Source organism: Bos mutus, chromosome 25 (genome assembly GCF_027580195.1).
Source record: "Bos mutus isolate GX-2022 chromosome 25, NWIPB_WYAK_1.1, whole genome shotgun sequence".
NCBI lineage: Eukaryota > Metazoa > Chordata > Mammalia > Artiodactyla > Bovidae > Bos > Bos mutus.
In genome coordinates this window covers 38,481,789-38,594,377 of record NC_091641.1, presented here as the reverse complement: position 1 = coordinate 38,594,377, position 112,589 = coordinate 38,481,789, and the positions used below count along the sequence as shown (strand labels likewise).

The following is a 112,589-nucleotide window of genomic DNA, read 5'->3' as shown; positions in this document are numbered from 1 at the left end:
AAAATTTTAAAATGGTAAATTTTATGTTATATGCATTTTACCACAGTTTTTTAAAAAGTTAACCAAAAAAAATTAAAAAGGTCAGTGGTCTGGATTTGACTAGTGGGCTATAGTTTGCTTGACTCCATAGGTGAGGGGAGGGGGCTACCGCAAGCCCCTTGTTTTCTCCCTTTGCTCCTTCTCCAGTTTAGGTTTCACAGCCCAGCAATCTAATCATCTTGCATGCATGCTCGCTTCTGAGTCCAGCCCTCCACCTGTCCTGCCCCTGCCCCCACCCCTGGATCTGAACAGCGCTGGGAAAAGGAAATCTCACCATCTTACTTTTAAATGCTGGACCAAGATGCTCAAGTGGCTCCTTTGCATAGCTGGCCATCCCCTCGTATGGCCCTGGTCCCTCCTCCCTCCCTTCCCAAGGCTTCTCTGCCTCCCCCCTGGTACCTGAAATCTGCTAACCAGCCAGCACCTAGATGTGGGTCCATGTTCTGTTGGTGCCTGGAGAACCCCTCCAACGTGTATTCTCTCCAGCAACTGTCCCCCACTCCTGCATCCTTCCCTCCTGCCTGCTACTGGCTCATTCCCATGTGGAGAACAAACCATTTTTATTCCCATTTAAAAACGGCGGAGTCCATGGTGGTCCAGTGGTTAAGACTCCATGCTTTCACTGCCATGGGGCTGGGTTCAATCCCTGATCAGGGAACTAAGATCCCATCAGCCCCATAACTTGGCCAAAAAGGAAAAAAAAAAAATGAGACAATCATACATCCCCTTCCAGCTACACTCTTGACTGCAAAGCTCCCTAAAGTGGCTGTCTATGCCCACTTTCTCATCCTGCTCACTCCATCCGAAGCCAGGACTCCATGAAAACTGCTCTCACTGGTGACTCCAAGGAGCTCTGTTTCCTGTCTTCACTGTATCTGACTTTTTTTTTTTCAGTTCCTGTTCAGGGATCGAACCCGGGCCCCCTGCAATGGAAGCAAGGAATCCTAACTATTGAACCACCAGGGAAGTCCCTAAATGACCTTCTTGAAGCTCTTTTCTGCTTAGCATCTGAGATATCCCGGGGCCATAGTCTTCAGACCTCATCTCTGTCTACACACACTCCTCACTCTTTGGACCACAGGGTTTCCAGAAAGCACTTGAGGCCATGCAGTGTGACTCAGAATCTAGGAGGTTCTGCCCCAACCCCAGCTCCTGGTGTTATCAGGGTGACCGCAGTCAAGTTCCTTAACCTGAATCAGCTTCCTGGTCTGTAAAACAGAAGCCCTATAGTACCTAGCTTGCAGGCTGACTGTCACAAGAAGTCACTGGCACACCTGGCTTGTCATAGCATTAATAAGCGGTATTTCCTGGTATCACTGGGTTGCCATGGGTGACAGTGGCCAGAGGTAGCTGGCCAGGGAGAACAGGGGAGGGACAGAGGAGGGGCCCAGCTTTCCCTTCCCCTGCTCAAACTTGTCATGGTAATGAGACTTCCCTGGCAGTTCAGTGGTTAAAACTCTGCACTTTCAATGCAGGGGGTACGGACTCAATCCCTGATTGGGGAACTAAGACCCCATATGCTTTGTGGCACAGCCAAAAAAAAAAAAAACTTGTCACAGTGAAAGGAAGCAAGCATGTTGCAAGTTTCTTTTCTGTTGATCATGGTGCTCACCCGCTTTATAGTAAAGACACTCACAGGTAGGATCTGATGTGAAAACTGGCCTGCAGACAGTTTGCCCTTTAAAAGGGAAGTCCCTGTGAAGACTGTCATCAAATAACTGCCAGTGGACAATTGGTGTTAGAAATGCAGAAGATCAGAAATGCAGATTACAGAGCTGACAGACAGCCGGCCCACCTGCAGCAGGGCTCTGGGGCTGGAGACCCTGGGGCAGACAATGCTTTGGAGAACAGGAGAGGGGACCGGACTGACTCAGCCTAGGGGAAAGAACCAGGGGCCACAGTGTGGCCTAGGACACCGCAGAACCCCTGCCCTCCTTCCTCTATGTTGTCAAACCCAAGCCCAATCAGCCCACTTCCCCCCATTCCCCTTTGCTGCCTATCCCCCAGCCCCACTCCCAGATTCCAGGTAGGAAGAGTGATGAGCAACAGGCTCTTTTGATGACTGGATACAGAAGCCATGGTCTATTCACCCAGTGAAGAATTGCTCAGCATGTAAAGGGATGAAGTACTGATACATGGCACAAGGTGGATGAACTTTGACAACGTGACGACCAGTGAGAGAAGCCAGACATAAAAGGCTGCATATCGTAGGATTTCATTTCTATGAAGTGCCCGGAATAGGCAAATCCACAGAGGTAGAAAGTGGATTAGTGGTTGCCAGGGAATGAGGCAGAGACATTACTTTGTCAACAAAGGTCTATATAGTCAAGGCTATGGTTTTTCCAGTGGTCATGTATGGATGTGAGAGTTGGACTATAAAGAAAGCTGAGTGCCAAAGAATTGATGCTTTTGAACTGTGGTGTTGGGGAAGACTCTTGAGAGTCCCTTGGACTGCAAGGAGATCCAACCAGTCCATCCTAAAGGAAATCAGTCCTGAATATCCATAGGAAAGACTGATGTTGAAGCTGAAACTCCAAAACTTTGGCCACCTGATGTGAAGAACTGACTCATTTGAAAAGACCCTGATGCTGGGAAAGATTGAAGGCAGGAGGAGAAGGGTATGACAGAGGATGAGATGGTTGGATGTCATCGCCGACTCAAACATGAATTTGAGTTAACTCTGGGAGTTGGTGATGGACAGGGAGGCCTGGCATGCTGCAGTCCATGGGGTCGAAAAGAGTCAGACACGACTGAGCGACTGAACTGAACTGAACTGAACTGAAGGGAATGAGGGGGAGTCAGGGGGAAATGGAGGGTGGGTGCTAGGGTACAGAGTTTCTTTGGGGGGAGTGATAAAATCTTCTCAATCGATTGTGGTGATGGTTACAAAACTGGTTGTATTAAAAAAAAACCCACTTAATTTTACACTTTAGATGGGTGAATTATATATAATAAAGCTATTAAATTAAACAGCTGTATTTCTTTAAAAAAATAGCTTTGTTGACCCTTAAGGTTTCCAGAAGTCCCAGGAGCCCCAGAAACCTCAGGGATCTCCTAAAGCAAAGGGTTCCAGAGCATCTTTCTTCAGCCACAGTGGGATGTGACTGCCCTCAAGGTGCCATCAGTGCTACCCTTTCCAGAACACACTTGCCCTCCTCTGAGGCTGGTTGTAAGCTCAGGCAAGAGACGTGAGCCCTAAGACCATGGATTTAAACTGCAGCCAGGAGGGCAGGAGGGAGGACCATCAGCACAGAGGCTGTGGCAGGTTTCCACTTTACAGAGCGCCCGAGGAGCAGGGGATGGGTTTTTCTCAGTTTTAAACTTTTATCCTACATTTGCATCTAGAATACTGTTCTCCTCTTTGGAATGATGATGGACTTATTCCCTGTTGCCACATAAGATTTCCATCAATGTATTGGCTTGAAATGGAGAAGGCGATGGTACCCCACTCCAGTACTCTTGCCTGGAAAATCCCATGGATGGAGGAGCCTGGTAGGCTGCAGTCCATGGGGCCACGAAGAGTCTGACATGACTGAGCAACTTCACTTTCACTTTTCGCTTTCATGCATTGGAGAAGGAAATGGCAACCCACTCCAGTGTTCTCGCCTGGAGAATCCCAGGGACGGAGGAGCCTGGTGGGCTGCCGTCTACGGGGTGGCAGAGTTGGACACGAACAGTACCATTTATCATTGCCAGACGTGGCATGGCTGGGCTCTCAGCTCAAAGTTCTGCCGAGTGAAACTGAGGCATTGGCAGGGCTACAATCTCATCAGGGCCTTGGATGGTTTTCCAAACTCACTGGTTGTCAGCAGGATTCAGTTCCTGCGGCTGTAGGACTGAGGTCCCGTCGTCGTGGGCTGTCGGCTCCTGTAGACCATCCTCAAGCCCTTATCCTGTGGTCCCTCCATCTGAGGAACAGAGAGGGTCCCACACATCAATTCCCTCTCTGGCTTTGAATCTCTCTAATCTCCTCCTCCACAAGCAGCTGGAGAAAATCTTTTTTTTTTTTAAATGGCTTTGAGTGATTAGGTCAGGCCCACTTGGATAACCTATCTCTTAGGCAGCTTATAACCTAATCACGGGAGTGATGCCAGGGTCACAGGTTCCACCCACACCCAATGTAGGGAGTTCACGAGAACAAAAGTCATTGGGGGGGTCATAGAAGAATTCTGCTGCCACAGAGGGGAGACCATGAAGGAGGTACAGAGAAAGTTAAGGAACTTCCCTCAGGAAGTACAGAGAATTGGAGATGGAGCCTGAAGCAGAAACGGGGGCCCCAACCCTAATCTGAAGCTTTATCCTCTACACAAACGTGAGAGAAGCAGCAGGTGGATGGACAAGATGGCCTTTCGGGCTCCGGCTGATGTTTCAGGCCCCAGCATGCTCACGTGCACACGGGGAATCCCGGCCTTCTTGGGGTTGAGGGGTGTAGATACCAGCTATGGGAGCAGGGATGAGACCCCATAGAAGCATAAAGCCCTTGCCTGGGAGATGATCCTAAATGCTCCCAGGAAGGCAGAATGGGGGTCAGACGCCTCTGTTGGGGTTTGGAGCAAACCGCAATACCCGCCAATGCCCTTTCCTACCCTAACCACAGGGAGAGTCCTGGGCCAATAAGACGGGGGTCCCCCAACCACTAGGGGGCGACCAGCACACACAATGTTTTTTGTCCAGGCTCACCCTGAGTACATCTGGGAAATCCAACTACACATACCAGGGTGGAAGCTCTGACCACCCAGCTTCCCACACCCCCAGGGCCTCAAACCCCCAGCCACCAGACCCCGATCTCCAGATGCCAGCTTCCTTCTAACAGGCTGATCTGATTCACTTTGCTCACAAGTGAGCCCTTGACAAGGGGGCTGGAGCCCACCTGTGACATGTCCCCTGTCCCCTCTCTCTGGTCCCACCCTCGCACTCCGTGTTTCCAGGCCCGACACTGCAGCCCATGGTGGGGAGCCTCCTGGCTTCTCTTCTCTTCCTCCAGCAGCTCGCCCTGTCCAGGCTCCCCCACTCCCCAACCCTGGGAAATGTTCCTCTGCTGCTTTGCAACATGTCGACTAGGAGGAGCCAGGTTGTCTGCTTCGATTGGGTGCATCCCCATTATAAAAACTCAGTGAATGGCCATCCTGGCTGGACTTTCCATTTTAGACAGCAATGGTTGGCTGACCACTTCCTCAGTTGGTTGTAAGCCGCCAGGGCAGTTACAACAATCCCACCAGGAGCCTGGGTCTCAGCCCAGCAGTAAAGGGGACCAGGGGTGCAGGCGGAGGGGAGGACGGGGCCTCTGGGCCTCCAGTCAATATAAAGGAGGCTAAGTCGGTCAAGGCACCAAGGGAACTGTGGCCGGAGGGGACAAAGGGTCAGCAGAGGCGCCACAGGAAACCGGGAAGGAGCATTTGGGGTTCAAAAGGAAAGCAGGAAGCAGGAGAATCAGGGAGGAGGGCTAGAGGGGTGCTGCTGAGCTCAAGAGGCTGTCCAGTCTCCCTCTGGGCTGCAGGCTTTCCTCTGAAGGAGACAGGGATGGGGAGAGAAGGCAGGACGTCCAGCCCCATCTGAGGATGGGACAGGACGGGCCAGGGGAGGGACGGATGCCTGCTCTGATGAGAAAGCAGACCTGGGTGGGCTTCGAGGGGAAGCTGATGGGAAACGGGAGGAGCTCTCCCTGGGGAGGGGGGCTCAGCCTGCCAGGAGGCCCCTGTGTATATGGGCACGAGAAGTCTGGGCCGCACGTGTGCCTGACACCTGCTGCTCTGGCGGCTTTACCTGCATCCCCCATTTCATCCTCACTATGGACCCCCAATCCTGTTATTCCCCGGGGACTTGCCAGGGTCACCTGGCCAGTCTGTACCAGTGCCTGGCTCCCTTCAGGCTCCTCTCAGCGACCTGGCTGTGATCGTCCCCAGAATAGCCATCAGGCTGAGAACTCACTCACCTGGTCCCAGGGGTCCAGCCCTGCCCAGGTAAGGCCAGGTGCAAGAGGGCAGCTGAAGGATGTGTAGGGCGAGAACCCCATCTGCTGAAACAAGGCCAGGTTCACGGTGATATAGAACCCACGTGCTGTGGATGAGAGTCAGGGCCAGACAGCCAAGGGAAGGAGCAACTCAAAGGGTCAGGGAGGGCTTTGGCTTCAAGTCTGGGCGGACAGGGAGAAAGAGGGCGAGCAAGCTCCCTGGAGGGGAAGCTGGCTGGAGTGAAGGAAGGTTTCCCGGTGGCGGTCTCCTCCCTCGGCCTCTCCAGACCATGCGCCCACGTGCAGCCGCACTGCTCCCACCAGCACACTGGGGGTTAACGTCTGTCTGGTGCAGTGACCACAGCGGCAGGCTGTGATGCCAGTAATGCAGAAGCTGAAATTTGAGAAGCAGAGGGGAGAGGGGCAGGGCTGGGAAAGGCTTGGCAGCAGAGAGGAGAGAGGGTTTCCCTGGCAGGATCTGCAGCTCCGCTCCAGCGGCCAGAAAAGACCCTCCCTCCGCCCCCATCCCCTCTCTTCATCACCGCCCCTCTGCCTTAGGCTGTGGGCTGTGGCACCCACTCAAGGTGGTCCACGGTGGGCCAGCGTCCGAGCCCTTGGGCCACGGGGCTGCAGATCCGGGCTGCGGATCTGGGGAAGGCTGGAGGGCGTGCCCAGGCGGCCAGTGGAGAATGCGTGAGGCCCTGCCCGGCACTGCCGGAAGCGCTGGGTGGGGAGCAGGCCGAGGGCAGAGTAGGGAGGAGGAGGACAGGAGGTCCCCAGGCGCCCGACCTCAGAGGCCTGGCCTTGACTCCCCACTCCTCGAACAGGACTGAGTCATGGGAGACACATGAAGCTCCCTGCCCCCTCCCCGGCCCACTGCCAGCCTGCCTCTGCCCTGAGGACCGACCTCGAGTTCTTCCCAGGCCTGTGCGAGGTGCTGGGGACAGCGCGAGCTGCTCATCTCCCTGCCCTTAGTCAGTCCCACAGAGTTTCGGCGGGTCTATTATTGTGACCCCCATCACAGATGAGCAGATGGAAGCTCAGAGAAGCTCAGGAACGTGCCCGAAGCCACACAGCCAGAGTGGCAAAGCTGACTCAAACCTGGGATATCTGACAGCAGTTACCCACCATGCCACGCTCCTGGGAAGGAGAAAGGAACAAAGCCCACCAGAAGGTGACCCAGGGCTGCATGCCAAATCCAAGAAAGCAAGAGATGTAAGGCAGCCCGGGAACCCCAGGAAAGAGGCTGCAGGTGAATGAAAAGGGCAGCAATGTTTGGGGCTTGTACTCCCCGAGGTGGTGCAAATGGCATCTGGAGGGAGCAGGGCCGGGTCTGGTCCAGCCTGGATCCATGGATGATGATGCTATGGCCACAGGGACCTCTTGTAACCCCCTAACGCACATCCCTTGGAGCCGCTGGATCACCACTGAGCAGGTGACCCACTCACCTTGACAGATCACAGAGGACTTCTGGGACTTCAGGTGTGCATGGTCCTTGTTTGAAGAGTCAGCAACATCTACTGTGCAGTAACAGTGGGCAAAGCTCTGCTAAATACAGGCAGAAACACCGGGGTCTGTTGACCAGGAGGCAGGAGGGTCCTGGCTCCATGGCTTCCAGCCGTGACGTGACCTTGGCTCACCTCTCTGAGCCTCAGCTTCCTCACCTGCCAGAGGGGGATCGTGTCAGCACTGAAACAGAGGGCTGCTTTGAGGATTAAATGAGGTGTTTGTCAAAAAAACACTTAGACTGGAAAAACCTCATCTTTACAAAAATGTGTACATGCATGTTCCTAGCAGCATTATTCACGAAAAGTGGAAACAACCTGAATGTCCTCTGATGGACAGATGGATAAACCGATGCTGATCCATTCAGACAGTGGAATATTATTCACCCATAAAAAGGGAATGAGGTGGATGAACCTTGAAAACACGGTGCTCAGTGAAAGAAGCTAGATACAAAGGACCACATATTATAGGACTCTGCTTATATGAAATGTCCAAAACAGGCAAATCTGTAGAGTCAGAAAGCAGACTAATGATTGCCAGTGGTTGGGGGTGGGGAAGGAGAGGAATGGGGAGTGACTGCTAATGCATTCAGGGTTCTGTTTTGTTTTAAATCAATGTAGGGGCGGGTTGTGCCATGCAGCTAGCAGGATTTTAGTTCCCAAACCAGAGACCGACCCCAGGCTCTGTGCAGTGAAAGCACAGAGCCCCAATCACCGGACCACCAGAAAATTCCCAAAATCAATAAAAAAAAAACAAACCAAAAAACTAGTTTTAAGTTCACAGCAGTATTGAGCAAAGATTCAGAGACTTTCCACTTACTCCCTGCCCCAACATGTGCAAAGCCTCCCCCATGATCAATCCCCACACGAATGGTACACATCTTACAGTTGATGAATCTGCTGGGCTTCCTTTGGGGGGATGATAAAAATGTTCTGGAATTAGATGCTGGAGACGGATGCACAACTCTGTGAATACATTAAAATCCACTGGATTGTAAATTTTATTTTTTATGTGTACAAACTGCTTTATTTATTTATTTCAGCTGTGCTGGGTTTTGTTGCTGTGCAGGCTTTTCTGTAGTTGCAGGGGGTGGGCTACTCTCTAATTGCAGCGTGCGGGCTTCTCATCACAGTGGCTTCTCTTATTGCGGAGCACAGGCTCTAGGTACACACAGGTTCAGTAGCTGCAACTTGCTGGCTCTTAGGGAACGAGGGCTTCAGTAGTTGCGGCCCAGTTGCTCCATGGCATGTGGAATCTTCCTGGACCAGGGATCGAATCTGTGTCCCCTGCATTAGCAGGTGGATTCTTTATCCACTGTGCCACCAGGGAAGTCCTGGATTGTCCATCTTAAAGGGGTGACTTTTAAGGTATGTGAATTATACCTCAGTTTTTAAAAAGCACTTAGTAAGAGCTCAGAAAACGTAGCTTTCGTTACTATGTCCTTCAACTTCAGAGAGTCTGTCGTCTAATGAAAGAGACAGATGAACATGTTGAAAAATCTTAGAGAAGAGAGCCAGGCAGCGTGGTCCCAGCAGTCTGGGATGCCCGTCCTAGAGTCAGGCTCAGGGCACGTAGGATGTGGACAAGGGATGGATGCAGGAGCCCCTCATCGCCGAGGGGGCTGATGTGGTGATAAGCTCCACACAGGAGTACCAAGCCCACCATGTCCAGAGGAGAATAACCGTGAGTGCAGGAGGCTGGCAGGGATCTGAAGAGGTAGCATTTGGACTCAAGTCCTTAAGTCGGAGGATGTGGGTGGTTTGGTGGGGATGAGCAGACGCCCAGATGTGTTGCGTCCCAGAGGGATGCTGGGAGGCAGGGCTGGCAGAAGTGGAGGGTGCTGAACCCAGGGTGGGGTGGGGTGGGGGCACACTCCGTGGAGCACGTCCTGTGCCCCAGCAGATTCTGGGAGGGGCTGCACTTCACAAATAGCTGCAAAAAGCTTACAGGAGGCCGGCCCTCCACCCTCCCAGAACCTCCAGGTTTCTCTTGAAGCCTCCAAGAGGTTCCGACCACTCTGGGCACCGGGTTTCCTCTTCTGAGGAGCCCCGGGCCTGGGTTCCCCTTCTGAGCCACCCCCTCCCCCAGGTCCCCGGGTTCCAGGAGAGACAGGATAGGAGACGGGTGAGCCTGGGTCCCTCCCTTCACACACACACACACACACACACACACACACACCCCACCCCACCCCGGTCAAATGACCAGGCAGGCTTATGCTGCACAGGGAGGGACAGACCGTCATTCCCAGGAGTGATCCTGGGCCCCTCCTCCAGCCCTGGTGGAGCTGAGGGCACACGGAAGAGACTCCCAGGGGCAGGCCTGAGCCTGCAGGCCTGCAGGTGATGCCCACCCACTTTCCCCCCAGCCCTTTCCTGTCCCTCCTGCCTCCACCCTCTGCCCGCTGTAGTCCCTAACCCAGGGAGAAGCCAGACAGTACAAAATTCCTTGGAGAACAGAAAGGAGCCTGCATGCTCACTCCCACATACACACACACATGCACACACCATTCTTTCAGCCCACAGGGCAGATCACAGAGCACCTAGATTCAGGACAGAGAAACGCACCAAGGTCACTTAGCTCTGTGTCTTCTCCGGGCCAGACAGGTGCCAGAGGATCTGCAGGCATGGTCTCAGTCAATCCCAAAAAGAATCCCATGAGATTTCATAGATGAAGAAAATGAGCTTTTGAGAGCTTAGGGAATCTAGCCAGTGGGACACCCCAGTAGGTGAGGGTCATAAGGCCGAGTGCATTGCCTGGCAGAAGTGCCAGATGCCAGTCCTGTGGAGGCAGCTCACAGAGTGGCTGCTGCCCATCCTCTGGCACTGGCTGCTTTGGGGGACCACCCCCAAATCCCACCTTCTTTGTGTGGCTCTCGGGGTGTCAGCCATGCACTGGAGTGAGCTCCTGACCCGGACCTGTCCCATCCAAATGTCCAACATGAGCTGGGCCCAGCTGAGCCAACGAGGGGCAAGCCGAGGGTCTCGCTGGAGCCCCAGGGAGAGGCAAGCTGGGAGTTCGCAGGCCTTGGGGAGTGACGGCCTGAGTGAAGCCACACCAGACACTGGGCCAGGAGATGCAAGCCCGTGTCCCAAGGCCACTGACAGCAGGGACGAGCTAGGCCCTCAGCCTTTGCAGTTACATCAGCTCTTAAGCAACTGGTCTTTGAAGGAGGGCCCCAGGCTGTCCTGCCCCCTTAGGGGCTCTGGTGGCTGAAGGGCTGGGACAAGGCTGGGGACGGGGCCTCACCTCTCTCCCAGAATCCTGGGTGGGGAAGCGTGGGACCCTGGCAGCCTCTTCCTCCTTGGCTCCCTTGCTCACTTTGACCTTCAAAGCTGACATCTGCCTGCAAGACTCCATCTCTCCTCCTGGAATCCAGCCTCCAGATGTCGGATCCGAGTCGGTGGCGGCGGCCGGCGGCAGCAGTGGCTGCCTGCCTCCCCCCAGAGTGAATCAGCCACATTCCAAAGGTGCGAACACAGACGCCACGCCCTCGGCAGCCTAGGGCTGCAGACTTCCTCCCCAGGCCTGCCCGGCCCCTGCTCCCCTCCCTGCCTGCCTCTTCCCAGCCAAACCGGGCTTTGGGCTTCCTTTCCAGAGACATTCTCCTGGAACTGGAACAGAGAAAAAGCAAGCCACTGGGGCTGGGAGGCACCCCGACCCGCCCTGCTGGCTCTCTCCCCTGCAGGGAGTGTGGACCCCAGCCCGGCGCCCCGGCTGTTATCAGTACTTGCTGTTCATGCACGCTGCAGGAATTTACTGAGCACCTACTATGGGGCAAGCAAGAAGCAAGCCCCTGACTGGCCGGAACCAGACCCAGCAAGAGTCAGAATCAGCTCCACAGACAGACAACAATTCCAAGTGCAGGAAGAACTCTTAAAGAAAGAAAGAAGAGGCTGAGACAGAGGACAAGTAACAAAGGGAGGGTCTCTCTCGGGAGTCACGTGTAAGCTGAGGTCTGAAGGATGAACGGAAACCTTATCTACAGTCACTTCTCTGTGTCCCGAGAACTACAGCAAAGCAACCCCAAAGAATGTCTCTCGATTCCTCAGAAAGTTTTTGAGTTCTTGTGTTCGTGCCTTCTGTCAGCATTGATGCAGGGAAGTCTGGCTAATTTTTCTGATTTCTTTTTGACCATGTTGTGTGGCATGTGGGATCTTAGTTTCCCAACCAGGGAGCAAACTTGAGTCCCCGGCACTGGAAACGCAGTGTTAACCACTGTCCCCCCAGCGAAGGCTCCTGGCTAGTATTTTTTTTTTTTAATAAAAGCTTTATTGCAATATAAGTCACATAGTATATAACTTACCATTTTAATGTATACAATTCAGTGATTCTTCAGTATTTCAATGTGGTACAACCCTCACCACAATCCATTTTAGAATATTTTCATCACCCTCAAAGAAACCCTGCCCTGCTTACCACTTACCCATGCCACCCTAGCCCCTGCCCCAAGCCTCTGGCAACCACTCACCTATTAACTATCTATGGATTGGCCTATTCTGAACATTTCAGAGCAAAGGAATCATACAGTATGTGGTCTTTTGTGTCTGGCTTCTTTTGCTGAAAGAAGTGATATCATTCATCCACATGGTAGCCTGTGTCAGTACTTCAGTCTTTTTCCTGGCTGAGTAATATTCCAGTTGGTTTATCCATTCATCCACTGATGGACCTTCGGTCTGTTTCTACCTTTTGACTGTTGTGAATAACGCTGCTGTGAACATCTGTGTACAGGTTTTTCGTGGACATGTGTTTTCTCTTGGGGGCACACCTGGGAGTGAAGTCGCCAGGTCAAATGTGACTCTATCCTGAGGAACTGCCAGTGGCCGAACCACCTGATACGCCCAACGTGCCCACTAGCAGTGGGAGAACATTCCAATTCCTCCCTCTCTTCCTCACCACTTGCTGTTGCCCCTCCTTTTTTGTGACCGCCATCTGCTGGGTGAAGTGGTACCCCAATGGGGTACCGAGCTGCATCCCCATTCGTGACTGCACTGTCCCACTCCCTGAGGATTCCAGTGTTTCCAAGCCCTACAACAGGTCCTGCTGTGATCCTCCTCCTCCTTCACAAGGGTCAAACCCTAATCCAGTCCAGCGCCTGCAGACCTTCAGGTATGAGGAGCAGTGGAGAGGAGAGACAGGCATCCTGGTCTGTGCCTCCAAGGAAGCGAGTGTGCAAGAGGAGCCTGGGCAATTGCCTCCAGGAGTTCCTGCAGGAACTGAGGCCTTCCTCTCTGCACAGAGTGGGGTTTCACCTGTTCCTTCACGCCACGGCCCTGGATAGTAGGCACACCATAAATAACTGCCGAATGGGTGAATGAATGAACAGAAGATGAAGAAAGAGAACCCAGAGTCAGGATTGGCGGTTAGAAGCTAAGGCTCTGGGGTGAACTGGTTTCCACTGAAGCCCACCTCTGCTGCTTTACAGCTGCGTGCCCAACTTCCTGGCTTCTTTGAGCCTCCCTCGCCATCTACAAATTGGGCCTGACAGTGACTTTCTACCTGACAGCATTTTTTTTTAAGATTTATTTTTTTATTTTTGGTTGCATGGGGCTTTGCTGCAGCACAGGCTTGGCTACTCTCCAGCTGCCGCGTGTGGGTGTCTCACTGCGGCGGCTTCTCTCATTGCGGAGCACAGGTTCCAGGTGCACTCGGGCTCAGCAGTTGTGGTGCATGGGCTTAGTTGCCCTGCAGCACGTGGGATCTTCCCAGACCAAGGATTAAACCTGAGTCTCCTGCATTGGCAGGCAGACTGTTAACCACTGGACTAGCAACGAAGTCTCTGACAGCATGGTTTTGAGGATTAAATGCACCAAGCAGTGTTTAAATTAAATTAAATGTGCCAAGGAATTCTAGACACCAGGTCACATATCATCAACCCTCACAAGTGCTTTGTGAGATAAGACTGTTGTTATTAATACCTGCTTTGCCATTATAGACAAGGAAATGGGGATTTGGGGGGCTCAAGAAATCTGTCCAGGCTAAAGGCCAGGAAGGGCAAAGCCAGGATCTGAACGAAGACCCCGACTCCAGGCAGGGGCACTGACTCAGTGCCACGTGGCCCCTGACACAGATGGGGAAAAGCCAGGCAGCCTCCAAGTAGTCCAGTTCAGCTGACACCCCTGGGCTGAGTCAAGCTCTCAGAAAGTGAGGGGGCCACTGGGGAGTTCAAAGGCCCCTAACTGCAGTGGCCAGATGAAGGGACTTAAGAGATGTGTGATGGGGGGTAGGGGGCGGGAATAAAAGAAAAAGTATTAATACAAAGAGACCCCTAGCCTGGGACACCAGGACAGACACCCGTGTGGTGGGTGGAGGTGTGTGTGCACTCAGGGGTCTGGAAGGTGAGAGGGCCCTATGACTTTTAACAGGGAAAGCAGAAATAAGTCAGAAGTTTCCAGCAGGAAGCCTGGCTACTGGGATGGGCACTCTTTCCTGTCAGGGGTACAGCTTGGAAGGAGGATCGAGGAATCCACGGTGGGTGGACCCCCCTCAGAGTGACAGGTGTGGCCAGACTCCCCTCAAGTCAGAGCCTGTATCGAAGAGCTCCATGGGGTTAGCCGAGGGGAGATATCAAGCTCGCCCCTGAAAACGTCGGGCTGATATACCTCAGAAGCTGGGTAGTATTGGGGGGACTCTCCTGAATAGAGATGGGGTTCCTCTCTCACTTTAAGAAAAATCCATTTATTTATTTGGCTGCGCTGGGTCTTAGTTGCAGCAAGAGAAATCTTCCTTAGGGCATATAGGCTCCTTTAGTCACAGCACATGGGACCTAGTTCCCCAACCAGGGACTGAACCCAGACCCCTTTAACTGGGAGCACAGAGTTTTAGCCACTGAACAGCCAGGGAAATCCCTCCCCCTCACTTTTGCCTCTTTACCTGAGGAAAGGCATCAGACAGAAAAGGACCAAGGAGGGGATCCTAGGGAATACCCAGTTTTAGGGGCCCACAGGCAGGCAGGCAGTGCAGACCCCGGAGGGCTTAGGGAAGGACAGCTGGGAGGAGGTCTGCCCAGGGGGAAGGCTCAGGACAGCCCGGCGGTAAGCGGCTCAGCGGTCATCGGGTGATGGGGCAGCCTGCTCTTTGGGGGAAACGGCCGGGGATGGATCAAAGCAGAGCTATCACTTGAGACGCCATCATTTATTTTAAACAGGGAAGAAGCTCAGCTGATGACAGCACCCCCAACGGAGAGTGGAATGCACTTAAATCCAGTCGTGGAAAACATTAACACACACAGCAGGCTCTGGATCTGCTAGAAGGCTCCAGAAGGGGTTTCTCACGGCTGCCTGGCTGGGAGGTCCAGGACAGTGGTTTTCCAGGTTTCAGAGGACCACATGCATCTTAACTGCTTGGGAGCTTGTTAGAAATGTGTATCCCTGGGCCCCGCCCTCAGTAAGTCTCTCAGTTTGAGAACCACTGGGGCTGTAAGGCTCAGAAGCTCTCCAGCTCAGTAGGCGACAGACAACACAGAGACTGATCTGAGGGGACCAGCTCTCAGCTCGTTCGGGCATTCTCTCCAGGTTCATCCCTGTGACTTGCAGGACTCAAATGTGACACCTCAGACCTCTCCCCCTCCACCCGGACACTCCCACACTCTCAGCCTACCTGGTCAGCGGCCAGAGCTCCAGCCGCCCCCTCAGTTCAAGGCCAGGGTGTACGGAAGGTTCCAGGAGCCCAGGTAGGATGAGTCATTCTCCTGGGGAAGCCCTCTGCCTGGCGGGTGCCCCCAGGGTGCCTCTGGCCCCACCTGCAGCACTCCCACCCTGAGAAGGGACTGACCTATCTGACTGTGTGGCTGAGAAGAAAGAAGAGCAGCAAGTGTCTCCATCCCCTTTGGTCATTTTCCCCTCTGCCATCCCTACAACTCCACAGAGTATATGTGTGTGTGGGTGGGGCAGGCGGCGGGGGTGGGAGGGTGTCTCCAGGACAAACACGAAATATATCTCCTCTACAGGGTGAATCAGCTCCCTGAGGGGCAGGGCTCTGGAGTCAAATGATTTGGACTAGGATCCCACCTCTGGTCCTTTAAAAAAACAAAATTATTTGGCTACATTGGGTCTTAGTTGGGGTACACGGGACCTTCAATCTTTGTTGCAGCATGCGAGATCTTTGGTTGTGGTATTTCAACTCTTAGTTGCAGCATGTGGCATCTAGTTCCCTGACCAGGATCAAACCTGGGGCCCTGGACTGGGAGCCAGGAGTCTTGGCCACTAGACCACTAAGGAAGTCCCCTCTGCTCCTTGACAGCTGTGCACGCTCAGGCCAACCACTTAACCTCTCTGAGCATCTACCAAATGGGCCTGATGGTAAGTTCCACTGTGGTCCTGCACCACCAGGACTGTGCTCCAACACAGAGGAATGGGGCACATGCCGAATCCTCCCAGTGCCACATTTCACACCATGGCCCAGAGGCCGAGGCTGGAGTCTGTGCCAGGCTAGAGGAGGGGCAAAGCTGAAGACTCACCCCCTTTGCCCTGTTAGAAACTCAGGATCAGAGGCATAAGCAAATCTTCACAGGAGATTGCCCCTTCCCACAGCAGAGAGCAGTCAGCGTGGCCAGCCAAGCCCAGAGAGGAAGCACTGAGGCCCTTTCCCTCTGGTCTGCTGCTGCTGCTGCTGCTAAGTCGCTTAAGTCGTGTCTGACTTTGTGCGACCCCACAGACGGCAGCCCACCAGGCTCCGCCATCCCTGGGATTCTCCAGGCAAGAACACTGGAGTGGGTTGCCATTTCCTTCTCCAATGCATGAAAGTGAAAAGTGAAAGCTAAGTCGCTCAGACGTGTCCGACCTTCAGCAACCCCATGGACTGCGGCCTTCTAGGCTCCTCCGTCCATGGGATTTTCCAAGCAAGAGTACTGGAGTGGGATGCCATTGCCTTCTCCGCCCTATGGTCTGAGCAGTGGCCAAAGAATGTGCTGCAGGTGCAGACACGGGTGGGTTTCGTTGTGTGTGTGTGTGTGTGTGTGTGTTAACCTCTCCAGGCTCGCAGGGATGTTTGGGGGATTCTGCTTGTTCTGCACTTGCTGGTTGCACGCACACAGAGCCTGCCTGTCTGGTTGACTCCGCCTTTGTTACTGCTCTGGAGCACTGAGGCTCACAGGGCTCTCCCCTGCCTCCCCCTGCCTCCAAGCAGCCTCTTCCAGCCTCTGGGCCTTCTGTCCTCCCTTCCCAAGCCCACTGTACCTGCTCCAGAGCCTGGAGGGATGACAAATGCCTCCCAGGCAATAAAAGCCTCTCCTGGGTAGGCGGACATCCTCGAAGACTCCTGCTACATCCTCCTCCTGTGTAGATTTCAGGCTGGATTTCAGGGCTGGGTATGAATTACAGCAGACTGGCTTTGGGGAAGATTGTTAGCTAAAGGGCCCTGCCTGCCCGTCCTTCCCTTTGGGGAGTCAGTCACACCCTCTCCCTCCAGCACTTTGGGAGGAAACTGAGGTACAGCACAAGAATCTGACTGGGTCAAGGTCACCCTATTCTGGGTCTCCTGGGTGTATCGGGCAATGACGCCAGTCTCCTTGGGCTCCAATGCTGTGTGACCTTGGGCAAGTTATTTAGCCTGCCTGAGACTGATTTCCTCTCAGATAATGCTAGCGCCCAGGGCCGGGCTGTCCTGAGGCTTAAAAAAAATAATATACATAGAGCACCTAACACTTTGCAGGACACCTGCTCAACACTGAGCCATTATTATCATGATTTCATCCTTTCCTTCTGCCTGTCTCCATTCCAGCCACACCAGCCTCAATGGCCGGCTGCCCCCGACACCCCCAGGCACCGGCCTGTTTCCTCGCTTCCTCCGGGTCTTCGCTCAAAAGTCACCTTCTCCAGGGCCCCCCCAGCGGCCTGGGTGGTGCCCATCCCGTGCTTTGTTCTCACCCTGACACTCATCCGACATACTGGACGTTCTACTGATGCACCCGCCGGCCTCTCTCGCTCTGGAGCACAAGCCCCGTGAGGTGCAGGGCTTTTGCAGCCTTCTGTACCCGGGGAGCCCGCGCTGGAGTGAATGGGTTCCTGTCGCGCCTCCCGGGTTGCGGGCGCGACTGCGAGCCTGACTCAGGGACCAGATCGCGCCCTGGGGGCCGCCAGGCCGGGTCTGAGCTAGAGGAGCAGCGAGCACTGGGGCCTCGGGCCGGGCGGGTGGTGGAAACCCAGGCCCCGGGGGCCGGCGCCGGAGACAAAAGGCGACCCTACCTGCGCTAGGGGCGCGGGTACCTCCCCCAGGGCGGCTCCAGCGCGCGCCCCCGCGAGGTCACGTCCGGGGCGCGCCGGCCGGAAGCAGGCCCCGCGCGCAGGGCGGGAGGGGCGGGGCGTCTGCGGCAAGGCCACGCCCCTCCGGCCGCGGGCCCGCGGCGAAGGCGGGGCCAGCAGGGGCAGGGCTGCCTCGCACTTCCGCTCTCCTCCACCGGCTCGTTTATATTCATGAGGCGAGGGGGCGGGTCCCGGGTCCCCTATCCCCACCCCGCGGCGCCCCGCCCCGCCCCCAGGCCGCGGATCCCGCCTCGGCGGAGGCTCCGGCCCCATTGGGGCGCCCCCGGCTTCCGCCTCTGGGAGGGAGTTTCCACTTGGTCACGACTCAAAAATGTGTCGCTCCCGCTCCTCCGCCCCCTCGTCCCTACCATGGTGGGGTCTCCTCCCTCGGAAGACAGCGGGGCGGGGTCGGGGGAGGGGCGGCTCCTCCTTCCCGGGGCAGGTCCGTAGGGATGGGGCTGACCCTACCCTCCCTCCCTCCCTCTCTCCAAGTTAGCGCCTGTAAGAATCCTCCTTTTTAAAAACGGTATTGATAATAGTTCTAATGGGTTGAACGCTTACTCCACCAAGCACTGTGTGTTATATGAACTACCTCTTTAATCCTCCCAGTAGTCCAACTCAGCTAAATAAAACACTGTCTCAATAATCAGAAGATCAGAAAGTTGAGTGATTTATCCACCACCACACAGCCGCACTCCTTAGGCTTTTTTTCCGGAAAGGTTGGTACCGTTAGGCTGAAGTGGCAGGTGCTCACCCCCGCCCCTTTCAAGAAATGGGCTTATTACTTAAGGCACTCCAGGCTGGCTGGGCGTGGCTGAGGAGTGGATCTGAAAACCTCCTTCACTTGGGGAAGACTGGGGGAAAAAACAAAGCAGGGGGGCAGGACAGGCTGCACAATGGACCCGATCCAGTGCAAAAATGAAAATGCACTGGGTCTGTTCAAAATTATTAATAATCCCAAGATGGTGAAGGCAGAACATTCAGTGCAGTATGGTGGTGGTTTAGTCGCCAAGTCGTGTCTGACTCTTGCGACCCCATGGACTGTAACCTGCAAGATTCTTCTGTCCCTAGGATTTTCCAGGCAAGCATACTGGAGCGGGTTGCCATTTCCTTCTCCAGGGGATCTTCCTGACCCAGGTATTGAACCTGGAGTCTCCTGCAGCGCAGGCAGATTCTTTACCAACTAAGCTACCAGGGAAGCCCCAAATCACCCTTGGTGGTGGATGAGCCCTGATGTGTCAGGTTTGTGTGACTGAACAGGTGAATGTCCATAGAGCCCTGATGAAGGAGCTGGGGGCACTTATAGGGGCGGAAAAGCCAGCATGGACACCCCCACCTCCAGTGTCTGTCTCTCCCTGCCCAGGAACCTCACTCCAGGCTGACGTCTAGAGCTCAGCCTCCAAAACTCCAGAAGCTGAGTGCTTCAGGCCCTCTAGGGGTCAGGTGTGTCTCCAGTGGGAGAGTGTGTGTCAAACCCAAAAGACCCTGCTGGTCCTGGGGGCTGTGCCTCCCGGGTGTTCTCAGTCAGGGGCCCTGCTGGCAGGTGGGCTGGGTCATACATGCTGGGCCCAGCAGGGCCCTCAGTTCTGACTCAAAGCCCTTCTTTCTCTCTGGAGCTGAAAGTGAGGAACAGTCAGGGCTGATTCCCAGAATAAACACCCCACCCATAGTTAGTCCCAGCCTTGCAGCCATGGCAAGCCAGCACCAACGGGGAGAGAGCTCTCCAGGCTGACTGCTGAAGGTTAATAAGTCACCCTGATCTCACTTCTTGCCACAGCTCCATCCTTGTGCCTGGGCCCCACTCACAGTGGGCTGCAGGCTTCATTAATAATAATAGCGCAGCTACTATTTGCTGCGCTGTTTCTCCCTTCCAGCCCTTTGTGTTCCCTCTTAGTAGAGCCTCATATAGCCCCATAGCAGGCATGAGGATCATGGTTTCCCAGAGAGGGAAATTAGGAGAGAGTTGATGACTTGGCTGAGGTTTAGGGCTAGAGTTTGGGGTTTGATAGGTACCATTCATCTATCCTGGTTCCTATTACCTCTCCTACATCTGAAACATTCAGGCTCACATGTTGTCTTGTATTATTCAATTCCAGTCCCTTGAATAGATTAAAGGCTCTGGAAAGAGAAGAACCATATTTATACAGCTGAGTTTCTGCTGGACTGAAACTCATCATGTGTTAACCAAAGAGCCATGTACTAAGTGGGCAGGTACATGTGTGTGAATGAGTGAGCCATGTCCCCTCTGGGTACTGGGTAAGGAGCCCACCCTAGACTGAGCGATCCCCTTGGAAACCTGGATGAGTTTGCTAGCCCAGCACACAGCATACCCTCAATAAATGTTGTTGAATGAACATGTGATAACAGTTTAATAGGCATCTGTTGAATGAACGGGAACCTAGGAGATGTTCAATAAATGTTTATTGGGAATTCCCTGGTGGTCCAGTGGTTAGGGCCTGGTGATTTCACTGCCGGGGCAGGAGTCGGGGTGGGGCGGCTTCGGTTTGATTCCTGGTTGGGGAACTAAGATCTTGCAAGCCACGCAGCATGGGGGAAAAAAATGTTCATTGATGAAGGATAAGGGACAATATTCAGCCCCCAAATATATTCAGCGATTATCTTAGTTCCAGTGGTTATAACAAAATACACAGGCTGGGTGGCTTAACCAACCATTATTTCTCACACTTCTGAAGGCTGGAAGTCCATGATCAAAGTGCTCACAGACTCAGTTCCTGGTGAGGGCTCGTATCCTTGCTTGTAGACAGCCACCTTCTTGCTGTGTCCTCACATGAGAGGAAGAAAGGGAGGGAAAGAAAGAGCTCCAACTTTCTTCCTCTTCTTATAAGGGCACCGATCACATCATGGGGACTGCATGAACTTATTTAAACCTAATTACCTTCTAAGGGCCCCATGTGCAAATATTATCACCTCAGGGTTGGGGGTAGGGCTTCAGTATATGAATACAGAGGAGGACACAAACCTTCAGTCTCTAACAGCAATATTTATGATGATGCCAGGCCCTGGGCAGGACCCTGTAGTGGGGGGTGACAAAGCAGATACTGTCCCCTCTTCTACTTCCTGGGGAATTTATGCTCTAACAGAAGAGACAGTACATAACACATGGGAGGGGAGCAGGTGGCAAAGGGTGGGTACTCAGAGTAAGGGCTCCTGGAAGGAGGAAATCTAGTGTCTTACTAGGGAAAGAAGACATCCCTGTTCACCCATCTTGCACTTAGAAGGAAGAAGCCACACTTGGCCTGACTACCATAACAAATGCTGCCTCCTAGAAAAGCATACCATGAAAAACCCTCTCTGAGACTGGCCCTCTGAAATGTCCCACACTCCATCCCACCACTTAGCTGATGCCCCAGGGAGGCAGCAATTATAACAAATGCTTTGGACTCAGATTGATTGAGACCACAACTTGGTCTATGCCTCTTTCTATCTTCTAAGACCTTGGCCATGTCACTTAATCTCTGCCTCAGTTTCTTTCTCTGCAAAATGGGAATAATCATAGGACCCACCCTCAGGGTTATTGTGAATATAATGAAAGTAAAGCATCTCATTCAGAGAAAGAACTGGTCTGGCTGAGAATTGAGGGTTTCTGGTTGGGTCGACTCCACCAAAATTATATATAGAGTTCCTCATTCTTGTTGGGTTTGCAGGTGCCAAATTTAAGGGTTTGTTTGCAGCTAAGGGGACACCAACTGGGTCCTGGAATTGAAAAGCAGTGGGTCAGGCTTAATGCTACCTGCTGTGGGTGTACATATGTGCCAAGTTGCTTCGGTCGTGTCTGACTTCTGTGACCCTATAGATTGTAGCCTGCCAGGGCTCTGTCCATGGGATTCTCCAGGCATGAATACTGGAGTGGGTTGCTGTTCCCTCACCCTCTCCTCCCACGGATCTTCCTGACCCAGGGATCAAACCTGTGTCTCTTATGTCTCCTGCATTGGTAGGCAAGTCCTTTACCACTAATGCCATCTGGGAAGCCTCTTGATTCCTAGTAGTGATTGCTAATGTGTATTGAGAATATACCTCATTTAATTTCCATAACAACCTCAGAAAGGAGATACTATTATTTACCATCCAAATGTGGGAATCCTAAGTCAGAGTTCTCACTGGGAGCAACGTGCTTATCCATGAAAACACAGGGGAGCAGAAAAACAAATGAGAAAGTCCTCACGGGTTAAGGTTTCTTGTGGTCAGGTCCCCTCATAGTGTGGAGACCTGTGGATTTCACTTGAATCAGTTGCAGCTGAACTGTGAGACCTCGAAGGGCAAGGATGGCTGGGATTGTTCACTATCTGTCCCCACTGTCGCTGGCATCCTGTAAGCATTCCATAAGCAGTTTTAAGATTTAAAACTAGCCCCTTGTGTACCTTTTATTACCATCCACCTGCATTGCCTCGCAGCTGGAGCCTGCAGGGCCAATTGGAACGAAGTGAGGCCCCAGGCTGCAGGGCCCCCGAGGGCCAAATCCGGGAGGCCGGAAGGGGGCGCTCTGCGGCCCTCGGCCCCTGCCCCTCCCCACGCCCTGGCTGGTCAGCGGACCCAGAACCCAGAGCGTCGGCCCTTAACAGCCCCCTCCTAGGAGGTGCTAGGTCCCGAAGCTGGCCTTCCCTCGGGACCATCTGCCGGCTAATATTTAACCCGGCCTCACTCCACATTATTCACACAGGGAAACTGGGGTGGGGTGGGGACAGGGGAGGTCACCTCCAAATGGTGCGGGCCTACTGGCCTTTCATGTATCACCCAACAGCCTCTTGTCTGTTCATGAACAGTCATGAGTACCTATTACTTGTCCATTTATGCAACCTATTATGTATCCGTTTGCTGGAAATGTAATGAGCATTTACTACCTGCCCACATAACAGCTCACAGCACCAATTATGTGCCCATTCACCCAACAGTCGTGAGCACTACTATACCTACCTGACCACTTAAGATGGAATGAGCAACTGCTCTGTGTCCATCCGAGAAACATATCTATGTGCGGGAGCATGGGGCCAGGCACTGAGGTCGCTGAGTGATGAAGACCTGCTCCTCTCAGGTTCTGGCCGGGCACCAAGCGCAAGAATGAAGGCAAAATTACACCCAGAATCAAGACGCCTCGCTTAGAGTGCATGGTTTTCCTCTCCCGGACTCCTCAAGGCCAACTGGCAGCGCAGGCCAACACCAGGAGGGTTTGTTTTTGAACCAAGATTTGCCACCAGACAGCAAGAAGATAATTGGGCGGGGTCTCCGGGTTGACCCAAACAAAACACACTTAAAGAATTCGAGTCTGGGATTCAATCTCAGGAGGTGGAAATCAGCTTAGCCTGCTGCAGCTGATTTCTCACTCCTTGCACTTCCTAATCGCCCGCATCGCGCTGGGCGCTGAGGGTCCAGGCGCGATCAACGACCCTCGCAGGCGCTCGCGCTGACGATGTAGGTTGTCCCCAACTGCTGGCACCAAGACCGCGGTGGGGACTCCTCCCTATTCCACCGAGAGGGAAACTGAGGCCGAGGACAAGGCGAGGACCAGCAGCCCGACGTCGGACGGGAAGGAGGGGCTGAGACCAGCCTCGAACCCTCGCTTGCGCCGCCCCAAATCCGGAGCTCGAGCCGCTGCCCGGCGGGCGCTGCCCGCGCGTTCCTGGAACTGGGCTGGGCGGAGAAATCAGGGCCCGCGGAGAGGCACTGCCGCCGCCCTCCCCGCAGCCCCGGGCCGCTGGGGGCCTGGCCAAGGTGACCCCGCGGGAGGCAGACGAGGGGCCCCCGCCCCCTCGGCCGCCGCGACCTCCTCCATCTTCCCGGTCTTCGGGTCTTTTCCTCTGGGCCCACACGCCCTCCCGCCGGTCCTCCTCCGCGCGCCGCCCCCTCTCCGGGCTTCCCCGAGGGCGGGACGTCCCTCCCCGCCAACCACCCCGCCCGCCCCAGGCCACCTCCCAGGCCGTGTCCTAGCGCTGCCCTCGGGCCGGGGGCGGGGCCGCGGGGGGGGACCCGAGGATGGGGCAGAAGAGGACGCGCGCGCGGCCCTGCCGCGGCCCGGCGCCCCCTCCCTCCCGGTTCCCGCTCCCCGGGGCCGCGCCACCCTCCCTTCTTCCCCTCCGCCCCTCCCCCGGCTCAGCGCCGGCTCCCGGCCGCCCCCTCCCCCCGACGCGCACGCCCCGCCTGGCAGCTGGCGCCCCGGGCCTGGGGCCGCGGCGGCGAGAGGGGTTTGCTGGGAGGGAAGCAGCGGGGGAGGGAGGCGGGGGGGAGGCCGCCCCCCGCGCCCCTCCTCCTCCCCCTCCTCCGCGGCCCGCCGGTCCCTCCTCCCGGCTCCCTCCTCCCTCCCTCTCTAAGACATCCCCGCACGGCCCGGCCGCCGCGGCCACCTTCCCTGCCGGAGCTGCAGATGTGGCGGAGCGGCCGGGCGCCGGGCGGCCGTGCCAGGGGAGCCCGCGCCCCGTGAGCCTCGCGCCCCGGCCCCCGCCCGCCCGGCTCCCTCCCCCGCTCGCTCCCCCGCCGCCCCCGACCGCCGGAGCCCGCAGCCGGGAGCCCGACCGCCCCCCGCCGCCGAGGTAAGAAGCGCCCCCCCGCCCCCCCCGGGCATCGCGCCGTGGGGAAGGGGACCGGCGGGAGGGGCCGGCCTGTCGGCGGGGGCTGCGGGACCCGGGGGTCGCCTCCCCTGCGAGTCCGCGCCTCGCCCCGGGCCATTGTGAGCCCTAGCCGGGGCCCCAGCGCTCGCTCCCTCGCTCGCTGGCTCGCGCGCTCCCTCCCTCGCCGGCTCCCCCGGCCGCGTCCCTCTGTTGCTCTCTCCTCCCTCCTTACCTCCGTCCGTCCGGAGGCTGGGCAGAGCCGCGGCCGGGCCCCAGGAGGGAGCAAACTTCGGCAGGGAAGTTGGGCCGCCGCGACGGGGGGCGCGCTGCGGGGTGAGAGGGCCCCCCCCACCCCAAGGCCGGGCACGAAGTTGTCTGGGGCAGCCGGGCAGCCGCCCCTTCCCACGGCGGGGCTGTTCCTAGGACGGGAGTTGAGAGGTGTCTCCTCCCGGGTCCAGGGAAGCCTCCCCCTGCTGCCCCTGACTCGCCCCGGCCTCCCTCGGGCGGGGGTCAGGACTGGGAGCTGGCGTCCTGTCCAGCACTTGTTCCCCCCTGCTGTCCGCGTGCTCGCAGGAGGGCCGGGCTGAGTAGGGAGGGCAGGGGTTTCCAGCCCACCTGAGGGAGGGTCCGGAGGGGGCGGGAGGAGGGGGCGAGGCAGGTGCATCCCGAAGGAGGGAGATGCCTTCGCCCTGCTTCCCCGCAGGCCCCCTGGGATGGGGCTGGAATCCAGGCTGGCACCTGGAGGCCTTGGCACACTGCCCTGCCCAGCCGGGTACTCAGGCCACAGCAGGGCAGCTTGCCGCCCGTAGGCCTGTCCAGGAGGGCCTGCCTGGCTGGCCACCCTGGGCAGGGATGGTTGCAGGGAGCTGCCCAGCCCTACCCTGGGGCCTGGGAAGCGGGAAGGGATCCTGGGAGGAGCCCTGGGCCCCCAGCCATCACAGCCCAGGATCTTGGCTCTGGAGGGAGCGCTTGACACTGAGGGGGCAGCCAGGCCAGCTGGGGACCTGGCCAAGGCCTGGGCTCCCATGGTTCTTGGTCTAGGCCAGGGAGAGGGCCTGAGCTGTGGTCCTTGGAGGCGGCCATGTGAAGATCCAGCATGCCTGGTTCTGGCATCCAGGAGGGAGAGTGGGGCTTCACGGGCAGCTTTGGAAGAAGCTCGGGGAAGGGGATTCAGTGTGCCCACCCGCCACATCTGTTCCAGCCCCACTCACACATCCTCTCCACGACCTCTGAGCCTCCCCTTTGCTCCTTCTCCCCTCTGGGCCCAGGCTGGGCCTCCCAGCTGGCTCTGGCCTGCACTGGGGAAGGGCTGCACCTGGGGACCCCCTCCTGGGGACATCCCTTTCTGAGCTCCAGCCCAGCTTGGCTTGGCCCCTTCTGCAGTCATCTGAGCTGGAGACAGTGCCAGGGGCTTGGGCACCGTTTATGGGAGTTGAGGACCCCTTGGGAGCAGCCCTGTTTTCCTTAGCTACTTCCCCTCCCCCTTCTTTCCGGAGCTGCCATTAGCGCTGACCCTCTGACCCCTATGCCTGCCCGCCCTTCCCTGTCTGTGACCTTTGACCTTTGATGTTAAATCCCTCCAGCTGGGGCTCTTTGGCCCCTAAGTGACCCTGGTGTAGGACCTCTGGGGGGGGGGGGCGTCCTCTTCCTGCTCCTGGCTCTCTACACAGGGACACCTGCCAGTCTCTCCCTCACTGGTGGGGAGGTGGTGCCCCAGGAAGCCAGACAGTGAGTCACCCCAGTTCCAGGCACCACTGCTTTTGGGGTCAGTGGCTTTGGGGGATTTGCTGGAACTGGGCCACAGCCTGGAGGGTGATTGGGAAAAGCCCCTGGCCTGGGCGTCTGACATCCTGGATTTGACTTCTGGCTGCGCCACCAACTCCCAAGGGTCCTTGGCCAAGCCAGGCTCTTCCCCTTTCTGGGTCTCAGTTTCCTCATCTGTAAAACCAAAGGGTTGTACAAGGTGATCTTCCAGAACTGCAGAGTCCATGAGAAGACCTGGGGGTAGGGGGGTGCTGAGAGGGGGACTAAGGCCAACAAAAGCCAACTCTCAATTATCTGTGGGTGGAGCCAGGATGAATAACTGAATGCCACAGACATCCAGAAACCTCATTTTAAACAATCGTGTGAACTGAGTCCCGCCCCCCCCCCCCGCCCCCCCAAGGCTTTTGTTGTTTCTGAAAAGCCCAACTGCAAATGGGTAGCCACAGAGATGTCTTCTCTTGCCTGGGCTCCCCGCCTTGCTGGGAGCACCCGCCCACGGAGGGTGACAGGACTACACGGTGCACCCTGGCCTGGGGAAGACAGAGCTCTGCCAGGGCCCCTCCCTGGGGCATGTCAGAGGGCCTGGACCCCTCTCAGCCCCACCCTGTGGATCCCTCTTCCCTCCTTTCCTGGCCTGGCCTTGGCCCAGGCGGTGGGAGTGTCATCGACCACCTAATCCTCCCAGGGTCTGAGCTGTGGTACAGAAGGAAGAATGTGTTTTTCCTGACAACATTTTCCCATGTGCGTTTCCATCTACCCCGGCTCGGCTCGCCAGGCATCCGAGTTTCCCACTTGGGCGAGAGGGCGGGGACGGGTGCCAGGCAGAGTTTGGGGCAATCCCAAGATGGGCGAGGGTGGCGACAGCTGTGGCCGGGGGACCAGATGTGGGACTGGGGCGTGCAGCTGAGCTCTCTGGGAGGCGTTTGGGTGGGCCCCCGCACCCCGGCGCTGAGAGGCACGCTGGTGGTGGGGGCTGTCTCCAGTGCCCTACGCCTCCCCAGGTTCCATGTCCCAGGCGGTGCTGAGGAGGCCCCTTACCCAAGTGGGAAATTCGGATTGCAGTGGAGAGGCCCTGAGCTGGGCGCAATGGGCCTGGGTCTTCCTCTGTTGGGGTTATTGTTATTTTACATTTCACAGTGAGGCCAGAGGGGTGACCCCTGGAAGATGCTGGCTGGTCCTCCCTTCATCTCGATAAGCACCCTTTTCAGAGGTGGGAGGTTTCCATGGCTGGTGAGGGGGATCTCTGGGGCCAGCCAAAAGATGCTGATCTCCCCCAGCCCAAATTGCCTCCCCTCTCTGGGCTTGTGAAAGGGTCCTAGAGATGGGCCACAGCCCAGACATGAGTCTGGGGGCTGAGCTCTCTGAGAATGCCAGGGCCAGCCCTGGGTGGGAGAGATCACAGCTTTTGCAAGGACCTTCAGACACAGCTGCCCCCGAGGTTTCCCAGGTGGCTGCCTCAGCCCCTCTCTGGGGGCAGGGACCTGCACTTTCAACCAGGACACTCGTGCTTTGCTCATCAGCCACGGTTGGGGTGACTCTGACACCTGGACAGGAAAGGACTTACTTGGGGGGTGTCTTATGTAATGGCACAGTCTGATATAGACCCAGATTTGTCTCCAGGCTCCAACTTGGCCCTACAAACCCCTGCTGTCTCTCCAACTAGTAAAAATGCCAGGGTAAGGTCCCGGGGGGGTGGGGTGAGGTGAGGGTGGGGAGGTGAAGTGGGTCAGAGGATGGAGCAGCAGTTGGGGGACGCCTCTGACAGCTCCTGAGAAAATCCGCAGGATGCCTGCCGGTGGCCATCGCAGGCGTTGACACCCATCACCTGAAGTTGCTACGTGAGCTTCTTGAGAGAGACCCACTGAGCCCTATTTGGTGGAAACAGAGGCACAGGATGGAGGAGGGCTGATGGGCATCTGGGCCTGAGTTCCTGGGTCTGCCATGGCTCTGGAGGGTGGCGGTGGGGTCTGGTGGCCACTTTCCCAGCCTGGCACAAGAGAGGAGCCCGAGCTGGCCCTAGCAGCTGTGTGCACCGGGCCCCACGCCTCCATCCTTTCCCTGGCACTGATCCTCCTGGCCTCAGCTCCAGACTTCTCCATGGGGGAGCCGAGGCCCAGCCCAGGGCCGCAGGGGACCCTGGTCCTCTTTCCCATTCCAGCTCTGGGGCTGTGGGACCCCTCCCAGGGAGCTCTGGGCAGCCCCCCTCCCTGGGGTCTGACCTACCTTCTGCCTGGGACATGTCTCTTCAAGTTTCCTCAGGCTGGGCCGAGTAGAGGCCCTGGCTCTGGGCACCTTGAGGGGCAGGGAGCTCTGGCTCTCTGCCCCCCACCCCCCCCCACCCCCGATGCATGGAGGGTCTGGTTAACTGGTAGCCAGGCGGGGAGGGGCCTCCCGGGTACAGAGATGGGAGGTGATTCCAATGGGGGAGGGCTTCCATCTGCTCCACGTGCCCCTAGTGGGGGATGGGCGGCGGGAGCTGAGACTCTTCCAGGGACATTAACTGTTGGTGGTTGGCTGGAGCTTCCCAAGGTCCTTTGTCTTCCTGCTAGACAGCCAGGTAGTCCCCTGCACAGGGCGGGCCTGGCGTGTGACCTGCCTGTGTCCACGGAACTCCAGTCCCAGCAGATGGCTGTCTGCAGAAGGGCTCAGGCCCGGCCCCCGGCCCCCGGCCCCCGGCCCCCCTCCTCCAGTCTCGGCCAAGGGCGGGTGGGAACCTGCGGAGGCCCCAGGAGACTGCTGAGCTGCCTGACTCAGCCCTGGGAGCCTCCAGGAAGACGTTCCTGCCTGGCTGACTGAGGGTCACAGGCTAGCATTCCACTGGGACTCTGGCAGCAAGGAGGTGGGAGGCAGACACTGAGGCTTCGAGATTTGAGGGCCTGGCCCAAGGTCACTTGGGGTCGGGGAGGGCCAGAGGGGAGCCAGAGCCTTGGACTGCGTGGCTCTGGCCCCTGAAATGGCAGTTCAGTCCAGAGCCCCTCCTGCTTCTCTGCTGCCCCCCCCCCCGTCCCCTGCACAGTGTGGGGGCAGCTGTGTCCAGAGGAAGCCTCTCTCCCTTCCCCCCACAGTCCACCTGGGTCTGCCTGGCAAGTCCCAGCCTGCCTGAGCCATTTCTCCCCAGGGCCACTCCTTCCTGTGTCCAGGACCCCCCACCCCTGACCCAACCCCTATCACCACACTCCTAAGCTAACTGACCCAGAGCTGTGATGTCCCTCTTGTCACAAGGCTGTGGGGCCCCTCATTGTCCGGCCTGCTCCAAAGTGCTCCCCACTCCAGTGCTGCTGGCTATCTCCTCCTCCAGGCCGAGCCCCTAAATCCCCAGTTCAGGACACCTAGTGGATACCCTGAGTGATTCTGTGGGCCCTGGGCCCCAAGAGCCTGAAACAGGCCAGGCCTGGTACGGCCCCACCCAGTGGGTGTTTCCTTTGGGTTTAGAGACAGCCCCTGGCTTCTGGACTTGCTTTCCTGCCCAGAGTGGGAGCAGGGGCGGGGCAGGGTGGCTGGGAAGAGGGCGCAGGGGGTGGAGTCCAGAGTTCATGCTGGAGCCCCTGCTGGGCCTGGTCTAAGCCAGCTGTTCTGGGGAGGCTCTGTGCCAAGGCTAGGGGGATAGGGGGGCGGTGGCAGGAGATGAAGCTGGGGAACTGGACCCTTCTGGTCATCTTAACCCACCAGGGTTACGCCTTACCCTCATCACCCAGATCTGCTCCTGGGTCCCTCGCCCCAAACCTCTGTGGGTGAGCCACTTCCCTCTTTGGGCCTTAAGCCCTTCCACACCTCACCCGGCTGGTAGGTGCCACCAATGGATTCATCCCCTCAGCAAACTCTCAGTACCAGGTGTTCGAGAAAAGTGAAGGGCAGATATGATGGTGCCCTTAGAGGGATGGTTTGGAAGTTCAAGCTCTGGTCCTACTCTCGGCCAGCTCCCGCCTTTCACTGATGGGGGAACAGGAGCCCAGAGCCCTGTCCACGTCAAATTAGGAGCAGGCCTGGTTCTCTGGGTCTGAGTCCCCAGCAGCACTTCAACTGCTGCCCAGTTCCCTCTGGTTGAAGGAGTGGCGTTAGTGAGGACTTGGACCAGGGCACCTGTGCCAGGCATCACAAGGCACTGCAGGCCAGGGAGGCTACCCTCAGCATTGTGGGGACAGAGGCAGGCCCCTTGCTTAACTCTGAGGCACCTGGAAGAACAGCCCACGTGTGGCTGCAGAAGGCAAAGATCAGAGAGGGTGAATCTGGGGAGACTTGCTGGAGGTCAGAGGAGGGTAACAGCTGGAGGAGGAATATGGAAGTGTGGAAGGTTGTGGGGTAGGAGCTAGCACCCGAGGGGGGAGCATCAGGCTGGCAAGAGGCAGGGAATCCTGAGAAAGGAGGTGCTGAAGGGGAGAGTCTGGGGACAGAAGATGGGCTGGAAAGGAAGACAGCAGTCTTCTGTATAGAGTACTCTGTGGCTCCCCTGTGCCCTCCAGGTCACTGCCCACTGGCCTGGCCTTTCTCTTGGGCTTCCTCCTTTGCTGAATGACAGGGAGACTTGCTGTGGGTCAGTTGGGGCCACACCTCCAGGCCTCTGCTGTGTTGGGTGCAGACTGTGGGCTTTGGAGCCTGGAGGTAAATCCCAATTGTGCTATTGATAAGCTCTGTGATTTTGGCAGATAGTGGAACCACTCTGAGCCTTGGTCTCCCCATCTGGAAAGTGGAGAGGACAGCACCTAACTCCCAGGGTCCTGAGGATGGACAAAGATGGCGCACAGGAGGCACGCTGGCCATTCCTGGCCTGCCGCATGCCTGAGGCCCCCAGCCTGTCCCCCCCTGTCCATGTGGCCGACGTGGATCTTAGCAGCCCACTCCTGACACTGTTCGCATCTGTGCAGGCTGGGTGACCTTCATTCTCATTCATTTGTGGGCCCCCAGGACCGAGTGGAGGGCCTGGTGTTGGAATGCATAACTGAGTAGTTGGTAAATGAGGCGCAGGGAAGGGCCAAAGTCCAGAACCTGCTGACTGCCTCCTGCCCTGTGAGTTGGCGGGTGCTGTTCCCAGTGGGCCTGATCCCTATCCTGGGGCTGTTGGGGGGGGAGGGTGGGCCTTCCCAGGACGCGGGAGGCACTCCTGGGCTCGTCCTGCAGCCAGGGTCGGTGTGGGAAGCACAGTGTTTCCTCCTCAGTGGGGACTGGACCTCACCCCTGCTCCCACCCACAAGCCCCAGAGTCCTGGGTCCAGGACCCTGACGCTGGTTACCTGCCGTGTCCCGCGTGCACAGGTGTGACACATATGCGTGTGCCTCTATGTCTGGGGGTGCCCATCCATGTCCTGTGGGATGCTGGCCAATGCCTCTACAGGCCCTCGAGAGCACTGGCCGAGCGCCCAGCGCGGCCTGCCTACTGTGAGCGGTGCTGCCTGGCAGGGTCCAGGGCCGTGCCTGAGCCTTGCCTCCGGGTGTGTGTCTCCGTCTGGCTCCCCTGCTGCCGGCCCCTCCCTGGGATCTGGGCGGCCCAGGGCCCAGCCCTTCCCTCTCCACCCGCCCCCGCCCCTCCTCCCCGGCCCCAGCCCTGGGCGTAGGGGCTGCTTGGCGGGCTCCCCTCTGGCCCAGGCCCAGGTGCGGGCAGTGCTCACAGCCCCACGCACCACCTCCCCCCAAGCTGGGCAGACAGGAAAATACCAGACATAGTTGTGCAAAGGTGGCTGCAGGCGGGCAGGCAGCAGGGGGCGGGGGCCCGCCTTGATGGGTCTGGAGCCACCGGGCAGGGGAGGCCTCTGTGCCAGGCTGGGCCCTGCAGCTGGACGGATGTGTGTGTCTGAGCTGCACCCCCCACCCCATCCTGGAGTCACCCTGCTGGCGCTGGGGAGGGAAGTGTGGATCCTAGGGAGCTGGAGCTGGGGGGGCGTGGGTGAGCCAGCTGCTGGCCTTCCAGCAGCTGTGCTGCCTGACCCATCGGGGTGACCCTGGAGTGACTGTGTGGGCCCCCCCCCCCAGCCCGGGGTTGGGAACAAGAATCCTCAGGGCTACCAGTTGCTGGCACCGCCTGTGTGCCAGGTGCCAGGCAAGCTTGCCCCGTGAGCTGGCACCTTATCCATGGCGCCTGTGTTCCTGATGAGGAAACCAAGTTGCAGAGGGGTGGCTGGGAGACTGGGACCTGATATCCAGACTCTGGGTCCCTAGGGTCCATAAGCCACTAGCAAGAACCACAGGGGCATGCAAGGGTGTGTGTGTGTCTGACTCTGGGACCCCATGGACAGTAACCTGCCAGGCTCCTCTGTCCATGGAATCCTCCAGGTAGGAATACTGGAGTGGGTTGCTATGCCCTGCTCCAGCTGACTCTGGGTACGCTCCCAAGTTGGGGCTGCCAGCCTGCACCCTTGCTCAGGTGCTGCCCAGCTGGGAGCTTTCCCGTTTATGGCTGAGCAGAGAGCTTGGCCCTGGCTGTGTCACCTGGGGGCCGTTGGTTCCCACCTGGGCAGGGTCTAGCCTCCAGGGGACCTGGAGAAGCTGTCCCCCCTCCAATCTGTGTGCTGGCTGAGCGCCCATCTTGGGGTGAGGGCAGGGTCTGCTTTCCCATCTGGAGGTTCCCGGGAAAGGCGAAACCCCACACTTCCAGGAAGTAATGTCCGCCCCACACTGGGCCCTCTCCTGGGACCTGCACGGGCAAGCCCTCAGGATAAGCCCCTCCCTGGGTCCTGGGAGGAGGCCTGTTTCTTCCAGGCTGCTCAGAGACTGTCCGGGACCTCCCAGCGCTCTCTCTTTGATGCAGTCAGGTTCTGGAAGCAGTCTGGGGCCAGCTGGGGCCACCCTGTGGGACAGCAGGGCCTGCAGCCCTCCCTCTCCAGGGCGCAAGCTTGTTTGGTTGTGTCCTCAGCTGAAGCAGGGGTGGTCCCAGGTGAGGTCGAGGCTCTAGGTCTGTGGGTACAGCAGGAGGGCCGGCCCCCTCTGTCCTCACAGCCCCCCAACTGGCCAAAGACTTGGGGGACTCAAGTGCTGGTGACACTTTATTTACAAGTTTAATTACACACCTACTATGCACCCGGCACTGTTCTAGGTGCTGAACACTATATAACAGGGGGAAACACTAGAGTAATCATTGGATGGGCATCATCATATTGATTTCTCCCCAAAATCCAAAGGAGGGGGGCATCTTACACTACTGTGTGTGTGTTTAGTCGCTCAGTCATGTTCGACTCTTTGCAACCCCCATGGACTGTATGTAGCACACAAGGCTCCTCTGTCCATGGGATTTCCCAGGCAGGAACACTGGAGTGGGGTGCCATTCCCTGCAGTATTATCATCATCTTAATTTAGAGATAAGGACAATGAGACCCAGACTGGGAGGTGACTTGCCCTGACTCATGTGGGCAGGACGTGGCAGAGCCAAATTGGAGACTGGGTGGTCTGACCCATACTGGAGCCCTGCTCTGCAGCCTGCTCAGGAAGCGGGTCGGAGGAGATGAGGCCTGCGCCTGTCTCTGGCTCCCGCCGCTGGGCGCCTGAGGAGGGCGGAGCCCTTGGCTGGAGCAGGGTGCAGCAGCGGTTCCCAGGAATGCGGGGCTGTGCGGCCCTTTGCTTTGGCAGCACATCTGCCCTCAGCTCTCCAAGCCTCCTTGTGGGCCCCCCAACAGTCAGCCCCTCCAGCGCCCACTCACTGCCTGCTGCCCCTCCGGGGTTTGGCACACAGCTCCCACAAACCCCTGGGCAGGGCAGGGGTGGGAAGCCAGAGCCCCTTTGCCTGCCCCTTCCCACATCCAGGGGCCCCAGGGGTACCGATGGGTGAACATGGCTTCTGGGTTCACCTGGGCTTGAAACTCAGCTCTGCCAGAGACGAGCTGTGTGACCTGGGACAGTTCACTTCATTTCCCTGAGCTTCAGTTTTTGCATCTGTAAAATGGGGATGAAACAGCACCTGACTTAAACAGGTGCTGGTACATTGCCTGACTATCAACAGCTGGTGGATGGTGGTGATATTCGTCCTCGGCTTCCAGTCCCAGGCTTGCCACCCACTGTGCAATGTGGGCGAGCGGTGTCCCTTCCCGGCCCTCAGCTTCCCCCCACAGGACCCGTGTACTGATGGTTTTGGTCCCTGTGCCAGACGCAAGGGGCATCCTCTGAGCAGGTGGGAGCTGATGGGCACAGGGGAAGCCAGGGACTTGCTTCTGCTTTCATGCCATAGCAAGAAAGCCACGTGGGCTTTTGAGAAGTGCCTCCTGGGCCCTTGTCCCCAAGTCCTAGGCTGGACAGGTCATGGCTGACCAAAGGGCAGAGTCAGGACTACGCCCCCACACCTTACACCCCCATCACCTGGGAATAAGGGGTGTGCCTTTTGTTGCCTGACAACACTGCTATCTTGGCTTCCACTCACCTGGTTCCTCGCAGCTGTGGGGTGGGTGGGACGGTGGGGGGGCCATCTTACAGTGGGCCCTGTCCTCTATTTTTGCCAAGGAGACCCCGAGTGCCTCTCAGTGAGGTGTACCGAGCTCGACGCCTCCATCCACACCCGCACTTCTCCCGGCTCAGGGCCAGCCAGCGGGCCTCTCCCCAACAGTGACGAGGGGCTTTCTCCAGGACAGATTCCTGCCAGCGCCTCCTATTAGCCTGGTGACCTTGAGCCTCAGTTTCCTCATCTGCTCAGCAGAAGCGGCTTTAGAGGGTTCGGGGCGCACAGATGGCTCCCGGCACATGGTGGGAACGTGGTACATAAAGACACCGCCCACCGACCCCCTTTAGGGTCCGCGCTCCGCCCCTCGCCGCGAGACCTGGCGGAGGCGGGGCCTCCTCCGGGTCTCAGTTTCCCCGGGGGCCGGCCCCGCCGCGCGCTCGCCCCGCCCCTCCGCCGGGGGTCGGCAGAGCCGCCAGGTAGGGCCGGCCGGCCGCTGCGGGAGCTGCAGCTGGGGGCCGTCTGCGCGCGGCGGGCGGGCGCACAATAGCGGCCATTGTCTGCGCCAGGCGGGCGGGCGCGGTGGGGCGGGGGCCGGCCCCCTGAGGGCCAGCGCGGCCCACCCTCGGGGTGACCCCGCCCCGCCCCCGCCTCCCCGGTGGTCCCCGCGCGCTCCCGATCCCTCCGCCCTAATTAGTTCCTTTCGCAGCTGGAGCAGCGGCGCCCGGCCGCGCGGCCACCTCGGCGCCGCCTCCCTAACCGCCCCCTCCTGCGATCGGGGAATCGCACAACCCCGCGGTAGCAGGGCGCTCGTGGGGTCACCTCGCGACTAGCGGGAAACTGGGTCGGGGCTTCTGCAGCCAGGCTCCGCCCGGCATCCGCTGGGCACCGGCCCTCTCTGGGCTCCGCGCTGCCTAAGAAACTTGCCTCTGCTCTCGGCGAGGCGGGTCCCTGTCCTTATCCCGAAAACAAACACCGAATGTCCACCCGCCCACCCCCGAAAATCAATCCAGTGATGGCTGGCTAGCCGGCCTCCAGGGGGGTGATTGCCGCGCCAGTCCCGGGGTTCTGGCGCGGGTGCGTCCGGCTCAGGGCCTCTGAGGCCCCAGAGAAGTGACACTGGCTCTCGCCTGCCCCTCTTCATCCAACCCGGGAACAAAGAGCAGAGCCCGAGCCCAGAACTGGCCACCTCCCTGCCTGTGGGGAGTGAAAGGGGACACTTCCAGGTTGACCACAGTCAAAGCAGGAAGGAGGGTCACAGGCGTCTTACCCTTGGATGGATGGGGACAGCCTGGGGTGGGGGAGTGCTGGGAGCTGTGGGTTTTGGTGGCTGATCCTTCCTTCTTTTCTAGGAGTGACCAGTTTTGGTCTCCTGGCTTTACTCTGGCTCCATCAGAATGAACACCTGTTCCCAGGGCAGGACCAGTGGCAGGAAGTAGGGGGCTTAGGGTGGGGTCTCTGGGGACTGGGTCTGCTGATTGAGGAGGTGCTGGAGTCCCAGCTTCACCCTGGGAGACTAGCTCCTTTTGGGGTCCTCCCTCTTTCTGAGCTGAGGCAGTGTCTCCTGCAAGTCTCCAAACCAGGTGACCCATGGTTCCTCCCTGATTCCCCTCTGGCGGGGACCTGGGGTGGGGTGGGGTGCAGTAGGCAGGTGCCAAAGGACGTTACTTGAGCAGTGTTGCTGTTAAGTCAATGTCAGTCTGAATTCCCAGTTCCCAAACCATCCTGCCCTAGTGGTCTCCTCCAGGAGATCGGGTAGGGGGCGGGGGACAGGCTGTGGGGAGGCCTGTGGCCCTAGGCCAGCTGAAGGACCAGGCCACCAGCCCTTCCTGGCTCCTGAATTCTTAATCAGCATAAATATTTACTTCCTTCCTCCCCTTCCAGGCTCCCAGCACAGAGGAGCTTCAGGGAGGTTGGACTGGGCCTGTGTCTAAAAATAAACAGGTGGAGGGACAGGCAGACACACAGACAGACAGACATCACTGGGGGGTGGGTCAGGCAGAGGGCAGCTCCCTGCCCAGACAGAGGGAGAGTGGAGGGGGCCCAGGTCCATTTATCACTCTCACCCACCCAACCTGCCTGTCTAGGGCTGGAGCTCCTAAGGGGACAAGGTGGCAGTGTGGTCCCAGCCCCTGGCGTCACTGAGAACTCCCGACCTATGCATGCCCTGCGTGCGGGTTCATCCAGACGGATCTGCCAGCTCCCACCTGATGTAGGAACAAGTCAAGTCACAGATTTCGGTCCCATGGCCAAGTGCAACCACCAGTACCATGATAATGCAGCCCCCTCCCCAGGCTCAGAGACTCCAGCGTCGTTTCGCCATGTACTGGGGTCTTGGGATGTGTCCTCAGAAGCAGAGGGCCCTAAGTGAGGACTTTGTGACCTGTGTGCACTCAGGGTCTTATCTGGGAGATGGATGAGAGGAGGCTTGGAGCTGGGGCAAGGCGGCTTGTCCTGGAGAAGATGACTGGGAACATGGGTCCCCACCCTCCATGGAAAGCTCCAGGCAGCTCAGCAAGCACACACACTAGTGAAATATACAAAGTCTTTTTACCACGTGGTGGTCTTGGGGATGTTCTGTATAAAATTGTGAAGAGCTGGAGTCGGTGAACGGCAGGGATTATCTTCTTTGGCAGATAGATTGTCAGAATGCAATCATCTCAATGAACAAACACAAGGAAACAGCGTTTCCCAGCATGTGAAGTTTGCTGCCGTGAAAAATGATGTTTGAATTTGGAATGAATAGTTGATCTTGCTCTTGGGTTTTTTTACATGTGAAGAATGTTATGCCGTTGAGAAATTCTAAGGAAGTGGTGAAAATGTACCACTCAAAATAAGAGTATCATCACTATTTAAAAAATTATGTATGTATGTGTTTTACTAACCACTAGACAGCTGATCACTTTCCCCTACGCTGGTCTTGGCTGGGCCGTAGTCCCCAGCTGCCCCCTGGTGGTGGCCCAGAGCCTCTGGCTCCCCAGCCGGTGGGGCCCTCCGTCCTGGAACGCAAGGCCACCCGTCTGTCCGCCCAACCCTTGGAAGCAGGCCGTGCTTTGCAAGGCTTGCCTGGGACAGGCTCTGGGCCTCATTCCCTTGGAGTTTTGGGGGCTGCCTAGAGGGGTTGGCTCATTGGTCAGTAGCTAGGCCCTTTGAGGGCTATCTGGGAAGACACTCATTGCCCTTCTGGCCTGGTTCTGGGTCTTCTGGCTCAAATCAGGCATGTGTCCCAGGCATGACCTCCCACCCAGTCACAAATGACCTTTGGGACTTGCCTGGCCAGTTCCAGGGAGAAGATCTGGCCTTGGATCTGAAGGCTGTGCTACTGCCTAGCTCTGCAGCTTGAGGCCGTCGCTAAGGCTCGGTTTGTGGCAGGCTTGGACCCTGTGAGCTTTGCTTCCCAGAAAGCCTTGTGGGAGATGAATGCGTTAGATCCGGGTCAGTGGTTGGCTCTCTCTGATATACCTGCTGTCTGGGGCCACCGAGAGGGTCTCTGTGCCCAGGAGACAGCCTTCACACTGCCCTGCACACACTGCCTCTCTGCTCCTTTGGGCTTTAGTGGGGGCAGCCTGAGGATGAGTCTGGGGTCCCAGTGTCACAGCACAGCTCCTGCTTGCTCTCAGGTTCCTGCCTGAATACCAGCTCCGGAGCCCTTCGCTGCCTGCCGCTGCCGCCGCCCCCACCCCCCAACCCCCACCACCATGCACTCCTTGGACGAGCCGCTCGACCTGAAGCTGAGCATCACCAAGCTCCGGGCGGCGAGAGAGAAGCGGGAGAGGACGCTGAGCGCAGCCCGGCACCGAGCCCTGCACAGGGAGCTTGGTCTTGCGGACGACAGCCCCACGCCCGGCTCCCCGGGCTCCCCACCGTCAGGTACTGCATGCCTGGGGCAGAGCAGCGATCTCGGAGCCCTGGCGATAGGAAAAACGTCCCCCGATGGGCTCACCTGGACGCAGTCGCAGCCCCTCACAGCCTCACTTAGGGTGCCCCGCCCCTGACACTGTCTACCCACCCTCCCAGCAGTTCATCTCTGCATGTTCATCACTGTCCCTGGGAGGAGACGACTGACCAGCCCAGCTCCTGAAGCTGGCTCGGCAGAGCTAGTATTCAGACTGAGGCCTCTGGCTGGATTTGGGGGAGCTTTAAGGGGCAGCAGGGAATGCACAGGTAGTAACAGAAGGCCTTGTGGCCCTGTGTCTGCGCTCTGAGGCAGTGTGATTGGCCAGCCAGGCAGACGGGGGATCAAGCCCAGCAGGTGCTTCTCTGGGTGGCGGGGGTTACTTGAGGCCCAGGTCTTCTGCTCCATTTCTGAATGTGGACCCTGAAAACTGGATCTACCATATCTGAGCTGGGCCACCCAGCCCAAACCTTTCATGTTACAGAAGTGGGCACTGAAGCAGAAAGGGACTTGGGGGGAAAGTGAGTAAAGTCCTTAACCTGACATTGTGACGGGAGCCACGGGCCCTGGATTCAAGTTCCTGTTCAGTTACTTACCCTGTGTGCCAGCCCACCCCCATCTGAAGAATGAGTACTTCCTGTCTTAACCAATGGCCAGGCTCCCACCTTGGCAGACACCACACCTGTTGGCTGTGGAGGCTTCAATTCCTGGGTTCCGGGGTGGCCGGGGATGGGGGCGCCATGGCTAGCATCTGCTCCGAGTCACAGCGGAGGAGTCATGGGCGGGAGGGCCTGGCCCGCTGGGACTCCTGGCTCCACTACCCCCAAATTCTGCCTTTGCCCTAGGCTTCCTGCTGAACCCCAAGTTCCCCGAGAAGGTGGAGGGACGCTTTTCGGCAGCCCCCCTGGTGGACCTCAGCTTGTCGCCACCGTCTGGGCTGGATTCCCCCAACGGCAGCAGCTCGCTGTCCCCAGAGCGCCAGGGCAACGGGGACCTGCCCACAGTGCCCGCCGGCCCGGTAAGGGGGAGACACGTGTTCTCGAGATGGTGCACTTACCTCCTGGGGCCACTGTTACAAAGGACGACAAACTGTGTGGTTTAAAGTGGCAGAAGTGTATTCTGGAACCTGAAGTCCAGAATCACCGTGCTGATGGGGCTGTGTGCCCTCTCGAGGCTCTGGAGGGCTCTTTCCTGGCCGCTTCTGGCCCCTTGCCTTGTGGCCACGTCACTCCAGTCTCTCTGCCTGTCATCACATGGCCTCCTCCCCTCTGTGTGTGTCTCCAAATCTCCCTCTTTCTCTTGTGGAGACACTGTTCACTGGGTTTAGGGTCCCCAGGCAGCCTGACCTTCTCTAAACTTACATCTGCATGGACTCTCCACAGAGGTCCTGTGCACAGGTACCAGAGGTTGGGGTTGAGACATGTCCTGTGTGGGGCACCGCTCAGCTCCTGGACAGAGGGAGATGGGCCAGGTGGGCAGCTGCTGACCCACTCTGCCCCCTGCTTCCCCCAGGACCTCCAGCCTCTGCGCTACCTGGACGGTGTCCCCAGCTCCTTCCAGTTCTTCCTGCCGCTGGGCTCTGGGGGGGCCCTGCATCTGCCTGCTTCCTCCTTCCTCACCCCTCCCAAGGACAAGTGCCTCTCGCCAGAGCTGCCCCTGCCCAAGCAGCTGGTGTGTCGCTGGGCCAAGGTGAGCGGGGAGCCGGGCGGGGCAGGGTCTGGGGCGGGCGGCCCCCTCGCGGGCTCAGCACGCTCCTGGCCTCGCAGTGTAACCAGCCCTTCGAGCTCCTCCAAGACCTGGTAGACCACGTCAACGACTACCACGTGAAGCCTGAGAAGGACGCGGGCTACTGCTGCCACTGGGAGGGCTGCGCCCGCCACGGCCGCGGCTTCAACGCCAGGTGAGGGGGGGCGAGGGGGCGGGAAGGGGGGCCTGAGTGTCCAGCGGCTGAGCCGTGCTCCCCACCCCCCTTCCCCCCCGCCTCCCCCCTCGGAGCAGGTACAAGATGCTTATCCACATTCGCACTCACACCAACGAGAAGCCACACCGCTGCCCCACCTGCAGCAAGAGCTTCTCCCGCCTGGAGAACCTGAAGATCCACAACCGGTCACACACAGGTGAGGACCCCTGGCAGCCAGGGGATGGGCGCGCACCCCACTGTGTGGCCATCCCTTCCTGAGCACCACATGCTGTGGGGGGTGGGCCTGTCCTGTGGGGCGGAGACCCGCCCCACCTGCTCTCGGGGGCACAGACGTGTCTTCCTGTGTCGTGCTCAGCACTGTGTTCGTGTGATTGTCGACTCGTTCCCCCTCTGACTGTGGCTGGTCCGCTCACCCCTCATGGACCCTGGCACGCACAGTAGGGCCAGCACTGGCCAGCAGAGCCATATGCCTAATTTTAAATTTCCTAATCACCCTCACTGCAAAAAAAAAAAAAAGTACAAAGAAATACATGGTGAGATGAGTTATTAATACAATGATACATTTTCTTGAGCCCAGTATATTCAAAATGCAATCATTTTAATATTAAAACATCAACGGGACACTGAAATTCTTCTTTTCCCAAAGTCTGCGGACTCCAGGATGTGTTTTATTTATTTATTTGACTACCTCGGGTCTTAGTTACATCGTGAGAGATCGTTCGTTGCCGGCGCACAGACTTTGTAGCCATGGCACGCAGGCTTAGTTGCTCTGAGACATGTGGGAATCTTAGTTCCCCAACCAGGGATCGAAACCATGTCCCCTGCATTGCAAGGTTGGTTCTTAACCACTGGACCACCAGGGAAGTCCCTCTGGTGTATATTTCATACTCAAGGCACTTTTAAAAGCTCACAGCCTTGTGGGGTTCTGGCCAGCCCTGGTCGGCGGGGACAGCCCTTTAGTAAATCTGGAGCCACTGGTTAAAATGAAGTGAAAGTGTTAGTCACTCAGTCGTGGCCAACTCTGGGACCCCCATGGGGACTGTGGGACTGTAGCCCACCAGGCTCCTCTGTCCATGGGATTTTCCAGACAAGAATACTGGAGTGGGTTGCCATGCCCTTCAGTGAGGGATCTTCCTCACCCAGGGATTGAACCCCCAGTCTCCTGCATTGCAGGCGGATTCTTTTCTGTCTGAGCCACCAGGGAAGCCCTGGTGTAAGCCTGGAGCCACTGCTAAGTCAGGGTCAAGGGCACCCCTGTGCGCTCACTGTGAGCTAGGCACCAGCAGGGTCTGTGTGTCATTACTTGTGAAAGGGGTCGCTGTCATCACAGCCTGAAGCATAGGCCCAAGGCCGAGGGTACATACAGCCAGGCCACTGGAGTCAGAGCTCGTGTACGTGCTGGGGACACGGCCACCCCAAATCAAACAGGTCTCTGTCGGAGTTGAGTGGGTGGGCGGGGCTGGCCTGGGCCGGCGGAAGCCCCTCACGCAGGCCCCGCCCCGCCCCGCCCCGCAGGCGAGAAGCCGTACGTGTGCCCCTACGAGGGCTGCAACAAGCGCTACTCCAACTCCAGCGACCGCTTCAAGCACACGCGCACCCACTACGTGGACAAACCCTACTACTGCAAGATGCCCGGCTGCCACAAGCGCTACACGGACCCCAGCTCGCTGCGCAAGCACATCAAGGCCCACGGCCACTTTGTGTCCCACGAGCAGCACGAGCTCCTGCAGCTCCGCCCGCCCCCCAAGCCCCCGCTGCCCGCCCCCGACGGCAGCCCCTACGTCAGCGGGGCGCAGATCATCATCCCCAACCCCGCCGCCCTCTTTGGCGGCCCTGGCTTGCCCGGCCTGCCCCTGCCCCTGGCCCCCGGCCCCCTGGACCTCAGCGCCCTGGCCTGTGGCAACAGCGGGGGCGCCGGGGGTGCGGGGGGCATGGGCCCTGGGCTGCCCGGCCCCGTCTTGCCCCTCAACCTGGCCAAGAACCCGCTGCTGCCCTCGCCCTTTGGGGCCGGCGGACTGGGCCTGCCCGTGGTCTCCCTCCTCGCTGGCTCCGCTGGCGGCAAGGCTGAGGGGGAGAAGGGGCGTGGGGCCATGCCGGCCAGGGCCCTGAGCTCGGAAGGCCGCAAGACCCCCCTCGAGAGGACTGAGGGCAGCCGCTCCCGGCCGAGCCCCGACGGCCTGCCCTTGCTGCCGGGCACCGTGCTGGACCTGTCCACGGGTGTCAACTCTGCCGCCAGCAGCCCAGAGGCGCTCGCCCCTGGCTGGGTGGTCATCCCGCCAGGCTCCGTACTGCTCAAACCAGCCGTGGTGAACTGAACCCGCTCGGTGGACGCTGACCACCTGCAGCCCAGCCGGCAGCTCCCAGCTCTGCCTGCCTGCCTGCCTGCCTGCCCCTGACGACGAACGGAAACTCTTCTGCGAAATAGCAATAATGTCCTCCTGCCCCGGGGGCGCCCCTGGGCATCAAGGATGGTGCTAGAAGGGCATGGCGGGCACCCGGGCTCCTGAGGGGGGGAACCGGGTCTGCCGGCCGGGGGAGAGCATGCCCCTGGGAGCTGAGGCCTGGCTGACCTCCAGCCCACGCCTGCCCGGCCCCCACCCACTCTGGTTGTCTCCCTCATCCCGTGGCCAGCTGGGCAGGTCACCCTTTCTCCCTTGCCCACTTGCCAGCCCTCACCCAGCAGTGGGGGTGGGGCTGGGGGTGACTTCGGCCCTCCCATCCCCTTCAGTGGTGAGCTGGGAGGAGCCCCCTGGGATCGAGGTCCCACCCCATCCTGCTTACTCATCGGGCCCCTGCTCTGGAGGCTCCTGACCCCTCTCCCTCTGGTCCACCCTCCAGAGGGAGAGCAAGACAGACGCAGGCCGCGGCTAAGCCACAGCAAGAAGCCACCTCCCCCCATGACAAGGTGCCTCCCGGCTGAGGGAGGGAGGCCCGCTCGACCAGCTGCCCCCCACTGCCTGCCGTCTGCGGTGGCCAGCACGCTGCCCGAGGTGGAGGTCCCTGCTCTGGGCTGGCTGGCCACTCGTCTGCCCCCGCGTCCCTCTGCTTTCAGGGAGCCCTGAGTCGGGAGAGGTGCCCAGCTCAGGGAACAGACGGGGCTGGGCCTGGCCTGGGACCCTGCACCCGGGGACGGGGGAGGCCTGCAGGGCAGTTAGAGCGTGGAGGCTGGCTAGGGACAACCCCAGGCCGAGACACAGCTTCTGTTCTTTGGGCGCCAAGGCAGAGCTGGTGCAGGGGAGGGGGCTCTAGGCCGGTGCTGGGCATGGGAGCGTCCCAGTGGCCACGGACGGATGGATGAAGGACCTGGGCTTGACAAGGGATGAGGGGCAGCGAGGCAGCCATGGAGGCCGTGGGGGCAGGGGAAGCCAGAGGGGAGAGCTGGCTCTGTGGCCTGCTTCCTTTGGCTTCTCTGAACTGAGCTCCTGCCCTCCAGGGACCAGGGGAGCTTAGGGTGCAGGGTCTCCACATGCCCCTGCAGCCCATGCTGCTGACCAGCCCAGGGGCCGGGCTCTCCCTACCAGGCCCTGAAGGGGCAGCAGCTCATCTCGTGCCCCACCCTGGGCCCTCGTGCTCCCTCCTGTCAGGGGCCCAGCTTCAGTCTGGGGGGTCCTGGCCTTGGCCTTGCCCTGGGCTGCACCCTCCACGTCCCAGCTGCAGGACAGGGGAGCTGTGGGACTGCAGGGAGACCCTTGGCCCCCGTGCAGTTCCGGGGTCTCCCTGCTGCTTCTCTGCTCACCCGCCCTTTCCTGGACCGCCCTTCTATCCCAGAGGGGTTACCCTGACCCGGCCCGCTGACGGGCCCGCAGCGCTGGCTCTACCCCTTGAAGGGGCCACAAGCAGAGCAGGAGGGAGCTGGTCTCCTTCCCTCGCGCCCCACCCCGGACCCAGGCCCCTCACCCCTACAAGGGCCCCAGGCCTTAAGTCCCCTTTGGGGCGAGGGGTTGGACTCAAGCCCCAGGAGCAGAGGAACAGGGCATAGGAAGGCGACATTAGCTCAGCATGTGACTCGGTGATAGACCAGGCCCGAGGGGGCCGGTGTACGTGTCGTTGTTGTCGGTCTGTTGTTGCACATTCCAGGATATCAGTATTCTAACAGGTTCTAAGTGCCTTTCTATCGTAGCTTGTTTTTCCTCCTCTTGGCTCCATTGCTGTTAGCATAGAGTTTAAAAAAAGAAAAGAGAGATAAGCTAATGACTATAACAATATATTCCTCCATGTGAGAGGAAGTTTATAAAGAAATGAAATAAAAGTGCGTTACAAACATGCTTTGTCTTAGATGTGCCAGGAGCTGGCCACGCACAGGAGACCACCTCCGGCCGCCCATGCCTGGCTCTGGGGTCCCCCACCCAGGCCAAGGCCCTGTTCCGGGGCTTCCTCCCAACCCTGTGGGCGCCACAAGCTCTCCGTCTGCTGCTGGGAGCTGGATGGGACACGCGGTGCTGAGATGGAAGGTTCTGGACCACACGTCGTGGGTTCAGCTGCACCCGCCACGAGCACCTTGGCTCTGGGAGGGGCCGGGCTCCCTGGCCTCCTCGGGGCCGTCAGGCTGGAAAGGTTCCTCTTCCTCCGCTGTATCCTGGAGCTGACTCCCCACATTACTGAGGGGCTACTGCCCAACCCAGCTCAGCAAAGGGAGGCCTGTGGCAGAGCCGGGGCCCCGTCCACAGAGGGGCGGGCAGGGCTGACCTGAGGGCGGCGCGGGAGTGGCTCCTCTGTCTGGTGCGTGACGGCACGACCAGCAACCCTTGCCTGCCTTGGCCCGCTGGGTGTCAGAGGCCAGACCATGGGCGGGTGAACACCACCGCCTCCCCTCCGTGCACAGCCCCACAGCTGGCAGGAAGAGCGGCCTGCCTCTGGAATCTGGACATGCATACTCAAGAAATGCGGAAAAGACATTTATTACTGAGCTATAAATTAGAGGCGGGCGGGTGGGCGGGAGGAACCAAGCGGTCACGTTTTGGGCGGCTGCTGTCTCTCCCTGTCCTCCTGGGCCTGGATTCTGAGTTCCTCCTCAAGACGCTCCTTCGCTCGGACCACCTGGGGAGGGGGTCACAAACAGTTAGGCTGGGCGCCCCCTCCCTCCCCAGGTCCTGCTTTGGCTTCCTGGAGGGCTGTGGGCAGGTCAGGGAGCTGGTTCCAGCTCCCCGCCAGCTAGCAGTCCAGGCTCTTCGAGGCCATGGCTGCTGGGGGCCACCATCCAGGGTGACACAGGGCCCAGGCAGTTCAGGGGGCCCCCTGAGCCCTGGGCACCCTTCTCCTGCCAAGCTCTGAACCGCCCAGGAGTGAGGGATGCCCCGGCCCACCCTGCCCGCGCTCACCTTTGACTGCAGGTAGAAGGAGCCACCCACGGATTTATCGTTCACCTTGAATAGGTGTTCGTAGTTCTGCAGAGGAGGGGAGACGGTGAGTCCTGGTTACAGAAGCGGGGAAGCTAGGAGATGACAAAGAAGGAAAGCGAAAGGGCTCGCCCCTCAGAGCGCTCCAACGCTGGGAGCCACTAAGGGGCGGAGAAGCGGACAGGCGCCCATGAGACAAGGCCTGTGCCTCCGCCTCTGCGGCCTGCACACCGACAAACGACGGCGGCCTCCTCGAGTCCCAGCCGGCCATGCTCAGGGCCCCCACTCCTGCCCCCTCCCCTCCCCCGACCAGCTGGCAGCCTGCCACCCTCTCCCCATTTGTGGGCGGCTTATCTCCGAGCCGGCCGGGGGGGCCTTACCTTCTGGATCTCCTCGGGGCTCAGCTTGGAGACGTTGAGAATCTGCTGTGCCTCCTGGAGGCTGAGGCCTGAGAGGTTGGAGGCGGCCGCAGACTGGTGTCCTGCGCGTCCCCGGGCGTCCGCCGCTGCTCGGCTGGCTGTGTGAATACGTGGGTGAGCGCCCAGCTCCCAGCGGCCCAGGGCTACCCTGGGGAGCAGCTCATCCCCGCCAGGGGGTGCGGGAGATGAGCAGGGCCGGGGGGCATGTCCTCCAGGAGGGGATTTTGGGGGGCCAGGGGTGGGTAGGCAAGTGAGGACAGGTTTTCCCCACCAGAGAACGGGGCAGGGGCTGGTCAAACCCGGCATCAGGTCTCCAGCCTAGACCAGGAGATGACCCTGTCCCTCGTCTTCCCCACCCTCTCACCCCGGGCACGCAGCAAGTCGGGGAGCTTAGGCTGCTAGGGGAGCAGAGTGAGGCTGCGGGCAGGGGTGGCAGCCCAGATGAGACCCGGCTGCCCTGTGGTCACCGAGGCCACTGAAGCAGGCCGCCTTGGGTGACCTCTCGATTCAGGAGCCAGTACACTTTTCCTTAAAGCGTCAGTGAATATGTTTTAGATTCTGCAGGTCAATTAGTCTGTGTTGCAATTACTGGACGCTGGCTGACTGTTCCAATAAAACTTTATTTGCAAAAACAGGCAGGCAGGCCGGCCAGTGTGCCCACTTCTGGCCGGATGATCGTGTCAATCAGGTCTCCCTTCTCTGGGAATGTCCCAAGATCAAGCACTGCCCCCGAGAAGAAGTGTCCCAGGCTACCCAAGCTGCCAGAACCCAGCCCACAAGGGGTCCCTGCATTCACAGGTGGCCCAGAGTGAGGAAGGGGCCCACAGCTACAGGGAAAATCTGACCCAAGCAGGATCTCCCAGCACAGGGAAAAGGAACCCAAGCTTACCTGCAAACTCCTGCCGCAGGGCCCGGGCAAAGGCCCTGCCCACCACCTGCGCGCCCATCACAATGATCTGGGCCAGGTACTTGGCCTGTGGGCAAAGAAGGCACCTGGTAAGTGGACTGCATTCTCAGGGCCCTGGAGATGAGTCCTGGAGGTGCTGGCCAAGTGGCAAGGCTGTTGGAAGGCTGAGGCGAGGGACCCCAGCGCGGCGGCCACAGGCCACTTCCTCCCAGCGCCTGATAGAAGATTCTGCTCTGGCAGGCATCGGAGGCTCACAGGAGAGCAGTCTTGAGTTTTGGGGGGCAGGTACCCGAAAGAGTCCCCCAGAGGGAGATGGGGCTCTCTCTCAGCCTTCGGACAAGGCGGACAGGAGTGAAGGCAACGTGGCCTGGGAGCCAGAACTTGGGGTTGGTCCCGGACTCACCGCCAGCTCTGCATCTGAGCTTGGCGGGTCCAGCCTTCATCTGCTGGTGGTGAGATGCAGGGCCATTCTGATTCTCCCCACGTTATTCAAGTCCATTCCATTCAACACAACAAGAGAGCAAGATGCCCTCCACCCTAGGCCCCCGTTCCTCCACTGGCTCACCGCTTCACTCAAACCCCGCCTGAGTCAGCGCCAGGGCATCAGACACACAGGACCCAGCCCTGCGGGAATCCCCCCACTGCCTCCGTGGGGCACTGGACCACGTGGTCTCAGAGAGGCTTCCACTCTGAGACCACGTAGTCCAGTGCCCCACGGAGGCGAGTGGGGCATCAAGCAGGACCAGAGGTGTACACGGTCAACGGAGGGAGGGGAGCCCTCAGGAAGGACGTGGGGACTCTGGGGGGTGAGGGCACTTCTCCCGGGCAAGTAGGATCATGATGGTTACACGGGGGCTTTTTCAGGCAGAGGGACTGGGGGAAGCCCAGACTAAGAGAGTATAAGGGATGACTGGGAGCAGCCAAGAACCTGGGGGACTTGGGAGGCAAGACGAGTAGGGTGGCTGAGACGGGAAACCTACAGACCTTACTATGACTAGGGATAACAGACAGCACGTGTGTGAAATGGTACACACATGTGCATGAAGGATTCTGGCGAATGCTTGCTGCAGGTCACCACGGATCACGTGGCGCCTCCAAGTGTTGGTGTCCAACAAGAACTTAGCCAGGGTGTCGAGCGCTGTGACGGACACATTTTATTGTGCCATCTGATCCCGACAGCTTGAGACACGCAAACACAGAGTTTAGTGACGAACCTGAGGACACATAGCTGGCACCCAGGAGGAAGATGGGCAGAAAACCCACAGCCTGTGCTCTCAGCTGTGGTGTCCCCAGGCTGCCCACTTCACGTAGGGTCGGCAGGGAGCGCAACCGAACAAAAGGGCAGGACCCAACTCAGAGGCTCAAGACGGGCTTGTCAGATTCCAACGGAACCCGGATTCCAGAATTGGCCTTGCTGGGCCTCCTTGATGGGCGAGGTGGGTGTGGTTCCGGGCCAAAGGAGAGGTGAGTTTGGATTTCACAAGCCCCATATTTCACACCAGAAGGCAAAGCTCTGTGAAGACTCACCAGTGGTCAGAGGGGGGGGCGAGGCTGCAAGTGCCGAGGTGAAAAGGCCCAGGAGGATGCGCTTCCGGTGGGAGAGTCTCACCTGGCTTCCCCCAACTCCGGCTTGCCTGAAGCCTCTCCCACGTGGGGCAGGAGGCTCTGAGATGGACAGCTGGTCCTGCCTGAGGGACAGAGAGGCTAACAGGCCTGCCAGTGGTTCCGAGGGTTCCCTTGGCCAGGAACTCCCATCAGGCCTCGGACCTCCCCTCCTGCTGCCACACTTGAGAGCCTGCATCACCACACGCCTGCACTGCCCTGTCTGGGGAACAACACAGCCCAACGTGGGACCAGAGCCCTGCAGCTGGCAAAGGACCGCAGGTGGCGTTGGGGGCGGGGGAGCACTTGGGAACATGCTTTGTCCCACGTCAAGTGCATCAAGAAGGGAACCTGGACCCGGACAGACTGATGTGCAAAGCTCCCTTCACGGCACAGTTCCTTGGGCTGGTGAGCCGAGCCAGCATGGACCCACCCTCTTGTCAAGGACACACCGGGATAGAAAGGAGGCTGTCTTTGCCCAGGGCGCCTGCAAACAGCTGCGGGCATCACAACCAGGCAGGAGGAGGTCAGGACCAAGACCATCACATCTTCCAGGGCACATCCAGGGTCTGGGCTATGGTGGGCACCAGTGGGTGCCCAATACATATTTGAATGAATGCGACCCTTGACAGGGCTTCCCAATGCCTCCCTCTGCTGAAGGAGGGCTCTGGCCTTCCCACAACAGACACACACACACACACAATTCCCCACTTCTGTTGCTGCTGCAGCCAATACAGTCCACTCCCCAGCTCCATCTGGTTACAAAGGACTTTTCTGGTTTTATCTTCCCTGACCACTCTCCACCCCACACACTACAGCCACGCCCTTTACTCCCTGACTCCAAGATCAGTTCCCCTACTTCCTTACTCCACAGTCTCAGTAACTCTGAATTCATACACCTCGGGTCACTGTTCTCAAGTGCACAGTTCAGCACTTTTTAGGATATTCACTGAGCTGCACATAGCATTTTCATTATCCTACCCCCAACAAACTCCATACCTACTAACCCACTGAATACCCTCCTTCCTATGCCAATATTGTCAAACCCCAACATCCTTCAAGATTTGGCTTGGACACAGCTGGTTGTCCAGTGGTTAAGACACCATGCTTCCAATGCAGGGGGTTACAGGTTCAATCCCTGGTCAGGGAACTGAGATCCCACGTGCCACCACCAAAAATAAAGACAAAACTCACATCACCCCCATTTCCTGGAGTGAAACCTTCCCAGGCTCCCCCCATTTCTACCAGCCCATCCTGCACTTTCTTTTCCCATTAATATATTGTCCTATTTTATGGATTCGCTGGCTTTCTCTTTTAAGGTACAAACTCCTTGGGGGCCACGTTTTACTCGGTCCCTCAAGGCTGACTGAGTCACGTGCAGGAACATCTGTGAGGGACCCAGTTGGGGGGGGTAGTGGGGAGTGGTCCTCAGAAAATGGCAGTGACTATTACAAGACAAGAACAACCACTAAGTGTGTAGTATCAGTTAAAACCAGGACGAGAGACCCTGGAGAAGTCAGACTCTCTGAGCTCCAGGTTGTTTACCTGGAAGACGGGGACAATGAGGGCATATGCTTAAGAATTAAATGAGAATCTACATAAGCCCCAGGGCTCCGGGCCTGGCACTAGAAAGCTCTCACGATCAATTAATAAGTGCTTCCTCAAACCCACTGCCTCAATAACTTGGGGAACAATCCTCTATCAGGGGACAGATCTCAGGACTCTGCACTGTTAAAGGTCCCCAGGTGACCTGACTCTGCTAGGGTGGCCCAGATCTGTGGGCTGGCTCGGGATGATACCGCAGATACGCTCAATTATCGGTGTCGCAGGGTCAAGTCCCACTTCTGCCACTTGCTCGTGAAAAGTCCCGGAGCCCGATTAACCAGCTTTCAAATGGGAATAATGGGGCAACACCATCAACTAGCTCGGGAATCGAGCAAGGACCCCTACACAAGGCTGGTGCACGCGGCGACCGCATCTGCTTGGTATTCCCTGGCCCGCCGCGCTCTCCAGACAGATGGCTCTTCCTCGGGCCCCGAGGTCGCCAGCGCCCGCAGCAGGGAGCCCGGTGGCGACCCCCGCCTAGTCCCGGCTTCCCCCCGGGCATACAGCGGGGCGAGCGGCGCCCGCAGCCCGGCCGGAGCTCCTAGACCCGGCCCCCGCCCCCGGACTCGAAACGGCCTCTTGCCCCCTCCCCCGGGCTCACCATGGCGACCACTCAGGTTCGGGGGTCCGACTTCCTGGCCCCGCGGCCCCGGCTCAAGGGCGGCCGGCAGGTCAAAGGTCAAGGGAGCCTGAGAAGAGCGCATGCGCCGGGCATGCGCGTTGCTCCATAGGCGCGCGGGGCGTAGGCGGAGACCTAAGGTCTGTGGGCGGAGACCTAAGGCCTGTAGGTGGGGCCGTGGGCGGGGCCTGCCTCAGCTTCAGACGCTGGGGAAACCTCCTGAGGCTTAGGACACAGGACACCGGACACCGTAGGCCCCGTGACTACCCTGGGGTTCTAGGAACAAAGAATAACGCCTGTTCTATCCGGGGCGGAGGGGCAGATACTTCTTCCCTACATTTTGCCAAAGTATTTGGGACTTAAAGACATAGAATAAACATACATTTCACAAACGTGATAAGGAGTAAGATGCTAAATTCTCACCAATATTTAAGACAGGAAAACTTCAAAAAAGGCTTCAGGGACATCCCTGGTGGTCCAATGGTTAGGAATCCACCTTGCAGCACAGTGGACACGGGTTTGATCCCCCAGTCCAGGACCTAAGATCCCACATGCCACAGGGGCAACTAGGCCCAGGCAACAACTGCTGAACCCTCATGACAACAAAGATCCCACGTGCTGCAACTGAGACCCAACACAGCCAAATAAATAAATTAATAAATTATAAAAAAAAAATAGTAGTTAAAAAAAAAGAAAAATTGGTTTCATTCCAGGTTCCTTCTGTCTAGGAAGGGCTCTTCTCACTCCTCCAAGTCTGTTCCAATGTCACCTTCTCAGCGAGGCCACCTTGACCCCCTACCAGGGCTGCAACTTGTACTCCATTCCTTTGCTTTTTCAAAAATTTTCGGTTGCATCACACAGCCTAGGGGACCTTAGTTCCCCACCAGGGATTGAACCCATGGCCTTGGCAGTGTAAACGGTGGAGTGAAAGTTCCTCTTTGTTTTTCTACTACCAGCTTTATTGGGAGATAATTCACACCCCACACAATTCGCCCCTTCGAAATTCACAATTCAATGCTTTTTAGTATACTCACAGTTTGCAACCATCTCCACTAGTTCCAGAACATTTTCATTCCCTGCTTAAAACTCCACACTCATGAGCAGTCACTACCTATTTCCCCCTCCCCTAGTCCCTGGTAACCACTCACTGCCTCCTCTGTCTATGAAGGTCTCTTCTGGGTGTTTTACAGAAATGGAATCATACTATATGGGTTTCCCAGGTGGTGCTAGTGGTAAAGGACCCACCTGCCAATGCAGGAGATGTAAGCAAGGTGGCTTTGATCCCTGGGTGGGAATATCCTCTGGAGAAGGAAATAGTAACCTGCTCTAGTATTCTTACCTGGAGAATCCCATGGACAGAGGAGTCTGGTGTGCTACAGTCTATAGGGTTGCAAAGAGTTGGACACGACTGAAGCGACTCAACATGCACGCATGTGTCTGGTTTAAACCTCCGTTCTTGATCCCTATTTTTTTTTTCCCTGAAACTCCTATCACATTCTATCAAATTATACCATTTATCTGTTCCCTCCCACTAGAATGTGGATTCCTGGTGGGCAAGACCTCTTTTCTCCTTTTCTCTACTCTTGGACATCAACACCTGGAAGAGTGGCTTTTTAAAAAAAAATTTATTTTCGACTGTACTGGGTCTTTCGTGCCGCATGCAGGTTTCCTCTAGTTTGGGTGAGCAGAGCTACTCTCCTGCTGCAGAGCATGGGCTCTGGAGCGTGGGCTCAGCAGTTGTGATGCATGGGCTTAGTTGCTCCACGGCACGTGGAATCTTCTCAACCAGGGATGGAACCCATGTCCCCTGCATTGGCAGATGGATTTCTAACCACTGGGCCAGCAGGGAAGTCCTTCATTCCCTGTTGAATGAACAAGAGTCCGGCTGCCTCCTACCGTGTTCTGGACCACCACCCTTCTTTCTTTTTCTCTGTGTCTCCAAATGCAGTCTTTTCTCAGCGCCCTTCATCTGAAACGTTCTTCTCAGGGCTCTCTCCAGGGCTCTGTGACCCTTAGGTCTTATCTCTTAGCTTCATCACTTCTCAGACCCTGACCACGGTCTCCCCCTGCATCCCAGGGGCTCCCTTTCATGAAGTTTATCTACTTCACAGTTCTCTGCACACTGTCTATCTGCAAACTTGAGCATAGTCCGGCTCCCCTCTGCCTACTAAAACTGTGCCAAGTGCCTTGAAAAGCCTTGTCTCTCCGGTTCATGACCGGAGCTGCCATCCAGAGAGAACCTGGCCAGGTACCCGTGTATCGGATGAATGAATGAACTCCCAGCAGGAGCAGAATGAGGCCTGGGACCAGGTGGAGCCCAGGGCCAGACTACCGTCACCCTTACCGCTGTCCCCTTCCCCTTCCAGCCGGCTCAGAGACCACAGTGGCACCAGGGTGGCCAGCTTAGAAAAGTTTAATTGTTGAAAACATCCAGGACACGTGCAGGCCAGTCCCTGCGGGGCTCACACCCCCTTTAATTGGGCTATTAGCTCTGTGACACCCATTTCTCCTGGCTTGAAGTTTGGGGAGCAGGGTGACTGATCCCAGGCCCCTGAGGCTGTAGCTACTCCAAATGGCCAGGTGGGGGCCAGCCCCCTAGACCCTTGACCGGAACTGGGGCAGCAGGCAAGATGGGACGGCATGTGATAACTGAAGGTGCTGAGCGAAGCCAGCCCAAGCTGGGACCAGCCCAGGTCAGAGGAAGGGGGGACAGGGAGCCTAGCGCCTGCCCAGGGACATGCCCCTGAGCCCTCACTCCACCCCACCCCTATGCCCCTGGCTCCGCATGCTAGCAGGCAGTGAGGAGAAGCACCCAGTCCCAGAAAGAGCAGAGATGCGGACAATCCATGGAGACTGCAGCAGGGCCCAGAGGCTGTGGAAATGCCCAACACTCAAAGGAAGTTTGAGTCAACTGACAGATGGGGCTTCTGGAATGAGGTGTGCCAGGGCCAGGAGGTGGCTTCCAGTTTGAGGGAGAGACGTGAGGTGCGCGGGGGCACCAGGCTTTCCTGGAGGCGGCAGTGGAGGGCGAGGCTAGAGGCAGCTGGTGCGCAGGCTAGTCCTGGGGAAATGAACCAAGAAGCAGGGTGGAGTTGGGAGGGCCCGGGAGGCGGGGGTGGGCGAGCAGGCTGCAGGCGTGAGTCGGGGAGGGATGGGAGAGGATGCTGGCCCCCAACCAGCATCCACTCACCCACTCGTCCTCGTCCACGCCTTCGAAGGAGTCCTGTGGGAGCGGGTCCTCCCGGTTCCCCAGCTTCGCCACCATGGCACTCAGCAGCTGGGGATGGGGTGGAGGTGGGAAGTGAATGATGGTCTCTGCATACGGAGGTCCCAAGTGCACTTGGGTCTGGTTGGGTTGGGCCGGGCCGGGCCAGGCCAGGGTAGGGCCTCTCCCTGCCCTTCCCTGGCTTCCTGAGCCCCACCCCGCTACGACGGTCAGTTTCAGAATTTTGGAAGACCTCCCCATCAAGCTGTCCAACTAACAGATGGGCGACACCAGCTCCTGGCCCACTCGGGGTTGGACTAGAGAGCTGAAAGGCTGCGCCATGTGCAGCCAGGACCCCTTCCCCCCCTGCAGCCAGCCCTCTCCCTGCCTACCTCTTCTTTCTTCTGCTGGTCTGACTTCTCCTCCAGGTAGACTGAGGAGGGGGCCCGCCGGGCAGGGGCTTCACGGGGGGCCTGGCTCACTGGGGCGGGACCAGGGACAAGCATCAGGCAGGAGAGAGGCCCCTTGGGACCAGGCTTCCTGGTTCAACCCCTGGGTTCCAGCCCGTAGGATTCCGTGGCACAGAATCCAGAGGTGGCACTTACAGCTACTCAACCCTCGGTTCACGTGGCCTGCCCTCGGCACCAGGCTGTGTGCATGTGCTCATGCATATGTGGGGGGGCTTCTGACAGAAACACAGACCCTGGGCCCTACCCTCTAGGGGCTCAGAGACCAAGTCCAAAGTATAACCACCTGTCCCCAGGAACGCTAGAGCTTCCTGAGTGCCAGCAGGGGTGGAGGGTCAGACTTGGACCTTCTGCCCCTTTCTCCAACCCCCACCTGCTTCCCTTCGTCCTCCCCTCCCCCATCGCCCAGGCCCTCTTCCTACCTGGGGTCATGCCGGGGGGCTGCAGGCTGAGAAGCCGAGGCGTCCCATTAGCACCTCCCAGCCAGGCCTCAGCACTGAGTGCCGGCTCCCAGCTCACGGCGGTGTCGGGGAACACGTCGTCCTGGAAGAATTCTTTCTGCAGCGACGGAGGAAGGGGATGCTCTGAGGCACTGAGCAGAGGCCCAGAGCACACAGGCCTCCACTGGGCAGGCGGGCATGGCGAGACCCAGGACCCCAATCTGAGGTTTCTACGGGGCTCAGAATGTCAGCAGAGTAAGGCGCGCAGATGCCCCACAGAGCAGTGGGTGGGGCAGTCTGGTGACAAGACCAGCCAGGCCCCAAAGCCCCTAACAGGGGCCGGGGAGGGCTGGGCGTTACCATGCTGCATCCCCAACTCACCCTGACTCGGGGCAGCCGGAAGGCGACAGGCTCCAGGGAGGTCTGGCGAAGTCGCAGGCATCGGGCGAACTCCACCTCCCGCACGTCACACTCTGTCTTAGGCAGGAGGATGAATCCCTGGGGTGGCAGGGGAGTGTGAGAAAGTCACTCAGTCGTGTCCGACTCTTTGCGACCCCATGGACTGTAGAGTTCATGGAATTCTCCAGTCCAGAATACTGGAGTGGGTAGCCTTTCCGTCTCCAGGGGATCTTTCCAACCCAGGGATTGAACCCAGGCCTCCCACACTGCAGGCAGATTGATTACCAGCTGAGCCACAGCTGACGCTAGAGTCCAGAGCTCGCTGACACCCGGACCCCCAGCACCCTCACTCAGGACCTCCAGGAGCAAGGCCTAGCCCTGCATGGTGGTGTAATGTTTAAAAACTAGCTCTTGGGAGGAACAATGTCCTGGTTTGTAGCATTTGCCTAGTTCTATGGTGTAAAAACTGCCCGCCTGGCCAACTTCACGCCGACAATGTGACTGGGGGAATGCAGATACAGGAAGAGAAGTGCTGTAACAGCTCGTGGTAGATCCCTGGCAGACAAGGGCCCACAGATTAAGTAACCTCGACAGCACAAATAACAGTGAAGTCAAATAAAATAACTGCAAAGTGATAAATTAAGTATCTATTGCCTTGGTCTTTAATGCAACTTATTTGTGGGTTCATAAAACTTAACCTTACGTAGTTTAATTTTCAGTAATGGGTGAGTTTAACAACCAGGTCCTGAGGCTGCCGGGCACACCCTGCCAGCCGGTGCCCGGCGACCCGCGGGTCCCATGGGCCTGTGCAGTTTGCCCACAAGGCCACTAGGGGGCGGAGAGCCCGCGGTCCTACCTGGGGACGACCCGGAGTCTGCGCGCCGGCTCACCTTGTGGGGATCGGGCGATGTGAAGCTGTTGCACTCCAGGAAGAAGGGGGCCTCGGGGAGCAGCTCGTACAGGAACACACGGGTATCGCCCTAGGGGTATGGCAGCAGTGAAGCGGCTAGCTTCAGGTGCCTTTCCCCCCATACCTGCCCAAAGCCCCCGCCTGTGCGCCCCGGCCCACCTTGCCGGTGAGCAGCACCAGGCCGGTGTCTGGGTCATAGCTGGGCAGCAGGGTTGAGGGAGCCACGTCCAGCCCGAGCACTGCGGAGGGGCCACCAGCCAGGGCCTTGGCTGAGTACAGGAGGAGCTGGCGCTCGCTTCGGCTGCAAGGGAACAGAAGCAGGTCCTCAGAGCAGGAGGGGCCTGGGGCAGGCATGATAAGGACTCCACAGCATGTCTGGGCTTTTTTTCCCCAACATCCTGCTCTAGGGCCCTTGCTCCAGCCAGGCTGACACCCTCTGGGCCGTTCCAGCCAGAGTCCACTGCCCTCTCCTCCGGATCTGTGGTTACCAGTTCCTTTGTGACCCAGGTCAGAGATACCTCTCTTAGGAGGGCCCCCACCCCCCGATCCTCCCCCCAGAGCACAAAATGCCCCTCCCCTGGACCTCTCCAGGAGGCTTGTTTCTGTTTTGTGTGCTTCATCTGGTCCCCACCAGGAATGGGCTCCTCGCACCTGGGACAGATCTCATCCTTCTGGGCCCCCAGTTGATTCCTCCCCATCTCTCTCCCTCTCATCCACACGTCCATTCACCCATCCATCCACCCCACCATCCATCCAACCATCCATCTATCCATCTACCCATCCATCCACTCAACCATCCATCCATCCACCTACCCATCCATCCATCCATCCATCCACCCACCCACCCACCCACCCATCCATTCATCCTCCCAACCATCCATCCATCCATCCACCTACCTATCCATCCATCCATCCATCCACCCAACCATCTATCTACCCCACCATCCATCCACTGACCTACCTATCCATCCAACCATCCATCTATCTATCCACCCAACCACCCATCTATCCATCCATCCACCCAACCATCTATTCATCCTCCCAACCATCCATTCACCCATCCATCTATCCATCTATCCATCCATCCATCCATCCATCCATCCATCCATCCATCCACCCAACTATCCATCCAGTAAGTGAGGGTGGGGACAGCTTCTGCACACCTAACAGGTGTATGTGTATCTTGGGGACGGGGCACGGTGGATGCTGAGGTCTGGGGATGGGAATGGTGATCCCAGAGTCCTCACCTGTCAAAGCCTGACACCAAGAGATAGTGACCGTCACACACCCACACAACGCGGGCTCCACGGGCCCCCTCAGGCCCTGGGCCTTCCTGTTAGGATACAGCATATGAGGCCCAGCCGGGACCCCCACAGGGTCTGAGGGCTGCCCCCAGCCCATCCTGCTCACCTGCAGGGGCTCAGGGCTACCCCGGGGCTCGTAGATCCGCAAGCGCCCGTCTTTGCAGACAGTGGCCAGCTGCTGCCCATCGGGGCTCCAGGCCAGGCCAAAGATCTGGGGGCAGGTGGAAAGGTTGAGAAGCAGCCTCTTGCCCCATGGCTGGGCACCTGCCCTCCAGAACTATCCTACCTGATCCCGGTGGCCCTGTAGCCTCAGCCGCTCGGCTCCAACCTTGAGGTCCCAAATCCGAACAGTGAGGTCGTAGGAGGAGGAGGCCAGTACGTCGGCCGCCAGAGGGTGGAAGCGCAGAGAATAGATCTTCTCCGTGTGGCCTGCGGTTGAGGTGTGGGGTGACACTGAGCCCCCCGGGAGCCTCTACCCACCCCCCAGCCCCCACCCAGGCCCCCCTCACCTGTGAGTACAGCCTCAGGCATAGTGAGCACCTCCTGCAGGCCATCAGGGGGCACCCGCCACAGCCGGATCCTGGCGTCCTCCCCGGCTGCGGGGTGAGCAGGCTCGTCACTGCTGGCCCAAGGCCCCCAGGCTTCCCTTGAGCCCATCTGGGGCCCCGGGACCCTCCCTCAAGCCCAGCACCCAGCCCAGCCTCTTTACCCACGGCGAGGCGGTGGGGGTCAAAGGGGTCCCAGGCCAGATCGGTCACAGCCACCCCATTCTGCAGCGTGGGCAGTGCAGTGTCGGGCAGACGGCCAGGCTTCCGCAGCTGTGGGAGGTGCCCCCACCCCGAGGCCCATCAGTAACAGGCAGGAGAGCCCAGTCCCAGTGGCTGCAGGGCAAGTGGCACGTCTGGGCCTTACTGTCTGCAGCCGACGACCCCCCGGGGTGATGCCCAAGCTCTCTGCTCAGCCACCTTGTGCTCTGAGCCCCAAGTGCAGACCGTGAGGCCCCCAGGAAGTGAGGGGGCGGCTGGAGTGGTGGGAGGAGCTCAGGCTCGGGGCTCAGGGGGCCTGGGTTTGATTCCCAGCTCCACACTTACACGGCATGTGACCCCATGGGTCACTTATCTTCTCTGTGCCTCACCACTCTCATCTGTAAGACGAGGATAAGAATGGCACCCCCAGCATGGGATACTGGGCGGGGTGCCTGGCACACGGTTTGAGCCTAGAGAAGGTGAGCTGGCGTGGGCACTCAACGCCTTCAGCATCCTGCAGGGGGACATGGGGACTGAGTGGTGGGGCTGGCCCTCACCTCTAGCACGGCCACCTGCCCCCCGCTGCTGAGCAGGGGCACAGCCACACGCAGCTGGTTGGCGCAGAAGCCGTCGCTCTCGCCGGGCGTTGTGAGGTTGAGCCCCTTGAGGTTGGTGATGTGGCTGTCTCGGTGCAGGACGCTGCCCTGAGCGTGCCGGAACTTGGAACTGGGGCCTGGGTGCAGGGGGCAGCAGGGACATGGAGCCACGTGAGGTGAGGGTCCCCGGCCTGCCCACCCTGGGAAGTCCTGCAGGGGCGCCTGGGCGAGCCCTGAATCTGGGCCTCCTGCTCCCCTCGGCAAAGGACCCCAGCCTCTGCTGGTCTGGCCAACACAACTGCCCAGATCTCAGAAAGTACAGGCCATCGAGACTCACTTCACCCCACAAGGAAGTAACTGGTACTGGAAGGGAGTCAGGACTGGGGTGCAGAGGAGGGTGGCTGGGGTGGGGGATAGCCCAGGGCGCCCGTGCTAGGGGCTCACGCTCACCCAGCAGGCTCTGCAGGGACCGCTGGCTGGGGCTGGTGCCGATGCCGCTGGTGCTGGTGAGCGAGGGCCCCAGGCTGGAGGGCGTGGAGGGCGAGGTCAGAGAGCTGGGTGTGGAGGAGAAGCCCTCCTAGGGGAGAAGCATCCGGTCAGCCAGCGGGCCCCCTGTGGGTGGGTGGTCGGCCAGGGTCTGGGGTCATCACCCTGGGACACTGGGGTGGGCGGGAATCCCCACTGCAGGATGTGGGGTTGGGGACGCAATCACTGGTGGGGCAGGGGGTAACACGGGGGTGAGCCGAGCTTTAGCGCATGGGGCAGCGGGTGGCAGCTGCCGGCTCCTGACTTTGTGGAAAAGCGGGCCCGGAGTGGTCAGGATTGTTCAAGAGAGGCTAGAAATTTAGATTTTTTTTGTGTGTGTGAAAGTCTCACTTCCTAGGCGTTTTGCACGATTTTGAAAACGCTGGGGTTCTTCACTTCTGCTTCTCGAGTTTCTCACACCTGTGGGGCAGGCCACACGCTGCGGCCCGCCTGGACCCCTGCCCCCTGCCCCCTGCTGATACTCACGCTGGGGTCTGCGTCACCCACAGGCGTCCCCGCGGGCTGGGCCGTGGCAGGGGTGAGCTCTGCAGGGGGTGCCAGGCAGGAAGTGAAGCTGGGGTGGGCCCGGCGGGCGGGGTGCAGGCTGACCCTCTGCACCTGTGGGGAGAGGTCCACAGTGGAGGCAGAAGAGGCGGGGCCCCAGGGAGTGGGGGGACACTGGGCTGCTGAATGCCAGTCACGGCTGGAGGGGCTGTCAGCCAGGCCCCGGCCTTACCTGCTGGTCGCTCCCCGCCCACCAGGCATGGGGGTCAGAGGCGGGCACACAGCCTGCGGTGTCCGGGAACAGGTCTTCGTGGAACTCCACGGTCTGGCGGCAGACAGGGGCAGGCTGGTGAGCTCGAGGTCCCCCACCCCAGGCCCTCCCGGCCCCTCCCGCAGGACCCCTCACCTTGCGGGGTACGTGGTAGCTGATGGGCACGATGGCCGTGTCGCTCAGCTGCAGGACTCGCAGCACCTCGCAGCCCATGACGGCCAGCGCCCGCCGGGGCACGAGGGCCGCCCCCCGCAGCGCACTCTCCAGGAGGCACTGGGTCACTGGTGGGGACATGGCGGGCGGAGGACTGTCAGGGCAGGCCGGGGAAGGGGGTGATGGTGCAGGGTGGGGGAGGCAAGCAGAGCTTACCCGGGCTCAGTGCTGGCTGCTGGGGGGCCGCCTCATAGCAGTAGAGCTGGTTCTCTCCCTGTAACGAAGCCCACCCACGTGCCATGCTGACCGTGCTGGCGGTCTGGGCTGCCTGGCTCCACTCTGGCCGCCCCATCCCTCCCCGAGGACTGAGTCACAGCACCACCATGGCAGACGCCTACTAAGCGCCAAGCCAAGCCGGGGTGCCACCCCCCGGCGATCAGTATCACAAGTGCCTGCTGGGTATTCATCTGCTCCATTCCCAGCCTCGTCCTCGGGCAGCTCACACTCTAGGCTGTGACTCTGACTGTGTGCCCGCAGCCCCTGGCAGGGGCTGGAGCCCAGGCAGCACTGTCCCAGCTCCCCCTGTGTGTGGGGGTGGTGAGCATCCTACATCTCTACTTTGCCAGTCAGGACCAGCTCTGGCCTGACGTGGGTGGGTTCTCCTCACCTTTCCTGCCAGGACCAGCAGCCCCGAGTCTGGGTCCAGCAGGGGCACCAGAGACCTGGGGGAGGGAGACAGCAGGTTGTGGGGATGCAGCCAAGTCCCCATGACCAAGGGGCAGCAGCAGGGCTGAGTGTCACAACCCTAGATAGGGGCTCAGGCCAAACTCAACCGTGGCCCAGAGGGGTGCAGTGGCGTCCACGCTGGTGTCCGGGGACCCTCCACCCACCCACTCTCCCCCTGCTCCCGACATGCCCCCGCTCCCCAGCCTTTCTTTTCTGGGGTCCATCTGCCCAGGGCTTCCCTAGTGGCTCAGTAAAGAACCCATCTGTAAGGCAGGAGACCAGAGTTCGACCCCTGGGTGGGAAGGAAATGGCAACCCACTTCGGTATTCTTGGCTGGAGAAGCCCATGGGCAGATGAGCCTGGTGTGTTGCAGTCCACGGGGTCACGGAGTCGGACCCTACTGAGTGACTAACACCATTTCCATCTGCCCAGCTGCTTCCTCCCAGGACTGTGCCAGGCCCTGGCACAAGGGAGCTGCTCCCCCCCGTTTCTGTACCTCAGCCCTGATCTCCTCCCAAGCTCAGTAGTGCCAGGAAACCACCCCACCCCCCACCAACCCCCAATGTAGGTTTTGTCTGTAGTCTCACTCCAACAGCCTAGACACCAGTCCAGGGAAGGTGGGGGGTGGTTGGAACCGAGGACTGCCTCCATCCCTCCATCCCTACCCAGCACAGCCCGGACTGCACTAGGGCTTGGGGCTGTAGCCTTGGTCACCCAGCTCCTGGGCCTCGATGGCCTCGTAGAGGCCCAGCACCCGCCTCAGCAGCACTTCTGAGCCCCTGTGCCCGAGCCTGAGCCAGGGGCCGAGGGCAAGGGCTCCTTCCTGCCCTGCTTCCCGGCCTCTGTGCTCTCCATCCCCCCATTCCCCAGGTGGGCCCTGGGACAGGGCAGAGGCTGGGGTCAGAGGGGCCAGGCTGGAAGCCCCTGGCGTCCCTGCCGCTCTCGGCCAATGGCCTGTCACTGCCCAGGGGTTTACTCCCCTTTCTCCCCTGGGCCCTGCAGGGCCCCCGGCAGCCCACCAGCCCTGTGAGTGCTGCCTTCCAGGCCCTGAGTTGTGGGGAGGAAGGCGGGGAGACACCCAGGAGCACTCGGACAGGCGGCTTCATCTGTTTCCTGCTCCTGGTCTGGTGTCACGTCCCTGGGGACCCCCGGGCCTGGGCCCCCACCTCGACACGGACACACTCATCCTCAGATGCAACCCCGCCGCCCTCGTGGTGGTCCCAGCGGTCAGAGGTCGCCCAGCTGTGGCAGCTGCCTTCGGCCCTCACCCAGGCAACAAAGGGCCCAGCCTACCCGGTCCCCTGCCAGCCAGCTGCCCACCCGCCCCCGCCCTCACTGGAAGGGAGCCAGGGAGGACTGGGAAGCTGGGTGGGGCCCTGGGTGTCTCCAACAGCTTCCTTGAGCGCCTGGGGCCGGTCACCTGTGAGCGACACAGCGTCTAATTACCTCGGGCTCTGCAGGGTGAACTGGGCTCAGAACTGCCATTCCTGGCCTGATCTGACCACTGCCCGCTGTTAGCGGGGAGGGGGAGCAGGGGAACAAAGTGGTTGTGTGATCTCCGACGTCTCCTGCCCTAACACCAGCTCCAGTGGGGGCAGAGGCAGGTCCCTTTGGCGGCTCTAACTGGACTTTCACTCACGTCATTCATTCCTGGTTGAGCTGGTTGGTGCCCAGACCTTAGCTGGGCTGTCAGCTGTGACCAAAGGTGAGTGTAACAGGCCCCCACCTCTGTCCTCAAAAGCTCACAGCCTGGGTGATAGGCAGATACAATTCCACAGGCAAACACATGAAGGAAGGGTTTTCTGAGGACACATGACAAGAGGGCACAAGGGCCTGACTCTGGCTGGCTACAGAGGAGGGGGTGTTTCGTATGACCCAAAGGTTAAGGAGGGAGTTCCAGGCAGGAAGGGAACTTCGCACGTGCGAAGGCCCTGTGGCAGGCAGGTGCACGGCCTTGTTTGAGGAACAGGAAGTAGGACAACCTGGCTGGTGGCCTGGGCAGTGAAGGAGGGTCTGAGGCCAAGGGTAGGGTGGCAGAGGCCACCCAGAGCAAGGCCTGGGGCATCAGGAAGGGAGTTCAGCCTCCTCCCGTCAGGTGAGCAACAAAGAACAAATGACACATCTCGAGAAAGGTAGGATTAGATTTGTGCAGAGCAGAGATCACAGTGTAGAGACGGGCAGGAGGAATGAAAACAAGAGTCTGAGAGCAAGTGGGCTGGGCAGGGAGTCTTGCCATCCTGCTGCTGCCATGGTGAGAAATGGGGGAGCGGCTTGCCGGTTCCACCCTGGCATCGGTGGCTCACTGGTGCTCTAAACGAACCTCCTGTAGAGGCGTGACCTGGCACCCCACCCCCCCCACCCTGGCCCCGTCGGCCCTGGCTGGCTGGCCCACTGACTCAGGTGCTGGGGGCGTGGGGGCAGGAAGTCATGGAGGGCAGGGCTGGCTTCTCTGACAGGTCAGGCCAGTCTTCCTCACCTCGGGCGGAGCTACCTGAGCAGCTCCGCCAGGCAGGAGCATCCTGCCTCTGCTGTCGCACAGGCCATGAAACAGGGTCATGGCACCCGGTCCCGAGGGTTGGCCAACAGCTGGCACGGGCCTGACCCCAGGCCTTGTAAAGACAGCCAAGCCAGGTCTGGATCTGGAATGCAGAACCAAGCCCCAGCCTGGCACGGGGCCAGAGGGCATGAAAGCTGGCGAGGGCATCTCTCCTGCTGCCATGGCACTGGGGGAAGGGCTGGCATCTGGGCCTGCCACTAGGAATGGGTTTGACCTGGGTCTGGGGGTCTGCTCTGAACTCAAAGCCATGGAAAGTCTAAAGCCTGGATCTGCCCCCGACCTCTGAGCCCAGGTCCCAGAAGATGGGAGAACAAGGGTGGTGTCAAGTGGGTCCTGTGGGGGAGGGCTTGTTGTTCACTCGCAAAGTCGTGTCCCAGTCTTTGTGACCCCATGGACTGCAGCACTCCAGGCTTCCCTGTCCTTCACCATCTCCCGGAACTTGCTCAAACGTCCATTGAGTCGGGAGGGGTCAGCCTTTGATAATCCCACCGGCTTTCCCAACGCTGCTGCAAATAACACAGGAAGGACTGCAGGGAGCCTGCCAGGAAAAGCAGCTTTAAGAACCCTCCCCTAGTTCTCTCCGCTAGCCCATCACTCTACTCAGACCCACCACCTAGACATCCGGGCACTGCCACTGGTCCAAAGCAGTCCAGCTCCCTTGGTTCTGTTCTTATCACCCACGCTGGCCACTGGGGTCTGCCCGAATCAAGCCCTGACCCCCACCCCCACTCCCTTGCTCCCTTAGAACGAGGGCCTAAGACAGGGTAGTGCCTTGACACCGAAAGAGGACAGGATAGAGAAACTGGGGGGTGGTGTCTCCTGGAACCTCCTTCAATTTCTGGGTGGACGGGAGCATGGCCAGTGTGAGCCTAGGCTTGGGATCAGGGCGGGGTCTGGATGCTTTAAGCAGGGGGTATCTCACTACCAGCAAGAACAGGTCACAGAGGCGAGATGCCCCGGACCTGTCAGCTACTCCTGTTCCTTTAGGAGCGTCGGGCTGGACTTCCCTGAGAGCCTTAGGGGGGACACAGGGCCCAAGGGCAGAGGCATAGGGACAGTCTGAGCAGAGCCACACAGTACCGACCGCAGACTCAAACCCTGAAGGGAGCGGGGGTAGTGCAGCAGTCTGGGGTGAGGTGACTGGGCACAGCGGGGACGGGGGTGACCTGTGAGTCTGGGCCTTGGTCACAGGGAGCAGCAGCCACCCAGCCTCAGCTGACAGTTTCCGCTCAAGGCAAGCCGGGAAGTTCCATTCTAATGTGAAAGCATTGGACTTTTCAGCGTTGCCAGTAGCTTCCAACTTTGAAAAAGTCCCGTGTGAGTCAAATGAAATACACCTGAGGCCCTGCACACTGACCTAGGAGCGGACATTCAGGGGTTTGCAAGGCACACCCCACATCCATATAAAACAACAAAAACGAGGGGTGCAGACCTCTGCCCATCCTGGAAGGCGGCCCTGTGGGGGGAGAGGTCCTGAGGAGGAGCAGAGCTGAAAAGGAAAGTCTGGGAGGTCACTGTTGTGGCTGAATCCCGCTTAGCCCTGCTACAGACTAGACATGGAGGCTGTCCTGCCTTCTGGGGGCCATCAAGTTCTTCAAAAGCCACTCAAACCGCCCCCCCTCCCGAACTGGTGTGGCCGTCTGCTGGGATAAGCCATCAGGCCCCCCGAGATTTGAGCTGGCCCAGCCAAAGGCGCTGGCTGCAGGCTGGGCTGGATGGGGTGGTGGGTGTCCTGGAGCCTGGTTGCAAGTCAGGAGCTGAGCTGGTCCCCAAAGGCTCCAAGGCACAATTCTGACCACAAGTGCCGAGGGGGTGGGGTGGGGGGGAGGGCAGAGCAGAGTGTTTTCCTGGAAGCCTCCAAGGCAGGGGATTTTTCTGGACTAGTCCAGCCCCTGGCACCCTCCCCTTCTGCCCCATCAAAGGGCCACTGTCAGCGGCACTCAGGCCCCACCTACCGACAGTGAGGCCCAACCTGGCGCTTCAATCCAGCATCCCCCAGCACATCTGGCCTTGACGCTGCCAGAATCTGTGGCTGGTGTGTCACATTCCCTTCCTGTGTCTCAGCCCCTCCATCTAAGACACAGGGAAAGCGGTCCAGAGCAAAGGTCGGGCAAAAGGACCCCAGGACTCAGATTTGGCATATCGAGGTTGTGCCTATAAGGCTCGGAGAAGGGCTGTGTGTGTGTGGCCTCCCAGAAGTTCTTGAAATTGGGATTAGCAACCAACAACAGCACACTTAAAGAGATTTCACCTAAAAATGCAGATTTCCAGTTTTCCCTGAAAAATCGCAAGTTCTGGCAGGCTGGGACAGGTCATCGGGGCTGCCCTCCCTAGGTCTCGAGAGGCTCTGGGCAGGTTGGGGGGCATTCCTTGAGTTTAAATCACCTGCCTGGTGTGTCCTACCCCATCTAGGTTTGGAACCCTTGGTCTCAGTCGATATTCGCTTTTTTTTTTTTTTTCACAAAACACAGGGGTCTGCAAACTGGACCGGGCTGGACTGCGGGACTCCTATGACTCTCTCCCGGTCGCCTGGTCGGGAGGGCGGCCGGGTGAGGACCAGCCTGCCGGGCCTGAAGACCCTTTCGGCCAGGAGAGGAGGCGGGTCTCCGCCGGCTCCGCCCCGGCCAATTGGGGGCGGCCCCGCCCCCCGGCTCTTAAGGCGGGACCCGCCTCGGGCCAGGCGACTCCGCAGCCCGAGCCCGGGGCAGGGAGAGACGGACGCCGACTGCCTCAGGATCTCGCGATTCGGGACCCCGGTAGCCGGGCTGGGAAGCACTGAGGCCGCGGCACGTCCCGCCCGGCTCCCGCCGCCGCCGCCGCCCGGTGAGTGTTTGCTGGGCTTGGGGGCTGCGGGGTGGGAACGCAGGGCGCCCCGGGCGGGCTGTGCACACGCGCCGATCACGCGCGCGGACCTCCCGCCACCGCCTCCCCCCACCACCACCCCCGTCCGCTGCGCGCACACGCACCCAGGGCGGGCACGCGGGCCCCCAAGTCCTTGCAAGATCACCTGGGCCAACTCGCCGTGCGCCCCAGCCCGTCCCCCTATCTGGTAGTCCTCGGGCGCCGACAGCTCCACAGCCCGGGGTGAGGGCGCGCGCGGGCGCGCGCGCGCGTACGCGGCTCACCGGCCTGCGGGGCTGCGAGCAGACGAAATAAACACCCCCTCCCTCGCTTCCTCCTCCCACGGCTGGGCCCTCCGGCATGACCAGTTTTATGAATCAAACCCCTTTGAGGGGCTGGCTAGGACAGTCTTAGGTTACTTCTACCTCCTGGAGTGACACAGTCTGGTTCTGGTCACAGATAACCCCCAACCCCGATCCCCGCCCCCCTGTGCAGATCCACGGCCTGGGCTCGGCGCTGAGGGCCCCTGTCACTCAGGGCAGAGCATGGGGGCCACAGGCATGCAGCCCCATTGGAGCCGGGTATGGACCTTGCCTGGCCGGCCGGGGTCATACTCCAGGTATTAGGCTGGCCCATCTCTGCCTCTTCCAGGGAAGGGGCTTTGCTCAGGCTGAGAACCCAGTGGCCTGGAGCCAGCCTAATCTATTGTGTCCCTGGGCTGGCAGCCCTGGGGCCTGAAGGCTGCGAGGTCCCCTGTGGTCACTGGCAGGCCAGCTGATTGGTGCCAAGCATTCTGCCTCACCCTCATTCGTTAACGATTACCACACCAGGGTCGCTGAGTACCCCTCCCGTTGGGGTTGAGGGGTGGAGTGTGAAAGGTGGGAAGGAGGAAGTGGCCCTGAGGGTCACTCTGCTCAACTTCTGCACCAAGGGCAGGTGAGGCTCCGGACGGAGTGTGGCACCAAGACCCAGAGCCCCCCCTCTCCAGGCCAAGAGCCTCCAGGGCCGGGGGCGGGGGGGACTCAGCTAAATCTCGAGGTCCCATCCCACTAGGCTAGACTTTGGGCATTGGGGACACAGAGGGGTGGCTGGGCAGGTGACCTCCGAGTGGGGTCAGCAAGTTCAGCGGGCCATGATGTCCAGTACGGGCCCAGCTGTTGGCAAGGCCCAAGAGGGCTGAGGCAGGCAGGCGCAGGGGGATGGGAGAGCAGTCTCCTGAGTTTGCGGTCTTCTCCCAAGGGAATCAGCCCCCAGAGCTTCTGTAAACAGAGTGTCAGAGGCAGGAAGAGGGCTCTGGTAATGAGCAGCCCAGCTGGATTCCCTCCAGACCATTATCTGCCCCTCCACCCCCCGGTCCAGGGAGGATGAGCACACGCGTGCCAGGCTGGGGGCCCGGGCACTGACTGTCCCTACCTCCCCTGGCCTCCTGCAGCTGCAGACTGGGACCTGAGGGTCCAGAGAGTCAGCTTGGGTGGGTGGCCCAGGGCAATAGCTGGTATGGCACCACGTTCTCCAGACCCTGGACGTGGAGGAGGAGGGGTTCGACATGATAAAGTCCCTCAGACAGTGCCCACACCTGTGCTTGCCCCAGGCAGATGTCCCCAGGGAGATGCCCTGGGCAGGAGAGGGGTCCTGACCACCTCCACTGGTTGGGGAGCTAGGTCAAGTCCCAGGTAAAGAGAGCTGAGTCCTTGTGGGGACTTTTAAGTGGACGCCACCCCTGGGCCAGGCAGCTCCTGAGATCAGGGGGGCAGGGTCTCAGCTGGGCCCTGGAGGCAGCTCCCACCTCAGCAGGCCGGCCAGCCAGTTCTTCTAAGTGACCGGAGGGAAGGCTGGGTGAGCCCTCTGCCCACAGAAGCAACCCTGACACTGGCAGGCCCTGAGCTCATGGGAGGGACAGCAGTGCCACTTTACGGGGTTAATGATCCCTCCTGGAGCCCCCCTCAAGTCCCCTCCCTGGGCCAGGGAGCCCAAGGCTCTGCACTGCCAAGAAAACCAGCTCCCCTCACTGCTGTGGAATTTGAGAGTTCTTGGAGAAGGGGGAGGGCGTGTGTGTATGTGTGTCTCAAAGCACAGCCCAGTGGGCGTGTGTCTGGCGTGGGCATGTGTCTGCGCGCGCGCGTGACCGGAGCACGGCTGTGTTTAGGGGCAGGCAGGGGTGCCCTGAGGGGGGGCGGGGGCTCGGCCTCCTTCCTTTTATCGGTTTCCACATTCCAGAGGCAGCCGGACTGCTTTCTCTCAGCTGGCTGGGCCGCCTGGCCGGCCAGGCCCGTGGGCCTCCCCCGCGTTTCCTCATTCCAGCCTCCCCGGGTATGAGGAGGTTGGAGCGGGTACCCCACACAGGCACCAGGCCACCTTAGGACTGGAAGTGGGGGCAGGCGAGGGGCCAGTTTTTTCCTAAGGTGGGAGACAGCCCCCACCAGTCTCCTCCCGGGGAACGCAATAAGGCTCTGACATTCCTTGGAGGCTGCCTGAGAGATTTAATTAAGAAGGAAGGAGGGAGCTGGCCTGCGCTGAGAAGAGGCTGCGGTGGCCCTGGGGCCCACATGGGCAGCAGTGAGAGGTGAGAGGCAGGGTCGTGGCCCGTCCCTCGACCGACGCCACCTGCCCACCGATCAGCTCACAGACCCTGCAGAGGGCCTCCTCTGCGGCAGGGTGACCAAGAGCCCCAGGCATGAGGGCATCAGAAGAGCAAGCGTCCCTCTGGGGGAGGGGCTTCTACCTCCTTCTCACACCCCGTCTAGGCTGCACACAGCCTGGGCCCAGCTCACTTGGGGCTGGTGGCCTCCCTTGGTGACTAAGGTCTGTCTTCCCCTGGCAAATTCAGGGTTAACTGCAGGGTTAGGGCCCTACCTGATGGGTGTCTTGGCCCTGGGTGGTGACAGGGCGGTGAGGAGGCCCCGTCTCTGAGCCCAGCCCCGGTGGCATCATACTGGCACGTGCCAATGGTGGCATCTGGACCAGCCCATTCTGAGTTGGGCTGCAGGTGTCCTGCAGGGTGGCACCTGCACTGACCAAGAAGGCGCGTCCTGCTGCCCCGAGGGCTCCCTGGAGCTGGCAACTGGCCTTAGTCACTGGTTTCCCTCCCCTGGGCTGACAGGTCCGGCGGCTGCCAAGTCACCCACAGTGCCCCAGACGGCACCCACCCAGAGCCAGCAGCTCCTGCCGTGGAGTGGGGCGGGGAGGGGGCCCGGCCCGGCTCTTCCGGTGCTGCCAGCTCAGGGATCAAGGCTTCCGGGGACAGGGAGACAGGCTGCCATACAGACTGCCTGCCTCGCGACCCTCTGCCCGAGGATCTGTGAGGCCAGGCCAGGCTAGGCAAGGAGACCCACCCACCCAAAGAGCTTCTCTGAAACACAACTCTGCCCGGTGTTCACCCCAGAAAATCTTACTAAATTGCCTGCGGGAGGGCTGGGTCTGAGCACTAGAACTTTTCTAAAGCTTCCTGGTGATTTTCAATATGCAGCTGGAATTGAGAAGCCCTACAGGTGGGAGATGGAAGGGAAAGGAAGGGAAGGCACCCGGATGAAGTCGTGGTGTGGTGTGTCGGGCCCTATCCACAGCAAGAATAGAACCGGCTGGAGGTGGTGACACCAAGAGTGGTGGGCCCACCCCCCCACTGGCTTAATCACAGGGCAGGGCGAGGAGCCCCCCACCCTCACCCCAAGGGCTATCTCTGGGGAACCTGAGGCTCAGTCCCCTTGGCCCCATCCACCAGGGCCCAGGATCGAGACCCCTGCCTGCTGGGCCAGGGGCTGCTGCCCGCTAGGGATGGGGAGGCGGGTGGACCCAACCCGGACCTGGAGCCTCCTAAGACACGTCAGCGAAACCGAAGCCAGCCGTCCTGGCTGCCGGCACAGTCTCGCCTGCCTAGGGGGTTGGCAGACTCCTGGGCTGGGCTACTGCCAGGCCTGGCCGGCCAGCGTTGGGAGCTGCGGGGTCAGAGCCACAGCCCAGACCCTGGGTACCCACTCTGAAGCGAAGGGTGCAGTAAGGGCGTGTGCCCACTGCTGTCTGCCTGTACCCACCCCTGCCCACTGAATAGGCACGGAAGATGCTCCAGCCTCAGGTCTGGAGCCTGGGTCTGCCCACTCGCCAGTCCTGCCTGACCCAGGGCCTGTTGTGTGAGTAGGTGCCCGCAGGTGTGTCCCATGCTAAGGGGTGGGTGGGGACACTCTGGGTCCCTGAGAGCTGAGATGACCACATTCTTACTCACAGAGTCCCTCCTCCTGCTCCCCACCCCCCATCACATGCTGAAGTGCCGGCCAAAGGACAGCTCACTTCCCCCCACCCCCCTGTAGAACGAAAGACGCCCCCAGCACCGCCCCAGCCTGCTTGCTCCAGCTTCTCCCACTTTTCCATGCCCAAGCACGGTGGGCAGCCCGTATGTGGAGGCCCCACCCTGGGCCCACAGGAGCCTTGTCTGTGCTGAAATGTATGCATCATGGCTCCCCCACCCCACGCGTGCAGAGGTTTCACGGGTGACACCCTCAGTAGGTAATGTTTACCGACCCACTTATTTAGAAACCACTCAGAATGTTCTCCAAATACAAACTAAACAGCCCTGAGACACAGGGGCTGTACCCACCCCACACCCCCTGCTTTACAGATGGGAACTGAGGCAAAGGGCTGGGGCCAGGCGGCCAGTACAGGCAGTTGGACCCCAAAGCCCCACCCCGGCTCGGTCCCCTGGTGGGCCCCGTAGTGGGGCCAAGCCAAGGCAAGTCCATGAGGAGTGGGCAGGCCCTGGACACTCTGCCCCCCACCCCAGGGCTGTCGCCAGCACCCCCACACACCCTCTGCAGAGGGCGAGGTCCCACCGCCCTGTTGGAGTCAGCAGATCAGATATCAAAGCCCAGGCCCCTGGTCCTTCAGAGCTGCTGAAATTGCAAGGGCCAGGGCAGCCGTGACCCCGGGGAGACGCTCCCGCCCCCAACGCACACACACACACACCAGCACGCGCCCAGACAGGCGGAATCGCTCCCAGAACTTGTTAAAGGAACTTCCCCATTTCAAACAAACAGGAGGACATGGAACCACAACCCCAGGTGCTCAGAGCCAAGTCCAGGTGAAGCAGGGCTGGGGAGACACAGTCCACAGGTGAGGAGGGAGCTCAGAACGTGTGTAGGGGCGGAACTGGCCTTAGGCTGCCCCACCACCACCCCTCCATGGTCAGCCTTTACCCTCTGGGGCCCTCTCATTGGTTCCTGGTGGCAGAGCCCCCAGAGCTGACTGCCCTGAGATGTCACCTTCCCAAGCCTCAGTGCCAGCCGCTCTCTGGATGGGGGAAGTGAGGTTCAGGTGAAAACACTAAGCCCTGCACCTCAGGGCTGGGAGGCAGGGTGGCTGCTGCCTGTGGGGTCTCCCCAGCAGAGAATGCCACCCCCTACCCTCCGCCAGCTCGGCCAGACAGACCCCCAGCATCCCTGCCTCCCCCCGCCCAGGAGGACTTCACTGATTAAAGGGCCAGCAGACTATAGAGGGAAGCTCAGAGTCTATGCCGGGCCTCTCCTCAATGCAGAACGGGAAACACACCCAATATGCATCTCAGGCCCCCAGAGACCATGCCTGGCCTCTCGGTGCCAAGCACCCCAGCCCTGGGAGGTATCCTTTCTGAAATGCCCGGGTGGACAGACGGGGAAACTGGGGTGCTGAGAGGAGCCTGCTGTTTGTGACCTCACACCTCGAATGCCCCTGACCCAGGGCTGCCAGACTGGAGTGTGGGGCTTTTAGCTGTGACCTTGTGTAAGGCCCAGGGGGAGCTGAAGCTGTAGGGGTGGCCGGGCTGGCTGTGGGTAGGGACCCCCCTGTCCCCGAGCCTGCCTACTCCAGTCCTGACCCTGCTTGCCCCCTGCCAGGAGGGCGACTTCAAGGGGAGGTGGCTCACCCCAGACGCGGGTGAGGGGGCGGGGGTCGCTCCCAGCACATCTGGTGGCCAGGCCGTACCCGCCCCTCTGAGTCAGTACGGGTGGAGCGGGCCCAGGCGGGGGAGGAGGCTGGGTGCGGCCCAGAGCCCCCTGGGGACGGCGCCAGCGGGGCCGCGGCGCGCCGGGCCTCTGGGTTCTGGCCGAGCTTCCCCACAGTTCACTCAGCAGAGATACTCTCTGGGATGCGGGGAAGCAAAAGCCGACGCGGCCACCCCTCTGGGAGAGGACTGCAGGACCTAGAGAGCAAAGACCAGGGCACAGGCCAGGGTCAGGCCTCCGGAGGGTGGTCATCAGCGTTAACGACCAAGGGGCAGAGGGGACCCTGCAGGTGGGCGGCTCTAGGCAGGCCCAACCTGGTTACGGGCTTTTACCCAGAGCTGGCCCGACACCATCGCGGCCTCTGGGGGACAACCTGCCCCTCCTGGACTCAGGTCCAGGAGCCCACGACCCCAGAGAAGGCAGCCTGATGCATGGCAGTGGGCAGCATGCCGGCCGGGGGGGCCCTGTTACCTGCGTGGCTGGAAGGCTGGCCAGTGTGCGGGAGGGGAGGCTGAGCCTCAGCACAAAAGGCCCTTGTGTGAGCTGGAGACACCTGGAGGGGACGTGTGCCGGCCTCTCAGGGGGTCTAGGGGCCCACAGGGCGGGGGGGACTGCTGCTAGGGTGGCCCCCGGCTCCCCGCAGAAGCCTAAGTGAAGGGGGCCTGTGCTGTGGCCCCATCCTGTCTCAGGCAGTTCCGGCTACGAGTGGCAGCTGGAGCCGCTAGGAGAGCTACCCCCACAAGGGCAGGACTGGGCCCCGCGTCAGGAGGGCAGGCCCAGCCGCACCTGGACGTGGTTAAGGAGCTGGGCTCCAGCTCAGATTTCCTGGCGGCGAGAAGGCAGCAAGTGCCTGTGCCTCCAGGAGCCCCTCTTCTGTCATCTGGGAGCATGGAGAACAGCTCCCACCTGGAGGAGCTGCTGGGCGACGCTCGGTGCCGCTGGTGTGTGGGGACGGCGGCTGCCGCTCCCGTGCCACACTTGGCCCAGAGTGTATCCTGAGAAATGGCGGGGGATCCACTCTGGAGCATCTCCAGGCTTGGTGTTCTCTCTGGGGACACCACGCAAACCTTATCCCCCAGCCTGCACCCTGGGCCACTCCAGGGAGGCCAGAGCCCCCCACCTTTAGTTCTGTCATCACGGCTCAGAGATGGGGGGGCCTGGAGGCCGAGGTTCCCTGCCTCCCCCTCCCCAGGAACTCTCCTGCTGGCTGCGTCCTGGGCAGGTCTGACTTCGCAAGTGGAAAAACACCGATCCCATAGTTTCCACATGAGGTCTTCCTGCTGTGGTCTCTCCTCACTTGCAGGACGCGGAGCGTGGCGGCGGCGGCCAGGGGCAGCCAGCTTCTCTACTTACGCGCTCGGCCGCCTGCCCGCCCGTCTCTCCCGGATGCTGCGGGAGGGGCTGCCGCTCCAGGACCTGCATTCTCCCTCCTTTCCCGTCTGCCTCCGCAGAGATTTTTGTTGGGGGGGTGTTTCGGGGGAGGGCACAGAGCCTGATGCTTTTTGACCAACACGTATTCTCTCTGAGCCGCAGAGAGGCTGGAGGGCTGGAGCTAAGGGGAAGGGGGGCAGCTGTTCGTGGTCTCTGAGCGTTTGGGGGCTGGGCCCCCTCTGTGTGCGTCAGTCAGCCCACCGAACCCTGGTGTCAGCGCAGGAAATGGCAACTGATACCATGACGAGGCCACGTGACCACTCAGAGTCACATAGCAAGGGAGTGACGGGGCAGCGCCAGGAGCCCGGCCCCGGCTCAGGGGACCTGACTCACAGCTCCTGTGTGCTGTCGGGTCTGAGGGTGGGGAGAGGACGGGGGCTGGGAATTCCCCTCCTGACCCTTCCTGGAGTGGCTGTCCCCTGTGGCCCCTGACTCACGGTCTCCCGCTTCCCTCTCTGCTCCCAGGGACCAGAGATGCACTCCAGGGCCCCCCTGCGCCTGCTGCTGCCGCTGCTGCTGCTGCCGGCCCTGGGGCCTGGGGTGCAAGGCTGCCCATCTGGCTGCCAGTGCAACCAGCCACGGACTGTCTTCTGCACCGCCCGCCGGGGGACCACCGTGCCTCTGGACGTGCCGCCCGACACCGTGGGCCTGTACGTCTTTGAGAACGGCATCACCACGCTTGACGCGGGCAGCTTTGCTGGCCTGCCGGGGCTGCAGCTCCTGGACCTGTCGCAAAACCAGATCGCCAGCCTGCCTGGGGGGGTCTTCCAGCCACTGGCCAACCTCAGCAACCTGGACCTGACTGCCAACAGGCTCCGGGAAATCACCAACGAGACCTTCCGCGGCCTGCGCCGCCTTGAGCGCCTCTACCTGGGCAAGAACCGCATCCGCCACATCCAGCCTGGTGCCTTTGATGTGTTCGACCGCCTCCTGGAGCTCAAGCTGCAGGATAACGAGTTGCGGGCACTGCCCCCGCTGCGCCTGCCCCGCCTGCTGCTGCTGGACCTCAGCCACAACGGCCTCTCGGCCCTGGAGCCCGGTGTCCTGGACACTGCCAACGTGGAGACACTGCGGCTGGCCGGCCTGGGGCTGCGCCACCTGGATGAGGGGCTCTTTGGCCGCCTGCGCAACCTCCACAACCTGGACGTGGCCGACAACCAGCTGGAGCGCGTGCCCCCTGCCGTCCGGGGCCTACGGGGCCTGACACGCCTGCGGCTGGCTGGCAACACCCGCATCGCCCAGCTGTGGCTGGAGGACCTGGCCGGCCTGGCGGCCCTGCAGGAGCTGGACCTGAGCAACCTGAGCCTGCAGGCCCTGCCGCACGAGCTCTCCACCCTCTTCCCCCGCCTGAGGCTCCTGGAGGCTGCCCGCAACCCCTTCAACTGCGTGTGCCCCCTCAGCTGGTTTGGCCCCTGGGTCCGGGAGAGCCGCCTGACCCTGGCCAGCCCTGAGGAGACGCGCTGCCACTTCCCGCCCAAGAATGCCGGCCGGCTGCTCCTGGACCTTGACTACTCAGACTTTGGCTGCCCGGCCACCACCACCACGGCCACAGCACCCACCACGAGAGCCCCTGTGCAGGAGCCCACGCTCCCGCCTTCCAGCCTGGCTCCCACCCAGCTCCGCCCCACGGAGCTGGCCACTGAGGCCCCGAGCCAGCCACCCCCCGCGCCCCCCACTGCAGGGCCTGTGCCCCCGCCCCGGGACTGCCCGGCGTCCATCTGCCTCAATGGGGGCACCTGCCACCTGGGGGCGCGGGGCCACCTGGAGTGCCTGTGTCCTCAGGGCTTCACAGGGCTGTACTGCGAGGGCCGGGTGAGGCCGGGACCCAGGCCCAGCCCCGCCCCGGCCACACAGCGGCCCCTGCCCCTGGGCATTGAGCCCGCCAGCCCCACGTCCCTGCGGGTGGGGCTCCAGCGCTTCCAGCAGGGCAGTGCCGTGCAGCTGAAGAGCCTCCGCCTCACCTATCGCAACCTCTCGGGCCCTGACAAGCGGCCGGTGACGCTGCGGCTGCCCGCCTCGCTCGCGGAGTACACCGTCACCCAGCTGCGGCCCAACGCCACCTACTCCATCTGCGTCCGGGCCCTGGGGGCTGGGAGGGTGCCTGAGGGCGAGGAGGCCTGCGGGGAGGCCCGCACACCACCGGCCGTCCGTTCCAACCATGCCCCGGTCACCCAGGCCCGCGAGGGCAACCTGCCGCTCCTGATCGCGCCCGCCCTGGCCGCTGTGCTCCTGGCCGTGCTGGCTGCCGTCGGGGCAGCCTTCTGTGTGCGGCGGGGGCGGGCCGCTGCAGCTGTGGTGCAGGGCAAAGGGCAAGTGGGACCTGGGGCTGGCCCCCTGGAGCTGGAGGGGGTCAAGGCCCCCCTGGAGCCAGACCCCAAGGCATTGGAGGGTGGTGGGGAGGCCCCACCTGGCGGGCTGGAGTGTGAGGTGCCGCTCATGGGCTACTCGGGGCCTGGCCCACAGGGGCCCCTCCCAGCCAAGCCCTACATCTAAGCCTGGGAGGGACGGACCGCCAGGGCCGGGCCCTCGGCCCCGCTGGGACCAGCCAGGGGGTCTGGTTCCTGCTGCCACATCAAGGAGCTTCTCAGATCCAGACCATGAGGACACGTCAGGACCCGGGCTGGGTGACCACAGCACATCCCGTCTGTCTCTGGACCTTGGTCTCCTCTTCTGTGAGACCTGGAACCCAGGGGATGACCCTCTAAGGGTCCCCCTGCCCGAGTGTCCGGAGAATGGTGTCACCTCGTCCTCTGCAGTGTGCAGCCCCTGGGGTGGGGCCGGCCCGGCTGTGTGCTGGTAACACAGGCCTGGGGCTGCCAAGCCCCACACCCCAAGGAGACTCTGGGGGGCCCGTGAAGAAAGCCCCCGGAAAAGAGAGCAGAGGGAGAATGGGACTGGGGATGGGGGCGGGTGATCCTGCCTCGGCCCTGGGGAGCGAAGGAGCAAAAGAAACTGGAAAGAAAGATGCTTTAGGAACAAGTTTCGCTTTTGTTTTTTTTTTTTAATGTATTTATAAAAGATCTTTTCCCATTTATTCTGGGAAAATGTTTTTCAAACTCAGAGACAAGGACTTTGGTTTTTTTTTAAAGACAAATGATGATATGAAGGCCTTTTGTAAGAAAAATAAAAGATGAAAAGAAGCAGCACGTGTGTTTCTCGGCACGGCCCCAGGGTACCTGCGCGGAGGCGGGGTGAGGGCTTGCAGGGTCGGCCTAAAGCGGGGAGCTGGGAGCCGGGACCCCGCTTCCCAGCAGGTGCAGGGCCCCAGTCGGCATGCCCTGGGCTGTCCAGCTCATCTGAGGTGCCCTGTCTAGCCTCCCGGGGAGACGGGACCAGGTGGGAGCAGGGAAGGGAGAGGGGCCACTTCAGCCTCGGGGCAGGGGAACGCTGAAGGCAGCCTTCCCCTCCCCAGGCCCAGTTTTCTCCCAGCAGGAGCTGCCAGGCTCCTGGGAGAGACTCGCAGCAGACACAGACCCCCAGGGGTCCCTCCTCAGGGACTGGTGTGACCAGCAGTGCACCGCCTGCCCTCCTCTGGGGAGGGGTGCCTTGAGCTATGCCCCCCAGGCCCACGATGGCCCTGGACCAGGTGGGGTCAGCCCTGCCTATGGCCCCCTGGCCCCTCCACGTGGGCTCAGGCAGGGAGGCCCCAGCCCAGCTTTCTGCTCCAGCCACAGAGACGAGGCCGTGGTGGAGAGAGCGAGGTCCTGAGTGGCAGGAACCCCGTGGGCAAGCAGGTGGGGTCCCAGCCAGGGCTGCGAGGGGCGGCACCCACAGGCAGGAGGTCTGCTGACCCGAGACTCCCCTCTACTCTCTGCACTGGGGGGGTACCCAGGTTTCCCAGAAACCCTGGACTTTGAGTGTTTTCCTGGAAGCCACCGGCCAAGGCAGGGCAGGACCAGGGAGGCTGTGCACAGCCCTGGCTGGACCAGGCACTAGGAGCTTGGGGAGAGGAACCAACACAGACACAGAAACATGCCGCCACCTTTTCCGGTCACCCTCTGGTGAGAAGGGAGGTGGCCCTGGGGCCACGGAGGTCCTGCAGAGGCCCGCGCGAGCTTCCCCCAGGCCCCTGCCCACCGCCCTACACAGGTTGTGGCCCCCTGGCCCCTGGGCTCACCCTGGCGGGAAGGAGGCGGCCCGGCCAGGCCTGCGGAGCAGGCCCTGTGGCTCTGGGCGTTGATGTCAGCGCCGGCCACGCGAGGCTCTGGATTCAATTATCGGCTGCAGAGGGTTCTGGCGTGAGCAAGGCGGAGGCAGGCGGGGGGCCGCGGTGGGCAGAGGGACTGGGGTGGGGCCCTCCCCCTGAGGCGGCGGCGGCGGCGGCGGCGGCGGCCCAGGTGGGTTTCCTGTAGGCCTGGGTCCCATTAGCGGAACGGCTCTGGCGAGGCCGGCCCTCCCCTCTGGCGGCCCCGTCAAAGGGGCCATTGTGGGCCTGTGGGGTGCTGCTCAGCGCAGTGGCTGCTGAGGGAATGTTTTCGCTGCAAAGCTAAACCTGGCGAGTGGGGCGGCAAGGGGGGTGGGTGGCAGGGCCTGCAGGAGGCAGGCGGGGCACTCATGCCAGCCCCCCCAGAAAAGGTTTTCGGGCCTCCCATCAGAGGAGGGGCTGGGAGAGGAAGGGGGGACTGGGGACCGAGTAGGGTACGCAGCCAGGAGGCAGCCGCGACCCAGGGTGACCCTGGGTGGGGAAACACCAGCCCCCGACCGGGTCCTCGAGACCCCGGGGCTACGCGCCCTTCAATCCTTCTAATGAGGGGCTCCCGGGCTGCCCACTGCAGAGCCGACACCTGCTCCCTGGCCCTCAAGGGGCGGTCAGCCTCCTGCCTCCAGGAGCTGGGAGGGGCCGCAGAAGCTCCGGGCCTCCAGGGAACACGCTGGGATGTGGGGTGGGTGCCTCTGGCCAGAGCATGCTCCCAGCCTCCACCCTTATGCTGGCTCCCGGGGTGACCTCAACAGAGAATTGATTTCTCTGGCTTCAGCTTTTATGCACTGGTAACATCTGGAGAAAAACCTCCATTAGCCTTCAGCCGGGGCCGGTAACTGCTGACTGTTCACCCAGCCTAGGGGCAGAGCACCCGGGACAGGTGGTGTTTCTGCCTCTCCAGGGCCGGAGTGTGAGCTGCTAGGTCAGCCCCAACGGTAACCCCCGCCTCCACCCTGCACAGGAAGTGTGGGGTGGCCGTCTGCCTGGGTCCAGCCTTAGGGATAGGACCTGCCGCCCCTGGGGAAGGGCACAGGTGGGAGCAGAGACAGAGACCCCTGGGAGGGTGGGGCCCTGGGTCCTCCCTGGGAGGGGGCAGGCAGGGGCATGTGCCTGACCCCTCCCTGGCCTCCTGTGGCTCTTACTGTTCTACCCAAATGAAGGTGGAAAATCTGTAAGATAAAGAGACGAGCAGGTGTGGTGGAGGCCTAGGTGATGCCTGCAGCTGACACCCTGCACGATTCCCACCTTCAGCCCAGTCAGCAGCCCCCGATGTCCCAGGGGGTCCCTGTGGGGTTCTGGCTTCTGGGGAGCCTGGGGGTAGGGGGCCCACCAGCTCTCAGGCCGGCCTGGAGGCTGGCATGCAGCCTTGGCGTCCACCAGCTTTGCAGAGAGCTGGAGAGTCCCAGCTCCTCTGCCAAGGGCGTGGGCCCAGTGGGGCAGCGGCCAGGACTGGGGGATGAAAGGGGCGGGACACTGGCCTGGCCGCCCATCTGGGAGTGATTTGAGAAATTCCAGGCCTTGCTGGCCCTGCGAGGCTATTCTTAACTGCTATAATTACAGGGTCAGCCTTGGCCAGTGGCACCATGGGGTCTGGGCATCGTTAACTCCCCCAGGGGCCACGCTGGGGCTGGGCGGGGGCCCCTCCTACGGGGTGGGGGTGGGTAACCAGCAGAGATCAGGGGCAGAGTCTAGAAGGCAGGAAGTGGTGGGGTGATGAGCCCTTGATGGTCAGCACGGACTCCCTTGTCCAGGCTGGGCCAGTCCCCTCCCTCTGCTGGGGGGCCCACAGAGAAGGGGGTGTCTGGCCTGGGGAGGCCTGGGGGATGAGATACCAGTGCAGCATCAGGGCTGGGGGAGGGGCTGCTAGACACGAAGCCAGGAGGCCTGAGAGCCCTAAGTCCTCTCGTGCATGGGATCCCCATGGCCAAGAGCAGGCAGAGGCCTCATGCCCACTGTGCACTTAAAAGGAAGGTGGGGGGGCCTCACTCACCCTCGCCCCCCTCATCTGCAAAACGGGCCTTTCCAGCTCCCCGTCCTCTCCCTGTGTCGTGAGAGAGGACGTGAGTGGAGGGTCTCTGCCCTCCAACCGTTTCCCCTTCCCTGGGGCTCTCAGCGGGGCCACCCTGGCAGGAGCTCCTTGGGCACTCAGCCTGCCCCCTCACGGTCCGCCCTGCTCCTGGAGCTTGGGCGGAGTGCCGCGCCACCTGTGACTCAGTTTCCCCAGGTGTAAAATGGGAGAGGAAGGGGCTGGATGGACATCCAAGGACCAAGGCCCTGTCCTGGCTCTGACCTCTGCGGGTCCCTGCCTGGGCAGGGGGTTCAGCAAACCACCCCGAGTCAGAGCTCGGGGACCAGGTTCCGCCTCCTCCTCCCCCAGCCCCCTGTACCTGATCCCCTGAGCCGGCCTCCTCAGGCCCGGGCAGTCTCGGCACCGAGCTGGCTTGGCCAGGACCCCGTGGATGCCACCGTAAACCCTCCTGTATGCACCTTCAGGAGGGTGGGAGGATGAAGTGACTGCCCGCACCCTCGACCCGGCCAGGACTACCAGTGACAGCCTGGGGCCTGGGCTGGGGTCTCACTGAGCCTGCGGGTCCAAGGCCTGCCTCCAGACTCCACGTTACCCCACGTCACCCCACGTCCACCTCTCGATCGGAGCCTCGGTGTCCCAGTCCTCAGCCCCACCAGAGCACTCACAGAAAATCAAGCGCATCCCCACGTACCTTGTCCCCCACCTGCCAAATCACAGTCTTCTTCCCAAAGGCCAAAACACACTGGCACAAGCCCCCATGCAGAAGCCTGCCCCTGACCAGCGGCGCACATTTATACACATCACAGGGCCCTCGACAACCGCCAGCCGACCCGACGCTCCGGCCACTCCTACCTGGGAGAGGTGTCCAGGGTGAGCGAGGTGAGGGCAGAGGAGAAGAGCCGGGTGTCCCAGAGCTTGACTTCACGCTCTCGCATCTGCAAGGAGGGGCAGAGAGGGGCTCAGAAGGGCCCGTGCAGGAACCCCGGGGCCAAGGACACGGGCTGGCACGGGGGCACTTGCCCCAGAGCAGAGCTTGGAGGGCAGTCACGAGAGTTGGGGGCGGGGAGGTGGTGAGGCATGCCAGGGAGGGAGGATTTGGATTTTCATGTCCTGCCCCTTTAAGAACCCATAGGTGACAAGGGGGCGGGGCCCTCCGTGGACTCTGGTCCCTGGGGGTGTCCACCACAGTTCCCAGGGTCAGGCTTAGCTATTGCAAATGGAATCTGCCAGTTCTCAGCGGCCGTCGGTCCCCTGGGGCTCTGAGACCCAGCTGCACACGGGGCAGGGCCGTATATGGACAGGCCTGGAGCCGGCTGCGGCCCCTGCCTTCCAGAGGGGCTTGTCCCGCCCTCATGGTGTGTATGTCCAGTTTGGCCACGAGGAGCCCTACCTGGTTGAAGCCAGTGGACACAAGGTACTCCTGGGTGCCCGTCCACACCAGCCGGCCGTCCCTGCTGTTCTCATGGGCTGGTGTGCTCTGGGAGAAGAAAGATGGCACTGAGTTCCAGGGCCCTCCTCAGGGGTCCACTCGCCCGAGGGCCCCTCGGAGGGCAGGAGTGGCCAGCTGGGGCCAGCTCTGCACCCAGAGGGCCGACCTGGCCACCAAGCTTGGGCTTAGTCTCTGTCCGGCTGCTCTGTGCACTGCCAAAGCCCTCTTGACGCGGCCATGGGGCTCGGGATGGTGGCACATCCCTGCCCCTGTGGGTGCCCCAGAGGGGGCGCTTGGTTGCTGGTCACCGACCTCTGCCGGTCACCGTCCTCAGGCTCTGGGACCCAGTGCCCTCCTAGAACTTCATTTTCCCGGCTCATGGCCCAAGCCGCCTGCTTCCCAGAGCTGTCGCGAGGATCAACTGAGACCACATGTGATAGGAACAGGCCTGCCACAAAGCGGCGTGCAAATCGGGGGATTACGAGAATTACTGCTGCCTCCTGACACTGCCAGGGGGCCGGGGAGAGGGCCTGGTGCCCAGCGCAGGGAACAGTCACTGGAGGGGGCAGAGCACGGCCCTCCTGTGGTGCTGGGGCTGCCAGTAGGAAGGCTTCCCGGGCCCAGGGAGGGGAGGCGAGTTCACACCGCGGGCGGCCCTGTCCCTGGGGCCCAGGCGGTGGGGGGGAGCCAAGGGGGCCAGAGGAAATGCAAACAGCTCCCTCCCAGTCACCCTGGCCCCTGGAGCCTGAGACGAAAGACCCTGTTACCAAAAATAGCTCACCCCAAACTGTGGCCAGCTTCCTCCAGGCTTCCCACGATCTCCTTGGGAATGAATGAGGGAGGGAGGCGGCTGAGGAGAGCTGGCCCAGCGCCCCCTCCTCAGCCTGCGGAGGCCGACCCCGGCGTGGGAGCCCGTCGGAAATGGCTCTGTGTCGTTCGAGTAGCTTTTCTCACTGCTCCCTTCCCACCCGGCTGGAGTCGGCACAGGAAGTCAGGCTGGAGCCTGAGAACTGGGGCCCGACATCCCTCGCTTCACGCAAGATGTGCTGAGGGGTCGGGGCGAGGGTCAGTTCCGGAACCAGCACCCAGGGTCAGTCATCAGTGTCACTTGGGCTCTCTCGCCCTCTCATCAGTGTGCAAACATCCCGTGTAAGGAGTGCCAGACGGCTCGCACAGCTTTCACACACCCTTCGTTCATTCCACAGCCCTCTCCCTGGCCAGGCACCGCGCTGGGTGCTGGCGGTGGGGCTGGACACTTCTCAGATGGACGGTCACGTCCTGGGTGAGGCAGGACTGCACACTCATCTGCTCTTTTGTAATGTGAATATCCAAGCTGCATGTGACACTGGGCACTGGGGACACAGTGAAACAGAAAAGGGTCCCCACACTCGGAACACGCAGGCTGAAGGGCCCACGTGAACCAAAGAGAAGCAACGACGTCAGCAGGTTAGGGCACAAGCTTCGGGTCAGACTGGCTAGGGGAAAGCCCTGCTGCCAACAGCGTGTGCCTGACAGCCGCATCGTGACGGAGGAGGCGCGGGTGGGTGATGGGGGTGTCTCACCTGACTGCGTCAGGTCAGTTTTCTGACCTGAGCACCGTAACGGACTTGCTACTGCAGAAGCGTTTGGGTGAGTCCAGCACATGGCAATGTGCGCTTTCAGAAGCATGGTCATGGGGCACACGAAGTACAGTTGAGGAAAGGGCTAGGGTTTGAAAGACATGAAAGATCGACGGGCGCGAGCCAGTGTGGGGACCGGCATCTGCGAAGGATGGGGCCTCGGAGACTCAGGAGGCCGGCACGGGGGTCTCAGGGGAGGAGGTCTCAGGGGAGGCGGTGGCACCCAGGGTCTGCAGAGGTTGTGGGCAGTGGGGGAGACTTTCCCTCTAGAGGCACAGGTTTGGACAGAACGTTCCTTGGCCTGTGTCTCCCACCTTCCTATTCCAGGCCTGGAGAAACCAAAGGCACAGAGAGGGGAAGCCATCTGCCCCCAGTGACCCAGCAGGGCAGTCGCCCGCCCACCACCTTTCCTGTTCTCAGTAGACGGAGCTGACGGAGGACCGGCGAGGGGACAGGCTCGACCAAAGGCAACAGCACCCAGACCAGGAGCTGCCCGGCAAGCCGGCTACCCCACCAGGCAGCTCGGGTGTCCAGCTGTCACCCTGGGGAAGCAGGCGGCGACAGGCAGGGCGGTGTGGACAGGCCCATCCAGCTCGCCCCGCGGCTCTCTATCCCCGCCTCGGGCCTCAGAGAGCACAGCACTCAGGAAGCAGAGGCCAGGTCGGAGCTTAGCCTGGGCCCAGCGCGCCTGCTGTGGGTACACCCAACTCAGTCTGCCCAGGGACCACGAGAAGCCCCAGCAACTAGGAGAGGCCTCTATCCCAGAGGTCTGAAGTGACTCATTTTCAAACCTGGCAAGTTCTCTGCTGACCTCAGTGGGACTTGGGAGGAGGAGCCTCCCCTAGGGATCCCCAGGTTCTCCTACTCCTGGGGCAGAGGGCAGGCGGCAGCATGGACCCAGCCTTGTCACACGGAGCCCCTGACCGTGAGCCAAGCCTGCGGGCCAGGCCCTGGGGTTCCCCTCTCACAGATGGCTGGGTGTCCTGCAGTCGGAGGAGTCCCCCCTCCTCCGTCCATGTCTCCCCCACACCTGGCCCCAAGGAGAGAACAGGAGGGCTGCGGCCAGGCAGTGCCTGCCCAGCTCCGGCGCATACCCGGCATTCCAGCTGCTGCAGTGCCGCCAAACCCCCTCTCTGTCGCCACGGCAACGCTTCCTGCGAGGGGCAGGGCGGCTGGAGGAGCAGCCCTGAGCTGGTCTGGGCTGAGGGGACCTCCTCCAGTGGTAAGACCCCCCCATCACCCACCCGTGCCCCTCCTCAGTCACGATGCCAGCCCCCAGACCTGCCTCTGTCCGTACCAGGGGTCCTCTGGTTGCTCCTGCCCAGACCGGCCAGCCCAAGCCTCCCCATCCCTGGGCACCCCCTCACCACAGCAGCTACCTTCCCTGGCATGGCCGTGGCTTCAGGGCCTCAGCCACCCCCTCTCCCCAGCCCCTGGGGCCCTGGCACAGTGAAGGGGCTCTGGAGCCCCAGGGCTCTAGAGTCAGATGGACCGAACCTGCCTCTGCCGTGAGCTGTTGTAACCCTGGGGACAAAAGTGACCAAAGGGCTGACTTGACAGGATGTTCAGGAGAGTGGAAGGAGGTTGTGCACACCAAGGGCCTGGGACACAGTAATCCGTCATCAATGGACCCAAAACACAAAGCAGGGGGCGTGAGCAGGAGGGAGCCGCCCAAGCATCTCCTGCTCCAAGCTCCGGTTGCCAGGGGCCAGGCCCAGAAAAGACAGTAGGGGGAGGAGCCCCCAGGTCCCAGCCCACAGGGATGGCCCGGGGGGCAGGAGGGGCAGAGGCCGGAGGGAGGGCAGTGCCCACTCTGGTGGGCGAGGAGGGTCCCGGGAGGAGGTGCTCCCAGAAGGCTTCTCCCCCAAGCTGGCCCCTCGGCTCACGCCAACCCGGCCGCCAGCAGCGGTTTTCCTAATGGAAGCCAGGTGCGGGCCAGATGCCCCGGCGGAAGCAGGGGGCAGGGCTGGGCGGAGGGCGGCATTCCAGGCCCCGCTGCCCCCGCGCCCGCAGGCTGAGGGGCCGAGCACAGGCACCGGCTCAGGAGCGGCGAGGGGGTGGCAGCCACCCACGCTCTTCCCAGGTCTCCTCGGCCCAGAAACCCCCTTCAGGGGGGCTCCCCCCGCCTCACTGAACTTGCAGCCCTTGGACGGCGGCCACTGCATCTCCACCTCAGTGCCGGTTGCCGCCTCCCCCTCACTGGGGGGGATGGAGGGGAGGAAAGCGCTCAGCTGGGGGACGGGCCAGGGGCGCTGCCTGGCTGGGGCTGGGATGGAAGTGCCCTGCGCCGGGGCCTGCACAGACCCTGGCGAGGAGAGGGTGACTGGAGAAAGCTGAGCGGACAGTGTCCTGTCTCTCTCCTCGAGCCGAGCCGGGTCCTTCTCTTCGGGCAAACACTGGAGGTGTGCCGCAGAAAGCTGCAGGGAGGCTAGCTGCTCAGGCTGCCCTGAGGCTCAAACGGCTGGCCCACTGGTCACAGGGCGATGAGGCCAAAGGACCAGGGGCCGGCCTTGTGGGTGGAAGCACTGCCAGGGTGGGGCCAAAGCCACTTCTGCTGGGCCTGGCTCACCTGCCAGGACGGGGCCTCCTTTAGGTGGCTGTCCAGTTGGAGGTGGAGCTGACCGCCCTGTCCTAGGCAAAGAGCTGCAGCTGGCTGTGTGAAGGGGGGTGCGCAGCGTGTGTGTGTGGGAACTGTGTGTGGTCAGGGTCGGGGAACTGGCTACTGCTGTGTTTGACTGTGGATGTGTGTGTGTGTCTGTGTGTTGTGTGTGTGTGTTTCAGGGAATACAGCCCCCTGGCTACTGCTGCTTGGAGTTAGACTGGTGGTTCAGCCTTGACCTCGGGCGGGGAACAGGCCCTAGATACGGATCTGAGGCATCTGTGCTGGGCCTGGGGCCTCGCTGGGGAGCTCTTCCCACCAGCTGGTGCCAGGACCCTGAACTGCACTGCACCTTCCTTGGGAAAGATAGCACCTCAGCTTCTAGAAAAACTTTGAAAAATGTAAACCCATCCACCTCACTGCTGCCTTATAACCCCAACGGCTCCCCCAATACAGGTGACAGGCCCCTCGCTCGGGCTCCTGGGCCAGCCTGTCCTGCCCCAGGCTGTCCGCAGCATCACCCCAGCCTCTGCCCCGAGCCAGCTCCCCAGGGAAGCGTCAAAGCACTCCCACAAGAGAAGCCCCCAGCAACTGCCCTGTGTTGTTCACTGCAGAACATTCCGTGCCTGGCAGCGGGCTGCCCTCGAATGACTGAACAAGTCCCCAGTGGCTCGGTGCCTGCAGCATGAACCCGCAGCCCGGCCTCCCTCTTGGAACTTGAGGGGCCACACGCACCTGTGCACAGCCAGACACAGACCAAACATGTTCAGGGCCCACAGCCTATGGGTCGGGCAGGCCCCCCAGCACTGGCTGGGACACTGGACCAAACACACTCAGGGCCCGGGACCTGGAGGGGTGCAGAGAGCAGGGGCTGGGTCTCTTTGCTCCTCTGTGGCCAACCTCCGCTGACAGTACCAGGAAAGCTGGGTGGGGATGAGGGTCTCAAAGAAGAGGAACTTGGCCTCTCAAATTAGCTTCCTGAAGCCACAGGATGGCTCCACTGAAGGCCTGTGGGCAGCCTGGCTGCGCCCCACCCTGTGGTCAAAGCTGGACCTTCCCTTCCCAAGGTCCAACACGCTTCCCAGAAACAGCCTGAGCAGCAGGAACCACCACCCAGGTGACCCTCATGTGCCCGCCGGGCCTGGGCCAGAGCATGGGCATGGCAGAACCTGTGTGCCAGAGGCCGGCTGCCCTGCCCACACTGCTGCAGCCTCAACCCAGCCCTGCTGCCCACACGACTCACCTGGGCGGCCTCGGGCTTTGCTCTGGGGTCGAAGATACGCAGCTGCCTGTCCTGGAAAAGCCGAGAAGAGAAAACAGCACAGTTAGGGCAGGGAGGGTCTCTGGGGGCCTGTAGGCCAGCCTCCCCCAACCCCAGGCTCTGATGGTCCTCCCGTAGTACACAGGGTGAGGCATTACCCAGCAGACAACCCCTCTCCAGCCCGGGTTCCTCCTCCTCACAGCAAGGGGCAGGCCCCCTTGCCAGCCCCAAGCACCCACGACAGAGAACCCAGTGACAAGGGTTCACATTTCCCGAGCACCTCCTATGCATACGGCCTCACCCCCGAGCACCTCCTATGCATACGACCTCACCCCCGAGCACCTCCTATGCATACGGCCTCACCCCGTCTTTCTAACCACCTTGCGGAGCTGCGCTATTCCACGACCCTGTCACAGACAGAGAAACCAAAGCCCAGAACCAAACTCGAGGTTCCCAGCTGCCACCCGTGTCTGGGACTGTCCAGGCTAGAGGGGCTCATGGGACAACATCACTTCCACACTGAACCTGGCGTCTAACCAGGACGGCAAGCTTACACATCTGTCCACTCAGCATGCACTTACTGGTTCAGAATACCCAAGGGTGGGGATGGGAACAGATAGAAAAAGAAAAAAAAAATACCAAAATAAAATGCCCATGCTTTAAACAGCTTTATTTCTGTGGAACAATCTCTCTGCGTGTGTGAGTGTGTGAACGTGTACACAAACACACATGCATAAAGAACTGGGGGAGGGGGACAGAATCTATATCCACTGACTGTTTACAGGCTTGGCCGTGATGAATTGTTAAATGCAAAAGGGAAGATGCCCAGTAATTCGTGGTGGTGTCATTCTACTGTGGTTAAAAATAAACAAAACCTCCATTTGCCTGACCACATTCCTGTATGTTTTGCAAGAGTGCTGAGTAAGGAGAAAGGTCTTGACAGGCACGGGACGTGTGTTAACACTGGGAACCAGGGCTGAGGCAGGTGAGGGGCGGTCAGCTTTTCCTTTTTACATCTTAGCATGGCTCCCCTTTGTTTCAATCAGCATAGTTCATATTTTCTTATTTCAAACAACAATCAACCAGCAATGAACAATTGGAATTAGAAATGAAAAACAATACTGCTTATATCAGCACCCCCCAAAAAAAAAACCCAGAAATATTTAGCTATACATCTAACAAAATATGTATAAGATGTACACAAGGAACACTATCAAACTCTGATGAAAGAAATCACAGAATTAAACAGAGAGCTAATCCGTGTTCACAGTCAGGAACACTCAGTATTGTTAAGATATCAGTTCTTCCCGACTTGACACACAGATTCAATACGATCCCAATGAAAATCCTGACAAGTTACTTTGTGAATATCAACTCACTGATTCTGAACTTTATGTGGACAGGGAAGAGACTCAGAATGTCGACACAGCAGAAAAGGAGGAGAACAATGGTGGAGGATGGCTGCTCTGGAGTATATCCTAGAGCTCTGGGAGTCAGGACAGTGTGGGTCCACACAAGACAGACAAACAGACCAACGGAACAGAACATAGCACAGAGAGAGACCCCCTTAGCCACAGCCACCTGGTCTTCAACACAGGAGGAAAAAGACAGTCTTTGCAACAAACGGCACTGGAACTGGGTGTCCACAGGCACGGGTGTGGAACTGGGTGTCAATCTAGGCATGGACTTTACGTCTTTCACAGACATCAACTAAGACTGGATCATAGACTTAAACGTTAACATGCAAACCTTTATTAGAAAACCTCTAGAAAACAGCATATGAGAAAACCTCAGTGACCTTGCGTTTGACAATATAAAGAACTCATACAACAACAAAAAACCCCAAATAATCCAATTAAAAATGGGCACAGGACTTCAATAGACATTTCTCCAAAGATACACAAATGGCCAACAAGCATGTGAAAAGATGTTGAACGATTAATCCCCAGAGAAACAGAAATTAAAATCATGGTTAAGATTTTGCATCTCACATCAACGGAATGGCTGCTGTCAAAAAACCCCAGAATAGGACTTCCCTTGTGGTTGGGAGTTTAAGACTCTACCCTTCCGATACAGGGAGCATGGGTTTGACTCCTAGTTGGGCCAGTTCCACATGCCATTGGGTGTGACCAAAAATAAATGAATTAATTAAAAAAAAAAAACAGAATATACAAGTGTTGGTGAGGATGTGGAAAGTTGGAACCCTTATGCGCTGTTTGTGGGAATATAAAACAGTACAGATGATACGGAAAACAGTCAAGCAGTTCCTCAAAAAATTAAAAATAGAATTACCATATGATCCAGCAATTCCACTTCTGTGTATAAACCCAAAAGAACTGGGAACAAGGTCACAAAGAAATACTTGCACACCCATGTTCATAGCAGCATTATTCACAAAATCCAAGATCCAGAGGCAATCCAAGGGTCCACTGACTGATGAATGGATAAACAAAACGCATTCAGTGAAACATTATTCAGAATGAAAAAGGAAATTACGTCACATGCTATAATACAGATGAAGCTTAAGGACATTACTGGCTTCCCTGGTGGCTCAGAGTAAAGAATCTATCTGCAATGCAGGAGACCTGGGTTCAATCCCTGGGTCAGTAAGATCCCCTGGAGAAGGAAATGGCAACCCACTCCAGTATTCTTGCCTAAAGAATTCCATGGACAGAGGAGCCTGGTGGGCTACAGTCCATGGGGTCACAAAGAGTCAGACACGACTGAGCAACTAACACTACTGAGGGACATTATGCTAAATAAAGTAAGTCAGTTACAGGAAGACAAACAGTGTATGATTCTACTTATATGAGGTGTTTAAAGTAGTCAAATTCCTAGGTGTGGAAAGTAAAATGATTACAAGGGCCTGGAAAAGGGGGCAAAGAGAAGTTGTTCAATGGGTGCAGAGTTCCAACTTCAGAACAATGTAAAATACTTAATATGATAACTGTACACTTAGAATGGTTACAGTAGTAAATTTTATATGTTTTTACGCCAAAATTTATAAAATAGCTATCAGTCCACAAAAAGGTAGGGAAAACCCATACATAAATGCGTATTACTAAGTAAATGAAAGAATTCAATCTGGAAAGGCTACACATTCCATGATTCCACCTATGTGACACTCAACATCCAAGATCAGTGGTTGCTGGGGGTCTGGGAAGAGGCAGGCAGGCCTGAACGGGTTAAGCACGGGCCACTTTCTTAGAGGAGCAGAACTATCCTGTGTGATGCTGTGATGAGGGACACATGATGTCGTGCACTTGTGGGAACCCACAGGAAGTACGTGGAGTGAACCCTAATGTAAACTGTGGGCTTTAGTTACTGTAGCAACACTGGTTTAACTGTAACAACCGTACCTCACTGATGCAAGATGGAGCAGGGATGGAAGGGGATATACGACTCCCGGCCCTGACTGCCTGGTCCCTCCCGGGTGCCTGGGATGCAGACAGTGCTGGTGTCTGCCACTCAGAGGTGGTCACAGGTAACTCTGGGTAGGAACCAGACCTGACTTGAGCCCAAAGGACAAGTGGAGCTTGGGCTAGAAAGGTAAAGGCATTCAAGGAAGAGGACAGAGCATGATCGAACATGAGGAGATGGGAGTCTGCTGGCACGTGATGTGTAGGGAAGACAAAGTCATGTGGGGAGGGCATGGCATAAATGAGGGGGACTGGGTAAGCACACAGATGGACAAGGCAGGGGTCCAGCCTGGAAAGTCCTTGAAAGCCACGTCTTCCTGACACCCGGCAGGGTCCCAGGGTTCTCGGGTCTCGCCCAGCACGGCCTTGCGGCTGTAGTTTACTGAGCCCTTGCTATGTGCCAGGTGGGCACCAGGCACAGTCCAGGGATTAACCCTGAGGCACTGTCCACTCCACAATCTCAGGTTCGGGACAAGTTTGCTTAGAGACAGAGATCAGACAGATGGGGCCAGTGAGGGACACAGGACAGAGGCAGAAAGAACAGTGAGAGACAGAGAGAATAGGGAAAAACAGAGACACAGAGAGAGACAGCAATAGACTCAGAAAAGACAGCGGGGGCCAGGAAAGAACCACCGGAGGTTGAGGACAGAGACAGCAGCAGGAGCCAGACGGAGGGCGGGTCAAGCAGTGGCAGGGACTGGATCTCGAGGTGACAGCCAAGAGAGAAGGCCTCCTGGCAGCAAAGGGCACTCCCCCCACCGTGGCGACCAAAGGGCCAGGGTTAGGACTCCAGCTCCACCACTCATGTGCTCCATGACCTGGGAAAAGCCAGGGTGGGCTGGGCGTGACAGCAGCAATTCTCAGAGGTCAGAGGCACCTGGGGAGCTGGGCCATGGAGTGTAGAATCCCAATGTCAGGTCCAGACCAGGGTTCAGACAGGGCACTGGGGGCTGGCGCAGCACTGGTGGGGGCTGCAGGGCTGGGCAGCGGGGTCAGCACAGCACTGGGCTCACGGGTTCAGCCCACCCTGCCGAGGGGGCCTAGCTGGACATGTCCACCATCTGTGGGGGCAGTGTGCCCCCTAGCGGCCACTTTTTCTTTCCCACAGTGGCAGCAGCTGGGAGGAGAGCAGGAAGGGGCTTGCCGGGTCCAGCCCCAAAGGCAGAGCAACTGAGGGGGCGGGGGGGCCTCCACCGGGCACCACCCCAGCGATGCCCTTGGGCAATCTCTGCTTCTTGTCCCTGCGCCTTTGGGCTCCGGGTGCAGAGGGCCAGAGTTCCACCAGACTCGGAGCTGGATGGCCCCACCAATCCTCCCCATGAAGACACCAAGTAGGCAAGGATCTGAGTCACCGCCTTGGGACCCGATGGGGAAGTGGGGCTCTATGACTAGATGGATCTTCTCTCTCCACTTGCCCCAGTTCGCACCCAATTTTGATGCTAAATGGAGCTCAGACCGCTGGGGAGAAGGGGCTGGACAACACCCCCCTACCTCCACCCCGGCAAAGCAGGAGGCCAGTCTGGAGCTTGGGAGCCCCTGGGGGTGGTACCTCGGGGGTAGCCTGGCCGCAGGCTGGGTAGTGAGAGCCTTCAGCCCTGGATGCTGAGGGCCCACAGCGGTCACCCCTCCCGCATCGCCACCCACAGCCACACACACGGTCAGCGTGGGGACAGTGTGAGCCCCTTGTCTCAATAGGGACAGTTCCCATGCAGCCCCAAGCCCTCCATACACAAGCCCCAGACGGGAGGCTCTCATTCCGCCCGGGGTTCTCTAGGTTCTCCTGGGCTCTGGCAGTCCCTCCCAAGGGAGTCACTCCTCACTGTCCTGCCCTCTCGCAGGCCGCCGTGCTCCTCGCCATCATCCCACCCCCACAGCGCCATCTGATCAGGTCACCCCGTATGCTAGGCCCCCAGCCAGGGTGCCTAATGCCTTTCAAAACACATCCTCACTTGCCCTCAGCCCACCCTCCCCTCCCCGTGGCCGCACGCCTTCACTGGCCGCCTCTGAACACGGCAGGACCCCCGGGAGACACGCCTGCCTCCCGATTAATCCCTCTGCAGCCTCATTTGTGACCCCTCTGGGGGCTCCAACCACACTGCGGTCCGGTTCACACCAGGCCCAGCTGGGCCATGAGCTCCGGGGAGGGCTGGCACCTCTGGCTGCTCCACAGGAAATGACCCATGTCCAGCCCCTGGACACCTGCTCCCCAGACATCCTGCCTGGGGCTGGGGTGGGGGCCTGGAGCCGAGGGGACTTGGGGCAGAGGCCACAGGCTGGACTGGCCACGAGGCTGCAGCTGTCACGTCACACATGTACTGTCCATGGCTGCCACGTTATTACCAGGCGGCACTGAGGGAGACAGTCTGGCCTGCAGAACCTGGAGTCTCTACCACCAGGCTCTTCATAGAAAAAGTCTGCCCCTGCTCCAAGCTAAGGAAGTCACAGAGAACACAGGGAAACAACCCTTTATAGAGATACATCCAAATGTTATAGTCTGTAACACGGTGGGGCCAAGTAGAAGCGATCCACACTTCTGAGAGCAGGTGCTCCACTAAGCAAACTGAATCTATGTGATAAAATGTTTCCTGTGACATGCCTTAAATTTTTGATAAGCTGAAAGAAAAAATGATTATTATGCTGGACAAAAAAAAGTACAGGGTAGAGTAATGTGGATACTATGTACAGAGGGACTTTGCTGGTGGTCTGGTGGCTAAGACTGCACTCCCAAGGCAGGGGGCCTGGGTTCGATCCCTGGTCAGGGAACTAGATTCCACAGCCCCCAACTAAAAATCCCACATGCCACAACTAAGACCCAGCCCAGCCAAATAAATAAATAAATATTAAGGGGGAAAAAAAAAGAGAAAAGATGCTATGGAAAAACCCAGATATAACGTTTCGGTCAACCCAACACTATACTTGGGCTTCCCGGGTGGCGCTAGTGGTAAAGAACCCGCCTGCCAATGCAGGTTTGATCCCTGCCTGGGTCGGGAAGATCCCCTGGAGAAGGGAACGGCAACCCACTCCAGCACTGTTGCCTGGAGAATCCCATGGACAGAGGAGCCTGGCGGCCTACAGTCCATGGGGTCATAAAGAGTCAGACACGACTGAAGTGACAGCAAAATACTGTCCTTGGGTGATCCAAAGGAAACACTTGGTGACAATCCCCTTCCCTGCTTGTCTCCATGTCTCCTCCCCCCCTGTCTCTTTCAGTGTCTGTGAGGACTGTGTCTAGGTCAGTCCCTCTGCCTGGGACACCTGTCCCCTCCTCAGCTGGGTAGCCCCGACCTCTGTCCCTGGGAAGCCTGAGCCACACTTCCCATAAGAGCCTGTGTAGGCTCCTTCCTTCACGGGCGGCTTCAGGCAGAAGACACCCCACAGGCTCCTGCAAGACTCGAGTCCCGGGTACGCTGTCAGCTGCTTCCATGCAGACTCCGCCCCGGATGCGTCCTCCCCCAACCAGGGGCTCCCTGTCTCCTCACGGGTTCTGTCCCTCCTCGCTCCCTCTCCCTCCTCTCACCCCTTCCCTCCCACTCGGGGCTCCAGTCCCTCTGCGGGTGCCACATGAACACAGGCCCCCACCTTCAGCTCACACCGCTGCCCAAAGCCCAGTCCCTGGACTCAACGGACATCACTGGGACGTCCCAGGGGCCTCCGACCCCAGTCTTGGGGGCAGGCCCTCCTCCAGCCTGCAACCGGGGAGCCAGCCTCGTGACCCTCCCAGCCCTCACGGGTATTCTGTCTTGCCTGCATCGCCCCCCGCCCAGAAGGCTCCTCCTTCCCTCCCTCGAAGGTCGTTCCACCTCTGCTTTGGACACCCCTCCTTCCTTCCCCTGTCCACACTGTGGCCGGGGAGCCTCACGGTGCAGACCTGCTCCCCTCACACCCCACCCTGTCTGGCTTTAAACACTCCGCTGCTTTCCAGCTGCTTCTACAGTAACAAGCGTGACGGTGTGCTCACGGTTCTGCCCTCCGCCACAGCCTGCTCCCCCGGCCCCGCGCCAGGAGCCCTCCCCTCCCAGCCCCCAGTCGGAGGCCAGGCCTCCCTGGCCTCTCCAACCACTCAAAGCACCTCTGATCCCTCTTTAAACAGCCTGGGTCACCGTCAGGGGTCACGACTGTCTTTTCATCTATGATCCCCGGACCTACATTGGCCGCCCCCACCAGCACAGGACCTGATGTCACAGAGGATCCTGAGGCCTGCTGACTGCCTGGGGGAGGGGGGCAGGCACAGTGCCCCGCTGTGGATGCTGCCTGACACAACCCTCCGCCACGGTCACAAAGTAGCCAGCAGCCAGGAGGCGCTGGCTGAGGGTGATGACGGGAGCCCCCAAGGGCCAGTGCAGGGCTTTCCTTAGTGGGTCGGGGGCTTCGAGAGACAAGTATGAGCCCGAGGAGTGAGGGTAGCAGAGAGGAACAGCCATCCTGGCTTGAGTTCTCTGCTGACCCCAAGTACCGCGGAGCCTCACAGGTACTGCTGGGGTCCTAGGCTCTGCGACGTGACGGCCCTGGCAGAGCCGGGCATGCCTCAGGCCCTGGCAGGCACATTCTCGCGTCTCACCGCCCACCCTTACCTTGCATGTCGTGCCCAGCAGGGCTCCGTCCCGGCTCCAGGCAGCACCCTGCACCAGGTCCCCGTGGGTCGCCAGCTCTGCAGAGAAGCAGCCAAGGTCAGGAGGGGTCCAGGGTCCCCCCGACTCTGTCCCGGGCAGTGAAGGTCTCAGGGAAGCGGGTGCAGGTGGGCCTGGCTTGGGGGTATCTCTGGGGAAGGGGCAGCCGCTGGGAGGGTGCCTTCTGTGCAGGAGCCAGGGCAGCAGGGCCTCCAGGTTGAGGGTGAGGCTTCATTCAGCCCCACCCTTCTCAGGCCACATCCCCAGCCAGCTCCCTGATCCTGGGTCACCTCGCTCACTCCGCTACCAACATGCCTCCCCATCCCCTTGCAGTGGGCCACACAGCCCATGGAAGTGTCACACACACCCCTGCCCTGGGCACCTGCTTGGGCCCTCCTCACTCTCTCCCCGAATAGCATGACACTTTTAAAATGTGTCCACAAATTCTTTGACACCCCTCCAGTTACAGGCTGAATCGTGTCTCCCCCCAAAAGATGTGAAAGTCCCAATCCTCAACACCGGTGAATGCGACTTTATTTGGGAATAGGGTCTTCGCAGATGATCAAGTTAAGCTGATAATGCTAGGACGGACTCTGATCCAATATGAATGGTGCCCTTGTGAAATCAGACCGAGAGACAAACATGCACAGAGAGAAGACGTGAACAGAGGAAGACGGCCATCCACAGGCCACGGAGCACAGGGACCATGGGAGCACCGGAAGCCACGGAGCACGGGAGCCGTGGGAGCACCGGAAGCTGTGAAGCTCAGGAGCCACGGGAGTACCAGAAGCCACAGAGCCCAGGAGCCACAGGGCACCAGAAGCCACAGAGCACGGGAGCCATGGGAGCACTGGAAGCTGAGAAGCTCAGGAGCTACAGGAGCGCCAGAAGCCACAGAGCCTGGGAGCCACGGGGCACCGGAAGCCATGGAGCCTGGGGCCATGGGAGCACCAGAAGCCATGGAGCCTGGGGCCATGGGAGCACCAGAAGCCATGGAGCACGGGAGCCATGAGAGCACTAGAAGCCACGGAGCATGGGAGCCATGGGAGCACTGGGCGGGGAACCTGGTCCAGAGTCTCCTGTGCAGCCTCAGAAGGAATTAACCTTACCAACACTTTGATTCCAGACTCTGGTCTCCAGAGTTGCGAGATAATAAATGTTATGTTTAGGTTCCTCAATTTGTGGTATTCTATTATGGCAACCCTAGGAAACTAACACCTTCTCCTTTCAAAATGTGCAGCCCAGCGACGTCCATGGTGGTCCAGTGACTAAAACTGGGCACTCCTAATGCAGGGGGCCTGGGTTCGATCCCTGGTCAAGGAACTAGATCCCACATGCCACAACTAAGCCCTGGTGCAGCCAAACAAATGTAAAATATACATGAACAAAATGTGCAGCCCAAGTCCTTTCCTCTTGAGTGTGAGCAGGACTTGGTGACTGGCTTTTCGCAGAGGGCATGCATCTCCCAAAGCTGCAGCATAAACCGCACCGTGGCCTCCTCCCTGCTGCTTCTCTGGGACTGTCCCCTGGAGAAGCAGCTGCCATGTGGTGAGGGTGATCAAGCAGCCCACGGGGAGGCCGACAGGGGAGAACTGAGGCCTCCTACCCATAGCCTGCACCGCGAGAGTGAACCACCTAAAACACGGATCCTCCTGGCCCAGTCCAGCCTTCAGGTGACGGCAGCCCCGGCTGACAGTGGGACCCCTGACCTCATGAGAAACCCTGAGCCAGAGCCACCCAGCTAAGCTGCTCCCAAATCCCTGGTGCTGATAAATGTTTTCAGTTCTCTTAAGCCTCTGGGTTTGGGGGTAACTCTTTCTGCAGCCCAAGGTAACTACCATGCCAAGGTCTATCCCCAAGTTAATCCTAGCCCTGTCACCCGCTTGCACTGCGGCCTCAGTCACGTTATTTAACCATAGCTACTACACGGGAATGGCAACAGCCCCCTGTGTGAAGCCATCGGCACAGTGCTGGGCAGACGAGAAGGACCTGAGATGGAAGTTACAGCTGCGGTGACTCCCTGATGACACACCGCCTGGTGGCCTTCACCTCCACTGCAAGGTCGGGCTGGTCTCAACTGCACCAGGAGCATGCTGGGGGCGAGGAGCACCTTGAATTTCAGGTCCCTTGGGGCACAAGACAGCTCCATGGTGAACACTGAGTGACTTCTCAGGAACTGATGCTGTCAGAAGGCAGGTCCCTCAGACACCCCATTATGCTGTTGGCCCTTTGTCCCTGCCCCAGAAGGGGACACCACCACGGTGACCCTGCACAACCCTGGACAGTCTGCACAGCCCTGCAGGGCAAGTCTGTCCTTCAGTTCTCTGAGCTTCACGTCTTTCCCCTAAAAAGGGGATGAGCTTGTCCAGGAGGACTCCACAGAAAGGATTTGGTGATGCTGTCACAGAAAACGCCTAGGCTCCGTGGTGGGTCATGCTGATGGGTCAAAACCACTCAAACATTAAAGAATCTGACCCACAGCTGTCGCTACTTATTCGTGGTCTAAATGTTGGTGTGCCCCCAAATTCACAGGTTGAAACCTAACTCCCACTGGGATGGAATCTGGAAGCAGGGCCTCTGGGAGATGATGAGGTCACACTCATGAAAGGGCTCGGTGCTCTTATAAGAGAGACCCCCGAGAGCTCCCTCACTCCTGCCTCCGTGTGAAGAGACGGCCACCTGCGAACCAGGAACCAGGTCCTCTCCAGTGCCTGGATCTCAGACCTGCAGACTCCGAAACTGAGAAATCAATGTTGTTTACAACCCAGTTATAATCCCAGTCTGTGGGATTCTGTTGTAGCAGTCCAATGGACCAGGACACTACACTGGGGGAAATGAAGAAGCAGCTCTGTAGGGGGGAGGGGCAAGCAGTGGAGACAGCAAAATTCTTATCTCCTACAGGAGAAATTAGCAGTCGGCTTTCAAAACTGAAATGACACACAATTCAAGAAATAACAGTATAAGGAAGTTATTTAGACATATGAAACAGAGAGCAGAAAAAACAGCCAAATGAGGTGAAAACAGACGTCTATGGAAAGTGGGGAGGGTCAGGGTGCTTGTTAACAAGTCTTGTAAATTATATATACATGCACAGGTGAACAAATACACAGATACATACACACACATATACACGTAGCTACATACACATATATATCACATACGTGTGAAACCCAACACATGTCTTGAAACTCACGTTACCAAAATTGCAAACAGACAGAAAGTGCTGCCAGACGGGGCTGCCCGGGGAGGGGCCGTCTCGGCGGCCCTACCTGTGAGGGGCTGCTGCTTGGTGGCGTCCCAGACCTTCGCGGCCCTGCCCGCCGCGCTCAGCAGGACGCCGTCGGCGGTGGGGTGGAACTGCAGCACCTCCACCTGGGCGTCCTCAGGGCCCAGCAGCAGCCCGGGCCCCGAGGGCAGTGCCTGGCCAGACAACGGCAGTCGCCACAGTTTCACCTGCAGAAAAGAGTGAGTCTCTAAGCCCAGGGCTGGCGGGGGGCAGGAGGGGGTCTCGCTGCCTCCATCCAGCCTTGTCCTGGGTGCCCCCACCCCAGGGGAAGGGAGGGGGAGGGCTCAGGGGCCGAGGGGAAGATGTGGGAGTGGGGGAGCCAGGTGCTCTGCTCTGTTCCCTTCAGGCCTCCCACCACCTGGGCCCTCCTGTCTGCAGGAGCCGAGCAGCAGGGCATGGGTCACGGCCCTGGCTCAGAGCAAGTTCCCGGAGGCACACGAAAGCTGATGTTGGGTGGGGGCGGGACTTAGCAGGAGGGGTTGGACTGGGAACCAGCAGGGCCCTGGGCCTCATAAGGCCTCAAACAGGTCTTCCAGCCGCTCTACTCACCGTCCTGTCGGCTGAGGCCGTGGCCAGGAGGAAGTCATCGAAGGGGGAGAAGTCCAAGTCCGTGACCAGGTCTGTGGGAGAGAAACAGCTGACATGGCCAGAGGAGGACGAATGTCCTGTTCCAATCCACTGTGCCCTCTCCCAAGGCCGAACCACAGCCCAGGGCCTCCGGGCTGACCCCTCTGCCCACACGATGGCAGGCTGGAAATCCTCAAGGGGAGTGCACTCTAGAGATGGTGGGCGAACACCACAGTACCCACCTGCCAGACACAGGCCCAGAGCCCTGTTGCCCCCAGTGGCCAAGGGCCCAGCAGCAGGAGACTGGTAGGATGGGTAGGAAGCTCCCCACGTCACCAGGCACCTGCATTCGCCCGAAATCCAGAGCCCAGTTCGGGTGAATGGACACAAGTGTCAGCCCCCAAGGGAATCACAAACAGGACAGACCACAGGCCACTCAGCACTCACGGACCCTCCCCACCTCCACAGGGACATGTACTTCTCTGCGGATGCAGCCAGAGGAGGGCTGAGCATGGAGGGGGGCTTCCTGGAGGGGCACAGTGGGCCCGGGAGAACACTGAGGGTGGCACAGGTCAGGGCACCGGGCAGGAGGGGGCTAGGGTGGCACTGCCGACCTAGGAGCTCACTCGCCCCAAGCCCAGGTGCCAGCTTCTCTCTGAAGTGAACAAGACCGGGAACAGGAGGCCGAATGGCAGGGCACCTTAGGGACTGGCCTGGGTGGAGAGCAGCCAGCCGGGAGGCAGCGGTCAGCTCTGAGCAGGACCCTCCCAAGGCCTGTGTGTCCAGTTGCTCCTTCAGTTCTGGAAGCTTCCCAAGAGTCTCCCAATAAACCCCTCTGTGGCTTATGAAAGCTGGAGTTGGTCTCAGATCCTTGCAACTGAAAAACCTGAACTGCTGAGCTCTAGGGGGATGAGGAGGGGGGATGGAGCACACGGAATGAGCCAGAGCCCAGAAGGGAAGTGAGACTGGGGGCTTCAGCGGGGTAGAGCTGGTTGAGATGTGAGCAGGACAGCCAGGCCCGAGTCACCAAGGCAAGGAGCACAGCGACCACCCTCCTGTCAGCCTCCCTGGCAGGGCCAAGCAGATACACTGTCGTCCCAGGCCAGCGGACCCTGGAGACAAGGAAGAGAAGGAGTGGACAGGGACAGGCACTTCTGGGACAACCCCAATCTGGACTCCTGATCACAGAATCCCTGCCACCCAACCCTGTGGGCTCCTGACAGGACGGGGCAGGGCCCAGGCTGGGTGTAGACTCTGGCCTCCCCAAGGGAATGAGCAGCAGTCGATCTGGGCACCCAGCTGTGCTAGGCTGTAGGACCGTGGCCTGACCATGGTCCTACATCTCACCAAATCCTCACCATCTCACCAAATCCTCACAACGACCCTCAGGATGGCAGTGTGACCTCATCCCCAAGTGGAGGATGAAAACACGAGGACAGAGAGGTTAAGTAACTTGCCCAGAGCTGCATAGCTAAGAAGGGGCCAGGCTGAGGGTCAGGCAGTCAGCCCAGCTTCAGAACCTACAACCTCAACACAACAGCTTGCGGCCTTTCCCACATCAGAGCAGGCTGCTGGCCACTGCTTCCCAGCCCAGTCCTGCAGAAACGGTCTCCGGATACTGCCCAGCCTTCTGCTCCCCGGACCAAAGCGCCACCTGAGAGCTGAGAGGCAGAAGGTGTCCCAGAAGGCAGGGCACCCCAAAGTCAGAGAAACAGCCAAAACCCCTGTCACTGCAGTCCCCCCCTACCCTCAACCAGCACCCAAAGGGGAGAGGAGTGCCTATGCCCCGAGGGTAGATTCTGAGGAGCTGGAGTGAAGCGCCCCCAGGAGCAGTTTCCAGGCAAGGCTGCTCCCTTGGGCAGAGGTGCTGAAAAGCTGGAGCCACAGAGATTCTATGATCCACCAACAAAGCCCAGTCTGGCTTCCAGTAACAGGGCCCTCACCACCCTACATGCAGCTCCAACTTGGGGCTGCTTCCCTGTGAAGAAGAATCACAAAGCCAACAGCACTGTACCTAAAATATCTGGGTTCTGACTCTGGCTCTGCCAGCAGCAATGCCAAAATCGCTAAGTTCCTAATAATCCCTTTGAGCCTTGGTTTTCTTAGCTGAAAAATCGGTTATTTAAAAACCTACTTCTTGGGAATTCACTGGTGGTCCAGTGGTTAAGACCTGGTGTTTTCATTGCCATGGTTCCAGGTTCAATCCCTGGTCGGGGAACTAAGATTCTGCAAACTGTATGGCGCAGTCAGATAAAAAATAAAAATAGAAACCTACTTCAGAAAAGTATGAGAAAGCAGAATTCGTCTATGGGCCACATTAGATGGATCGCAAAGACATAACGCCGAATGAAACAGACCAGATTTGAAAGGCTACATATAACGTGAATCCATTTATGTGAAACATCCAGAGAAGGCCAGTCCACAGAGCAGAAATCAACCAACGTTTTCTGTGAAGGCCGGGACAGAAAACATTTCAGACTTCGAGGGACATACGGTACCCATCTCCTTAGCTCTGCAGTTGTTGGGAAAAGCAGCCACAGACCGTAAGTCAATGAAGAGGCGTGGCCGTGTTCCAATAAAACTATTTACAAAGACAGGCAGCGGGCCAGTTCTGGCCACACAGTAGCTCACAGCCCCTCCTGCAGAGGCAGAAAGGTCCATGAATGCCTGAGGCTTCAGCGCCCGAGGCAAACACATTAACTGCCAAGGGACATGAGGGGGGTCTTTCCAGGATAATGGAAATGCTCTAAAACTCAATGGTGGGATACCCGACCCTGTTACTTTAACAAAAGTCATCAAATGCGTCATATAAAACAAGCAATGTTTATAAGTGTGTAAACAATACCTTGACAAAGTTTTAAGTTTTAAACAAGGATGGGGTAAGAAAATGAAGACAGCACTGAGTGCCCACAGAAAGCTCCATCATTCTTCACTACCATCATCTTATTAACCGCCATCCTCTGCATCAGGACCGAGACACTGAGCTGCACACCCAGACTGGGGATGAAGGATCAGCGCCCTTCTCTCACCCCAGGCCACCCAACAGGCGGCCAGGAACACAGGCCAGAGGGTCTGGGCCCGTGGCCACTGCAGCTGGACGGGGAAAGAAGAGGCGCTGCTGCAGCCTGAGAAGACCAAACTGTTCCCTAGATGCGGGCAGACTGCCAGGCGGACTGCTGGGCGCCCCCAGAGCAGCTGCAGGGGTGGACAAAAGCTCTCTTTGTGAGGGCCCATCTCTGGCTCTGCAGCCCAACCCGCCCCCTCCTTGGAGGGCCCTCAGCAGCCTGCCTGACTGGGAGGATGCCTGCTGTGAGAGGTGATCTGCTGGGCTCTAGACGAGCACACAGGGCTAAGAACCACACGGGCTTGAGTCTTCCACGGTGACAGGGAGCCATCATCAGCCTGGACCACAGGCCAGTGCATACCCCTCCTCCTTCCAGCCTGACCACCTGGAGCACCAGCTTCCCTCCTCTCTGCCCAGGCTGGAGTTCTCAACCAGCAACAGCTTTCCCACAGAGAGGATGACAGGAGGGGCCCAGCCAACCACGGGGGTGCAGGACCAGGTGAGTAGGAATCCCTGGCCCCAGGGCAGGAGGGGTGAGTTGCAGGCTTCCTGGGTCCAGTCTCTACTCACCTGAATGGCAGCCCAGGTGGGTCACCTGTCTCTTGTCCTCTCCCTGGCTTTCCAGAGGCACGATGCCCAGTACACCTATCAAACAAACACAGGGGCTCTGACTTCAGGCCTAATGGGGGATCTACTGCCCAGGGCTCCCAGAGGACACGAGACCCAAAAGCTTGGCCTCGGACCTTCCCGGAGCCTCCACCAACAGTAAGACCATGTCCTTCTGGATGGAGTGGTTGGCCGGGGTTCGGTTCCTGCCCCACACAAGACTCTTCTGTGACATCGACTATGCAAAGACACAGTTGTCTCTCTACGGCGCTGTTTGGCCTTAGTAGTCGGCTCGGGGCCACCAGCTGCCACCTTCCCAATTCTACTTGAGAAAGAAGCCGTCACCCAAGAGCAGCAGAGCTGAGGGACAGGATACAGTGAGATACAGCTTTGCCTGAACCCCCTGAAATTTAGTTATATAAACCAAATTGTATCTGTTTTATGCGTTTCTTGCTTAAGTCAATTTGAGGTCTGAGTCATCACTAGCAACCTTCAGAGTCCCAACTAACACAGGGAGCTTTTACCTCCCTATTGATCTCAGCTGCCCCGACATGAGGAGTGGGCTGCATAGCGGGACTGCTGGAAACAAAAGCAACAGCCCCCACCCCAACCCCAGACCACAGCCAACACGTTTATACAACGTGTGCTGTCAAACGCCCAACTGAAGTCCATCTGCTTACTGCACATTGACCGCTTTGCAGGCGTCTAAGGCCCTTCATGGTGCTGACTTCTGAACCCCGAGAGGTCCCTCCAAGCCTCTGGCCTACAACGAGGCTGTCCTTCTGCCCTTGGTAGGGTGACAACGTCTGACTCTCCACATCCACGTTCACCTCCCTACCTGGATGGTCAGAGTTGAATGCAATTAAGCTGCAGCTGGCTTTGATATGGTTCCCACATGAGGGGGCAGTGCCTGCTCGAATGTCACCAATCCAGGCCTGAAAATAGAGAACAACAGAAAAAAAGGGTTGGCTAGGGCTCTGCCTAAAGAAGGGAGTAGGGCATACTGGAGGGAGACTCTACCTTAAAGCTGCACCATTAGAGATGCAGCTTTTGGATCAAACCCTGTCCCCACGCACAGTCCATTAGAAAATACAAAAAATGTCCTCGAAACAACAACCTGTCATAAGGGGGTCAATTTTGAGTATTAAGTAAGTTCTCTAATAAGGGGCAGGAAAATGTCAGAAGGAAGCTCAGGCTGAACGAAGTTAAGGGGCTAACTGGGCAGTGTGTGTGTTGGCTGGGGGTGGGGACTGACTCTGTTAAAAGGGAGAGAGAAGAGAAAGGAGAAGTGAGCATCTAAGATAGATAGACTCAACTTCCTCAACGGCATTACTGAAGGTCTCCACCAAGTACAAGTCTCCTCCAAGCCCCGGAGGGAGAAAATACACAAGCTCAGAAAGGGGACAGTCAAGGCCTTTCCACGAAGTCCTATAGTCAGGTGAACGATGCACCCCCACGAATAGACAATAATGTTAACACCCCCAGGAGAAGAACAGAGCAACTCTTTTTCTAAGACTGAGCTCAGCGAGGTCCCAATGTTTCTTCTATCAGCACCTCACAGGATCCCTGACGATCATCGAGCACCCACATGTCCCAGCCCACCCATTGACAGTGTCCCGGAAACCACCTCCACCACCCTAGTTTCTATTTCAATGTTCACCTTCTGGGGTAGGATGTTATCATCCACTATTATTCTTCCCTCTGGACTCGTGTTTACTGTACAAATACAGTGACAGGAAATACAATAGTTCTGACAAAGAGAACAGACCACCTGTCTTCCCATCTCCCTAACATGTAAACCGTGTTAAGCTCTCTCTGCTATCTCTAGTTCCACACCTGCCTGCTTGCCTTTCTGGATTGAAGTCCACCAGGAACAAGTCCACTTGAGTCCCTCAAGTCCACTCTAGACCTCTCCAAGCATACTGACTACACCGAGCAACGGTCTTAAATGCAAATGTGAGAACCTCTCCGCCACCACCCCTTCAACCCTTCGATGGCTCCCGCTGCACTCAAAAGAAAACCCAGCTTCTTCCTGGGGCTCTCGGGCTCTGCAGGCCCACTCTGCACTAATCTGACATCATGCTTCCCTCTCACTGCCCTCCAACCACCCTGCCCCACTTTCCTTCCTCCACCTGGCTCCTTCTCACCCCACTCTTCCCGAGTGCCCAGCTGCTTCTCACCCTTCCTGCCTTAGCTTAAATGTCACCTCCTCCCAGCTGACGTCCTGGACTACCCTACTGAGGTTAATTCCACCTCTAGGTCCATCTCCATCTTAATCCCAGCGCCACCGTGTGTGTTCTCCAGTGCACTTATTAAAACTTACACTGCCCTTGCCTGCCTTCATGCTTGCTGTCTGTCTCTCTCCTGAGCCTGTAAGCACCAGAGAGGGAGGAAATTGCTGTTGTGTTCACCACTGTGGTTCCAGCAGCTGCACACGGCACGTGGGACGTGCCCCGGAAACACTGTCCGGAAGATCAGAACCAGGCTTCTGCTTCAGGTTGTCCTGAGGTGAGATGGCCTCTGATGGGGTCACCAGAGGTCAGTTTCTCCTCTTCATTACTGGAAGACACTCCCAGGCCTTCCAAATAATGTTTCACTGCAGACCGGGGCTGGCATCGACTCTGAAGCACATCCCTCATCAGGCCTCCTGCCTTTCCGGGGGGCCCTGGGGACGCCCCCGCCACCTGATTCAGCTCTTTCTCTGGCCTCCACCTGCTTCGGCTTCCCACGCCCCACCCAGGCTTTGGCAGCATCACCCTGAGTAGGGGAAGAGCTCAAGCCAGCCGCGAGAGGAAACGCCGGCGGAAACCCAAGGGAGGCGCGCGTCTCTGGTCGAGGAGCTCCCCCTCTCCAGTGACACACCCGGACTCTCCAAGGCCAGGACAGAGAGGAGCATCTCTCTCGCACCCCAGCCCCGGGCAGGGGCGATCGAGGAGGCGGGGAGGAGGCGCTGTGGCTCCCAGGCGAGGCCGACCGGAAGCCGGGAAGGCAGGCAGCCTCGTAGGCCTCAGGCCTCGGCCCCACCGGGCGGGCGGCGCCGCCTCGGGGGTCCCGTTGCGAGGCAGGACCTCGGTGCTCAACGAGAGCCCAGTGTCCCAGGAGCTCCAGGCTCTGACCGCCGCGCGGCCACAGGGCGGCCTGGACGCCTGACCCGGGCCTTAAGGGGGCGCCCCTGGGGCAGGCGGGCTCGGGGTGGGGGGGTCCCCGCGCTGGGCCAGGGGCGGGGGAAGGGTTGCCGCCGGGCAAGGGGCTACGGAAGCCGGGCTTACCTCGCGGCGGGGCTGCCGAGCCTCCGTGTGCCGGAACTTGGACACCTTGAAGCGGTTCATGGCGGCGGGGACAGCGGCGGGTGCAGCTTCGGGGACACGGGCGTCGGCTCTCAGGTGCACGGCTCGCAGCCGGGACTCCCGCCGCCTCCGGCCCCACCCGCCGCCTGCCGCCCGTGGCCACTCCCCCAAGCCAATCGCAGCCCTCTCCGGCCTGTCGGGCCACACCCCCATCCCCCTCTCCCTCCGCGCGCACGGCGCAGGCCCCACCTTCCGGCCAATCGCCGCTCGACCGCCCCTCGAGGCCACGCCCCAATGCCGGAGGGTGGGAGTCGCGGACCGAGAGGTCACGTGCGGCGAGCTGTCCGCCCCCGGCCGGGTTGGGCGTGCAGGACCCTGGACCACGGCTGCGATTTCGTGGGCAGGGTTTGTCCCCGGGAGGCTTTCCAGGGTTCGGGGCACGCCCTTCTCCGGGAGGAGGGAAAGCAGAAATGAACTAGCTCCATTTCGGAGACAGGGAACGCTCTCAGGCGCCGCTGGCACCGAGTCACAGGGATAATGAATGGCAGCAGAGGAGAGCCCGTATCTGATGCAAATCCCTGCCGGTGGGACCTAAAGGCTCCACTTCTCACCCACCCTGCTTAGGTCAGGTGGGCTCCGTAGGAGGGGGTAATGGAGCCTTCAGCATCCCTTATAAGGGCAAGTCTTGGCAGCAGGCCTTGGGCGCTGTGGGCCAAGACTCCTGGTAGGCAATCAATCAATCACAGATAAGCTGAAACGGCAGTAGATAAGAGCTATGGAGAATCCCTTGAATGGCCAATTTGCCCAACCAGCGCTTTTTGTTTAGTTACCGAACAAACCTGGGGTCATTCATTCCACAAGCCTTTCTCTTCGCTTTGAAAATTGACTCTGTAATTCCAGAATAGGCTTTCTGCTTGATACCAGACAGAACACCTGCTCAGGCGTGTCTGGAAAGGGGACTTTGATCTGAGGAAGACGAATGATCAGTCGCAGTGGCCAGCTGCTGTGAAAACTCGCTTTCCGCAGCCGGCTGCAGACAACAGCTTCAGCTGAGGCAGGATGCCTAGAGGGTCATTCTGAAAGCTCGGCCTGGCGACGAGCATGCATGGATCCCTAAAATGCAAGTTCTTTTTTTCAGTTCTCACAGGTAAACTGTGACCACTCAGAGGCCATTACTGAGTTACGAGGGAACTTTGATCTCCATAGACTGTCAGGTTAAGTTGACTGAGCTGGGATTTTGAATTTTGAGCAGGCTGGCAGCCACTGAAGTGTAGCTTTCCCACGACATACTCTTCAGACAGTGGAATTCCAGCAGCTTTGCAAAAGGAACCATTAGTGCAATCTTCAGTTGGTTGGTTGTGGTGTTCAATTATTGCAGACATCGCTTGTGCTTTTTATAAAAAATTGTGGCAAAAAAAAAAATATAACATTTTTACCTATACAGTTCAGGAGTGTTAAACTTTTTCATGCAACACTGGAACTATAGCCATTAGACAACAGCTCCCCATTTCCCCTTTTCCCCAACCCCTAGTAACCATCATTCTGCTTCCTGTTTCTATGAATTTGACTACTTTAGATACCAAATCTAAGTGAATACTACACCATTTATCCTTCTGTGACTGGCTTATTTCCTTTGGTGTAAGGTCCCCATATCTGCAGACCAAATTTAGCCCATGGAATGTCCATTTGATGCTTTCAAACTGTGATGCTAGGGAAGACTCTTGAGAGCCCACTGGACAGCAAGGAGATCTAACCAGTCAATCCTAAAGGAAATCAATCCTGAATATTCATTGGAAGGACTGATGCTGAAGCTGACACTCCAATACTCTGGCCACCTGATGCAAAGAGCCAACTCACTGGAAAAGACCCTGATGCTGGGAGAGATTGAGGACAGGAGGAGAAGAGGGCAAAAGAGGATGAGATGGTTGGATGGCATCACCGACTCAATAGATATGAGTTTGAGCAACTCCAGGAAATAGTAAAGGACAGGGAAACTTGGTGTGCTGCAGTCCATGGGGTGGCAAAGAGTCAGACACAGCAGAGTGACTAATCATGTCCATTTGTTACCTCTAGGGGTTAAAGTTCTGACCCTGGCTGTGCTGGGTCATGTAACTCTTGCTACAAACTAGGGGCTGGTGGAAAAAAACTAGAACAATGTCAACTTTTCGATTGCCATAGTGACCAACTTGAGTGCCATAGCAGGGGAGAGGGAAGGGCCAGAGGGACATCATCAAGGCCCAGAGAGTGACCATCCCACATGTAGCCAGGTCCATTCTGGCTGGAGAGAGTGATTCTAGTAGAGAGTTCAGACCTGGAAGACTGCTGCAGACTTGAGCAGAATACATTTCTTCATGGATTGCAAAACTCAACTCACAGCCTGCAATCCTAGAATCCCAACCTCTCTGTTTGCTTATAAGGACACTGGAAGACACCTCTCCACCCTCAAAGGCAGTCTATCAAAATATGGATCAAATTTCAACAAAGGGAGGATGTCTGGTTAGCTAGGTGCATGGCAAGATGATGTCAATTTCACAGGTCCTATTTCCAAGAGTAATAATGAACAAGAATTTGGGAGTCCAGTTGTAGTGAAGTCCTCATTCTGGAAAAATCAGAAGTGCTTCATGTAACCACAGGAAGAGACATCAGCAGAAAGAAAAGGGACAAGCAAAAAGAAACCACACACACACACAAAAGCATTAAAGAGCCTTAGGATGCATCTTTATTTTATACTATGATGCTAAAGAAAAGAAGTATCTGACATGGTGTTCCCTTAATCTTCAGCAAGGTCAATGGTTTCCGTAAAGTAGAATTTTTGCGAGAGAGGGAGAGATGAGGCCAGCTGCAGTGCCAACAGCAAATTATTTAGATCTAGTTATCTGCCCCTGAAATGACTGTTTATTAAAATATACATTGAAAACATTTTTTTATGCATAAGCCATGTTCATTTCAAGAGCTGGCATAGAAAGGCATGTGTAGTTATGTCAACACAGGAAAAGAACTATTAAGCAAGAAAATACATTTCAAAAATGGAGAAAAACATGACAGTGTAGCTTGTGTTGTTATTTTCTTGTTTATGGAGGTGTACCCACGTAGTCTTGGGGTTCAGGAGTCTTACTACATCTAGTGATTTGTTCTGATTTTTTGCAAGTTATGTATATTTATTTTTGGCCACACCATGCAGCATGGGGGAATCTTAGTTCCATGACCAGGGATCGAAACCATGCCCCCTGCAATGGAAGCCCACAGTCTTAACCACTGGACCACCAGGGAAGTCCCCGAATATTTGAATAGAAACACACACTTTAACTTTTGTGGCGATAATTCACAACTAAAGGACATTTCCATAGAAAAGTCTGTCATGTTCTAAGGTGATGTTTTGCACTTTGGAGTCTGCTAATCACTGGGGGATCCAGAGTTCTCAGCATCTGTGATCCCCCCACCTCACCTTTTTATTCCATTTAAGAGTTCCTTTCAGGGACTTCCCTGGTGGTCCAATGGTTAAAAATCCACCTTGCAGGGCTTCCCTGGTGGCTCAGACCATAAAGAATCTGGCCACAATGTGGGAGACCCAGGTTCAATCTCTTGGTTGAGAAGATCCCCTGGAGAAGGGAATGGCAACCCACTCCAGTATTCTTGCCTGGAGAGTTCCATTGACAGAGGAGCATGGCGGGCTACACGGCATAGGGAACCACCCCCCTATAATTAAAAGAAAATGATAAATAAAAATCCACCTTGCAATGCAGGGGGACATGGGATCAATCCCTGGTTGGGGAACGAAGATCCCACATACCACGGGACAACTAAGCCCACAGGTCACAACTAGAGAGTCCATGAGCCACAACGAAAGAAGCTCCGTGACATGAAGAAGATCCCTGGTGCTGCAGCTAAGACCCCACAGAGCCAAATTAAATAAGTATTAAAAAAAAAGTTCCTTTCATTTTTCAGGTTTGTAAAACACTGCTGAAGTTTAAGCCTAGTTTGGGCAGAAGGGTATTCAGCTGGGAGCTGGAGTCACTTGTGGTTTAAAGGGCTTTTAAGGAAATCATTACCACGAAAGTCCCATTGGAAGTACCTGGGTGAGCCAGGCAAGGACACAGTTCATCTCCTGCTGCAGGGAACAACACCCATTGCAGAGGTCAGGCCTGGGAACATCTGGGCCCGACACTCCACACTTCCTTGGAATTGTCCCAGACTCTCTTGGGCTCCCCTGGTAGCTTAGATGGTTAAAGAATCTGCCTGCAATGCAGGAGACCCGGGTTCAATTTCTGGGCCTGGAAGATACCCTGGAGAAGGGATTGGTACCCCATTCCAGTATGCTTGCCTGGAGAATCCTCACGGACAGAGGAACCTGGTGGGCTACAGTCCACGGGATCATAAAGTCAGACATGACAAAGCAACTAACACACACACACTCTTGGGGAGGAAAGAAAACACTACTAGAGAAATGGTGAGCTGGCTTGTATTGCCCTTGAAGGCTTAGGCCCTTCTGCCCTCCCTGGAAGGGCTCCTCACTCACAGTGGAGAAGGACCAGCCACTCCATCACAGAGCCAAGGACTTGGGAGGTCCCTTGTACCTCAGGTGGCCAGTGTCCACTGGAAATCATAGGGTAGACCCTCTGGTCTCCCTTGGCCTTCAGTCCGGCATGTCCTGGTGGACCATGCTTCAATTCCCTGCTAGCGCTCACAGACCTCCTCAACTTGGGGGAGCCGGAGAGGGCCCAGTGGAATAGTAAAATGAGAAGTGAAGATGGGGAGAGGCTTGCGCAACTTGTCTGCCTCTTGCAAAACGTTTGTTTCTCCTTAAAGCTCAAGTTTTTGGCTTTAGACTGGAAAGGGGGGCAGCGGGAGTTGGGGGGAAGTGGTGGAGGAAGCAGACCCAGGACATATTCTGCCCGACAGTGTGGGTAGCTGTGTCCTGTGTGCTCATCCCAGTTTTTTAATCACAAGCCTGGGGAGGATCTGTTTGCGTTTCATCACAGCTGAAAGACTTGTATGGCACTGAAATAGTCTGTAGGTGAGGGTGGTAGTAAATATTAGCCCTGCTTCCTTTCGCTGTGAAAAGCAAATGAAATTCTGCATGAGGAAGTGCTCTGTAAGCCATCCAGAGCTGTATGACTGGGAACTATTGATCATAATCTATGAAGGCACATGGTTTAAAGGAAAGAGCTCTGGTTTGACTGTTAGAAGATCTTGGTTCACTGACCCACAAGCTGTGTGTCGTTGGAGAAGTCTTTCCACTTTTCAGGGCTTAGTTTGGTGTTGTTTTGCAGGACGCTGGGGAGAGGGTCCATTCGTAAAAATGGGGCTAGCCTCTGCCCTACTTAACCTAGAGGGCTGTGATTGTATCAGGAGGGAAAACATGAGGAAGTTCTTTGTGAACCGGAAAGAGACTGCCTGAAGTTGGTCCCGTAGATATCTCAAGGTGGTTACGTCCAAATAAAGATAATTCATTATCAGACTTCCCTGGTGGCACAGGGGATGGGAACCTGCCTGCCAATGCAGGAGACAGGGGTTTGATCCCTGGTCTGGGAAGATTCCACCTGCTGCGGAGCCACTAAGCCAGTGCATCACAACTACTGAAGCCTGTATGCTCCAGGGCCCAAGAGCCACAACTAATGAGCCCTTGTGCCGCAACTACTGAAGCCCGCACACCCTACAGCCAGCAAGCCAAAACCACTGAGTTCACGTGCCTAACGCCTGTGCTCTGCACCAACAAAACCCAAACACTGCAGTGAAGACCCAGCGTAGCCAAAAGAAAAAAAAAAACAAAAACCACTTCATTATCTTTTTCCCCCAAACCGCTCCTTTCCCAGGATTTTTAGTTTGGCATGACCACTGCTTAAAGAACATAAAAAGAGCATATTCATTGTCTCCAAACAACCATGACTCAGGCTGATTCAGGAAGCACAAACCAAGGACCACTTCTGTGGAGACTTCCCAAGCTTTGTACCATACTCACATTTAGTAATTGTATCATCTCCTATTTTTCTATGGTGATCAGCAGTGAGAGAAACCAGGAGCAGGCCTAGGCTATTCTCTCCAGGGAGTTTTTTTTTTTCCAGCTGTGTCTCTAGTTGAGGCATGCAGGTATAGTTGCCCCTAGTTGAGGCATGCGGGTATAGCTGCCCCGTGGCGTCTGGGATCTTAGTTCCCGACCAGGGATTGAACCCATGTCCCCTGCATTGGAAGGTGGAGTCTTAACCACTGGACCACAGGGAAGTCCCCTCACCAGGGAATTTTGCCAGAGGCTTTCTGTGTTGTGTTGAGGGCCTTTCTTCCCTCCTTTAGTATCCACCCTCACCCACTCCACTACCCTGGGGCTCTCTGCTTCATAAGAGATATAGGCTCTCTGACAAATAGCCTTCCAGCTACCCACTAAAACAAGAATACGTACCCACTTTCTGTATGGAGGATCTTCGCTGTTAATCACTACGGGGAAATAGATGGAGGAGGGGGACTAAAATACCAAAAAATGAGGGTTACAAGGCTGACAAAGTTTTCATACTAGTGAGCCCTCATTCCTAACTTACTCTGAGGTGGTAAATGAAAATCTCTTTGGCTCTTGTTCTCAACTTTTATTCCTCAAAGCTGTACTTCTCTCAACCAGCACCCTCCCGCCTCCCCTTAGGTTTTGGAATCCCTGTGGGCAAGTAACTATCAGCGTTTTCTCTGGTGTCCCAGTGCTTAGCACAGAGCCTCAGCACATACTGAGCACCTACTACATGCCAAATACAGTATGAAGGCTTCACACGGATTATCTCACTCTCTCCTCAGATGATCCCTTGAGGTATCACTACGCCCTGGTACTACTATGCCCATTTTAAGAAAAAGGAAATGGGCACAGAGAGGTAAAGTAAATTG

The 112,589-nt window shown here is 58.9% G+C and overlaps 3 protein-coding genes and 1 long non-coding RNA gene across 9 annotated transcripts; 2 read left to right on the top strand and 2 right to left on the bottom strand.

Moving 5' to 3' along the window:
* Nucleotides 1-8,470: 8,470 nt before the first annotated feature.
* LOC138985557 (uncharacterized) lies at nucleotides 8,471-13,636 on the bottom strand. Its single transcript, XR_011462600.1, has 3 exons — nucleotides 10,742-13,636; nucleotides 10,060-10,110; nucleotides 8,471-8,960 (listed from the first exon to the last, which is right to left on the bottom strand). It is a non-coding gene; the product is annotated as an uncharacterized lncRNA (long non-coding RNA).
* Nucleotides 13,637-23,778: 10,142 nt separating this feature from the next.
* GLIS2 (GLIS family zinc finger 2) lies at nucleotides 23,779-44,488 on the top strand. Its single transcript, XM_070362674.1, has 7 exons — nucleotides 23,779-24,275; nucleotides 38,030-38,279; nucleotides 39,150-39,322; nucleotides 39,817-39,993; nucleotides 40,071-40,204; nucleotides 40,303-40,421; nucleotides 41,741-44,488. The coding sequence occupies exons 2-7, from the start codon at nucleotides 38,108-38,110 to the stop codon at nucleotides 42,538-42,540; spliced, it is 1,575 nt and encodes a 524-aa protein (XP_070218775.1). The 5' UTR covers nucleotides 23,779-24,275; nucleotides 38,030-38,107; the 3' UTR covers nucleotides 42,541-44,488.
* A 617-nt stretch (nucleotides 44,489-45,105) lies between these two features.
* Nucleotides 45,106-105,881, bottom strand: LOC102286494 (coronin-7). 6 transcript variants are annotated; one of them, XM_070362668.1, is made up of 31 exons: nucleotides 105,711-105,876; nucleotides 103,280-103,376; nucleotides 102,406-102,480; nucleotides 98,754-98,824; nucleotides 98,188-98,371; nucleotides 94,883-94,959; nucleotides 86,875-86,925; nucleotides 81,375-81,461; nucleotides 80,837-80,919; nucleotides 60,901-60,955; nucleotides 60,450-60,507; nucleotides 60,216-60,361; nucleotides 60,042-60,134; nucleotides 59,792-59,923; nucleotides 59,231-59,357; nucleotides 58,742-58,917; nucleotides 58,148-58,256; nucleotides 57,948-58,034; nucleotides 57,725-57,867; nucleotides 57,545-57,649; nucleotides 57,382-57,467; nucleotides 56,294-56,435; nucleotides 56,115-56,204; nucleotides 55,207-55,323; nucleotides 54,808-54,943; nucleotides 54,311-54,399; nucleotides 53,904-53,990; nucleotides 46,870-46,954; nucleotides 45,942-46,078; nucleotides 45,544-45,609; nucleotides 45,106-45,262 (listed from the first exon to the last, which is right to left on the bottom strand). In XM_070362668.1, the coding sequence occupies exons 1-31, from the start codon at nucleotides 105,768-105,770 to the stop codon at nucleotides 45,176-45,178; spliced, it is 3,138 nt and encodes a 1,045-aa protein (XP_070218769.1). In that variant the 5' UTR covers nucleotides 105,771-105,876; the 3' UTR covers nucleotides 45,106-45,175. The 6 variants fall into 6 exon arrangements, with proteins under 6 accessions (XP_070218769.1, XP_070218772.1, XP_070218771.1 ...); XM_070362669.1 differs by lacking the exons at nucleotides 45,106-45,262; nucleotides 45,544-45,609; nucleotides 45,942-46,078; nucleotides 46,870-46,954 and adding an exon at nucleotides 53,111-53,774 and having other exon boundaries at nucleotides 105,711-105,881; XM_070362671.1 differs by lacking the exons at nucleotides 58,148-58,256; nucleotides 59,231-59,357; nucleotides 59,792-59,923; ... (11 more) ...; nucleotides 103,280-103,376; nucleotides 105,711-105,876 and having other exon boundaries at nucleotides 58,742-58,858.
* VASN (vasorin) lies at nucleotides 66,185-76,766 on the top strand. Its single transcript, XM_070362673.1, has 2 exons — nucleotides 66,185-66,339; nucleotides 74,220-76,766. Exon 2 carries the CDS (start codon nucleotides 74,229-74,231, stop codon nucleotides 76,245-76,247), a length of 2,019 nt encoding a protein of 672 aa, XP_070218774.1. The 5' UTR covers nucleotides 66,185-66,339; nucleotides 74,220-74,228; the 3' UTR covers nucleotides 76,248-76,766.
* Nucleotides 105,882-112,589: the final 6,708 nt, after the last annotated feature.

What these genes read in the sequence shown, in the direction of transcription:
- GLIS2 (XM_070362674.1), top strand. Translation starts at nt 38,108, where the DNA reads ATGCACTCCTTGGACGAGCCGCTCGACCTGAAGCTGAGCATCACCAAG. An exon ending in CCCGGGCTCCCCACCGTCAG is followed by an intron (nt 38,280 to 39,149) that starts GTACTGCATGCC and finishes CCTTTGCCCTAG; the next exon opens with GCTTCCTGCTGAACCCCAAG. An exon ending in TGGTGTGTCGCTGGGCCAAG is followed by an intron (nt 39,994 to 40,070) that starts GTGAGCGGGGAG and finishes CTGGCCTCGCAG; the next exon opens with TGTAACCAGCCCTTCGAGCT.
- VASN (XM_070362673.1), top strand. Translation starts at nt 74,229, where the DNA reads ATGCACTCCAGGGCCCCCCTGCGCCTGCTGCTGCCGCTGCTGCTGCTG.
- LOC102286494 (XM_070362668.1), bottom strand. Translation starts at nt 105,770, where the DNA reads ATGAACCGCTTCAAGGTGTCCAAGTTCCGGCACACGGAGGCTCGGCAG. An exon ending in GCTACCACGTACCCCGCAAG is followed by an intron (nt 60,135 to 60,215) that starts GTGAGGGGTCCT and finishes GTCTGCCGCCAG; the next exon opens with ACCGTGGAGTTCCACGAAGA. An exon ending in ACCAGCAGAAGAAAGAAGAG is followed by an intron (nt 53,991 to 54,310) that starts GTAGGCAGGGAG and finishes CCCCATCCCCAG; the next exon opens with CTGCTGAGTGCCATGGTGGC.